We start from the raw sequence: 135,194 nt of genomic DNA, 5'->3' as shown, positions 1-135,194 counted from the left end.
CCACTCCTGGGCAGACAGGCAGTACCACCAAGACTTTTGGCACCCCTGAGGGGGCAAGGAGCCACCCCCCGCCAGGCTCGCCCACCCAGATATTCACCCACCTACTCAGGTGTGCACCCACCATGGGATGTAGGTTTTGAGGGAGCAGAGGGTCCCCCCCCCCGTCATGCTTTCCCTCCTCTCTACTTTCTTCCAAAATCTCCATGCTCCTTCCAGGTTTACCTCAAACCTCGCCTCTTCCCTAAGGCCCCCACAGTGCCCTGAAGCCCTCCCTAGAAAGTGTCCTTCAGCCTTGGAGACCTCTTGAGGGGTTCCTTCATATGAGTCCTGTTCCTCCAGGCAGCCTCTAGTTCTGGGCACCCAGGCTTGGGAACTCACTGACAGGTGACCCCAAGGAAATCCTGGAATTTGGACACCACTGGATCCTCACTCAACTGCAGTCATATCTGCTTTAATAAAATGTGAAAATGTAACTTCTTTTCTATTTAAAAATGAAATGAAGCCCTGGGTTTAATCTCCAGCATCACACACACAAATTATTGGGGTGACACTGGATGGGGACCTGCCAGGCCTGCAATCTGGCATCAGAGAGAGAAGCTGCCCAGGCCTCTGCCATGGCCAAAAGTATTTATGGAGAACCTGCTGTAAGCATTTCAGGGGCCCTGGGGGGCAAGGGAAGAAGAAGGCTCAGGGCCGGGTCCCTGTGTCCCTCTTGGGCTTATGGAAGAGTCTAGGGGAGCAGAGCTTAAGGTGGGCGGTACACTCCCCATCTCCCGTGGTGTCCACTCCCTTCCTCAGGTAAGGTCTGGTCCCCTCTGCTGAGTGCCTAGTTCATCCCTGTGGACCCAGGACTGGTGGTCACTGGGCCTCGGTTTGCCCCAGCCTGTCTACTACCCTCAGATGGCCTGTTCTCGCATCTGTCGCCCAGTCACCCATACCTCCTCAGGGTGGCCCCAGGGTACTGCACTCAGCCCAGGGCCCCATATCATTGGATAACCCAAGCAGACCTTATAAGGCTGCTGGATTGTATCCTGGGTCCGCTAATACCCATGGTCTCTCCCTATGACCCACTTTCTGCCCTGGTCAGTGAATTCAGGAGCTGGTTGGGCCCCTCTGTGCCGGGAGTGGCTCTGCTCCAGCCTGAGAGCTGGAGAGATGCTGAGCGGCTTCGCCCGCACCCACGGGAGCCAGACAGCTGCAGCTGGGCCCCCCTTCTTGACATTCAGAGATGCTATTTTTCATATTCAGGGCTTGTCTGACATTTGCATTGGAATGGATTCATGTTAACTTCCTGCTGCTGGTGCAGACCAAGCTTCCCCTTCACTGCCCACCCAGGAAGCCTGTGGGCCTGGGATCCCCAGGCCTAGCCTGGTGCGGTGGGGCACATGGAGCCTTCTCCCCACCCTGACCTCGGCCCTCACCTGGACAGAGGATACAGCTCCCATTTCTGCCCTAGCCTTGCTTGGTGCCACTCTTGCTATGACACCCTCTGACTCCCTTCCCTGGTAAACTCCGACCACACCCCACTTGGTTAGTCCATGGGCATAACAACTGCTCCCATCAACTCCCTCCATGCCAGCACCAGCTCAGGCCGGATATACACTTGGTGTACAACCAACCTGTACAGCCCTCTCTCTGTGGCATCACAAAGCCCCGCATGTATGACCTGGGTCCAGGCCCCCCCCATTCCAAACTCTGGGGTCCTGGATCCTGCTATGTATAGCACAGGTGCAGAATGGGTACTCATCACCTTGGGGATGGGCAGACTACCAGTCTTGCTGCAGATAAATGCCAAATCTGGAGCCAGAGACTGAGCAGTGAGGGTGCAGCCCTGCCCCCAGCTCCTGACGGGAGTTGCGCTGAGAGCCTCCAGGTACCACCTGCCTCCCTGCCAAGAGCCCATCAAAACTGCAGCCTTTCCAGCTTGGGCAGACCTGTGGTCTGACGCTGGCCTGTCCCACCATTCCCTCCCAGGTCCAAGCCTACTGCCTGATGCTCATCTTCCATCTGTCCCCTGGCACCTGAGGGAGGGGCTCCTTCCTACAACACAGGTTGTCTAGCCCTGTCTAGCTGGGAGATGCCAGAGTGGGGGAAGCAATCCGCCTGGTCCCTGCCAGTGAGCACAAGTTTCACGGGCCTGTCAAAGAGCCACCCTGAATGTTAGGGCATTTTCTGGAAGCGGTGGACTTGTGGAATCCTGAGATCCAGCACAGGCTAGCATGGGGGCTTCCCACCATCCATGCCTGCCTTGGGTGTGCACTTTAGCCAGCAGGGCTGTCTGCAGGGCACGGAATCTGGTAACAGCAGTGATAAGACAAGGAGCCTAGTGTGGTCTGGGGAGGGTCCTCAGGCCCCAGTCCCATGCTTAACCCCCCAGAAATAGCCAGGAGACCAGAGTCAAGCAGACACCACACTCCTCCTTGGAGAATGCAAGGCCCATCCTCTGTCATGCAGCTGCAGAAAGCTGAAGTTCTCTCTAACAGGCCAGGTTCTCCAGACCGGGGCCTAGGGAGAGGGTCTCTGTTCTGGGGACTTGCCTGCCCACCAGGGGTTGGCCTGGGCCTCCCTTCACACTTCCCCTTGCCAGGGCTCACAGTGTAACTTCCAAGGCAAGCAAAGAACAGCGGCATGTCTCCTGTCAGCTCCCTCTCTGTACGCCCACCCTAGAGTCCAGGTGCCATGTATGAGGAAGCCATGCATGTGGGGAGCCACATGGGGGCACTCTGGTTCCAGCCCAAGTCTCTGCCAGCAGCCAGTACCAGCCACTGCCTGTAGATGCCCCAGAGTCTCAAGCTGAGCCCTGGACATTGGGGCAGAGACCAGCTGTCCCTGCCTTTCTGTCTAGATCTGAGAAAGAACTCAGGGCACAGGTACTTTCAGCACTAGATTTGGGGGTGATTCGCTATGCAGCAGGAGATGTACACACAGTCACAGGTCTCATAGGAGGCACAGATCCCCGTCTGTCATGAGGTGCAGCCCTCAGCGTGGGGTGGAGGCTATAGGGCACATGTCACTTTCTTCCTCAGACTTCAGGTTTATGCAGTACTGCTTGGAGTTGCTGGGAAGTCAGTCAATTTCCACTTTGCTGGAAGTTTTAATTATGAGTGGATATCAAAGGTGTAGACTGTTTTTTTCTGTATCATTGAGACGTGATTTTTTCTCTTTAGTCTGTTAATATGTTGAAGTATTTGAATAGCTTCTGAATGCTAAACCAGTTCTCATTCCTGTAATCACCCTGAATTTGTTCTGATATGTTATCCTTTCTGTATGTTGCTGGCTTCAATTGTTAATGGTTTTTTGAGGAGTTTTGATTTTTGTTCTCAAAGGATATTGATTTGTAGTTTTCTTACAGTGTTTTGGGTGCAGTATTGGGTGATATTAAGTATTGGGGTACTGCTGAGTGCTGAGGAATGTTGGGTCCTAAGCAAGCCATCTGGTATCAGACACCGAAAGCAGTTGTGTGACATTGGCACTGTTTCTTCCTTGTATTTAGAATTGACAGGCTGGTCAATAAGCCCCTTCCCCACCACAGAGTCTATTGATGTGGTTGAACTGACACCGCCATCTTGAATAATGGCTGCTCTACATTTGTCCCATTTGGCTTGGTTTCTTTTCCCTGCTTCTCTTTTGTCTTCTGTTGGATTAACTGAGAAAAACTCCAGTTTCATCTTCACATGCTGTGTAGCTTACACTGCTATGTACTGTAAATGCAAAACATGGTGTTTCAGATTTTGCTTTGCACAATGAGATATCTTTCAGAGGAAGTAAAAATTTTAAAAATAAATTTTATTTTAGATTCATTTGTTTGATTTCCAGTACTCTTCATTTCTTGTATGGCTATTGTGACCCTCCTGCTTGGAGAACACTCTTTGGCATTTCTTTGGGAGGAGATCTGAGGGCCATGAAAGTCTTGCTTTTGTTTGAGAAGAACTTAACCCCTCACATATGCTGGGTGGTTTTGCTGTGGCTGAGTTTTGGGAAGACAGTTTTGTTTTCAGTAAAGGTCCTGTCACTCCACTGGCTTCTTGGGAAAATGGTTGCTGACAAGAAATCTATGAGTTCTCACGCCCCTGATTCTGTGTAGTGGTGAGTATGTAATTGTGGGTGTACAGGTGATTGTGTGTGTTTAGGGGTGGGTAGGTATGTGTGTAGGCATTTGTCCAGGTGTGTGTTAGGTGTGTGTGTGTTTTCTTCAAGATCCTTGCTTTTTCTGGTTTTCAAAAGTTTGAGCTGGACATTCCCACATGCAGATGTTTTTGGTGTTTATCCCACTCCGTGCTTCTCTGATTTTCTTAGATTTGCTGTTTCGTGTCTGTCATAAAGTCTGAAAGCAATGTGGCTACTGTTTCTCAAGACAGCTCCCCATTCTCTCCTCTGCCCCTGACACTGTCCCCGTGTGCACCTGGGTTCTCGTGGTCTTCCTCTTGCTGACTCTTTCCTCAGCTGTGTTGCGTCTACTCCAACACACTTTTCATTTCTGGTGCTGAGCTTTTCTTTGAAGCATTTCCATCTGGTTCTTAAAGTTTGTGTCTCTGCTGAAATTACTCTTAGCATCTTGTACACTGTCTTCTATCTCCACGGAGCATCAACATATCACTCGTGGCTATTTTGGGCTCCTTGCCTGGTAATTCTGACATCTGTGCAATCCAATTCTGGTTTTGATCATTGCTATTCCTCCCTGGAGCCTGTTGTAGCTCCTGGTTGAGCAGGCCTTTCATGAGCATGGTAGAGGCGGGATGATGGTCTATGCTTTGTTGAAAGCTGCTGTCCTCCCCCTCCTGGTGTGGATCAGGTTGAGATAGCTGCTGCTGTGCATCCTGGAGTCCTTGTGTTGGGATGGGTTTCTCTTGGTTTTGTGTCTTTCCTTTGTGCTATCCCCAGAGAGAAACTGTGTCCAGTTTTATTATTGTTTGGCCCCTCTTAGCCTAATGCAGAAGGGTCATGAGTGCTCTCTGGTATCTTAGGAAGACTCTGTCATAGGAAGCACTGTGTCCCAGGGTCTCAGGAGTGTGGCTTTCCCAGTCCCTTGTCCCTCCTCCAGCTGTCCAGTGCTGGGCTGGGCTGAGAATTTCGCTTCTCTCTTCTCAGGGAGAGCTTCTCTCTTCTTTGTTCCTGCAGCATCCAGTTTCCTGCTCTTCCTGTGTGTGGGAGTCTCTTCTCCACAGGGAGATGAGGAAGGGGGTCTGGGCCAAGTTTGAATTGCTGTTCCATCACTGGACAGCACCAGAGGGTTGATTCCTTGCAATTTCCCCTGAACTTTCCTATAAAGAACCTGTGCGATGTGCAAAGGGCAAAGCCAACATAACCTTCTTTTCCTAGAAGAGTCACAAATTAGCCCACACCAGCCTTTGAACTTGTGAGTTTTTAGCTGGATCTTTCTGCTGGCTTCTGGTGCCCAGAGCTCATGCCCTGCTCCTTGTGCTGGGAGCTGGACCCTGCATTGCCGAGGGTTTTGGGTGAGTGACTGCTCTGAGACCTGCCTTCTGACCAGTTCAAGAAGAGTTAATCTGTGTTTTTCCCCTCGCTGTGGAGGCTGGAGCTATGATCTCTTCAACTTTACATTGCCTTTGTTTCTGAAGGATGCTTTTGCTGAGTGTAGAATTCTAGGTAGACCTTTCTCCTTTTGTACTTCAATTTTTTCCCCAATATTTTTGTTACACTGTTTCTGATAAGGAATCTGTCCTATCCTTTATCCCTATGTGTCTAAATGTCTTCTCCCCTCTGTCTGCTTTATTGATAGATTTTTCTCTTATTGCTGATTTTCAGCAACTTAATTATGAGTCATGCCAATGTCTTGTGCTTGGAACACACTGAACTTGGGTTTGTGAAATTGTTTTCAGAAAATTTGGAAAATGTTTGTCCACAATTTATTCAGGTATGTTTTTTCTGTCTCTCCTCCTTTGGGGACATATGTACAGGTATATTAGACCACTTTACATTGCCTCTTCATTTCTTAAAAATTTCCTGTGCTTCATTTTTTCATTTTCAATCATTTCTATCACTGTGTCTTCATGTTCAAGTTTATTCACCTTTTCTTCTGCCAATCCTTCCACTGTATTTTCATCCCAGGCATTTTAGTTTTCATTGCTAGAAGTTATATTTAGATCTTTTCTTTATCTTCCCTGTTTCTTCTTTACTTTTTGAGTAAGTTACATGCAGACACACAGACATAACTTCAAAATGTCCTTTTTACTAACCTTCACATCTAGGTTAGTTTTGGTCAGTTTAATGGGCTGCTTTTTAGTTTGCTTTTTCTGTTTCTTTATATGCCTGAAAGTCTTTGATTTAATGGCATAATTCCTGGATTTTGATTCACTGTAAGTCATTGGTTGAGGTATTTTTCCAAAAACTTGGTGTTTTTGATGTTTGATGCTGTGATGCTCTGTTATGTGGACACTTTGAATTTGGAGTGTTATTTTAAGACTTGCTCCTCAGTGACAGATGTACGTTTCCTCTAGTCCTGGTTAATTCCTACTATTGAGAACTCTGACCAGTGTCTGAGAATCAAGGTTTCCCAGGCAGGTGGGAAGGGGCCCTGCTGGCCCAGTGTGAGTGATCTGGCTGCTGGATAGACCTCTCCCTGCATGTTACAGAGCGGCTCTCCGTGGACTGCTCCAGCTACCATCTACAGTCTCTGAGGCTTGGCCCCTGAAGCCCTCTCCTCTCCATCTGGCCAGCCACCTCAGCTATTGCAGACTTTCAGCTCTCCCTCTGCAACTTGGGAGCCACCAGGAAGCAAGCTGGGGTGGTACAAGTTCATCTTCTGTGTCTGCTGTCACCTGGGGCCAGTGTCCTTCACTGTCTGGTGTCTGGTGTCTCAAAGCTTTTGCTTCCTGTGCTTTGTCAGCTGTTTAGGTGGAGGGTGACCCTGGCCCTGCTGCTGCACACTGACTCTGTGTCCTTGTCCCATAGCTTGCTGGCTATACCTCCCTGCCCTGGGCCTTTCTCACACAAGTCCAGCCCCCGCTGTCTGTGGAATGTGCTGGAAGTCAGGTTCCTTTGTACTCCCCATCTTCAACATCAGATGCTGTGTTGCACTGGTGAGAGATACTTATATTCCAATGACCATGAGCTCCCCACCCCTTGGAGCCTGTGCCAATCCCTCTGGTGCCCCAGCATCAGGTGTTTGCTAGCCCGTGCCCCCAGGAGACCACCCAGAGCATGGGCTGTTCTCAGGGACACACACTCACCCTTCATAGCACCTCCTGGACTGTTCCAGGCTCAAGGTGGAGGCCTTGAGCCTCAGCACACCTAGCAGGTGCTGACATTTGCTTTGTGTCTGTTGAGCACAGAGGGTCCTTAACCTGACCTGTACCTCTGAGAATGTCCTGGTATGGCCTATATACCCTTCTCAGGCAAGAAAGACCCTGGATTCAGGGCCCATCCTAATCCAAGGTGAACCACCTCCAGTTTGTTTACAGTTGAGGAAATATTTGGAAATATTTACCCTATTTCCAAATGAGGCCACATTCATAGGCATCAGGTCAGGAAGGGATAGGCTGCCAAGTGGAAGGAGCCTCCAAAGTTCCCTGGAGAGGAGGTGGTGGCCATGGGAGCACCCAAGGGCAATGGCAGGTCCTCAGGGAAGACTTGCTTCTTCTGTCCATTTCCTCCATGCCCAGGGCAGCATTAGCCCTGCCTGGCACCCAAAGATTATTACATAGACAAGCTGGGTTCTGGCTTCCAGTAAACGTGACATGGATGAGACCCAGCTCTTGAGACTGTCCAGGGGTTCAAGTGCCCCTTGCCTAGGGACCCTTGGGGATGGGGTTCTGGCAACAGGTTCCTCTCTATGATAGTGCTAGAGTGACTTTGGGATATGTAGTTTTTCCTAGGCTGGGGCAGACCCAGCAACTTCCAGACAGTATACCATAGGGGATTGGTGATGATAGCTAGGAGAGGGAGGCCGGAGTTGAAGTCTATAGGAGCAGGTGTGGGGACCAGACATGGGTCTCCTTGGCTGGGCATCAGAGATCACAGGCCTGAGACCTTGGTCCTGCCAAGTGGCCTGGGAGTTCTTGAGCACATAAAGGGATTTGTCTGGGTCTGCTCCTCACTCTTGGATAAAAGTCTGGAGCTCAGGTCATGGTAGCATCCAGGTATGAGCCTGACTTTTACCTGGCTGGGTGCTGGCTTGCCCTCTCTAGGCCTCTGAGCTGTGGTTCCTGCCTGTTGAGACCCACAGGGCTGAGCAAATGCTCCTCTGTGTCAGTTCTGAGCAAACTTCTGTGAAGACAGACCTCAAGGATCACATTGTGCATGTGGACAAGGTCTAGAGCACAGAGGGTGTCAGGTGTCTGGGAATTGATGTAGCTGTGGGGTGCACATGTGCACCCATGAGCTCTCTCTCCCACCTCTGTCTTCCCCTTCTGCCCTACTCAGATGACCTTAGGGCCCTCATCTCGGGAGCAGATGTGGTCAACACTTCGGATGACCCTTCCATAACCTGAGAACACTAGGGTTTCAGCAAAGCTTCCTCCCAGTGCCTCCCAGTTTGCAGTCAGGCCTCTTGACCCCAGTGCTCACCAAGGTTGACAGAGCCCTGAATGCCCCGGTGTTCTCTACTGCTTTGTCAAGTATCAGCTGGAAGGCAATGGGGCAGTAAAGTCACTTGATACATGAAGAATGACAGTGAAGAGGCTGGGTAGGCCTGGGACATGGAGGGACAGATGGCCTCCATTTCTTATCCCCTAGTGGTAAGCTCAGCAGTTTCTATCAGCTGAGAAATTTGCATCAGGAATAATGATTTTGCCACCAGGAATTGAAACATGGAGCCTGGACTATGTGAAATAATATGAGTTATTCACACTTCTCTGGAGAAAGGACAGCTAGATGCCAACAAAAGAGCCTTTTTCTCTTGCTGCTTTTATGATGTGCAGAGCATGACCAAAGCTGCAGGGCTGAACCACAGCTGTGCCTGTCACACCCCAGGTCTTGGGGCGACCCTTTGTAGATATTTGCTCACAGTGGGCCTCAGGATGTCCTAGATATTGACAAAGTCAATTCTGGAAAGCCAGAATGTCTTGCTATTGAGAGAGACACACCTGCCAGACAGTAAACCGGCTGTTCCAGAAATGTCACCAGCACCCAAGGAGAGGAGAGTGGCGCTGCTACAAGCAGAGGTAGAGCTCCCCTATCCTCAGCCTCTCCAGGCTTAGTGCAACAAAGGTGCAGACAGTGGACCCTCATGGCATCTCACCCCCGGGCAGACTCTGGAGAGTATCTACAATCCCAGTATTCAGGAGACTGAGGCAGGAAGATTAGGAGTTCAAGGCCAGCTTGGGCTACACAGCAAGACCCTATCTCAAAAACACTAAAAAAATGCCAGCTCAGACCCATCATTCTAGCTACTTGGGAGGCTGAGGTTGGGAAGACTGAAATTTGAGGCCTGCTCAGGGATATAATTTGCAAGACCCCATCTCCAAAACAACTAGAGCAAAATGAACTGGAGGCGTGGCTCAAAGTGGAAGAGTGCCTGCTTTGCAAGTATGAATTCAAGCCCACCAAAAAAAAAAAAAAAAGTGGTATCTGAGCCACTTTTGCAATGGTGTTCCTCCAGCAAAGTGCGGCCAGCTGCTTTCTGAGTCACACCAGACCTGCCTGCTTCTCAGGAGGGACTCAGTAACTGACCAGCATGACTCCCCTCTCCTGCATCCCACCCCCTGTAGCTGAATGGGAGGGTACTCTCTTTCTGGGCCTCAGTTTCCCTCTCTGTCACATGATGGCAATCTTGATTCAGAATGTACCCAGGGGAAGAAGGTCATGGATGGGGGGCATAGGACAAGAGGGTGACATGGTGGATGCACTGTCTATCTGCCCCTGGGAGGTTGGTTCAGGGTCATGGTTCACCCTCCTCTGCACTATCCTGAAGAATTCACATCAGAGTAGAACTTCAGAGAGCTCACAGTCTGATGAAATGTGGCCCACAGAGTCACGTGCAGGTTGCTACGGAAACATGCACAGGCTGTTTGGAGGGGGATGGGTCCCAGAGGGTCTCGAGATGAGGTGTTGAAAGATGAATGAGTTTTCTGAACAGAGAAGAGTGACGTGGAAGTGCTGGCCGGATGTGAAGCTTCTGGGATGCTCGGAAAACCTCACACAGAGATCATCCACCTGTGTCCAGGTAAACTGGCGAAGCTGTCAGTTCACTTAGAAACATCAGCAAAACCACGTGTGGGATGTGGGCCTTTCCATCTCCCCCGGCTTGTTCAGGTGCACAGAGACAAAGCCAGGATGGCTGCTGACTGATGGCATGCGGTTGTGAGCACGGTCTTCCTGCTCCCTGAGACCCAGGGGCGAGAACTAAGCTCTTCAGTTTCCTGAGATGAGCTGAAGGGAGAGAGAGGCTTCTCTGTCCCACCTGAAAGAGGGACTGTGTCCTCACTTCTCTGGTCCCTAGGTCCCAGTTCTATCGCCACCATGGGGTGCTGGACCCACTCATTTCCCCAGGCAAAGCTCCTGGGCAGTTCATTCCAGGTAGCGGGCACTCAGTGGGGTCCTTCCCTGGGTAAAGCTCCATTGTGTGCTCCTTGGCCAGATGCAGAGACCTGGTGTCTCAGGAACAGTTTGGGGTCTCCTCACAGGCTCCCCAGAGTCCCCTCAGCAAGGTGGAGCATTTTTCACCCCTCCCTGGCCCCATCCGCCATCCCGTCTGAATGACAGGTGTCAGCATTCCGTGCTTCTCTCCATAGGGACCTGTGCGGTGGCGTTGGACTTCAGAAAGCCAGTGGGTCTGAGGGGAGAAACAAGTGGGATGGCACCTGTGAAGACCCCCAGGTTTGACTGAAGGGTACACACAGTGGGGGCACAGCCTCCTGCCCTTCCCTTTCTTTGGAATACCCTCTTCCCTTCCTCCCACTGGCCTCAAGCCATTGGGTCCCAACCCTGCTGCTCAGGCTCTCCTGAATCTGAGCTCAGAGGTGGGGCCCCATCCCAGTACTGCTGTGCTCTGCTCCCTGGAGCCATTTACCCCAAGGGTGGTGTTGGGAGCCTGGCGTGCAATGGTGAAAGGTTTTGTTATTCTGTGTTCTCACCCCAGACTCTCCCCTGACCTTTCCACATGTTCTTGCCTCCTCTGCCCCCAAACACCATCTTTTAAATCACAACAGTGTGGTCCACCGATGCAGACTTTTGAAGGAGGCCTTAGTAGGCAAGGACATCTCTCCTGAGGGCTCAAGGGTGGCTATGATGAGAGCCTTACTATCCCTGACCTCTGTCCTTGTACCTCTGTTGTTGCTGGCAGTAAGTAGGCTGTGGTTCTCACAGGTGTGGACTCCTGAAGGTCCACTCCATCCTGAGCTTTGGGGATGCTAGAGGTGACTATTGGCCAACGCTCATCAAGGCATGGACAATACTGTCTGCTTTTTGCTCTTGGCTGGTGCACATGGGAAGCTGTTTGGGGGTAATGCAAAGTCCTCCTCTACAAAATTTCATGTTCGAGAGTGGCTTTTAAGGAACAGAAAGCAGTACTCAAAGAGAGTGCAGTTCAGGGGCCCCGAAGGTGCATTCAATTTCACATTCCTGCCAGGTGGTGAGGGCAACACCTGAAGTCCACTATAAACAGGACACCCAGCCTCTCTGGGGTGTTCAGCCTCCAGGTAGTTCTGCATCCAACTCAACAATGACAATACTCACCTGACCCCTGTGTAGAGCTTCCAGGGAAGTCAGTGCTCTGCAGAACAGCTGGTTAATTTTGTATAACCCAGATGCAACATATTTATCCATAATGGCCCCATGGATCGCTCAAGTGTCACAGTGTAACAATGTTGCTGAATGTTACATACCAGTGTGCTGTTAAAATATTGCTAAGTGCTACACACCAGCAGCAGTGTTACAGCGTCACACAGTTTTATAGCAGCCTTAAGGTGTTACAGTCACCCAGTGTCATAGGGCTACAGAGAGACTATGAGTAGTTATAGCCATTCTGTGCTTTGATGCAAGAGTGAGGACAAAGCTAAGACTGGCTGCTGCTGCTGAGTCTGGCTTGAGTCCACCCTCTGAGAACTTAACTATTCTTGAATCCAGGCCTCTGGGACTCAGTGGTCTGTCTGTCACAGCAGCATTTCTCTCAGCACAGCCCAAACAGCCTCCCTTAGAGTCACTGGGTGTTTTCTTTAAGTGTGATTTTTAGGGCTCAGACTCCCACCTACTAAATGAAGTCTATGGTAGAAGCCTGGTATGACCATTTTCTTCCTGATGTTTGGGGAATTGGGTCTTGGATGAAGACTGCTTCCTGGGCACTGAGTCACCTAAGTGCCAGCACATTTTGCCTGCTCCCTTTCCAGACAGCCAGGGTAGGGCTGAGCCCACAAGCAGAGGACAGTGGTTAGAAATCAGCAGCCACAGGAGGAAGCCTGGCAGATATCCCAGTGCTAGATCTGGGTAGAGATGTGGCCAGAGGTGTCACTGAGGTCCTATCAGGAGGACTGGATCATGGTCTGAGTCCGTCACTGAGGTCCTATCAGGAGGACTGGATCATGGTCTGAGTCCTGCCAGGAGGGAAGGCAAAGTGCAGTGAGGCACCTGGGTGCTGGGGTCCACAGGTCCCTATCAGGGCTCCTAGATCATATCTCCTTGACAGTACAGCCTGTCAAGCCTGACCCACCCCTCCTGTCATCTCCCCAGAAAGGTACCATCTCTTACTCAGTGGTCTCAGCTCAACCTTGGTGTATACATAGCTTGTTTTGACACATGGGGTCCCCTTGGTTAAATGGATGTCTCTGCTGGTAACAATATCCCTTACAGGCCCCCAGTAAGGCTTCCTCAGCTGTGACTCTTGGACAAAGGCCACACTGCACAGAGACTTTTCCTGGGTGCTCTCCAGCACATGCCTGCAGGATACAGCTCCACTGACCAGCTCAGAACCCGTCTCCAGTGTGACACACTGTCTCAGAGAAGTCTGGTCTGGGTAGCCAGCTACTGAGTTGTAGGGAGGGTCCACAAAGGAAGGTCAGCATGTGGGACCCCTCCCATTCTGCATTCAACATTTTCCTCCTCCCAGGCCTCAGCTGAAAAGAGCATGATCAAATCTCCAGCACCAAGCTCTGGTTGAAGTTCTCATTGTCAGGATAGAAGCCCCCAAAAGCCATTCAAGGGGCAGGATGGGGTTTTAAGCATACAGAGACCCCTCAGAAGTCAACATGGTTGGATATAACGGGGGCTGCAGTTGGAGTCTGGAGGCTGGGACTGAGGCATGCCCCTCCCCTAATCTGGCTTTCCAGCTCTGTCCTCTTCACAGACCCCCTCTGTCACCTTCTACCACATTTCCCTTATCACTCAGCTCACATGTGACAGCTTCAGCTCTCACATCCCTAAGTGACCTTAACCCAGTCCACAGCCACCAGCTGGCACAATCAATTGGCTTGGATTTTTGGCAAAGGGACTCTGCCTGCCCAGCATCCCCAGCTGCTTTCCACATTTGCTGGTTGCATATTCCTCCCTGTGTGGTCAGCCAAGGCATGGAATTTCTTTTCCTGGGGCACCCTGAGGGTCTGGCTCCATACCCACAGCTCAGTGATACTGAATCCCGGCTTGTGCTCAGAATTGACCCCAGCTATCCAAGACGTCTTAGTTTTGGCATCTGTTCCTCAAAGGTTTAACCCTGGGAGAGCAAACAAGGATGAAGCAAAACTGGGGTGACCTCAAATCCAGATGTGACATGTTCTTAGGGAACTCAGTGTCTTAGTCCATTTGGGACACTGTAGCGAAATACCTTGGACTGGATAAACAGAAAATTACTGCTTACCATTCCAAGTCTGGGAAAACCAAGATCAAGACAACAACTGATTCGAGGTCTGATGGTGGTCTGTTCCCCACTGGTGGAAACTTCTACTTGTCCTGGGGTGGTGGGAGGGGAGAACAAGCTAAGGGCACCTGAGGCCCCACCTGCAAGACTTCAGTCCCTCCCAGTGTCTCAGTATTTCAGCCGTCACTCACTGCCCTGGGGATTAAGTTTCAATATAAGGATTTTGAATATATTCAGGTCAGAGCAAAGTATAAGTGCAGAATTAAAGTTTTAGAGACAGCACCAGGGGACAGAGACACAAGAACCTGGTTGAAGCTCAATGGGGTGGGCAAACCCCATCCTGTCCACTGACAACAATAAGAATCCCAGACAGGCACAGAAGCAGTGCCTGAGGACTCTATAACACGAGCCAGGGTAGGTGGGCTGGGAGGGAGACAAAACTGGAAACAACACAAATGTACTGCAACTTCCCTCCCCTGACTCAGCTCAGCCCCCAGACATCCCCGGCCTGGAAATTGCACAGCCTCAGACAGACAAGGTCCAAGAGGGGCTGCCTGTCTTGTCTCATGCAGGAGTCCAAGGTTTTTCACTGAATGGTCATGTTAGAGCTTGGCTCCTGCATAATGCCATAGAGAGATGGTGGATCTTAAGAGGTGAGGCCCATATACTAAAAGCCAAAATGGCTGCCCCGAAGTAGCCAGGGGACGGTGGGGAACCAGCTTCTGTAGGAAAGGGGAAGGGGGCCTGAGGACAGCTGTTGTAGGGACCATCACCTCCAAGCCACACAGGTTCCAATTAAAGCCATCCCTTGCCATAACTTTTGAGTTACATTTGGAAAAACACTGGCCAGAAAAAAATAATAAAATTTTTCCTGATGGTGAAAGGGCAGACCCGACTTTCTAAGTACTATGAACATTTTCCCCTCTCTGGGAACAGAGGTCATAAAGAGCCGTGTCTCCTGATCCAATGAACACTGCTCTTTCCTTGACTACAAGGATTTTAAGCTGATCTGTTGCCGTATGTGATTCTCTTCATTGTGGTTGGAGTTAATGACACAGAGAATGAGATGGCTATTTACGAATTCATCCACAATTTTGTGGAAGTTCTAGAGGAATACTTCAGCTGAGTGAGTGAACTCAATATAATGTTTAATTTGGATAAAGTACACATCATTCTGGATGAGCTGACGTTAAACAGCTCCACTGTGGAAACTAACCAGGCAAGAATTCTTGCCCCTCTTCTGACCCTTGATAAGATGTCAGAAAGCTGAGGAAGACCCTGCCAGATAGCACAAATTATAAATTTGCATGGACACTGGAGTGCATCTCAGTGGCTGGGCCCAAAAGAATCTGGAAGACTACACATGGCAAGACAGGGTGTCCTCCCAAACTCTGTAAACAGGTGTTTTCCACAGTTCCTACATGGAAAATAAAACTATTTTGAAATATGTACAAGAAATATGTACAGGAAGCTTGTCTCTTAACTAAGAGACAAGTTTTATTTTCTTACTGTAAGCATATTTTCCCCACGTTTTTAAGTTTTGTTGCGAACCTAGGGAACCCTTTTTGGTCTCTGCTTCCTTTTGCAAATTAAGTTCAAGAAATAGCAGGATGGACGTTCTACAAGATGTACCACCCAGAACACTCACTTCCCCCCCGATTTTCCGATCTTGGAAGCCATAAACAGGGTTGGTTTGAGTACTTGGATGGGAAGACTGCAGGACGATGATGGGAAAGTATGTAGCAGATATCTATCAGCCAATAAAAATTTTAAATTGACTTAAAAAAAAAAAAAGAAAGAGGTGCATCAGCGGACGGTGAGCAGATCACGAGGCACTCACCCAGAAAGGCTTCATGTAGCTCTCAGGAGACTGGGTTATAGTTCTCACAAGAATGGGCCATTCCATTCTTGCCGCTCCTGTATGCAGCTTTTCCCCTTTCTGCTTCTCCACCATGGTGTGACAGAGCGAGGAGCCTCACCACAGGCTCAAGCTCTGCTGTTGGACCTTGCAGGTGGTCATGAGCAAATAACCCTCCTTTCTTTATCTGCTACCCAGTGACAGGAAGAAACCCATTTTTTTTTCTTTTCTCAGATTTGACCCCAGGCAAGACCAAGTCCCAAAGGGGCATTTCCTCCCCTGACCAGAGGAACTGGAAACAGGGGCCAGCATGGCCAGTGTGGGATCCTTGTTGCTCTTTTCTCTCATATGGTTTATACCAAAGTGGACCTGATGGTTGAATGGGAGCAACCTCGGAATGAGACGAAGCCCTGGGTGTCCAGCCAGATCAGGAAAGGGGTCCCTGGAGCCAGAGTGCATGGAGAAAGCCCCAGAGGGGAACATGGGGACAAGGCCTCACCAGCTGGTCTGAGCTCCAGGCTTCTCCTACCCCCAAGCTGCCTGTGGGGGCCTGACCTAGAGCAGCTTGACAGGGGAGCATGGTCCAAGTTTTGGCCTGCAGATGCATGTGGGGCAGATCTGACACCACTGGAAGGGGTTTGAAAACAAGCTGACGTTGGAACCATGGTACACAGAAAGCAGGTTGGGATGCAAGGCCTGAGCCCAGCCATGCAAGTTGTCTACTCGAAATAGATTCTTGATAAGACTTTAAAAAGACCCAGAAGCCTCATAATTTAAAAATGTCCAGGATACAATCTAAGGTAGACAACACACAAAGAATCAGGAACATTTATACCAGCTATTATAGCCACACGCCCAACCCTGGGTGTGATGGCTCATGCCTGTAATCCCAGCTACGCAGAGACAGATGAAGGAGGATCCTAGTCCAAGACTAGCCATAGGCAAAAAATGGAGACCCTATCTGAACAATTACTGGTGGTGGGGCTCAAGTGGTAGAGAGCCTGCCTAGCAAGCACGAGGCCCTGAATTCAAACTCTGGTATTGCCAAAAAGAGAAAAAAGATAAAAATTGTCAGCAGAAGCTAGGTATGGTGGTGCACACCTGTAATCCTAGCACTCAAGAGGCTGAGGAAGGAGGACTGTGAGTTCAAAGCCAGCCTGAGCTACACATAACAAGATCTTCTCTCAAAAACAAACAATAACAAGGAAAAAAATATTTGTCAACCCAGAAGTCTATGTCACATGAAAATATCCTTCAGGAATTGAAGTGAATTTTGAGACATCCTTAGATGAAGGAAAACTAAGAAAATTGATCACCAGCAGGCCTGCTCTAGGATAAAGTTCAAATGAACTTCCTCAGTAGCAGGAAGTGAGGTCAGAGTGAAACTTGAAACTCCAGAGATGAAGGAGGAACAATGGAAATGTAAGTGTCTGGGGAAGTATAAAGGGACACTTTCTGTCACTGGAGTTATTTAAGCTATTATTACAGCCAAGTGCAAAAATCAGCATTGTCTGGTGGAATGCACAAAACAAACACAAGATATAGGGACATGTGTGATAGTAAGAGTCTACATTTCACTCCAAGTGGCAAGATATTCATTCTAAGCTGACTGAAAAGTGAAGTATATGCATTGTGACCCCAAGAGCAGCCATGTCAAAACTATACAGACAGACACAGACAGAAAGGTGATAAATAAATTAATTAAAATGGAATACCAGAAAAGTTTCCAAGTAGTCAAAAAGAAGTCAGGGTAGGGGAAGTGGGAAACACAACACAGAGGAAAAAAGCAGAAAATAATAAAATGGCAGGCTTACTTTAAACATATAAACAATTACATTAAATGTAAATGGCCTAAGCACACCAATTAAAGATAGAGATTGTCCAATGAATAAAACAATAAGAGCTGCTGTAAAAGTAATAATATAAACAGGTTGAAAGTAAGAGTATGGGAAAAGACCAAAACACCAATCAAAAGGAAGCTGGAATGGCTGTGATAGCATCAAGAGGAGCAGGCTTAGAGCCGTGAAAAAGACACCATGGACTCACTCGAGTGGTCACTGTGCAGGAGACAAGGAGACATGACAGAACTAAACATGGATGCACTGCACCCCATGTCAACTCCAAACCACAGGGAGCAAAACCAATACAAGAAAGGAGACCAGTGGCAGGCTCCCTCTTCTCTCTCTTGGCCACTGATGAAGCAGGGGTATGAAGGACCTGGTCTGACCTGACAGACAGGTCTGCAATGCTCCACTCAAGACAGCAACACACATGCTCTGAATTCAGTTAGAAATCAATGGCAGAAAGATACCTGGAAAATTTCCAATACTTACAGATTAAACAACACAGTTCTAAGTAACCCATGGGTTGAAGGAGATAGCTCAAAGGAAGCTAGAATATGTTTTTAACTGAATAGAAATAAAAATCCAACATATCAAAACTCATGGCGTGAAGCTAAGGCAGTGATCAGAGGGAAATTTACATTCGTGAGTTTATATTCAAAAGAGAAAGCACTCAAAAATTACACAAGCTTCACTTGTAGTAGAGGAGTACAGTAACCCTGGAGCAAACAGAAAGATGCAAACAGTGAATTTAAGAACAAAAACCCAATGAAATTGGAAAGAAACAAATGTAGAATAGCAATGAAGCCAAAAGTTGATTCTCTGAAAAAAGATCAAGAAAATTAATAACCTCTAGCTGGACTGACCATGAGAAAAAGGAAAGAATTACACACACTAGAAGGAATGTCCTGCAGACAAGAGACATAAGGGAATACATCAATTTTGTTCACATAAACCTGAAAACTAAGATGCATTGACTTAATTCCTTGAAATATGCAAACTGCCAGAACTGAGACAAAAAGAAACTGACATCCTAAATAGTCTTCTACCAATTAAATAAATTGCATTTGTGGTTAAAAACCTTCCAGGAAAAAAATTCCAAGCCAGCTGTGTTCACTAGTGAATTTTCACACACATCAAGGAGGAGATAATAGCAATTCTATAAATCTCTTCCAGAAGCAAGAGCACTGCTCATTTGAGAACAGTACTTTGCTGATTACAAAATCCAGAAAAAGACAGTTAAAGAAAATTACATGGCTAGGCGTGTGGCTGCACATCAAGTTTGAGGCCCTGAGTTCAAACCCCACTACCCTTCAACTCCAAAAAAAAATTGTGACCTCATAAACATAGATGCAAGGGTGCTAACCAAAATGTTAGTAAGTGGAATCTAACAGTATATAAAAAGGAAAATATGTTACGACCAGTGGGAAAGCATGAGATGTAGGCTGGCTCAATGTTTGAAAATCAGTCAATGTAGTTCAATAGATTAACAAATAAAAAACAAGACACGTGATCAATGTCACAGTGGAAATTCTTGCCAGCGTAACAAGGTAAGAAAAAGAAACAAAGGCAAACAGATGAGAAAGAAGCAAAATTATCCCTATTCTCATGTAGAAAATCCTAAACTAACCATAAAAGATTCTTAGGACTAGTGAGGAGTTTGGTGAGGTTGCAGATTATAAGGCCAACATAGGAAAATCCATTGCATTTCTATGATGCCACAACCAATGAGCAATTGGAAACCACAAACAGATTTCAAAAGTGTCATTTACAATAGTCCTCAGACCCTGGCTGGTCCCAGTTACCAGCCCTAGGTCCTGGCTGATTCCTCAGCAGGCATTGGACCAAGGTCCTGTGGTCAGCTTCTCAGGCCTTGCTTATCTCAGGTGCAAACCACCCCAGGCTCAGAAGACTGCCCTTAGCACAAGAGCCTTGAAACTAACAAGCAACTGATAAAGGGTTGTTAATGTCATTAATAAATCAGTTCAGTGAAGCATGGAGTGCACGAAACACGTGACCAACAAGTGGCTCCTATTAGTGATGGTGGTGGTGATGGTGGTGATGGTGGTGATGGTGATGGTGGTGATGGTGGTGGTGATGATGGTGATGGTGATGGTGGTGGTGGTGGTGATGGTGATGGTGGTGATGGTGGTGGTGATGTGGTGATGGTGATGGTGGTGATGATGGTGATGGTGGTGATGGTGGTGATGGTGATGGTGGTGATTGTGATGGTGGTTATGATGGTGATGGTGGTGATAGTGATGGTGGTGATGATGGTGATGGTGGTGATGATGGTGATGGTGGTGATGGTGGCGGTGATGGCGGTGATGGTGGTGGTGATGGTGGTGATGGTGGTGTTGATGGTGATGGTGGTGATGGTGGTGATGGTGGTGATGGTGGTGGTGGTGATGGTGATGGTGGTGATGGTGGTGATGGTGATGGTGGTGGTGATGGTGGTGATGGTGGTGGTGATGGTGGTGGTGGTGGTGGTGATGGTGATGGTGATGGTGATGATGGTGATGGTGGTGATGGTGGTGATGATGGTGATGGTGGTGATGGTGATGGTTTATGATGATGGTGGTTGTGGTGGTGGTGGTAGTCATAATCTTATTAAAGCATAGTTAAGGTAGGATCCTAAAGTCCATGAGCTGATCTCTTCTAGGACAATCTCGTGTGTCTACTGCTGGGGCCCATAAGATGCTGGCTTATATGATGACATGAGCACTGGAGGTGCTTCCCAGTTATCAGGTGTATCCGGCACTCTGATGTACATATGCAAGGAGACAAGGATTGAGAAACTGAGGCAGCTGAAGATGAGGTCAGAGAGGAACAGGGATTAGAATCCAGCCATTCTGACCACCATCACCACTACCACCATTACCTTCATCATCATAAACCACCATCATCATCACCACCACCATCATCACCATTATCATCACCATCATCACTGTCATCAGCAGCACCTACATTCTCACCTGTATTATCAAATGAAGGACTTTGGTGTCCAGGCCTTACTCACCACTTCCTCTTTATGCAATGGGAGAGCTGGAACCAGGGCCAGGAACTGGTTGTCTTCACCACACACCTGTAACTGCCGTGGCAGAATTTCCATGCTCTGGAAATCCACCAGGGCTGGGCGCTCCCACCATAGCCATCTATGTTTCCATGTAGCCCACAAGCCCTGGAGAAGTCCCCAGTCCTCTGTGCTCTTGTACGCTCCTCCCACTTGGCCTGGGGCTAGACCTCTAACACATACGCCCATCCTGGTACCTGAGAGCTGTGAGGACAGAGAAGCATCTAGGGTTTTTGTGGTGTGTGTGCCATCCATTCTCAGGTCACCTCTGGAGCAGGGACACTGGCAGCTGATATGCAGGTCCCTTTATCTAGATTTTTTAAGATCTTTTCCAAGGAAACAGTATGCATATCTAACCAATGAAATTAAAATAAACTAAAAAATGAGTACCAAAGGAAAATTAAGTGCCTGGGAGTGCCTAGCCCACCTGTTTCTGAGAAAATTAGCAAAATTCTGAGTGACAGAGCAGCAGAGCTGACAGGGTCTAATCTGCTTCCTAGAGCTTTGGATCCTGGGAAAACACTTGGAGCCCATGTAGGGGCTGGGTGCAGGGCTGGGGGTTGCAAGGCTGGGTGTACAGTGGGTAGGCGTGTAGGGCTGGTGGAGTGCAGGACTGGGGATACAGGTCTGGGGTGCAGGACTGGGGGTGTTGTGCTTGTGGGGTGCAGGTCCAGTTGGCCTGGCTCAACCCTCCAGTGTCCATCAAGGCAATTCTGCCTTTCCTGTTTTATAAATCTTTTGAAGATTAGTCCTGTGAACAGAACAAAGTCACCACCTCTACCTGGAGCCACAGCCTGCAGTGCCATCATTGCCTGTGCCAGTGCTGGCTGGTGGAGGGGAGACCCCAGGTAGGGCCAGGTGGGTAGGCAGATAGGGTAGCTGGATAGCGTCCAGAGTGGATGCTAGGTATGTCCTAACCCCTAGCAGGAGGGGGTGCTCTGCCTAGTCTCTGGGCACACCCTGGGGTCATGACATCTGTGACCTTTTGTCTGTTCGTGTGTTGCTAAATGGTCACCTCAGTGAGACCCTGGACACCTTAGGAGGTAGGAGAGGATGCATGCCAGTTCTGGGGACTCCTCCCACCTGCCCTCCTCCTCCCCAGGGGCTGCATCCAGCAAGCAGTGCCTAGGGCATAGAAACCCCATTAAAATCACATCTGAGTGAGGTATTCACGCTGCTGAGCCTCAGCAGCCCATCGGGCATGCCGACATCCCCTTCCTGGCACAGGAGTTGTAGAAGATGAAGGACTCACTGCTTGCAGCTGCCTGGGCTCAGCCTCCAGGCACCTCCATAGGAGACAGAGAGAGCCCGCTGGGGTGAGGGGGTGTTGTAGCTAATTAAGCTGGGAGATGAGGGGCAGGAAACTTAATTAGCAGCGTCTCCTATCTCCGCCTTGCCAGAGTTTCCTGGAGTAGGTTTGAGAACAGGCTTTGGAGGCAGGAGATGAACGAGAGGCCGCAGCTGCAAGCCAGCCTTTAGACAGGCTGGCGAATGGGCTCAAGGCAGATGCCCTGGCCAGGGTTGAACAACGCTCTGCTTTGAAGAAGAAACAACTTGCCCAACACTTGGGATCTCAGGTTTTCTTGATAGCCTGATAGTGATTCACCTCTAGGGGCTGGATGGCAGGCTCTGTGTGCCCCCCAGTCCAGGGCCTTGCCATACCCTCAACTTTCAGACATGCCCTGCAATGCCCCTCATCCTAGCCAGCCAGCCAGCTGCCATGTGAGCAGTTTCACTAGCTGTCCTTGCCCCTGGAAGTTGCTGCTCTGGGGCAGACACCAAGAACATTTGCAGGGAGCATGCAGTGCTAAGACAGCACTTTCAGTTCCACAACCAGGTGCAAGGCATTGACTGTTCCACTTTACAGATGAGGAAACCAATGTGCACAGAGGTGGAGGGACCTGCTCGAGTACCCAAACCTGTTGAATGTTGGGGCTGGACCCCTGCTGCTGTCCATTCTTTTCCCACCTGCAAGTGGGACTCAGTTTCTCCTAGGCTGAGTCAGGAATCACAAAGAGGAAAACAAGAGGTCTTTGTGGGAGTCTGGGCTGCATGTTTGGCAGGAAGAGGGGATGGATGGTCATATGCTCCCAACTGGCTCTTCCAATGTGCTTAACCAAATCCAAGGTGCCCCTCCCAGGTCCAAGAACAACACAATATCCAGGGCCTTTGTCCTTGACTCTGTAAGCACATGGGTGAAAACCAAATGGGCAGCAGGGTAGGGAGTAGAAAGCAGGATTGCTACCCCTTCAGCGGCACCCCAAGGCATGGGTGGCACTGAGCTGTCTCTGAACTCCTGCCACTTGGCACAATTCAGACTAGGCTGAAACTCAATGGGAAGCTGATACTCAGCCTGAAAAGCCTCTCAGAACCACTTAATTGAGGGGAAAGATGAGGACCAGGCACTTGGAGACAGATGGCTCATGCCCACCTTTCTGGCTTCCTACTGGGGTGCCAGGCTTGGCTTCTTAGGGCAGGATTTTCAGTATAAAAAGTCAATTTTGTGTTCCTCTTTTGAAGCTTTCTCAGCTAGGCTGCTCCATCAGGCCTGTGGGGCCCACTGGCTCAGGGCTGTCCCCCATCTGCAATAGCTCCCAAGCTGAAGTCGTTGCTAACCACCCCTCCCCTGTCCCCCCATCCTTCTTTCACTCAAGGTGTATAAGGCACTGTCCTGGGCGATGGGTCAGGGTGACCAAGGTGGATGCAGGGGCAGCTCTTTGGGGGACAGTTAACAATGTCTCCCAAGGAGGAGGAGAACAGCAGGGCCCCCACCCCTGAGGAGCACTGGGAACCCTCCCTGGGCAGGTAGCCTTTCACCAAGACCTGTACATAGAGAAGCAGCAGCTGTACCAAGGGCCAGCACATGGAGCAGGTATACAGGGAGAGGCTTGACATCTTCTAGAAACAGCTGTGCACCTGTGGCGATGAAGGATGGGGAGAGGAAGAGACTTCCTCTTGAAGGAGGACAGAGTCAGATCCTTTCATCAGCTGTGCTTCCCTCTGTCCTAGAAGTTGTTCTGGATCTGAACCCTCGCACACGGGGGGCTGGATCTGCTTTGGTTCTGCATCCTTTAAGGTGACAACATGCCCTGACTCTTGCTGGATTGAATGACATTGGGATGGGTAGCAGCCCTACACTGGACAGTCTGGGGCTTGGGCTTCACCTTGGTTCTTGGAAGCCAGAATGGCAGTCCACTCTGAGGGCTCCTGTAGACAAGCTGGGGCCAGATCTCTGCCTGGGTTTCCTCTCCTGAGAACAAGAGTGCTGAGCTGTGGTCCCTGTACCTCTGGCAGCTCTGGCATACTGTAAGTCTTTTAGAGATCTCATCCACTCCTCTCCAGAACTGTTGCTCAGCCCACCTTCCCCAGAGGCTTCTCTGGCTGGGAGTAGTCTTTCTGTCTGCCAGTGTCCCACCTCTTCAGTGGTGCTGGCTCCCCAAGCCTCTGCTTGTCTCCTTTTCACTGAGATGGAGGCTGGGTGCAGTGTCAAAGGGTCTGCAGGCAGCCAGACCCCAGATCCAGGCACAGGCACAGGCCCACAGGAATGTCCAGGTGCCTCCTCCTCACTGGGCAGGTTCCAGTGCACCAGTGTGTGATGCCCATGGTTGGACTGGTGCTGACTGCCCAGTGAGAAGGAAATCTGGTCCTCGGTATTGGAAATGTTTGTCCCTTCTGGGACCCAGCCAGAGGGAGGAGACATGTGCCAGTCCATCAACACACCACACCAAATTTGTGTTTCTGATGGTGAGATTCATACTTCAACTCTGCAAATTGATGTCAGGGTAATTATCCCCAGCAGGACTGGGACAATGTCCAGCGGCCGTCCCATGAGCTTCAGAGAGACAGTGAGCTGGAACAGAGGTGCTGGCACCAGAACAACCCAGACACAGAAAAGGAAGTTGAGGCCACCATTACCCCTTCCCCATCTGCTGGAAGAAAAAGATCTGGGGAGGGGGAAGCTGAAAGTTGCCGACTGGAGCTGCTTGGGAGTCTTGATTTGCTTAATTGGAGGTAGCTGGGGATGCTCAAGGATGTGAGCCTCAGAACTGCAACTCATGAGTCACAGTGTTCCCTAGGCAGTGGCTGGCCCTGCCCCGGTACCGAGTTGGGTCCTGGGCTCATGCTTGAAACGGCAATAAGCACTTCTAGGGAGGCTTGATAAGCTATTTGTAGATGCATCTTTGTCAATAAAGAACCAGAGAAGGTTGCAGCACTCCCCTGAGCAGACGTGTTCTTTGGGCACAGCTCTTGGAGGATATGGCTCTTCTAGAGACAGGAAGGACAACATGAGACTCAAGAATGGCTCTTCTAGAGACAGGAAGGACAACATGAGACTCAAGAAACTGCCCAGACATTGGTGTGGGACCCACAAGTTAGACTAATTGCTGTAATATTGGAGGTGAGGAGAACCTTGGTCTCAGAAGGCCTGCCTGGGTCCCTCTCCCTGTCAAGATGACCTTGGCTTTGACATCAAAGAGGAGTAACAATAATAATGTAACCCCAGATGCTCATGACAATCCCTCTGATAAGAGAAATATTAGAACATGCCAGAAATTGAAAAACTGCTCCATGCTGCAAACGACCTCCTTTCCTGCAGCTATGCTGAGATGCACTCAGAAACCCTGGGCGGGTGGGGTCTGACTACCCATTCTGCTGGCAGGACTGCATTTTAATAGCCAGTGAGGGCAGCTGAAACGAAACTTGTGGGCTGGCAGGACCTCATCCAGTCCAGCTGGGCCTAATCAATCAGCCCCACCTGCTCCCCCAGGCCCGGCTCTGACTCCCTGTGTGGAGTCTGAACGTCCAGCACCCCTGCCTGTGGGGCCCATGGATCTGGGACCTGACTAGGGGGCAACTGGGTCACTCAGAGCCCCCTCTCACTCCCCATCTCTTGGCTTCCTCCCTACCCTGGGCACTGGGGCTGCTGCTGGGACTGGCCGTACTCCCTGTCCAGCAGGGAGTGGAGCCCAGGACCCTAGGGGTTAGCTTCCTTTCTGTGGGAGAGGCCCCGTACACTTTCCCCGGATACATGGATTTGCCCCTCCTGTCCCTGGCATCAAAGCCTTTGAGAATGGGTTCCTCTAGGAGGTGCTACTGAGGTCAGGATCAGCCATCCGCACAGGATTTGAAGTCCTTGCAGCACTGGGGCCCTGCAGCTCTACAGAAATACCCTAAGGCATCACCAGGTCCCCTATCACAGATTCCTCAGGACTCTATGCAGCCCTAAAGTGGATCTACACATGCCAAAGGGGCACAGAGCACTCACTGTACTACAGCCTAGCCAGAGCTTGGGGACACTGGCAGTGGGGGTGGGGGGTGAGAAAGGGGAGGAGTTGAGGGAGTATGGTCATGTGATGGGTGTGGGGGAGGGGCGCTGAGTGGAAGAAGAAGGGAGCCAGAGGGTCAGGGGACTCTCACGTGGCCAAGCACTTCTGGCAGCACCTGATTTGCTGACAGGGCAAAAAGCACCTGAGCCTTGGCTGTGGGTCCACTGAGCAGCCTCATGAGTCACAGGTGCTCAGTGCTGCAGAGACGGCTGCTCGCCCATACACCAGAAGGTGGGGGCCCTGAGATGCCCCTGTCAGGGTGTGAAGGGAATGGCTGGGGAGGGGCCTCAGCTTGGCCCCAGGGGCTATAGGAATAGGGCTTGCCCTGCCCAGTTGGCAGAGCAAAATCTCTTACTGCCCCGAGGAGGTGGCCTTTTCTGAGGGTCTAATTCTGATTCTGCCCCCAAGAGGGGCCCCCTCCCTGGCCTTGGGACTTTGTGGGCAGGAATCAAGCCACAGTTAGGGCAAGGCAAGCTTGTGCGGGATGTCCCTACAGCTGCGGGTAACCTCTGCCTAGGCCTGTGCTGGGAGTTCAGGGTCTGCTAGGGGACCAGACAGACACAAACCAGTGACTGGCCCTCGGTGGACCCACAGTCCCAGAACACATACTGCCTCTCACAAGCACTCAAAAAGGGAGGTCCCATGGGTGACTGGTGGGGACACAGACTGTGCGGGTCACAGTGTCATGTGGTGAGACCCAAATGGAAGCTTGGTTTGCCCTGAGAACTTTGAATTGGCCCTTGCTGGGCACTGACTCTTGGGGACAAGGGGTAAAATTGGGCCAAGCCCAGACATGGCACCTCCTTGGCCTAGCAGGTCTAGGACTTAGGGTCTGGGGGCACCAGATCCATGTGAACCTGCAGGGGTCTTTTCTCCATCTGGTGGCAGGTTTGGGGGCAGGGAGAGAGGCCAAGGAGACTGGGAGGTGAAGGAGGAGAAGGAGAATTTACTGGAAGGTCTTCATATTCTCCCTAGAGGGTCACTAAATCCCTGCCTAGTCCAGCCACTGCCAAGCGCAGTAATTCAGAAGGCCTCCCCTCCCCCATGCCCTCCTCTGCAGAGAAGCCTTGGCTGCCCCCATCTCTCTCATCAGAATGTCCCTCCACCCCTCAGGTCTGGAGCTGCATGGATCCTCCCTGACTCCCTGATACAGGGGTGGCACCTGAGGGGCCTCATCTGGAAATCATTCACAGGCGGCCAGCTGGCCAGGACAAAGGGCTTGTCTGTGCCTGTGGCCTATCAGGATGCAATGCTTCACAAAGGACCTGAGACTCCCCTCTCCCATTGCCTGCCTCTGTGTCAGCTGCAGGGCCCACGGCTGGGGATGCACAGACCAAGTGCCTGTGTCCACCTCTCCAGGTTGTGGACTAGGAAGTCCCTGAGCTGTGACCCTTAGATGTCAGCAAGAGACTCCCTTCTCCCCCCCTCCCCCTCAGAACACAGAATTGCTAGGAGGTTTTGGCAATGATCCAGGTGCCAAGCATGCCAGGTTCCAAGGACCTGACCCTCACGACTGGCCTGCAGCCTCACAACCACGATAACATGGGACCGTCACTACCACTCAACAGCTGAGGAAACCAGGACTCAGGGAGCTAGCCTGGCCAGGGTTTAAATCACAGCTCTGGTTGCCAGACTCCCAGCCAGCTGTCCCCGAGCCAATGGCAAGACTTGCAGACAGACGCGTGCAGGATCATTCATCACCGCAGAGTGCTTGCTGGAGGACGGAGCCCTTCTTCAAGTGTTGACAGATAATTAACTGCTCAGTGCGGAGGTGCCAGGCATGGGGGAGGGGCAGCAACACGGTGAACCTGTGCAGATCAATGGCCTGTTTGCCAAGAGCTGTTCACAGGATGCCCAGGTGAGGCAGGAGCAGCATGAGGCCGTGGAGAGTGGGGCCTGCATAGAGTCTAGCTGTACCCAGAGTCTGCCCTGGTCAGAGTCCTGGCAGAATGGACATCTGGCAGTAAATGCTAGCACTGGGTGCTAGGTCAGACCAAAGGATGCCAAGGACACCTGGGCTCAGAGAAACTCCTGCAAGATGGCAGGGTCTTCCCATACCTGCCCAATTTTGCTTCAGAACCATAAGCAGAACTTGGGTGGATGCTGGTGACTCCAGGAGAGCTGGGCTCTGTTTCCTTTGTCTCCTGTCCTCAGCCCTCAGAGGGAAAACATCTGAGTTCCAAAATTGTGATGCTTGCGAGGGCTTGAAGCCTTCTTGCTGGACACTTGCCTGTCCCCACCATCACTTTAGCTTCTCTGAAGGCCCCCAAAGAGTAGGGACATGTCCTCTCTGTGGGTGGGGTCTGGTGAGTGGCCATCAGGGGGATGACAGAGTATGGATCCCGAACTGGCCCAGCAAGGCAGCTGTGCTGCTTCCCCTTCACCTGCCCTCAAACTCCAGATGACTTGGAACAAGTCCTCACTGGCTGCTTAGTACAACGGCCAAGGCTCCCACCTCTACGTAGACAAATCCATTTACGCCAGCACATGGTTACCATGGAAATGTGCTCGGGACAGGGTGGAGGGTAGAGAGGGCAGAGAGAGGGAGGGGAGGTCTCCTCAGAGACACCCAGGCCTGCAGAAGCTCTTGTCCAGTTGGGCAGTGGTAGCCCTGAAGGGCAGTCATCCAGCTGGCGGAGGGGCCTGTGCCACCACCACCTTGGGAGGATGTGCCCCAGTCTCAGGGCCACTACAGTCCCTCCCCCAGAGTGGTCTCATTGGCTTGTGACTGGGGCTTTTCCCCCCTGGAGCTTGTAGGGAGAGCCCCATTCAGAGGCTGTGGTTTCTAGGCTCCCAAGACAGAGCTTCCTAGAGGCAGGTGGAGTGGAAAGGGCCCAGCAAATTAATGAGTTAGGCCCAATTAATCTTGCTGCATTAGCAAATCCACAGGGAGAGTCAACCAGGCTGGACAGATGTGTGTGAGCCATCACACGGCCACAGAGCCATGCCACTGAGCCCTGAGGGTGGAGCTGACCTCAGCCTAGCCTCACCCCAGGAGAGACAGTGCTGAGGTCTGGGTGAACTCACCTTGAGACACAGTGAGAGCCCCCGTCCAGGTTTGCTCAACCTGGGTGGAGTCGGGTGCAAAGCCTGCCTCACTATAAACAGTGAAGGGGAACAGAAAGCACGGCCGAGCTGCCTCCCAGAAGCCCTCTATTCCCCTACCCACCTGGGGTCAAGTTCCAGCACCCATCCTGGGTAGGACCCCAAGCTCAGACAAAGGCCTGGCCTGTGACTTTGCATCCGAGTTACGAGTTACGTAGAGAGGTTTTGAGAAATCAACTTTGTGACTGCGCCTACACTCCAGGATCTCTGATGGTGGGAGCCCGAGCCTGAATTTCACACAGACTCTGAGGTGATTCCATGAGTCTGGCTATGAGTGTGAGCCTTGTCTCCAAGGCTGTATTCTTGTGTGCCTCCTCCTCCAGGAAGCCCATCACTCCCCCCTCTACCCTCTAACTTCAGCATGATGTTCAAAGGAGGCCCTGACATCAATGCCTCCAGAGCCTAGATGCAAACAGGAGGAGCAGCCTCACCCCAAAGGAGTCTTTGATTTGCCTTGTGGTGAGGGGACAGGGCGCCCTCAGCACTGAACCCGAGGGGCAGACATCACCCCAGCAGCAGCGAGGAGCCCTGTTTCTGCCTTATCCTCTCTGGTAGCCAGGGTGAAGCAGTGATGCCCCTCTTCACAGGGACACCCGGACGGGTGGAAGAGACTCCAGAGGGACCTTATTAATATAAGAACATGCGGTCCACTCACCAAACTGCCACACAAAGCCCTGCTGCCTAGTCTATGACAGTTGGAACAGAGAGGGGAGCCTCACCAAAACAGTTTTGGTGCAGGAGCCACCAACCTGGCCACCCTCCCCAAATCCCCCAAGGGTCAGCTGGACCTGGCCCTGTATAGGCTTGCTCCTTGCTTTGCTCCTCAGCCAGCCATGGGCAGAATCTGACCAATCCAAGCCTTCCGAGGCTTAGAAACTGTCCTGGCTCATGGAAGGGTTCGTGGGTGCCCAAAGAGCCAGGTCTGGCTAGGGGTGGGAGAAGGGTTCCAGAAGGACAAATCATGCAGCACCCTTATGACGCACTCCACCTGAGTCCAGGTGATCAGGGTGCAGATTCTGAAGTCAGATAGCCTGGATTAGAATCCCTCTACTGGCTGTGTGACCTTGAAGAAGTTGCTTAACCTCTCTATGCCTGTTTCCTCTTGAATAAAGCAGAGATAAGGACATAACCTGCCTTCAGGGGTGCTGTGGAAGTCCAGTGAGTCCACATGTCCACATTGCTTTTAGCACCTGGGAGGGCTCAGGAGAGCAATGGTCACTGTTGAGCTGGCCCTGCCCAGGAGCCAAGCAGTTTGGAAGATCTGACTGCAGGTCCTGCCCACAAAGAGCCAAGAGACCCAAAGCAGGTGTGTGTGGCATGAAGCTTGCAGTAGAACCCAGAAGGCAGGAAGCCTGAGAACACTGCAGCAGGAAAGGACCATCGAGGGAGGTGGGCAGTGGCACAGGGGTGGGGCAGACGAGCAGTTAGTAGGAAGATGAGGGGTAGGGCAGCAGAACTAGGAGGGGCAGGAGCTGTGCTGAGCTGTGCTGAGCTGTGCTGTGTTGGGTAGGAGGTCTAAGGTCCCAAGGACAGAGCAGCTGTGGCCTGGGAATAGCCACAGGGGCAGGGGCCGTTCCTGCCCTGCCTAACTTCAGTGCTGGATGCAGGGGATCCCTGGATGCAAGGCCTCTTTTGACAGGTGGAGGGACAACCGGCCCTGCCCAGGCCTTTCTGCCATATAAAGCCCCTCCACGGAGCACCTGCTACTCTGTGGGCGCCTCCTGGCTACCCACATGAGGATGGATTTCCTTGCACCAGGACCATCTCCCTAGCCAGGCCCTCCTGGGACTCCTGGGACTATTTTCCAAGCACCTGACCTGAGACCCTCCTTTGTGAGCTGCCTGGACTGAGATGCGGGGCAAAGCCCTTAAGGCTGGGACGGGGCAGATTGGACCCTGAGATCCAATCTCAAGTCCTCTCTCCTCAGAAGGGCAGGCGGCCAGGCCCGGGTTCCCCAGGATGCTTCCTGGGATTGAGGAGGGCGGGAAGGGGAAGGGGGGCGGCAGGCTGATGGGTCGTGCTCTTTCCCATGCGAAAGGAGATGGGCTGGGAGACCCTTGTGATTTCTGAACTGCGAACAGTCGCGCTAACGGGGGTGCAGTGATGGAGTTAGCCAGATCTGTGCGGGACGCAGATGGATGCCCCCAGCTTCAGGCTGTTGGTGGTGGGGGTCAAGTGGTTGACGAGGGTTGGGGTCCAGCGTTGGGACCCCCAGCTGCACGCAGTGATCCCCCGGGGTCCCCACCTCGACCACAGAGGACCAGGAAAGTTTGCCAGGCGCGGCCTCCACGTCCCCTCCGCGCGCCGTCCGCCCCCTCCCTTCCCTTCCCTGTCCCCTCCTCCCCCTCCCCTCCCCCTTCCTGCCGGCTGGAGGCGGCAGGTCCGGGTGGGGCCGCGCTGTGGAGCCCGCAGCCTCGCGCTCCCGCCCCGCCGCTGCCGCCACCGCGCCCCGCGGGACCAGCCGCCCAGCCGGGCCGGGGGACGAGCGGCCGCGGCGCGGGCCGTGAAGTTGGGCGCGCGCGGGCCTCGGAGCGGGGGCGCGGCGGAGCCGGGAGCCGCCCGCAGCCGGAGCCCGCTCAGTGCGCCATGGAGCTCCGGGGCCCCGGGGCGCCGCCGCCGCCGTCGCTGCCGCTGCTCCTGCTGCTCCTGGGGACCGGCCTTCTGCCCGGTAAGTTGCGAGGCGCTGAGCCGGACCCTTTCGCCTGGATCCGGGGCTCGGGACCCCAGAGTCAGAGAAGGGGAGGCTCCGGGCTGCGGTGCCAAGCCGCGGGTACGCGCAACGGGGCGACCACGGAGACTCCCTGCTTTGGACCCTCCTGCGGCGGGCTGAGCGGCTGAGCAAGGAGTCAACCTCCCGGGACCGGGAGAGAGGTTTGGGTGGGGGGATCTGAGGGGTTCGGGTTGAATTTCCAGAGCTGGACCCAGAACCTCCAACTTGGTTAGGGGCGGGGCCCATCTAGGGGGGCCCATCCACCGGCTAAATTTCCCAACAGACCCTTCCTGTCTGCTCCTGGTTTCGGGGATTGGCGGTGGCTCTGCCCTTGGAGGCCCCAACCCCACTTTTCTTGCTCCTCCAGTCCCCCTCTACCTCCCACCCTCTGGGCGTGCACCTTGTGCCCCACTAGGTTCAGGGGCTTCCTGCAGGGAATTTAACCCTGGGCCTCCTCCGTGAGGAGCAGGCTGTACCTTACTGGCCAAAGGGACCAGAAAAAACAGGGCTTTAGCTGGAGCCAAGGGTATTGGGTCTAGGACTGACCTAAGGTACTATCTGTGGCTCTCAGGTGAGCAGGACCCAGCCAAGAGCAAGGATCTCCCCTCCCCCATCCTCCCCCATGTCAGCCCCTTCCTTGATGCAGCCGCCAGGAGAAGCAAGGAAGCCCTTGACCTATGGGGGATGATGAGGGAGACGCAGAGGGGCTGGTGGTGCTGGGCTGAATGTACAACCCCCCCCCAGGCGGTAGAGTGGGACTCCTGCAGGACACCCAGCCTCAGGGCGCCTGTGGCTCTGAGGGTGCCAGATCTGTTGTCAGAGTGGGCACTGGAAGCCCCAGGCAATGGACGCGCTCCTCTGAGCACTAACTCAGGACTCCCGCAGTTCACAGGAAGCAGGCTCTGCCAGGTGGATCCTCCCCCTCCTTCCACATCTCCCCCGCTCTGCCTCTGCTGTAGTCACCCTTGTCCTTTGTCTTTGCTGGTCTTGGGAAATACATACAGCTCTTCCCTCTGAAGTCACTGACTGTGGGAAGACTTACCCACATCGGTGTTTATGGTGTTACTTGTCTGGTTTTGAGGTGAGGTGCAGGAAGGCCTGACCCAGCCCATAGGGTTTGGAAAGGTTTCCCCGAGGAAGTTATATTTACACCAGGGTGTGGGGGGGGTGCAAGGTGGGGAGCAAGATAGAGCACACCCCACTGCAGCAGTGGCACGTGCAAGCATCCCGAGGAGGGAGGTGATGTGTGTGAGAAACTGGAGGAAAGGGGACCTGGCGCAAAGCTGGAGGGGACAACCTGCACGGCCACCCACAGCCACCAGTTCTATCTGCCTCTGTGCTCCCACCTGCCTCCCCTGCAGCTTGCAGCATTGTGGAGACCCGGGCCCATGCAGAGGAGCGGCTCCTGAAGCGACTGTTTTCTGGTTACAACAAATGGTCCCGGCCAGTGGCCAACATCTCTGACGTGGTCCTCGTCCGCTTTGGCCTATCCATTGCCCAGCTCATTGATGTGGTAAGTGTGGAGGCGGCTTGGCTGTCACATGTGAGAGCTGGGTCACCCTGCCCACAAGGGCTCTGCAGGGGGGCTACTGGACAGGCAGAGGACACCACCCTGAGATGCAGGTGATCGTGTTCTCCTGTGGTTGCTGGCTAACGTTAGCCATCTGCTGTGGCCCACTGGACCCCAAAAGGTGTGTGTTCATTCCTGGCTGTGAGGAGGAGGGGTTGGTTCTGTCAGGCCGCCCTCTCCCCTGCCCACAGGAAAGCTGATGGCCACATTTTCTGCCGTCCACTGGACATTATTAGAAGCAAAGAAGAGAAAATGTCGAGGAGGGCCCTGCCCTGATCTTGAGCATTTGGTCTGCAGGGCTTTTGTTGTACCTCAGTGGGCAGGGGCGGTCACCGCAGTGCCACAGAGGCACCCCGCCTCCAGCTGGTCCTGGGAGCCCTGAGCGTCTGCTGGTCTGGAATGTAGGGTCTGGACAAATCTTTTTCACTTGGGGTGTATTTACTTTCCTGGTAGGGGTCTGAAGAGGCTGCAGTGAGGATACACAAGGTCCAGCCAGAGGCCCCTGTGGCCTGAGGAGCCTGGCGTGCAGAGGGCAATTGGAGACAAGGTCACAGCCCAGAAAAGCACACTCCCAGGCCTTGTGCATAGCAGAGATATTCAGTTACACACCCATCATTTCCTGGTCAGGCTCAGCTACTCCCTGTGGAGTCCTTTGGGAGTCCTGCTGGGTAAAGGTGCACAGCCTGGGGAGCCTACCCTGAGTTTCAGCAGCACCCAAGGCTCTGCCCATCATACTGGGCCTTGGAGCATGGGATTCAGCCTGGCTTGGAGGACATTGGCCAGGAGGTGTAGCCAAGAGGAGAGGTCACAGGCCATCTGGTTGGAAAGACTCAAGCTTCCATTCTGGGACCCAGCACACTAGTTCCAGCTCTTTCCAGGGATGGAGCCTGAATCTGGGGAGGAGGAACCATTGCTCCAGGGGCCAAAGGCCCACCCACTCCTACCAGGATTATCCTGGGGTCTGCAGTGAGGGGAGGAGTTGGTTCCAGGCTGGCACTGTGCATATTGGAGGACCTTTGGCCACCCTAGTGTGCTTACCTGACGTGGGCTGAGAGCAGCCTCACCATCTCAGGCTGTAGGCAGCATCCCAGAAATCGTGGTGATCTTTGGCTTGTTCAGAGATGGTCACTGACACCTCTGCCTTCAGGTATCCTGGAACTGGCTCTTGAATGGCTCCTACAGTGTCCCTGGCTGAGGCCCAGCCACAGGACGGTGCCAGACACACAGGCTCCATCAACCTGCTGAGATTTGCAAAGTGGTGGTGGGCAGAAGCAGTCATTGGTGACTGCTAAGGCTCTGGGTCTGCTGCCACTGCCTGGCCTCTCCCCAGAGCTCATCCTGCTTACTCAGGTGCTCCTTGGCTGCAGCACCCCAGTTTCCCCAGGAGACCCTGAGGCCCAGAGAACACCCAGCACCGAGGCTCCCATGAGGGACTCAGTTCCTGGCCCTGCCCTCTGCCTTGAAGCTGGCAAAGGATACAAGTGAATATGCACCCACATGTACACAGCCTCAACACCGGCCTAAGGCTGCTGGCCATGCTGGTGGGATGGAAGGGGCTGCCTTGTGTCTGGCCCATTCTACATGTCCCACCAGGGTCTGAGATCCAGGCATTCCCACCCTGTTGTCCGGTTCGCCTGTGCCCCCTCGACTCCTGGAGGGGAGGGTGCTGCCATGTGTGAGGATGCACACCTGGCGCTGGCTACAGAGGCTATGGAATCCCCAGAGATGCTGAGTCCTTGTGAAATGTGTTGGAGAGCACAGTGACCCATGTGCCGGCTCCAAGGCACCTGGGGAGCGACGCAAGGGGGCTGGGCAGGATGCTAAGGCAAGACGGCCCAGCCCAGCCACCGTAAGGCTTGTTTGGAGGGCCTTGGAGTTCCCACGGGTGGGGCAGGCATTCCATGCCCAGTAACCTTGGATATGCAATGAGGTCGTGCAAGGACAAGGTTGTAAGGTGATGGGGTTGTGAAGACGGCACAGGGTAGCAGGTGCACTGAGGCCAGGCAGAGGGCTATGTGTTCTGCTCCACATTGGACCCACTCGGCATCCTGCCAGTGAAGGAACTTGCTCAGGCAGCTGGGTGACCAGCTCTGCTGGAGGGAACCCAGGACTGAGCCTGGGTGCCCAGGGGGTGTGGCCCGCCCCCGGACCAGCCAGTGATGCTTCCTTAGGACCCAAACACCCTCCCCATTTTAGGCAAGGTATCTTCCCTCCAGGGGTCAGGAGCTAAAGTGGCTCTCACTGGACCCCTGTTTGCCCTGTTCTGGGGCTGAAGAGGGGAAGCTGGCCATCAGAGGTGGGAGGGGCCTCCTCACTCAGGACACTGCCCAGTGCCGAGTGCCCCAGGCCAGACCCCTCTGCTCTCCAAGCGAGTCCAGTGCTGCTCCTCCAGATCATGGCTGGGTAGTCCACAGGCCCCTGCTGGATGCCAAGCGGGCATGGTGTGGTTAGGCCGCCTGGGTGGTCATTCAGCACCCACAGGACTGTAAGGATCCCGGGCCCTTCCTGTTCCCACAGATCCCTGCACCCTCACTTTCTCCAGAAGGTCCCAACTCCTCCTAGGATCTGACTGTCCCCAGAGCACAGGTCTCAAGTCTGTTCCTCCTCATCAGGAATGTGACAAAGGGGAAATCAAGGCAAAAGAGAGGGAGGGTGAGTCAGGATAGTAGCTACAGGACCTCAGAGGGCATGTGGTCCACTCCTTGGCTGGACTGGTGGCCACACAGTGACCTTGGGTCAAACCAGCCAGGGCCTCTTGATTCCACCCTCCCTGGGCCGGTAATAGTTTAGTCATGGCTGCCCAGGCCAGCAGATGGGACCCACTCACACCAGGGTGACTGTGGTGGTTGCTTGGAGTGCATGCTCTTGGGGCTCATCTGCTGGGAGCAGAAAGGAAGCAGTACAGGTGGGGGGGGCCATCAGGTGTCTGGGAAGGAGGCTGAACCTACAGGCAGCCAAGAGCCCGAGCTGGAGTGGAGCAGGTGTGTGTAACATCAGCCAAATCTTGTCACCAGTTTCCTTCTAGGAAGGTTCCAGGGCCCTTGTCTCTGTTCCTAAGATACCACAGGCTGCCACCCTGGGCCAGGAAGTCTCCAGGAATGAGGTGCTCACTCCCTTCTGAGGAGTTTGGCTGTAGATAAGGAGACTCAGGGTCAGAGAGGGAGACGGGGTGGGGGTGGATCCTATCACCAAGGACAAATCTTGAGTCCTCTTCTTGCTTATGTCCTAGGATGAAAAGAACCAGATGATGACAACGAATGTATGGGTGAAGCAGGTGAGTGGGAAGGGGCCTCCCCACCCAGTCCCGCAGCTCGCATCCCCTCACGACCACTTCTTGTCCCTATCCAGGAGTGGCATGACTATAAGCTGCGCTGGGACCCCAGAGACTACGAGAATGTCACCTCCATCCGCATCCCCTCCGAGCTCATCTGGAGGCCAGACATTGTCCTCTATAACAAGTGAGCCCCTGGGACCCTGGGGGCTGGGGCTGGGCCTGAGCCCAGCGAGGAGGATGCAGGCCTGCATCGAGTCTGAGAGCACTCCAGACACTGAGGTCCGAGCATCAAGAGTGGCCGCTAGCCACTCTGGGGCACTGGTCCTGCCCGTCCTGACCCTGGGGACCTCCCCCTGGTTCCTTCTGTTTGCCTCCAAGGACAGGGAATGGGTCAAACCTCTGCCTTGGTGATGACCGCACGCCCTGGAGCCACTTTGTCCAGGCTGCAGTCATTTCCACAACCAGTGCTCTACCCGGCCATATGCACTTCACCTTCAGGAGCACCCTGCAGGCCACAGGGAGGAGGAGGAGGCAGGGGACAGCTGCCCATGGGCACTGCCTCTGCCCTTCTCAATCCCGCCCCTGTGGCTGTGCCCCTGGGGCATTGTGCCAGTTAGCAAGCCTTGCCCCTCTGCCCTGAGTACACAGCCTGTCATAAGGCTCCTGGGGGCTGAGCTGGAGTCTGGTCATGGAGACAGCTTGCCATGCTAGGGAACTGGCTGGCATTTCCAGGAGTGGACTGCATCAGGGGTTGGCCTCCAGAGGACTGGGGTTCTCACACTTGTCCTTCAAATAGACTCTTGCTGGGGTGCTGAACCAGGAGCAGCCCACTCTCTGAGCTGAATCCCAGCACCGATTCTGCAGTTGCACTTAGGACCTGAGCAGGCAGTGGTTCCTGCATTGCTTTCAACTAAAGCAAATGGAAGCCCCTCCACCCCCTGGGCCCAGCCATCTGCCCACAGCCCCTTTCAGACCCTGGGGTGTCTGCCTGACCTACAAACATCCCTATTTGAGTAAGAATGATTGTGTTCCCCTTCCTACTTAATTGAAGGCAGTAATGCAGTGATGGTTGCAGGCTCGCTGTGGAAGGGGTTGCAGTTGGTTTTTCCAGGACGCATTAAGGTTGGTGGGGTGAGAAGGCATGTGGTCAGTGTCTCCCATCCTGGAAATCCTCTGCTTTCCACAATCATCCAGTCTGAGCCTGGAGCCCTGGAAATTTTCTCAGTCACCTGGCCCTTTGGGGGCCCAAACTCAATTTGTCCATCATTCACCCCTGGGATCCTATACTTATTTAACCCGTGAGGACATTTGCAATCCAGGAAGGACACAAACTCCCTGGAGATGGGGGTAGGGGGAGGGAATTGGGCCAGGCAGGTCTGGGAACTTATAAACAGCGCCAGGAACCAAATCCCCAGGGATGGAGCTCACGGAGTCACCTTGCCTTGTCACTTTTGTCTCTCCTCCCTGCTGGGACCTGTGGGAGTAGTGGATCCTGCTTCTCTGCAGGCTGAGGCTAGTGCTTGAGACTCTGTCTAGACAGGGCCTTGGACTGTGAGGGAGAAAGGACCCTGACACTGATGTTGAGGTCTGACCACAGACACTAAAGAGGCCTGTTTCCAGGGGTGACCAACAGCTGCTAGCCAGGTGATCAGTCACGCTGCTATATAGGGGGAGGCCCCAGGTCTTCTGTTGTCTTGGGGACTCCCTTGGCTGGGGCCCCCACTGTGCCCTTGGAGCTTCCTCAAGATTGGAGCCCAGGAGTCCCCAGGCAGGCAGAAAGAGGGTCTCCCTCACCTGTGGAATGCAGGGTCAAGTGGGGCTTGGGGCAAGACACAGGGCCTCCCCCAAACACACATTGCATGAGCTCAGAATGGGGTCCTGTTGGATGGTTCAGCCCAAGCATCCATTCAACTCCAGCTTCCTTGGGGTGGTGTGTGGGTCCAGAAGCTGTAGGGGGCACTCCCTCTGCTCCCCTCACAGCCAGCCTGTGCAGTGCTAATGCTCAGTCCTGGTCTATGCTTGACTCCTTGTTCCAAGTCCCGAGAATAGTGTTAGCAGTCTTCCAGGGACATTTCTCTAGATCCTGTAGGAAGAAGAAAGTAGCCAGAACCACTGTGCTATGTGTGCATTTAGCCCTGTGGGCTCCACCATCACTGCTTCTGCAACTGGAGCCTCCCAGGCGTGTCTTGTGGAAACGCATGTCCAAAGTCAGGTGGAAGGAGATGGGCCTGCACTGCTGCCCTTCGTTGGGGAGGTGGAGGGAGGAGTTCCTCAGGGAGAGCACTCGAGGACATCGCAGACCCAGGCAGAAGGAGGGTGAGAATCCCAGATCCAGCAGCTGGGGCTGTGGAAGGGCGTCACTACTGTGAGTGAGCCCTGGAAGAGCCCCTGCATATCTGAGGACACACTGCTAGTTAGTTTAGCCACTCATGTCCTCCCTACAGAAGGTTCTCTGAGTGAGGGATTCGCTCACTTGCATGTGAGAATTTTAATTTGTGCCTCAAAGGGGCTAGGCTTTGATTTTTGGAAAGATGGGTCTGGGAGAGGGAAGCAAAAACCAGAGCCGAGTTCCACACTACTGAAATGTACTGCAAGATCCGCCCCCGCACACCCGGAGGGAACCTCGGCTTCTGCGGAAGCCAGAGCCAGGCTGTGCCAGGCCAGGACCTCATTGGGATGCTTGTAAGGTGCAGCTTCTGCGGTTTCTCCTTCCATATGCAGTGCAGCCCCTGGAGAGACAGCCAGTTGCGCTAGCCCAAGACAAGTTAACCAGCAGAGGACCGGGCTTGGTACCAACTGAGATCATGGGGGCTGAGGTCTCTGCAGCCTGTGGGTGGTGCTCCAGGAATAGGGCTGGCAAGTGAGGGGAGGTTCCTGAGGGCCCCGGCTAGCAGCCATGGCACCGCGACTGGACAGGATCTAACGGGTTGTGGCCAGGAGTGCTGGGTCCACTGGCAGATGAAACCTAGAGGAGCAGGGCCCCTTCTGCCCAAGGACCTTGAGAGGCCCTGGTGGGAGATGGAGGCTGGTAAAGGAATGGATCAAGGGTCCTGGGGACTGAGCAAACAGAAGGCGCCAGAGCCCATGACTCAGGGCTGTGCTGTCCTCTGGTGCTGAGACCATTGTGTTGCACGATGGCGCCGTTAGCAGGGGATGTAATTGGGTTCAGAGAGCTCATTAGCTTTGGAACAAGGCTTCCCATCATCGTTTCTGAGCCAAGTTGGCAGAGCCTTCCCAGAGGGGCTGGGGTTTTGGCTGCTGCTTCTGGTGTCTGGGGACACTACCCCACAGTCAGGGGGTTCATCCTGGGCCTTGTGGGGAAACTGAGGTGAGAGAGTAGCATACTGCAGCCCAGGTTCCACAGGACACACGGGGTGGGGCTGGGCACTTCTAGCTCTAGGGGGAGAGCCGGGAATCCAGTGGGGCTGATAACCAGGGGCCGAGAAAAGCCTACGGGTGTCATTGAATTCCCACCATGGACAGATTGAGGCATAATGTCGCTGTTTGGGAGGCCCAAGGCTGAGACCCTGCAGCTCTGCCACTAGGAAGAGGGCCCAAGGGATAGTAGTCCCTTGCTCTGTTGCCCAGGACACCAACATCTCCTGAAGCAGAGGGAGAAGCAGGAGGTCAATGGTCAGATACTGGCCCTGGAATCAGACAACTCAAGGTCGTGTCCTGCCCATGTGTCCTGCCCAGTGGTGCAGCCACCATCCTTGCTGCTGGGCCTGCAGCAAGCATCCTCATCCTTGCCTGCAGGGAGGTGGCCTTCATGTCCCTGCCTACTGGGCCACCAGTGACAGAAGGTAGCAGCTGAGGCCCCACTCTGAGTTTGTGCCCAGCCCAGCAGGGGGTGAGGCAGTGGCACTGGGAGGTCCCTTGTACAGCCCTGCATTCTGCCATTTTCAGTCTGTGGACCCCAGTGTGGACAAGGTGAGCAGAGAAGCCCACTGACCTCCAGCAAGACTGTACTTCCTAGGAGGGGCCAGAGGAGCAGCTGTTTAGACCAGGACCTCCTTGACCTCCACCAGGGAACAAAAGTGCATGGGCCAGCCCCCTCTGCTCCTGGAGGATGGGCACTCCTGCTCCCAGGAACAGAGGGAGATGGGTCCAGCAGTGCCCATCCTTCAGGAACAGTGGGACATAGGCCCACTTGCTCTGTCCTCATGGACACACACTCCACACAGGGGCCATCTATCCTTCAGGGACCTCCAGGCTGCCTGCTAGTGCACTGTAGGGCCAGTTCCAACTCCAGGACTGAGGAAGATAAGGGTTCGTATGTCCCTTCCGTGCTCACAATGCTTAGGCAGTGGCCATGGGAAGCCAGGATGAGAAGTTCCTCTGTTGCCTCACGCACAAAGGCACCATGGTGTCCCAGTGCCTGCTTTGCCCTGAGGTGCAGGTGTTTGGAGGCAGTGGAGCTGGAGACTGGCCCCGCACACAATAACCACCAGCAGTAATGAATGCTGCTCCTCACACTGAGCTGGGCGCGGCTCGTCCCTCCCGTGTTCTCTAAACCACGTGCCATCTGCACTTGGGTGATAAGCCAAGACACAAAGGTGGATGAGGGCCCAGGGCCATGTGTCACACCCCACAGAACCCTGTGCTCTGTGGTGGCTGGCGGAGTCCCCAGGTGAGGCTGTGAGACCTGCTGTGCGGGAACATGCCATATGCAGGCATGGGGGTGTCGAAGCACAGGTCTGTGTGGGCCTCACCCCGCTCCTTCTCCCTCTTCCTGCCTAGTGCGGATGGAGACTTCGCAGTCACCCACTTGACCAAGGCCCACCTCTTCCATGACGGGCGGGTGCAGTGGACCCCCCCAGCCATCTATAAGAGCTCCTGCAGCATCGATGTCACCTTCTTCCCCTTCGACCAGCAGAACTGCACCATGAAGTTTGGATCCTGGACGTACGACAAGGCCAAGATTGACCTGGTGAGTATGCACAGGCGTGTGGACCAGCTGGATTTCTGGGAGAGCGGGGAGTGGGTCATCGTGGACGCCGTGGGCACCTACAACACCAGGAAGTATGAATGCTGTGCTGAGGTGTATCCCGACATCACCTATGCCTTCATTATCCGTCGGCTACCGCTCTTCTACACCATCAACCTCATCATCCCGTGCCTGCTCATCTCCTGCCTCACCGTGCTGGTCTTCTACCTGCCCTCCGAGTGTGGCGAGAAGATCACGCTGTGCATCTCGGTGCTGCTCTCGCTCACCGTCTTCCTGCTGCTCATCACCGAGATCATCCCGTCCACGTCACTGGTCATCCCGCTCATCGGCGAGTACCTGCTCTTCACCATGATCTTCGTCACGCTCTCCATCATCATCACCGTCTTCGTGCTCAACGTGCACCACCGCTCGCCGCGCACGCACACCATGCCCGCCTGGGTGCACAGGGTCTTCCTGGACATCGTGCCACGCCTGCTGTTCATGAAGCGGCCATCTGTGGTCAAGGACAACTGCCGGCGGCTCATCGAGTCCATGCACAAGATGGTCAACGCCCCACACTTCTGGCCTGAGCCAGAGGGGGAGCCCAACGTCCTGAGTGATGCCCACAGCCGAGGCCTGTCACCCACCCCATCCTTCTGTGTCCCCCTGGACACACCGGTTGAGTCCCAGCCTCCCTGCAAGTCACCCTCTGATCAGGTCCCTGCTGTGCAGACCCCAGAGGCCAAGAAGGCCAGCCCGTGCCACTCGCCTGGTCCCTGCGACCCACCCAACAGCACTGAAGCCCTGGGGCTCGCCAAAGCTAGGTCTCTGAGTGTCCAGCACATGTCCAGCCCCTGTAAAGCAGCTGAGGGTGGTGTCCGGTGCCGGTCTCGGAGTATCCAGTACTCTGTTCCCCGAGATAGCCCTGCCTCCCTGGCTGACAGCCACCCAGCTGGCTCCCCCGCTTCCCTGAAAGCCAGTTTGGCCAAGGTCCCACCCCCAGACCAGCCCTCTCCATGCAAATGCACGTGCAAGGAGCCATCCCCCGTGTCCCCAGTCACCACTGTGCTCAAGGCCCGAGGTACCAAAGCACCGCCCCGGCACCTGCCCCTGTCACCGGCCTTGACGCGGGCAGTCGAGGGTGTCCAGTACATTGCAGACCACCTGAAGGCAGAAGACACCGATTTCTCGGTAAGTCCCTGTCCGTAGCTGTGTCGAGGAGGTGCCCCTGGCCCTAGTGAAACCAGCAGATGCCTTCTGTTTCCAGCACCTGATCCAGAAACCCCGGCCCCGGACTGTGGCTGCTCACCTTTGGGACACGTAGCGTGGCTTTTGCTCAGCAGCCTGGGCTGAGCTGTGGTAAAGCAGGGCAGGTGACCCAGAGTAGATGGTAGACGGTAGCTTGAGGTGCTGCCCCTTCAGGCATCGGGACTTCTGAGCCCTGACGGGCACACATGGTGCGGGCAGGCAGTTAGCACTGTCCCTCCAGCACCCATGATGTCTTCCTTGTGGCATCTCTGGACTGTTGCTGGCCACTGGGAGGTACTGCTCAGCCATGCCTGGGTGATGGGCAGGGGCTTACACTCGCCTTCCCCAAAACACAGCAAAGTTGCTGCTGACTCTGACCTGTAGCCCTGAGCACAGCCCTCCACACACCCCTCCTACCTGAAGAGGGGCAGGTGTCTGGGCCCCAGGATGGGTGAGAGGGGCCAAGAGAAGATTGTCAGGACTCTCAGGAAGAAAGAGAGTTGGGGTCTGAGACACAGCCATACAGAGAGTCATGGGGAGGGGGCAGAACACTACCCAGATGCAAGGTCCTCAGGGGCCTGGGGACCTTAGAGAGTGGGTCCTGGGTTGGTCTACCCCCACCCACCCTTCATGCTCCAAGTGTCAATTGGACAGCGGTCCGAGGAATGGCTGTGTGCCTCTGCAAATGTCAGCTCCTGAACCAAAGCAGCTCCTGCACTTTTACACACAGCTAGGGTTCTGGCAGGTGCTGGGCCCAGTTCTGGTCATTGTTCCTCTTTCCTTCTGTGTTTGTCTTCTTGGCACAGGTAGGGGGACTCCAGGCCCAGGTTCTTAGCTCAGACAAAGCTGAGACCCAGGATCCCTGGGGCCTGTGAGGTGATCCAAATGAGCCCCAGTCAGCATAGATGGGGAGGAATGGGCAGGGGAGGTCCAGTCTAGCCCAGCCTGGACCCTCGGCTGTGTCAGCCTGTTATAGCTGACATTGCTGTCCACTTGGCATTTGTCCTTCACATTGGTCTTGTCCTCACTGGGCACCTACCTCCATCCTTGGAAGTGTTGTTCCTCTTGGGGACCCTCATTTGCTCTTCCTCGCCTTCCTTCCCCATGTGTCTAGCTTCAGCCCTCCTGACATAAGCCTCCTGGGGGTAAGTCAGCCCTAGAGAAACAGGGGGCTGGTGTCCCATAATCCAAGCAGTGTATCACTGCCCCTCAGAGTCACCCCCACTGAGTCCCATGGCTACAAAGCCATTCTGTGGGTCTCCAGAAACTTTTGGGTCACAGAGACCTCCTGGGGAGAAGCTGATTCTGGGACCATGTCTTGCTGCAGCTCTGGAAACAAAAATGGCTCCCAACTTGTGATGTAAGGGAGCAGGTCACTGAGGAACGAGAGATGCCATTGGAAGTATAATTCAAACCAGCGAGGTGTAGTGGGTCACACTTGCAATCCTGGCTACTTAGGAGGCAGAGATGGAAAGGATCAAGGTTGAAGGTCCGCTTGAGCAAAAAGTTAGCAAGATTCCATCTCAACCAACAAACCAGGTATAGTGGTTCCCATCTGTGATCCCAGTTATGAGAGAGGCTATACATAGGAGGATTGAGGTCTGAGGCCAGCCCTGGGCAAAAAACCAAGACCCTACCTGAAAAATAACTAAAGCAAAATATGAACTGAGGTTATGGCTCAAGTGGTAGAGTGTCTGCCTAGCAAGCAGGAGGTGCTGAGTTCAAACCCCTGTATTCCAAAAAAAAAGGTTAGGCAAAGTCCTCACAAAAGCAGGACATTCTCAGCACAGAGTCCTCTGCTGCCACTGATCTGCTATGGCTGCTGGGAAGCAAGATGACTTCACAGGGACAGAACTGGAGCCTGCAGGGGGTTTTGCTTTTCATCTCTGAGATGGGCTGGAGCCCCAGGCACAGAAGGGAGAAGGGGCTGCCTGCTGCTTGCCGTTCCTGGGAGGGGCTCTTTATTTAGAAGTGACCCCATTAGTTCTGAGGTTTTCTGTAAGTAAACACCCATTTAGGCTTGTTTTAAAACCTGTGATTATCTTGAAAAATCAGGACAGATCGGGGCAGCTAAACCCTACCCCTGGCCCAGGTCTCCTAGGCCTGCTTGTCCCTCAACTGACTTGAGCCCTGCCAGCCACTTCCTCTTCCAGCCACTCACATGTCTTCAGCCCAGCTGGGCCAGGGCACCTGCTCATGGTCCATTCAAAAGGCAGCTCTGATGAAGCCAAGTGGTTATCCAGGCCCTTTAGGACAAGAGACCATGCACACTGCAGGACAGTGGAGTGGGTCAGGGCAGCAGTGTGAATGGTGGCCAGCCTGCCCAAGGAGCAAGGCGAGGGCTGTGGGCAGGGGCAGGCTCCAGAATGCTCTAGCTCTGGGCCTAGCAGCCCTCCTAAGCCTTTCTCCTGGGAGGCACCCTGGGAAGTAGCCATCCTGCACTAGTCCTAGGAGGGGCAGGAGCCTGGGCTGGGGTCCATTCTGTGGGGTCCACAGAGGAACTGGGTAGATGGATCCCTTGGCCACTGGCGCCTCAGTGTCCCCTTATGTCGTGGGACAGTCCAAGCAAGGGCTGACTGACCACAGATGGTAGACTATGCTTCATAATTCTGACCGCCACCATCCACTCTCTGTCCCTGGCTCCTGGCAACGCTGTTCCTGCCCAGAGCCTGTGCTGGCCTGTGAGCGCCTGCTGGGGGCAGGAGAGCAAGTATGGACAGTCAGGCCTCTGCCCTTGCTTGTGAGACCTTGTCCACTGGGGAGCTGGGGTTGGGGGGGTTTCTCCTTAGCGATGGGCCCCAGTACCCAGCATGCTCCTAGGCCAGGGATTCTGGTCAGCAGCTTTTGACATCTGCACATGAGGAGGTGGACTAGGCCTCTTTGGTGCTCCCACTTTAGCAAATTGAGTTTCATCACAAAGCCATCCAACCCCGTTCTTGCAAGTGCTGTGTCTGCCTCCTTCGAGTGCGTGCAGCCTTCTGGGCAGTGAGGGCAGCTGGGGACACCATGTGATCCCCTGGCCTCCTGTGGTGGTGCAGGTGGCAGGGAGCTCTGCTGTCCGACGTCAGGATTCCACTCACGGGCATCTTAGATTTGGGCTTCAGAGAGGCCCAGGCTGTTCCACATGGAACTTAATGCCCAGTCCCTGCAGTAGCTTCTGGGTCACTGCCATGTGCTCCTCCCCTATTTGTCACCTCCCACAGGCATGTGTGCAGGCGTGTGTGCCTGATGGGAACACAACGCCAAGTTCCAGAAGGTTCTCTTCCTGCCTGCAAGGCCAAGGGTGAGGCTGGAGTGACCTCGTGTCTGTGTTTGCAGGTGAAGGAGGACTGGAAGTACATGGCCATGGTCATCGACCGTATTTTCCTCTGGGTCTTCGTCATTGTCTGCCTGCTGGGCACCGTGGGCCTCTTCCTGCCACCCTGGCTGGCCGGCATGATCTAGGGACAGAGCCAGCATGGCCCAGGCACCTGCAGGATGCAGCGGGGGCTGGGCTTGCACACCCCTGGTCCCCAGGGCTCTGTGGGGCCACACCACCTGCCAGTTGTCCCCCATTTTCTGAACCTGTCATGAAACACCTTGGAAAGAGACACTGCCTCCTGGAGCTGCAAGTCGGTGGTCAGGCTGCCCCAGGGACAGCCAACTGAGGGGCCGGAACATACATGGGCATGGTCCATCCTCAGGGTAGAGTCACACGGATTAAAGTTCCCCACTGAAGTTCATCCGGAGAAGGTGACATGTCAGCCTCCTGACCTAGAAGAGCAACACTCATCCTTATCTCAGCAGACAGCCAGGCGGTGGTCCCACAGGCCACAGGGCTTTGTCCTGTTTCAGTCCTCCATGTCCCTTGTCCCTGTGAGATCCAGCAGTCCAGGGCAGCCCCCACCCGCACCTGGCTGGCTTCACTGCTCTCCCCTAGAACATGCGCGGACACCAGGCTGACTGCTCTCTGAGCCATCAGGGGACAACTAACTTTATTCTCACTGGCCCAGCCCTGGTCCAGGCAGGTTCTACTTTGTGTAGCTTGGGGTGAGTTAGTGAGAACCCAAGTTCTGTGCTGCAGGGCTATACAGAGACAGGTCCCACTTGCAGGAGGATCGGGGTAGGCCCCCACTTGAGACCTTGGTCCCAGGAAGACAAGGCAAGTCACCAGGAGTCCAGGGTCACTGGAGCTCTGTGGCAAGTGATTCCCAGAGGACCAGTGAACCCCAGACTCCTGAGGGCACTTGTATTTTGGTATTTCCTAGGACCATGTGGGACCTGAGTAATGCCCAGGCATGGTTCTCCAGCCCTTGGGCTCTTCCCAGACACCACTGTGGGTTTCTGTCTCTGTGTACAGCCCAATAGACTTGAAGAAGGACTTCCTGTCCTGGTCACCATGTGAGGCCACAGTGCTCCTGAGTACAACTCACCCCAAAGACCTGCACCGTCCGGGCCAACAGGGACGGTGGGAAGCCTAAGACATGTTGTGGGGTGGGACACTCTAGAGCGTCCAGGCAGGCCAGTGCCATCTGACTCATCCTCTAGCGATCACAAACCAAGGAGTGTCACCCAGCTGTCTGCCTTGCCCGGAGAGGAAGACCTGAGGTGTTGCTCCCCCCAGATAGCATCAGGTACTCCCTGGAAGCCCTGTTGGTGGGACAGGGGCCAGTATAACACCTGCTGCTCCCAACTCTGAGATTCCAGGTGCCCAGAGGAGGCAGGGACGGGACAGCACAGCCCCAGCCCCTGGGAGGGGTAAGGAGTGATATCTGGGTTGGAGAAGATGCCCAGAGATAGTTCCTGTGTTTGGTCCTAGTCCTGCCTCTTCACAATCCCCTCCAGCCAGGGGTGGTCTTGGCAGGGGTGAGCCCCACACCCTCAGCCATCTTGTCCCTGGGTCCTGCAGCTGAGCTCCCCCTGGTCAGATCCTGGAGCAGGTGATGCTTGGAGTAGAAGAACAATTAGTGAAGTCTGGAGCCAACACACACCAAGTCCCAGTAGGTGCAGCTGCTGCCGTGGTACAACTTGCTGTTTTCCAACTGGATGGTGGTATCAGAACAAAGAGGGCCAGCATCGCCCACACCCACCCACCTGTGACAAACCTGCCTCTAAAACTGGGGCTATGGGTGCCAGTGAAAGGAGGGCCCTGAGTTGGAAGCCTGGAGTTCTCATTCCCGTGAGTGGATGTGGAGGGGGAGGTGCCAAACCCTGGATGTCCCCAGCCTCCTTTAGGCACAGAGGACCCCGCCTGCCCCGCCTTGCTTTGCACTGGCTCCCACAGGCCATCTGGGTCACTACTACCCCATCCCCCATCCTCACCCAGAGTCCCAGGATGTTGGGAGACACCCAGGTGGGGGATTTGATGCCAGCAACCAGGGGCGGGGTGGGGGTGGGGGACGCTGGCTTCAGATGTGAGCACTGTGAGATCTGCATTGCATAAGCAGATCCAGTGGCCAGATGTGCGGACAGCCGTGGAGCTGTGATGTTCTTTTCTGGGTCAGGAGAGGCAAATGGCTGGGACACTCCTGCCAGGTCAGCCTCCCGTCATCTAGAGAATACAGCGAAGGAAAGCAAAGGGGCTGCTTGCATGCTTGCCTCCAGTGCTGAGTTGTGGGTCTAGGTGAAATGTAATTGTGACAAATGCACGATCTGAGGACTCTGGGCCACTGAGTTTTCAGAAACAGGGTCAGACCCTCTGATGCTCAGTCATCATCCCCTGAAAGCTCCCGCCGTCTTGTCCCAGCCCCTCCCATGGGCACCGGCAGCTCAGACCGTGACCTGGAGGCTGACTGTGCTGACGGGTGGGTGCTGTAGGCCGAGGACTGGGCACTGGAGCCTTTGATGTCTGGCTCTTTGACTCCGTGTGGCCGTGCAGAGGCTCACTGCTGTCTGTGCTTGTCGGTTCTGAGCAGTGTTCTGTCTGAATAAACCAAGTCTCAGTGCTTGTCCATCAGCTGTAAATGCGCTTTGTTGTCAGTTTTCAGTTGTGAATCAAGTGTAGGTGTGTGCCTCCGTGTAAGCATGTGCTTTCATTTCTGTATTAATCGCCTTCCTTTGTTTTCTGTATGGTGTGCTGTCTTGTGGGGGCTTTTCAGAGCTTAGCTGCCCCTCCCAGCTTGCTCGTACATGTCTCCATGGCCAGTAGGCAATTTGCAGCCACATCTACCTCCTCGCCAAACTCACACCAGGCCAATATTTCCCTTCCCTGAATCAACCCAGGCCACCTACGAGGCAATTCGGGGCATCTCTGCAGACTGGTCACTCACACACTGCTTTCCTTGCGACCTGGCCTTCCCCACAGAAACCCCCGATGCTATGCAGGCTGCAGCCTCAGTCTTCCCTCACCCTTCCCACCTCCTGAGGGGCCTGCTACTTCGCTCTTCCCCACCCCCATGGTGGCCTGTCATGAGATCAGCCTCTCAAGCAGCCCTTAGCACCCTGTAAACTAAGACCGTGGTGCCAAGCCCTGCAGTCCATCCAGTGTGGGTGGTTTCTCCCCAGGGTACGAGGTAGCTTCACTGTTCCCCGCAGCTCCTGGACACTTGTGCTTTTCCACCAGAAATGTCCTGAAGCCCAGTGCTGAATGTCCTAGACCACCTCTGGTATCACACGTCCAGTGCCACCCACATGAATTGAGTTCTGTTGACACACAGCTACTCACATGTCCACCAGCTTTGCACGGCTGGTTTCCCTCCACAGCAGAACAGAGCAGTGGCCCACAAAGCAGGCCTCTTCCTGCCTGGCCTCCTCTGGAAGCACTTCGTTGGCCCCTGGTATATGCCCACAATGGCACACAAACTTGGACCATAGCAACGTGAGAATATCTCTGGGCTCTGGCTTGCTTTATTCTAGTCTCTTCTATTTCAAAGTGTAGAAGAATGCTGGTTGCAACCTTCCAAACTGATTTCTGCACCCACAGTTGGAAGCGCATTGCTCAGGGCATAATACCCAGTGGTGGAATTGTTTAGCTGCAGAGTTTGTATTGGGATTTAGAAGATAATGCAAAAAAGCTTTCCACACGCGTGTACCATTTACACTTCCACCGTCCACAGACAGGAACTCCCACTACCCTAATCCTGGCTGACATTTCTTGCTATTTGCCTGCCTGGCGGGGTGACACACACACACAGAAGGTGCATGACTCATCAAGACACCACTGTAGTAGATAGGACCTGCCATGTTACCAGCACCCAGGGATTCCCTTCCCAGAGGTCACCTCTCTCCATGGGCTGGCAGGTTGAATCCATCCTGTGGGGCACACTTCTGTGCCTGGCTTCCTTCCCTCAGCCTGTTGGGGCTTCATCCATCACTACATGCAGTCATGATTTGCGTGTGCTCACACAAAGCCTTTACCCATCCGTGCTCCTGGGGACCAGTGTCTGGCCTGCCCCAGCTGCTGTGAACAGGTCTTGGAGTCTGTACCCATGGCTTCCTATTGGACACAGATCCAGGGGCAGATGGCTCAGAGGTAGAAGGTGTCCTATGGTCAACTCCATCAGCTGTTGACGAACCATTTTCCAAAGGGGCCTTGACCTCCTTCTACCAGTCACTCCATCCCTATCAAAAGGTCTTAAATTTTGCCGGTCTGGTGGGACACGGTTCTCTCACTGCAGCTTGAGTCGCTGTTACTGCTGCGAAGGTGTGCATCTTACGTATTTACCTTACACAGCTGTCCTTCTGAAACATGCCTATGTCTTTGGTCAGAGTTTCCTGCCTTTACTATTGGTTTCTGATTCAGTTCTTTGGTAGTCAGAGAAATATCCTGTTTGATCAGCCCTTTCGAATTTCTCATACTTGTTTTCAGGCCCCGCACACGGTCTGTCTTGGGCCAGTGTCAAAAAAGAATGAGCATGTTTTCTGCTGTTTGGGGGAATCTTCTAGAAATGTCCAGGTCCAGCCAGGGGTCAGTAGTGCTCTCTGCCCTTGTTGATTTTCTGTCTGCTTTTTTTTTTCCCCTATGGATTCCTGAGGGACATTGATGTCCCTGGAGAACTGTCCTGGACCTGTTCCTCCCCCTTCCCGTTCTGTTCTTTTCTGCTTCACATGCACTTAGGACTGTCACATCCTCCTGAGGGGCTGCCCCTTCTGTCATGTGACAGCCCCTTGCTTTGAATCGAATGCTTCCTGGCAGGAACATGGGCCTTCCCAGCTGTCTTCTGACGGGGTATTCAGCTTCCAGCCTGTTACTTTAACTCACTTCTGCATGAGATGAATGCAACTTCCGGCAGACAGTGCACACCTCCCGCCCTGCCAGGACAAGACCCTTCCTTGGCCCCAGAGCAATTCATGTCCTTTGTAGCCAGCCCCCAAGAGGCCACCAGTCTGATTTCTCTCACTAGATCCTATCAGTGAAGTCTCTGTGTATCTGTGTCATTGTGTGTCATCTATCAGCCCTGTCCTTGTATCAATTGTCATGCACCCATGTAATGTATTTTTTCACCGATGGGCACTGGATTACTCCCAGTTTGCAGCTGTTGTGAAGAAATCTGCTGTGGTCACTCAAGGAAAGCCATTTTCCTGTGGACCTCTGTTTTCATTTCTTTTGGACAGATGCTTAGTGGATGGCTGGGTGGTATAGGATGCTTGTTTTTGTGTCTTCGTAAGTCGGCCAAATCATTTCCCCTCGTGGCTGTGCCGTTTCGCACCCAGCATCCTCAGTGGTCTTGATCTTTGTCACCACCAAGCAAGTGTGTGACTTTGGCTTCCCTGATGACCTGTGAGCACCTTTTCAGGTACTTGCTGGTCACCTGTGTGTCTTCTTGTGAGGTGTCTGCCGAAACGCCTTGCCCACTCTCTTGTCTTCTGCTAATGAGTGGGAAGCTGTCCGTGTGTCCTGGGTAGAAAGTCGGCAGATGTGGGTAAATCGTTCCAATCAGTGGCTGGCTTTCTTTTCTTAATGGTGCCTTTTGAAGAAAACCTTTTAATTTTGATGAAGTGTCATTTATTTTTGCCCTTCTGTGGCTATTACTTTATATATCCTGTCTTCGAAGTCTTTACCTACCCCAAGGCTGTGTGTCCCATGTGTCCTATAGAAAGTGTACTTTCACCTTTAGTATTTAGGTTCACGTGTTGGGCCCAAGTTCAAGGGCTTTGTGGATCAGTTTTTGTGTCTAGCGTAAGGAGGAGGTGTATTGTTTTGAATTCAAACACCTATTGTTTCAGTGTCTGTTGAAAGCATGTCTTCTCCCACGAAATTCCTACAGTAGCCACCCTGTGTGTTTTGTGAAACCTTGTGCTAGTTTGGGATCCAGGATTATTTACTTGAAAGCCATAGCTTGTCTTTTAATGCAATTTGGAGACATTTCCATTTTTCAATGAGTGAAACTCATATTTGTTGTGATTTCCGTTACACTGGAAATTTGGGCTGTCTCTCTTATTTATTGTTTAAATATGGTCTTTGGGGGGTGGGGTGCAGTACTAGAGTTTGAACTTAGGAACCTGCACTTGCTAGGCAGGTGCTCTATCACTTAAGCCACACATCCTTTTTGATTTTAGTTATTTTTCAGATAGAGTCTTGCATTTTTGCCTGGGGCTGGCCTCCAACCATGGCCTCCCGTGTAGCTGGGATTACAGGCACACACCACCACGCTGCGCTTGTTGGCTGATAGGGGTCTTGATAACTTATTTTTTTGCCCAGGTTGGCCTGGAAGCACAATCCTTTCAATCATTGCCTCCCGAGTAGCTGGTGTTTAAATATTGTCCCCTCTGTGAGGGGAACTCGATTGAGTCAGGTGCACTTGACGGTTATGCCTTCTGTTCTTATTCTCCCAGTGGCTGCTCTTAAAACAAATACTTAGGTTTTTCAAGAGTTTACTGAATTGATCCACACTGTCGCCTCCCAGCAGCTCAGCACCCACACTAGCCCAGTGTCTCAGCCCCGGGCTGCTGAGTTGGGCCTTGTCTGGGTGGAGCCCGCTGACTCTGCCCAGGGTGAGCTTGGTCCGGGGTGGTTCATATCCGATGGTTTTCCTCCTACAGGGTTTCAGGGGATGGTGTGTTGCACCGGAACTTTGTGGGCCTCTGACTGTTTTTCTGATAATTCTACTGGAGGTACAATTTATTTTTCCCCAACACGAAGTCCTTGCCCTGCCACCACCCTCTGCTGCTAGCCGGCTCTTCTTCCTCAGCAGTCCAGGCTGCAGGAGGCCTCCTGGCTTCACCAGGTATCCCGCAAATGAATCCACCCCATCCGGCGCTGGAAGCCCTCGGATCAATCTGAGGTCCTAACTTTTCTCCAGGGCTCAAGTCTTCAGAAACTGGTTATTCTGAATCCGTGGGCCTCCGTTTATTCCTTTCTTTCCAATGGAACCCTGCATGCAGGTGTCACACGCGAGCTTTCTTCCTGACCCCTTCTTGAGGCCCTGGAGGCTTTCAGCCCTGACCTTGCAGCTCACTAATGATTTTAGCTGTGTCCATTTCTCGTTCTGCCTCCTTACCAACTTCACTTCCCTGTCATTTTTCCTGTGCACCACTCTTCTGGTTGGTTTCCTTTATTTATGCCTGTTATTTCTGGCTTTGTTATTAATATCTGTCCTTGTCACTTGGGCATGTTACGGTTTAAAAAAAAAAATCAATGGTTCAAAGAGAACAAGATTTTGTCTGCTTTGGACCATTCAGTTTGTCTCTCCTGGTGTTTTTCTCCACAGATATCTCAATTTTCCCTTGGCAATACATCCCCTAACACTGCATAATGGTGACCAGGTGTGTGTGTGCGTTGTGTTTGCAAATGTGTGTGCATGCACATGTGCATAGATTTCCAGAGAAAGCTGTGAATTGTCCTGTAATGTTGTCTTAAGGATTCCCGACACAGACCTGAGCAGACACATGCACACACGTGTGCACACACAGACATGCACACACATGTACAGACACAAACGTGCATGCATGCACCGGCATATGGAGCTTGAGACATGTGCACAGGCATACATGACACACACACACACACTCACACGTGCACACGCACATACACATGTGCACACACAATAAACTGTCTGTGTCCCCAGAGTTCTCACCTGCTATGGCAGGTTCTTAGATGGCCAGTCCCCCACCCTGGCATCTCCAAGGTGGGTTTGTTAGAGGTAGGAACCCCCCGACATGGCCTTCTTATCTGGAGGCTTCAAGGGGAATTCCTAGGACTTGTGTGCTTGGCATCTACTTAAGCTAGATCTTCAGATTTGCAGCAGAAAATGGTTCAAGTGGGAGAGCACCTGCTTAGGAAGCATAGGCCCTGAGTTCAAATCCCAGTGCCACCAAAAAGTAGAAAGGAACAGAAGAATAGAATAGAATGAAATGCTCAGAGCTCTTCCTACTCCTGACACTTTTTTGGTCTCTTTCTCTTATGTGGCCACTTCTAGACATTGTAGGGCATGGCCAGCTGTCTTCCTTGCTGTGGCTGGGACTGCTGGTGGACCCCAATACCCACTCTCCCCTCCTGCCTCAGGGCTCTTAATTTTGTCTGGGCTCCTGGTCTCCCTGAAAAGACCTGACTTGCCAGTTCCCCAGAGCTATGGTTAGCCATGTGGTCGGTGTCCAGCCAAAGTTACAAGGAAACTTTTGAGGGCATATCCTTCAAGGACCCAGGCCAGCCCCTCTCCTGCCCTCTTCTCCTTTCTGTTGTCTGAATGTGGCTGGGCAGGGTCCCAATCGAGGTGGACACCTCTGTGGAGCACGGGCCACTGGCTGGAAGAAGGAGTAGCAGTGTTGCCCATCTCTCTGCAGCTCAGGGACAGAATCAGCTCCCACCTGCCAAACCCACAATTGTTCTAGCATTGTGGTTACTTAAAATCAAATCTAACCTATACCTAACATTTTGTTGAAGGTGACAAAAAGATGTTCTGCTAAAACCTCTATTTTCTGAGCAAGGAGAATTGCAGAAGTGTCCCAACCGGAACTCATATTAACACTGTTGTTTTTCTGAATACAGAAGAAGCAACTTGGCTGCATGATCCCTTTCCCTTTCTCAAGGGGGATATGACATATGGAGCAGCAGCAGCTATCTTGTGATAAAGAAGAACAACTGTATGCTGAGGATGACCAAACACCATGGGTTTCTACAAGTTTTATTCCTGCTCTCAAGACTTTACACACAAGTGAAAAAAGCTATTTGACTAAGCACCACAGTCAGGTTTTCCTTAAACGCAGCTAAGTACAGTTCTATTCCATGCGTCTTTCCTAAACCTTTGTTTTCTGTGTGGCATCCTTCCTAGGACTGCACGATAATGCTATAAATTGTCCTAGGTACCACTTCAGCTGGTTACCCAGTAACTGACCTGCACTGCATCCTGAGTTCCATCTGCCGTTCCTGTTTAGTTACTGTGGAGTGTTCCTTTCAGCTTCTGACCGTATTGTCTCACTTCTCTTGTCTATTTTTTGTAACTTCATCACAGTCAGTAGGCAGGTTCTAAACAACCTGTTCTTTGTGGCCCAGTTTGTTTTTTGATTGTTGTTCTTGTACCAGGAGAATGGCCCTGTCTGGTTAGGGTCCTGTGCTCACCATCAGATCATGAAGTGGTCTAAGCTCTGAGTTCACTGCCAGGCAGGAGGCTGGTGTGGCCTCACCAACCACTCTGTCCATGTATATGCTTTTGTTTGTGCCCCAGCTTCAGTATGCCCACTGCTCTGGCCCTGGGCAGGCATGCTGTGGTCCTCAGGTATGGGGGACACTGGTCAAGCTTGTCTAATTCAGGGATGGATTTCCTAGAACTTTCTGAGCCTGTCTAGCCAGAGTTGTCCTTGGGGGTGGACCTGCTTCCCCACTGGTCCTGCTGGCACCGCCTCTCCTTCCTCTCTTCTGCCAGGTTACATGATCCTCAAAGCTACAGATCTGACTTCTTGGGTGGCTCCAGGTTGGCTGTGATCACAGGGCACTTGTCCGGTGCTCCAGGCAACCTTCACATATTCAAAGCCAGGCAGCTGCTCTGGACTCACTTGCCCGAGCACTGACTCCTCTGCTTCCTTCTTAGTTGCACAGTCCTGCTGAAGAGGGTGGAGCCTTAGGGACAGTCCCCAAGTTGCTCGGCCACCCAGGGCTGCCTTGGTCATGCTGTTTTAGCATTATTGTCAGTAGCATGAGTACTGAGTCAGGGTCTTGCTATATAGGCAAGCCTGACCCTCGACTCTTGATCCTCTGCCTCCACCTCCTGAGTGCTGGGATCTACCATGCATGGCCCTACCGCATTGTTTAAAGCAGTTTCCTCAGGAAGCTCTGACTCACATTTGAGACCGAGGCACACCATGCGGGTCACAGAAGCAGCTGAGTGGGAGAAAAACCCACATTCCCCCGGCCCCAGGCTGCCAGCTTGGTCCCCCTGAGCTGACCTGGACTCAGAAGCACCCTAGGGGCACTCCAGGGACCCTGGACACCCTGTGACTCTGGGTCTGGTTTCTGGCCCCATAACAAAGGCCTGCTCAAGAAGCCTCTGAGTCCACCAGGAACGCTCAGTCTCTGACATTGGTGAAATGGAGTGGCTGTCACACACCAGAAGCTCTGGATTTGCCAGCTCTCAGACAGCAGCCAAAGGCCCTGGTCATCCTTCCCGAGGGACAGGGTGTGCCTCTGAGGCTGGCACCAGAGCTGTGACTCTCCCCGGGATGCTGCCTTAGCTGCACCTCTGCTCCAGCTGAGCAAAGCCCATCTCAGAGCTGCTCCTTTGACCTAGAGCTCGTTTGTGCGTCACGGACATCTGAATCTGAGAATTCTGTCTGTCTCCACTTTGCTTGCTGTGGTGGGAGTGGGCAGTTGAGGCTGTCAGGGACAGGCCTCCTGTGGGGGAAGTGCCTTCTGTCTCACTGGTCCTTCCTTTTGTTCCCTTTGTTCCTGTTGCTCCCTTTGACTCCATTAGCTTCAGGAACAAGGTGAGCAAATCCTCCATGGTTAGGAACTGAGCCTTTGCCCCTGGGGCTGCTTTGCTGTTGGCCTGTTCAGGCTGCGTTGCTAGCATGGGCAAATCTGTGCCTGCTATCTTGGTACATGCTTCCCTTCATCATCATCAAGGGTCTGCCTTTGCTCCTTTTTAAGATTTTTAATTCTTCCCCCCAACTCTTCATGTCTGGCACCTTCCTTGCTTAGCTACACAAATGGAAACTGTGGGTCAATGATTGAATATTTGTTTGGAAAGGGAAGTGGAATTTCCCATGTCTCCTCCCTGCACCGTGAGGAAGCAAGTGTCCAACTCTGTCCAGGCCCGGCAGAGATGACATAGTGAGGCCTGGACTTGCACGGCAGCTGTGAGGTGGAGAGAGGCCGGAGCAGAGGTGTTGTGGAGCACAGCAGGGTTGGGAGCCCATGCCAAGGGAGGACCTTGTTCTGAGGAGGATCGTCCTCCTCAGGATCCTGGCGGATGGTGCCAGGTCTCAAAGCCATCCCAGGAAGCCAGCCCTGAGGCTGGGAGAGTTAGGGATGGTGACTCACATAGGATCTGAATGCCTGAAGGAGGGGCACCACAGGTGAGCAAACACCTGGGGAGGAGACTGGCAGAAGACACGGCACACGCAAAGGAACTGAGTGGGCACGGCAGGCAGTCTGCTGCCTTGGAGCTGGCAGGGAGTGGAGTCTGGATTACACTCGCGCACACACACACACACACACACACACACACACACACACACACACGGTAGAAACCCTGGAAGGTGGAGGGCGTGGTCAGACTGATGCTCTGGACACTATGTGGTACTCTGGCCAAGACACATCCACCATCTTGATTGAAGTACCAAGACCAGAATAGGACCCAGGCTGGGCTTTGAGAAGCCCAAAGAAAGGAGCTGGGAATTCTGATGGTTTTGTGTGAGCCACAAAGCAAAGGGGGCAGTGGGAGAAACCTTCCCCAGCAGAGAGCAGCGCCTCAATGTTGGTTGATGAACAATAGTGGTTTATCTGAACTTGGAAGTGCCGCAAAGAAAGGATTTCAGGTGTGTGTGTGCCCCTTGCTTCCCTCTTCTGCCACTTCAGGCTCTTTTTTTTCATTCTTAGCCTTTCCAGGATACATTTGTTCCTAGTATCCAGACAAACCCAGGAGGAAGTGCAGGAGGAGGTGCAGGGTTATTTGGGGGCAACACAGGGAATATCCTGGCAAGAGAGAGACAGACGTGTTTAGGGGGTGGTCCGTGGCCAGCTGTACATCTATTCAGGGTGCGGCAGCTCAGAGCCTGGCCCTGTGGGCTCAGTCCTCCCCGAGAGTCCCAGAGCCTGGGGTCTCCTCACACCAAGTCTTGCTGGCCATGGGGCAGAGCAGAGCTGAATCATTCCCTGGATGGTTTGCTGAGCAAACACAAGGCTGTCAACCTTGGCCTGGGCCTGGTCCGTGGGCTGCTCGCATGCTCTTCAGTGCCCCCCTCCTGCCTGCCATGTCTACTGCCCAGATCACTGTGGCTGTAACACCCACCTGAGGACATACTTGTGCCACCTGTGCTCACCTGTGATCACCTGCACTTACCTGCTCACCCATGCTTACCTATGCTCACCTGTACCCACCTGTGCTCACCTGTGCTCACCTGTGCCCACCTGTACCCTGTTCCTGTATTTGTCCCTGGAAATAGCCCTTCAGGTGAGTTTGCACAGGGGCTGCTCGCTCAGGATACACTGAAAAAGGGCAGTCAGTGGCCAATCTGGCGCCACAATCCTGCCCTACACCACCCCATCTCAACTGTCACCTACGTAGTGGGTCCTCCCAGGCACTCCCTCCCAAACTCCTAGAACCCCTCCAAAGGCCACAGTTCCACATCTGGACCAGGGGTCCACTGGGGTGCACACCTGAGCTGTATCCTCCCATCACTGGGCTCCTCCAAGGCCCATGAGTCCCTCACCCGCTCATGGCTCCTCACCTGCTTCCCTATCCAGAGGGCTATGAGTGAGAGGTCCCAGGACTGCCACTTCACCAGTCCTGGCTCTATCCCCACCCTCACTGCTGACCCTGCTGTCAGCTTTCCCACCCTGGACAGCACCATCCCCATGGTGCTCTACTGTCTAAATAGTCACCCCACCCTCCATATGTCCCCCACCCTCACTCCTCCTTCCTAGATGTGTCCCCTGGCAGACACTGTGACTGAAACTCACCTCCTCACCCCAGAGGAGCTGGGGATTAGCTCCCACGCAGTCCAGGGCTGCCTGTCCGACTGACGGCTGCAGGTTCACCTGAGAGGAAAGGAAATGTACCAGGGCCAGGTGTACGGTGGCCACAGCTTCCCTTGCTCAGCCTTGTCTGGCCAAAGGGGCAGGAGGGCGCCCTCCTGGGGTGGGCAATAGGTCCAGCCCTCAGATAGGGGGGCAGCACATTGTGGACTTGATCCCCAACAGGTGCCTTATCATTGGCCCTGTGGCCGGGGCAGCTCCTGCATGAGGTGAGGCCTCCTTTGGATACCCTAGGCTATCCCCAGTTCCCTGAGACAGCTTTGGGGCAAAGGGTGGGGGAGTTCAACCAATTCCTGACAAAGAGGAAAGATACACACACACCCAGGACAGGGCACCAGCCCAGAGCAGGTAACCAACCATGTCTCTACCCCTAGAATTCCTCCCAAGAGCTTGGTACCTTGGTCTTCGAGGTGGGGACCCCCATGTGCTCCCTCTCCAGGAAGCAGGGCCTCACTGTGCCTGCAGGGAAACCCCAGGGGCCCAGGCTCTCCTGGCTCTGCCGTCTCCACCAAGATGGGCATCGGGGGCTTGGTATTCTCATGGAGGAAGGAGTTCAGCTTCATCACATGTGCTGGGGAAGGAGGGTATCAGTAGCGGTTCAACCTGGCCATGAGGACAGGGCATTTGGGCCTTACTCACTCTGTATGGCTGACTCGCAGGCTTGGCTCACCAGCTGGAAGATGGTGGTGAGGGACTGTGGCTCACCCTGGAAGAGGAATATGGCTTTGGGACCTGTGGCTCATGCTACCCAAGGAGGCCCCAACCATCAGAGATGAGCTAATAACCCCAGACTTTCAGCATTACCCACCTTCTCTCCTCGTTCCCCTTTGGGTCCCGGCAGCCCCTACAGCAGAAGGCAAAGAGAAAAGCTGATCAGTAAAGAAACCAGTAACAGGTGCTGTGGCTGACACGACACAGCCCCACTCTAGGAAGCCTGGAGCCCTGCACACAGGCAGGGTGGTGAAGCCAGAGCCCCAACCTGAATTCCCAAGTCCTAAGAGCACTGTCCCTCACTCCACCAGAGTGGACAAGTGAGGCTTGACATCCCACAGTAGGGACAGTCCCCAAGTGGGGCTGGAACTTGTGCCACAAAGGATCTGCTCCTGGTTATGGATTTTGTGCTGGGGGATGGGGGGTCCCTAATAGTTAGGATGCTCCCTGGAAGAAACTAGACCTTCTCCTGGCCCAGAGCTAGGCCTGATCCAGGTGTTCTGCCCACCACTCCCTGACCTCCAGCTCCAGCCCCCTGACCCTGGAGCCTACTTATGGGGTCCGTCCCCTGAGCTGCTGAAGTCCCCACCTTGCCTGCAGGTCAAGGCAGTCTCCCAGGGTGCTGGATTTCCAGGAGACAGCTGCTGCCCCTCTCCCAGCCCTACCCTCACTCCCATGGAGGCCAGCAGGAGCAGGGAACAGGCTGGTCCTTAAAAAAGAAGCCCCTGAGCTTGGCACCTGTACTTGCATCACCACTGCCCCCTTGGATGAGTGGAGAGGGACTTACCGTAGGCCCCACGGCCCCTGGGCGACCTCGCTCCCCATTGGTGCCCCTGGCCCCTGCTAAGCCCTGGAACCCCTGCAGAGATGCAGAAGTTGGAGTTTGGCTTGAACTTCCCCCACTGAGTCTGCTCCCCCTCAGTCCCAGTTCCTGAACATGCAGTGCCCCACTGTCTGAGAAAGTCCAAGGCCCTCAGCAAGACCCTGTCTGCCCTCAGGTCTCAGCCTCCTCCCCAACATGGTCCAGGCCCTGTCCCCCAACCCAATACCCAGGGCAGACCCCCACCCCTCACCAGCATGCAGGACAGACTCCTACCCCTCACCAGCACCCAGGGAAGAACCCCACCCCTTATTAGTGTGCAGGGCAGACTCCCACCCCTTGCCCAGCTGCACTGAAATGCTGGGATGCACTTGACTGCCTTGGTGTAACCATGGCATTTCCATTCCTTATGCAGAAGCCCTTGAGGGGCTGGGACCCCTGAGCAGACCCCACTCAGGGGTCTCCCAGGCACTGAGCCCACAGCAAAGACCCCTAGGAGGCTCTGGCTGAATAGGAAGGGTTCTTTTAAGATGAGAGAGCCTTAGTCCTTCCAGGCCGAAGGCTGCCTTTGCTGTTCAGGGGATGTCCAAGAGAAAGGCCAGCAGGACTGGGTCCTTGCCTCATGGCCAACCTGGCCTGTCTGGCCCTCCCAGGTCCAGCCAGGAACCCTGCCCTGTACAGTTGGGGTGCAGGCATGATTGGGGCTACGTAAGAGCTTATTTCCATAGGAGTCTGCCCTGGGGGTGAGAAGGGCCCCAGATGGGTGGTCATTGGCTACTGCAGGGCTCCTGGACATGGGCGCTCCTGTACTCCTTTGCCCAGCAGAGCCTTGCAGAAGGCTCTAGCAAAAGCCAGGCCCTCCTCAGGCCACTTCTTGTTTTTTTATTACTGGGGCTTGAACTCAGGGCCTTCACCTGAGTCACTCCACCAGCCTTTTTTGTAATAGGATTTTTTTTTAAGATAGGGTCTTGTGGAACTATTTGCCCAGTCCGGCTTCAAACTGCGATCCTCCTGATCTCTGCCTCCTGAGTAGCTAGGATTACAGGCGTGAGCCACCAGCACCTGGCAGCTCAAGCCATTTCTGGGGGTGATCGGGACAGTGGACAGTGTTCAGTCCCTTCTTCCCAGAGTGTCCAACCAGGTCCAAGAAGCCTCAGGGATCCTAGTGAGGGCAAGAGGGTTCTGGGCCGCGGTGCCTACCCTGGGGCCAGGTGGTCCAGGCAGGCCAGCAGGCCCCTCCAGTCCTCTCATTCCCTGAGGGCAAAGGAAGGACAAGCTGGGGCCGGGGCTCCCACCCATCCACAGTCCACCTGCCAGGTGACCACCCTGAGAAGGTGGGGGCAGATGCACACTGGCTCTGAGCAGAGGAGCCTGTGAGCTGCTGCCCCTAACCCCTGGTGTGCACCGGGTTTCCCTTCCTCCTAGACAGCCCACAGGATATGGGCCTCCCCCGTCTCCACCCCCACAGCCTGTCCCGAGACCCTCACAGGCCACCCATGTGACACCTTAGGGCCCAGAGCCAGTACCTTTGGTCCCTGGAGGCCAACTCTCCCAGGGGTGCCTTGCTGGCCAGGGTGGCCCTAGAGGGAACAGAGATGCCCAGGCAAGGGCCAAGGTCATACCCAGAGGAGGGGACTGCCCACAGCCCTGCCCTGCCACAGCCTTGCCATGCTACCTGCAAGCCTGGGAGTCCATGGTCCCCTTTCTCTCCTTTGATCCCTGGTGGACCCTGAGGAGAAAATGGACCGGGCAGCAGAGAGGAGGGAGAGAAGGAAGAGGGAAGGAGTAATATAACACCTACCATGGGCCCCTGGACTGTGCGGCCCTGGGCCCCTGGTGACCCCTGCTGACCTCCAGGGCCTTCTGGTCCTGTCTGTCCAGGTGGTCCTGGCTCTCCCTGGAAATACAGAGTGGGCACTGAGACATGTCCCCTGTGTCCCCAGCCCTCTGGCCACCACTCCATGGTTCTCAGACTGCCATAGACACCTTTGCTAGAAGCCAGAGGCAGTCCTACATACCCTCACACCCACCCTGGGAGGGTCTTGATGTGGCCATTTGCAGGGCACACCTGGCCCCAGGTCAGTTCTCCAGGGCCACCAGTGAGTGAGCACAGAGCCAGCAGGTGCAACAGTTCTCCCAGGCCTCCCCCAACTCTGGTCCCAAAGGGGGCCGGGTGGGGGTCTGCAGGAAACCCTGGGGAGAGGGAGAGCACACACGCAGGGGACAAGCTTCCTTAAGCTCTAAACCCAAACACCACTCAGAGCTCACTGAAGGGACAGGCGACACCAGGGCTGTTTAGTGCTCAAGATAAGGGAGAATACACTTCCAAGAGATTTTTTTTTTAATTACGCCAATCAGTGTTCCAAACTCCACATAATAAACAGCTCAGGCTCATTACCAGTGCCAAGGCAACTGTAAGTGAAATGCCAGCAAACAGCCCTGCAGCGTGTTAAGTGGTAACAAGGACTAGGTGGCCAGGCTGGCTGCTTAACAAATGTGAGAACGGTTAGTGCCTGAGGACACATCAAAATTAACAGCGAACGGCTCCGAGAAGAAAACTGTTTGATCACGCCTGTAGCCACTGAAGAGGTGCTAAATCTTACCTAACATTCATTCTTGATTTTTACAAAGTCCCACAATAAATCAAGAGTAAGTGGATTTTGCTATCACACGACAGAACATCTGCCTTCACTTCCGAGGCTGCTCTCAGGGCACTTCTGTTAACCCAAGAGATGAGAAAATCTGTATCACTGCTGGCCTTTGAGAGAACTCTGCAGCCCTCACCCAACACCACCAGGCAGGAAAAGGAAATTAAAGATATAAAACCTGGACAGGGAAATAAATGATATGCGTTGTAAACCTGGAAACTCTCTAGAAAAGCCAAAGACAAGTAAGCTGATACAAAAACAACATTCGGCGAGAACAGCCCGTCTATAAATAATGAGAGACAATGAGTGACAAGAGATGTGACGTGTAGGGATGAACAAGAGCCCAGAGGGTCCCGTAAGATGCAACGTCCCAAAAGTTTTACTAAAGGTCACAAAAGACACCTTGAACAAACAGAAGGACAAGACGATTCAAATCCTAAAAATACCACTTGTCTCTAAGTTCAGCTATAGATGGAATATGGTGCCAATAAAGTATCAACTGAATTTTTAAGGTCAACGGAAAGCTATCGTACGTTAACTGAACAATGAAATAAGCAAGGGGAGCCAATGAAACAACCAGAAGGAAAAGATGACAGAGGACCAGCCCTTGCAGATACCAACATCGTGAGCAAATCTGGAGTTGAGTCGTCCCTCGGTGGCCTCAGATACCCAGATCCATGGATGCTCAGGTCCCTTAGGGAAAGGGGTGTATACTTACAGGTACTTTAAATCACCTCTAGTGACTTACAATACTTAATTCAATGTAAAAGCTATACAGTAGTGATAGTGTACAGTTTAGGAAAGGATGAAGGGAAAAAATCCGTTCATGTTCAGGACGGACATAATTTTCCCCCAAACACTTTCTATCTGTGCTTGGTTGAATCTGTGTGTTTGGAAGCTTGCAGACACCAAGGGCCAGCTGTCATTTAAGATGCATGGACTTGGTACATGAAGACAGACAATCAGCGGAAAGAACAAAGTACACAGGGAAGGAGGACAGGGTGAAGATGGTGCTGACTCGCACTCTGAGGGGCTGACTGCGCAGAGACCCAGCAGTCATGGGGCAGGGTCTGCGAAGGGTTGCAATTGGCTCCTGTCCACCTCAAACCAAGCAAGCCAGGAGGAATCCCTAAACCTCTGAAAGACCCTGGGAGAGGAAACACACACTTTCTACTCTCAGACTAAGGAAGACCTTTTGAAGTAGGTCACAAAATTAAAAAACTGAAGATCAACTGGGCACCACTGATGCACGCCTATAATCGCAGCTACTTGGGAGGCAGAGATCAGGAGGATTGCAGTTCAAAGCCAGCCCGGGAAAGTAGTTTGTGAGACCCTATCTCAAAAAAGAAACATCACAACAAAGGGCTGGTGGGATGGCTCAACTGGTAGAGCACCCGCTTAGCGAGCGTGAGGCCCTTAGTCCAAACTCCAGTACCACCAAAAACAACAACAAACAAACAAAAAAACCCAATGATGTGGACTAGGTAAAAGTTACTTTAAAAATCTGTATGGAAGTGCATCGAAAGGTCAAAAGACACGTGGCAAAACGGCAAAGAAGTCACAAGTCAGCAAAGCTGACGCCACACGGTGTAAAGCCCCACAAAGACTCAAGCAACATGGGTCAAGGGTGCAGAGTGGCACAGCGGAGGTGTCAGAAGACACATTTCCAACAAGAGCATCCTGGCAACTTCCAGCAGGCATGCAAGACTTTAAAAACCCCACGGGGATGCGCGCCTCACCCAGCAGGCAGCTCCCTGTCGGACAGTTATATGTGGAGGGGGGTGGCAAGTCACTGTTCACCCGTGACTGAGTGAGGGGCACCTCGCTCAGCCTGCGAGGGGGAAGTGGTTTTTGGCCAGAACTCATTCCAGGAACTTATCCCTGAGATATTCTCTTAAACTCCAGGAAATGCACACATGCAGGGAGGAGCACTGTGGCAGCCTTTGCAGTAAGAGGCTCCACACCGTGCTTCAGTGCTCAGCGTGAGGACTGCGGCCAGCTCTCCCTGGACATGTGCCTCCCAGCAAGGCTTCATGTCCAGTACAGGCCAGGGTGGTGCCCTCAGGTGCACACAGGATCCCCCCCGGAGGGCTATGGGCAGGCATGGGTGTGGGACAGAGGAGAGGGTGTCACAGCAGCTGGCACTTCTTATGCATCTTGTTGCCTGTGCACGAGGCATGGTGGCTTAGTACATTTCTAGAATCAATGAGGAGGGCTTCCTCCGGGCCAGTGTGGGGTGGTCTGCCATCACAGGACACCGCTTCTGCTTCCCTCTCCACAGAACCAGTATCCACCCCACCCCTGGTGCACCGCTAGACCCTGCCCTAGTGCTCCGAGGCTAAGTGTGTTTGAAACTATTTTGGAACTTAATCTCAGTGCTGGCAGACAGAGGCCTCAGCAAGAAATAGAGGGGAGACAGAAGGTGGCCTTTAGAGCCAGACGGCCTGGGTTCACCCTCTGGGCAGGCGCCTCACCTTCCCAAGACTCAGTTTCCCCACCTGTGCCATAAGATGCCTCTGCCTATGAGGGTGGGGGATGAAGAAGGAATGTCCACTAAGTATCCAGGGCCAGGTGCCCAGTAGGTGATGGGGAAACCCAAGAATGCCCTGGTCTCCCTGGGCATCAGGTCCCTGCCTGTCCACAGCGTGGGGAGCCTTCTCTTCCCTGAAGGGGCAGGAAACATACAGCTGGCTTCATGCATTCTGAATGTGCTGGAGGGACCTCCCTGGCACGTCAGACCCAGGCACCCCCACACCCTACAAGACTTACCCTGGGCCCTGGGAGGCCCCGTTCTCCTGGGGTGCCATTCTTCCCAGGGAGACCCTGTAAAAGCACACACAGGGCTGAGTCTCAGTCTCACCCAGCCCTGGATCCTTGTCTATGTTGTTGAGGGAAGGATAAGGGGCTTCCAAGGGCAAGGATGTCCTGACCATCCTTTCCTCTCTTTGTTGGGCACAAACAGATCTGAGCTCAGACCCTGGCTCCTGTATGGTGATGTCAGTGGACCACTGAGCTCAGCAGAAGTGCTGGTGACAGGCATCTTGTCATAGTTGGCTCTGAAAGCCCCCACTGAGCCTGTAGGATAGGTTCTAGGGACCCTGGGGCCTCAGGGCTGGCAGAGATAGCTCCAACAGAGGTCTGAGAATACCCTGTAGACACTCAAGCCAGCCCAGAGCAAGAAGAGCTGCCTCCTCTGGGCCAAGGCAGAAGGGCTTCTGATGCAAATGAACTGAACCTACCCACCCCCAGCATCCAGGACAGAGCCATCTGTATTTTGTGCCTCATAGCTCACCACATCATAGCCAGCAATGTCACAGCCCACTGGCTACCACCACATAGTCCTGGAGGCCAGCTGGGCCTGGGCCTCAATTCAACAAGAATACTCAAGACATGCTGGATTCCATGCCAGGGAGGGGTCATGCCTGCCCACAGAGGGAAAGTCATGGACCAGAGAGGGTCATGGCTACAGGGCAGGAGGAGCTTGGCCAGGTTGGGCTCATGGGCCAGGTAGACACAGCAGAAGGAGGCTCATAAAGTGTGTCCCTTCTGTGTGGCAGGCTAGGGAGGACCGCTCAGAAGTCTGGGCTCCTACCAGTTAAGAGGGAATATGGAATATGTGGGGCCACCCCACCTCCACCAATGACAGAGATGTGTGGGCCAGAAGTCCCTGGTCACCCACAGGGGAGAGGCTGCTGGACTCACAGGGGGACCTTGGGGTCCTGGGGGCCCGTGGGTCTTGGAAGAGCAGGCGGAGATAGAAGGGAAGGCCGGGCACATTTCTTTGTCCCTCTGGAAGAAAGGAGGCAGCTTGTCCTTCTGGAAGAAAGGAGGAGCCTTCTCCCTGGCTCTGACTGACTTCAGGGCTCAGTGTGGCTAAGGACACCTGGCTCCAAGAAAATCTCCAGGCTTATCCCAAGGTGGGTCAGGGTGGGGACAGAACTGCACAGTGGACAGGCTAAGGTAAAAACCTGTAAGCCCCACATATGCAGCAAGTCCTGGGTGTCTCCTCCTGGCTGCCCACATGAGCCCTAGGCAAGGTGGCCCCTTCTTCTCTTTTCTCTCTCAGGCCCCCAGCATGGCCAAGTCCAAATGAGCGCTCAGGACCAGCTGGCTGTCCCAGCGGTCCAGGGACAACCCCATAGCCTTGCTGAAAGAACCTGTTCCTGGCCCATCCATACCTGGCTGGGCCCACAGAAAAGAAGAGCAACCCTCACAGTACATGGCAACTGCCACAGCTGCAACTGGGGGCTTCCTGGCTTGCCGCCACAGCCTCTGGGCCTCTCCTATTCAGCCACCCTGGCCCCCAAGCCCACCTCCTCCAGAAAGCCTGCCCTGATCTCTCAACAGACAGTGATGGTCCAGACAGGCCCATCTACTCCAGACTGTGTGACCTTTGGTGGACACTTGCACAGGACCCAGGGATGGTGGCCATGGCATTGCTGCCACCTACTGATGCAGGAAGCTCACAACACTTGTCCTCATCAGCCCAGGTGTCACTGCACACGATTTGCAGCATCTGAAGCTGGAACTAGGCAGGTAAGGAAGAAGGTCAGCCAGACACAGGCCCCTAGACAGCCCCACCCAGCCTGGCAGGACAAGGCCGACTCACTGTGGCTGAGCTGCTCCGGGGCCCCCTGGCCTTGGCCAGCTTCCCCAGCATGACGAAGCCGGCAGCAGGTGGGCTGCCGGACTCCCCGATGGGCCTCTCCGCCACCTTCCGGCAGTCCACATAGAGCTTGACCTTGGAGTGGCCCACAGCCACATGCACCTGCAGAGACATGACAGAAAGTCCCTCACCACCAGGCCAGGGTTGATGCCCATCTGAGCTGTCCAGCCAGGGCCAAAATAGATGGAGGAAGAGCCCACACCTTAGGTCCTAAGGGTTGTGATCCTGACTCCTCCCGTGTCCTGTGGCACCCTGGGAAGTCACCTCCTTGGGCCTCAGCTTCCCCAGGGATACCTGCTACAGGTGCTCCTAAAGACAAGGGCTGTGGTGTTCTTTGACCCAAATTAAGATGGACAGTAAGGACTAAGGGCATCAGGGGCAGAGGCCCTGGATGCATCAACACTTGACTCTCAGGGAACGTTCTGGTGCTCTGGGGGAAGCAGTCACATGCTGGGGAGGCCAGCGGTAGAGCAGGGCCTATGGGGCTCAGGCAGCAGTCCCCAGGACCTTGTGGAAGCTCCCAAAGAAAATCTTCTTGGCCTCCTGCAGGTCAAAGGTGGCCTCCTGCAGGGCAGCCCTGGGATCGTGGTTGAAGTAGGTCAGAGACTTTCTGCCAGCTGCCAGGGAGGGGCAAGGAACAGGTGAGAATGGCCCAAGCCCAAGAGACGGCAAGCACTGAGGGCAGGAGTGGCAGGGGCAGCCCTTGGTGTGGACAGCAGCCCCCTGCTGGACACCTGCCTCTCCCTGGGGGGTGCCCACTGACAGCCACTGCCTGGGAAGCCCTGCAGCCCACAGCCTGGAGGCTGACATCCTCAGCCCACATGTCCTAGGGTTAAGAGAAGACCACTTGGAACCCCTGCCCTCCCCCAACAACTGTCAAGGGTAACATGGGCCCACAGTCACCATCCAGCAGAACCCCAAGGATGGGCTGGAAGTCCTCAGATGTCATTTGCCACAGGGCAAAGGCTTCTCGGGGCGTTTCAGGGAGCAGGCGCACCAGGAAGACAATGGTGTGTTGTGGTGGGAGGGCAGCCGGGTGGATGTCACTGGAGGCAAAGGCAGGGGTCATGAGCAGAATGGAGGGTGGCTGGGCCTGTGGGACAAGCCCTGCACCTAGGTCCCAACCTTGCCTTCAGCTGCTTCAAAAGCCAGCCATCGTGGACCCTGCCATGCTTAGCCTTCCCAGCTAATGTTGGAGTGTGACAGCTGTCAGCCCCAGGGCCCTAGTCTCCTACCTTGGCTCCCCAGAAATAACAGAGGTGCATAAAGGACAGAGCCTGACATGGGGATCAGACTGGCTCAATGGCGAGGCCAAGCATGAGGTCCAGTGGCACCAGCCATACCTGCCTAAAGGGACACTTCTTAAAAGAAGACAAAGGGCAGCAACCTCAGCATCAACAGTCATCAGGGAAATGCAGATTAGAACCACCATGAGACACCATCACCCCAGTTAGAACGGCTGTTGTCATAAACATCAAGTGCTGGTGGACAAAAGGGTGCCTTCTGCACACCACTGGGGGAGTGGGAGAGAGTCCTCGAAAACTTAACTATGTGATCCAGCTCTACTGCTCCTGGGATGTAACCAAAGGAGACGAAGGGGACAGCATGGAAGGACACGCTGTGAAGTGAAATGCAGGGGACAAAGGGACAAGAACCACGTGATCTAAAAGAGGTCATGTCTAGAAGCACAGAGTGGAATGGTGCTTACCAGGGGCTGGAGACAGCAGTGGGGAGAGGGTGGTAAGGGTGTGGATGAGTACTAAGGCATGCTTAGGCAGGAGCCGGTAGGGCTGGTGGGCACAGGACAATTGCAGATGACAAAACATGCCATACTTGCATTCAGAAAGCAAGAATAAAGGAAGCCATTTTTATTGCACCATGATGGCTGTTTGAGGAGACAGATTCGCTTACCCTGATTTAAACCTCACACAATGAAGGGAGCTATTGAACTATCACACAGTAGCCCATTAGGATGTCCAGTTTTCATGTGTTTCTATATCTATGGAGGTAAATTTAAATTATATGCTATCTTAAAAAAGAATAGATCATGCTGAAAGGGCCTTCCAAACTCAGCAACAGTAGAGCTCCTTGCTGCCTTTAAAGATGGCTGAACTGAAGTGAGTCCCTCCTGCCAGTGGACCTCCTTGGGCTTGGGCATCTCCCAAAGCCACTCTCCTCTGGCTGATGAGGACAGCCTCTCTGCAAAGCTGCCCCTGGTTTCCAACTGCTCTCACTTTGGAGGGGCAACTACGAGGACAGAACCCCAGGCTTGCGCCTGCACCTGTGGCTGGTGCCCTCACTCTCAAGCATACGTGTGCAGCATGAAGGGCAATCTTCCCCTTCAGTGCTCATTCTCTCAGTACTTAGTTTTGTTACACGTCTGTGTCTCTGTCCTTTCCAGATGTGGGAAATGAGCTGCTCTTGATGCTATGTGAAAAGATCATAACTCAAGGTCTGGGGTAAGCAGGGAAAAGTGACCACCAGACACCAGGGGCCAAACAAGCCTCTTCACGACTGCTTGTGAAGAGGTCCTCATAACCCCTGGACCCTGGTGGTTTTGCCCTGTCAGGATCCAAAGCAAAACACCATCATGGCTTGTGTACACAATGCCGAGAGTGTGACAGACTTCTCGGCCCATGTGTGGCTGTGAAACATGCCGGGGGATGGCTGCACTCCATACACCAGGGATTTTATTAATTTATGAATTGAGGATTCCTGGGTGTATGGGCTGAGGCCTGTCTGCAGTTTGCTGGTGTGGTGTCAGGGGCTGATCGGCCCTGGGACCGGGTTGTGACAGGGCCATGGGGCATGTGGTCAGTTTCCTTCCCATGCTCTGAACACCTCATTTCTCACAACCCCTACTTGCAGTCCCAGCTCTATCGATCCCTCACACCTGGCTCGACGCATCAGCTGAGCATCCTTGAAGAGTGTGAAGGTCGGGGTTGCACCCAAGGCTGAGGCCTCCATGGCCACGCCTCGGATGGAGGCGTATTCCTTTGCCACCAGGCCAAAGGCCACCATCAGGTCAAACCCTGGTGGAACAAGGAATGATGACCACGGACAATCCGGGAGGAGGGAGGGGAGGGACAGAAAGATTCAGAACCTGAAGAGGAAAACAGCAGATGGGAGGGACGGGAGATGAGAAAGGCAGCCTGCTTTGGGGCCTCCAGGGCAGTGGGAGGCTGGCACTCAGGGTCAGGCCCTGGGCCCAGCTCCTTGCTGGCCATGACCACCCCTACTCTGGACTATGCTGTCACCTTCCCTCTGTTCCACTGGGGAATTTGTTCAGTCAAATGTCCCAGCTTGGGAGGCCCAGAGATGGCACAGGATGGGATGCATGGCACTCAGACCCAACCATGAACCCCAACTCCTGCCTCGCAATCCTTACCAAGCAGAGCCCCTGGCACCCATGCTGTGCCCTCACCCAGCCTCCAAATGCGTTCTCTTTAAGGAAGACCTTGCTGAGTTCTCCTTAGCTGGCACTGCACCCTCACGTGACCCCATCGGTTCTACACAGCCTCAACCCTCCATGGCTCTGATTCTGATTCCCACCATGGCCTGAACCGGCCGAGCTGAAAGTGCCAGAGTGGACCTCAAAGTGCCAGCTCCCTCCAGCATTGATTGGAAGAGTGGAAGTGGAATCTCATTTACGCAGGACGCTTATCAGCGCTGCCAGCAGACCTGGGGCAGGAGGAAGCAAATGCCCAGCATTTCAGGTCTTTTGTGTGTGTGGTACTGGGGATTAAACCCAGGGCCTCATGCATGCTAGGCAAGCATTCTACCTCTTGACCTGCACCCCCAGCCATTTTGCTTTTGAGACAAGGTTTCACTACCTTTGCCTGGGCTGACCTCAAACTTACAATCCTCCTGCCTCTCCTCCTGAGTAGCTGGAATTACAGACCAGGCCTGGCTCTTGAGTCCTGTTTTAAGAAATCAGCTGTGCCTGCTTGTATGTCCACTGGCCCTGCTGTCCAATGTCCCCTTTCTCCACTGGCCCTGCTGGCCCAGCAGCAGGTTCAGGGCACCTGTGGCTCCACAGAGCTCCTCACTGAAGAGCCTAGGTGAGATGTGCAGCCCTCACACTGAGCCATCAGCCCTCCTTACACCTTCAGGCACCATCACCTGCTGGGACAGGGTCCCCTGACAACATTCCACTCTCAGCCCTTTCTGTGGAGGGAGGTCCTGAACTCCTGAAAAGCATGAACAAGGATCTGCAGGCTTGGCACATTGCTCCCCCAGCTCCCAGGTTTCCGTGAGAAAGGACACTTGCTTCTGCCCCATGCCATCTATGGGCCAACCTGGCCCCCCTCAACTGGCCACCCTCCTGGGGCCACCTGAAAAAGCACTGGCCTCCCAGAATCCCCCAGTATTCTGTGGTGGGTTCCCAGTTGTCACTTCCTTGGCCTCCACAGTTCAGCAGGAGCCCAACAGAAGCAGGCAGACAAAGGACAGGCACAGCTGTCACAGATGCACAGCGCCTACCTGGGAGGGTGCTGTCCGGGCGCAGGGCTGGGCAGGCTGCTGAGAGGACACAGTGGGTCTGGTGAGTCAACCACGAAGGAAGTAGGGGCAATGTTGTCTTCCCTGTGGGCCCAGGTGGCCCGTGCTGCATCTCCATCTGCCCACCCTTTCTCCACAGTCAAACCCTGTGGTCCCCACTGCTTGGTGAAGGGGACAGGGATGGTGCTGCTACCCTGGGTCTTACTGAGTGAGCAGGAGCCCCTGCCCACCTGAAAGAATTCAAAGCCAAAGCCCCAAGGGGATCTGGCCCCACATGCTCCCCAAATCCCAGACAACAGGGCCTGGGACAGGTGCAGGCCTGGGGGTTGGGGATATAGGCCACCTCCACCACCAGGTTCATGCAGGTGTGGATGAAAGCAGAAACTACTGCCCACCAGGTGAGAGGTGTGAGCAGGACTTTAGTCTCAGCAGCTGTCTACTGAGCAGTGAGGTCCTGGTCACCATAGGCATTGGTGACCATAACTGGAGAACCCCATGGGCATACAGAAGGGACTGAGGATTATGGAATGGCCTCTGAGGGCCACCTGCCATGAGTGTTTGTGGCTGTCCAAGAAACCAGACAGTGACAAGTGACAAGTGACAGCTCTTCAGCAGGCCTGGCCTAGCAGGTGGAGGACTAAGACCGCTGGAGGGCCCATGTTGTCCCTGCAGCATCAAAGACTCCCCCAGACATCTTCCAACCACTGTGACTCCCACCTCCCCCATGTTTGCCATCTACATCTGGCTGGCTCAGCCCCTGCAGACTCCAGGCAGCTATGGAAGTGCCACCGGTTCCTATAAGTGAAAGTAAGAGCGGGAGCCCAGACCCGGGGCTGCAGGAGTGCTCTGTGTGGGCTGTGCAGTCCCAGCCAGCCTGCATTAGGGCTGTGTTCTGGATGGGGAGGCTCCAAGGAAGCCTCTACTTCCCTGTGTCACCCTCTGTAGTACTGGACATGGGCAGGGACAAGAATGACCACTCTACATGGGCAGGCCCTAAGCTCCCTGACTCACTTACTTCCCCCATGATCCTGCTGAGTGTCTTCACAGATCTGGCCTACTTGGGAGGTCTGACTTCATCTAGGAGCTGGTCTGGGACCTGGCCAGATCTGGAGTCTGGCCTGCTCTGGTGTCTAGTGGATCATGGCTTTGGCCAGGTCTATAGTTCAGCCTGCTCTGAGGTCTAGTTTAGTCTAAGGTCTGGCTGGGTCTGGGGTCTGGCATGAGGTCTTACTGGGTCTGGGGTCTGGCTGGGGCTGGGAGCTGAGTTGGTCTGGGGGTCAGAGGTCTGGCCAGGTCTAGGGTCTGTCTGGGTCTAGGGTCTGTCCTACTCAAGGGTCTGACTGGGACTGGGGTCTGGGTTGGCCTGGGATCTGGCCAGGTCTAGGGTCTGTCTGGCTGGGTCTAGGGTCTGGCTGTGTCTGGAGTCTGGCATGAGGTCTGGCTGGGTCTGGGGTCTGGCTGGGTCTGGGATCTGGCCAGGTCTAGGTTCTGGCTGGGTCTGGGGTCTAGCATGAGGTCTGACTGGGTCTGGGGTCTGGCTGGGTCTAAAGTCTGGCTAAGGCTGGGCTCTGGCCAGGACTAGGGTCTGGCTGGGTCTGGGGTCTGACCCAGCCTGGGTCTTGGTTCACTCACCTGTCCGGCCTGTGACAGATACTGCCATGCTCTCTCCTGCTCCGTAGACAGCTGAGACCAGGACCCTGTACTTGGTGGCAGCCAGCAGGTCAGGAAGTGTGGTGTGGTTCCTGGGGCCTGGCACTGAGATCTGGGGGCAGGAGGTCCCCTTAGCCATCGCTTTCCGGGGTGTCTGCTTTATTATTATGCTTCCTTTTGTCTGTCTGTTCCACCATAAAAGAGCTGCCACCTTCAACAGATTGGCTGGGCTATGTCCCCTACTGGCCCCTTGAACACCAGGCTGGCCATTTCTCTCACTGGTCCCACACTCCAGGTTGGGCAGTATCCCCTACTGGTCCCAGGCCCCAGTTTGGCTGTTTCTTACTGGACCCAGGGCCTAGCCTGGCTGTCTTCTACTGGCCTCAGGTCCCACTGGCTTAGAAGCTCTCTGTGGCACATGATAAAAGCGAGAGCACACAAGGGAGGGGTGAGGATAGGTAAGACACCTAAAAAACTAGCTAGCATTTGTTGCCTTTAATGCAGAGAAACTAAAGCAGATACCTTAAAGCAACTGAGGCCAATAGGAGAAGGGGACCAGGAACTAGAGAAAAGGTGAGATCAAAAAGAATTAACCTAGAAGGTAACACCCACGCACAGGAAATCAATGTGAGTCAATGCCCTGTGTAGCTATCCTTATCTCAACCAGCAAAAACCCTTGCTCCTTCCTATTATTGCTTATACTCTCTCTACAACAAGATTAGAAATAATGGGGGCGGGGGGAGAAATGACCCAAGCCTGTATGCACATATGAATAATAAAAGAAGGAAAAAAAAAAAAGAAGCTCTCTGTGGGGCAGCAGCTTCTAGCTCTTCACAGACTCACCCATTTCTCAGGTCCTGAGCCTGAGGCTGGTGCGTAGGTGAGCCGGTAATGGAGGACGTGACCACTTGGAGGTGTCCAGCTGACTCTCAGGCTATTGGGGGTCTCCGAGGACAGAGCCAGATTGGACGGGGGGCTCCGGCTTGCTGTAGCTGGTCGACAGCACAGACAGCATGCAACTCGGGGCCCTCCAGAAAGGGGGCACCCTCTGGCCAGAGGATTGGTCGACCAGTCCCTGCAGTATGCCTGACAAGTTCCACGACAGCTCCCACCACCCTGACTGCTTTTGCACAGAGGCATCTGTATCCTTGGCCACCCCAGGAACACCTGCACCTGTGGCACAATGGTCAGAGACTCAGGGAGTCTGCCTGCCAGTGGTTCTGAGAGTTTGGGGTCCTGAGCCTTGGAGTTTAGAGAGTCTGGGGTCTCCTCTGGGATGCTCCTGCCCCAGGCCCAGCTAAGTGGAGGAAGGGCCACCTACTGGGGGTGTAGCGGAGGGACACGGGGTCACTGCGGGCTCCGTCCCTGTAGTAGGCCAGGATGGTGAGCTCGTATTCTGTATCCCTTCCCAGGCCAGGCAGGACAGCTGTGCTGAGGGTCCCTGGGACAGAGATCTGGAAAGAGGAGGATCCAGGTGTCCACCTGTCTCATAGAAGGCCTCATGTTGGGGGGCCATGGGCAGTCCCCAAGATATAGGATGGAGGTGGGCACACACGGAGCCCAAACCCCAGCTCAGCCTCAGGATCTGGGGCGGGAGAATCTTCTCTGAAGGGCCAGCCATTCCCTGCCCCTGTCCCCTGCACCTCATGGGCCTTCCCCTCTTCCAAGGGCGTCCACTTGATCTGGTAGACAAGTACACCGGATGAGCCTGTGGCCACCCATGTCAGCCTGATCGCATCTCCTGGCAGCTCTGTCACGGAAAGCTGGCTTGGGCTGGGGGCTTTCCCTGAAGATGGAGATGGAGACAGAACTTGGAGTGCCAGCCCTGAACTGCAGCTGTTCGAACAAGAGTTGGTCCTTATCAAGGAGGTCCCTGGGCCCTGCATCTCGTGTAGCCTTCCTGTCATACCTGTCAGACTCTCGTCCCCACCTCGCTCAGTGGAGTCAGACCACACACCCATCACATTCTTATGGACTTGAACTATGCAGTTGGACAGAAGAGTGCAGCCCACCTCTGGACCCAGCCCCGACACCCCCACACTCACTTGTGGTCATATGGCCGGTCAGTGTGGAGGAGCCACCCCCAAGGTAGAGGCAGGTGACCCGGACAGTGTATGTGGTGGAGGAGGAGAGGGGACCCAGGACAACTGAGGTGGCGTTCCCAGGAACCTGCATCTGTAGGGGATACAGGCAGACCCAGAGGGTACCTGGAGCCTTTGCCAGGATGAAGAACCAGGCCCAGGCCCCCCAAAATGGAGAAAATGGGGTTGACCATGAAGCCCCAATATGGCCCATGAGGTGGGGCCTCCCCTCCCTGACCCCAAATAGCCCCATGTCAAGTGTGTCCCCAATATCACCCTGCCATTACTTTGTACCTATGTGTTTGAGTCTTTGCTTCAAGTCTCCCCTCAACTTCCACCAGACCAGGCCCCCTAAGAGCTGGGATGCCGTCAACACTATGTCCCCTGCACCAGCTCAGAGCTGAATGTGCAGTAGCTGAACAAAGGTGGGCAGAGAAGGCAGGAGCAAGTGGGAAGAGGGGCACCTGGGAACTCTCCCATGGTCTGTGTGTGTATGCTGGGTCCTCCAGGGGCCCCTCAGGACATTTGGGCCCCAGGAAGGCTTGCTCTTACCTGCCCTGAGTGGCCACCATCACTGGAGACATAGCTGACCCTGACCAGGCGCACAGGCCTCTGGGTGCCCTCCCAGGACACGCGAGCTGAGTCATGGCTCACATCCAAGAAGTGCAGGTATTTTGGGGGTGCCAAGGCTGCTGCAAAGCATAGCAAGACTTCAGGGGCATCCCATTCCGCACCCCTGTGCCTGGGAAAAGAGTGGGTGGTACTGGGCTTATGGGACCTCCATAGGCATCCGGGACTCCCTCCAACCCACAACCCCCAGGCAAGGCTCAGGAACTAGAATGGGGCATCTACTATGTGGGCAGGTGGCCTGGGGCAAGGATACTCACAGGTCCTGGCTTGGACACTCTGGGCCTCGCTGGCCTCTGGCCCTCGGAGGCTCTGCACTGAAACCTCATAGTTCCTGCCTGGCTCCAGGCCATCCAGCAACACCTCAGGCCGCCCCACCCGCACCTGGGGAGATAAAGCATCAAGGGCTGGTTGCTCTGCTGCATGCCCCCCACTTGCACCCCCCCCCCGCCGCCTCCCCTCCTGGCTTCACACCTCTCTGCCCTGCTTCTCATCTGTTGGGGAGGCCGGTGAGCACCGCACCAGGTATTGAGTGGCCTCTGCAGAGGGCTGCCAGGTGAGGTGGAGGGTTCTGGGTGTCACTGAAGCCAGGGTCAGTGCCTGGGGTGGAGCCAGGGGTGCTAGGGAGGAGGTGACCATCAGGGTACACTTTGTGAACATGGTACATGAAGAAATCAGACCCACAAACAAGGGGGTACTCGTTCAAATGACAAGAGGCTTTGGGTAAGCAGTGCTGTACACCTGCCTTGCTGGAAACAGAAAGGGCAGGGTCTAAGTGGGCAACTGCCTGTCAACAGCTTCAACAGCACAGGATACAAAGCCCTGGTTTGGACCCAGGGCTGCCCACGGCACTGTACTGCTGGAGCCAGGTCTTGGTGGGGAGGGAACCACATGCACCCCACCTACCTGTAATTGCCAGGCCCTGTAGGCCCTCGCCAACCCCGCCTTCATAGACAGGAAGCACAGAGATCAAGTACTCTGTGCTGGAGGTCAGGTTTTGAAGCTCCATGGATGAGGCAGGCCCCTCCACTAGCACCTGGACAGAGGACCAAAGCAGGGCAGGATGGGGTGTTGGGGACCAGAGTACAGGACAGGAAAACTCCATTGACAGGGTGTGAGCTCAGGGACATGGTGCCTCCCTCCTGCAAAGCTGGGACCCAGCATGGAGCAGAGCAACCACAGGCACGTGTGCAGGTACAATTAATCTATCCATCAGTCAACAGGGAAGACTTGCATGTCAAAACCACACCCCAAGCCAGGCACAGTGGCTCACTCCTATAATCCTAGGTACTCAGGAGACAGAGATTGGGAAGATTATGGTTTGAGGCCAGTCCAGGGAAAAAGAAAGACCTGGTATCAACCAATTTAAAAAAAAAAAAAAAAAGCTGGGAAGCATAAATAGAAGGATTTCAGTCCAGGCCAGCCAGACATAAACTCGAGACCCTATTCAAAAAATAACTAAAGCAAGAAAAGGGCGAGGGTCGTGCCTTAAGTGGTAGAGTGCCTGCCTAGCAAGTACAAGGCAATGAGTTCAAACCCCAGTACCAGCCCCAGTGTCCTTGGCCACCTCCCAATGCTCCCCACCTCTGACTTGTGGCATGTGCAGCTCCCCTGCCCTCCACTGCAATCCTCTCTCCATGTGGATTTGATGATCTGTGGGCTCAGTCATAGCTCATCAGACCCCACCTGCCTGTGCCTTGGGGAGTCCCTGTCAGCTGCCAGGCTCTGCAGGGGTGGTCTTAGCAGGGTCCATCCAGGACAGGGAAAGCAGAGGTCCTCTCACCTCCCTGGGAGCACCGCCTCTGGAAGACCGCCACACAATCAGATACTTGAGGGGTGGCTGTGGGGCTGGAGTCCAGGACAGGTGGACACTGGAGGAGGTGACCTGCGTCAACACCAGGTTGAGAGGCGTGGAGTGGGGGTGGACGGCAGAAGCAGCTGCTGCTGATACAGCTGTGGAACAGCAGGGCAGTGGTCAGAGCCCAAGAGGGCGGTTCTGAATGCTCCTCCTGGTGGCCACTTATAGAAATGCTCCTCCTGGTGGCCACAGGAAAATTGCTTTTCAGCACCTCCACAGACAGATGTCCCTGGTGGGGGCTGCAGACCCCTCAGGGCAGTTGACAATTGGCCTGGTAAACCATGCAGGAGCCACAGCCTCCCTGTCCCTCTGCCCCTGGATAGCTGCCCCTCACCTGGGCCCTTGCTCAGGTTCCTGCCCTGGACCTTCTGGCAGATGAGGCGGCTGAGTAAGCCAGCCAGCGTGGCCAGCTGGGGGAAGTCCAGCACGTTGTGGACAGTAATGTCCAGTGGCCGGGATGCGAGGAGTTTCAGTTCAGCCTCATCGGCATTCTTCACGCCTGCTCCGGGCGAGGAGGGGAGGGTGTGGTGACCAGCCTGTTCTGCAATTCTTGTCTTGCTTACAAACAGGATCATAGTGGGGGCACTGCTAGAGGCTCCCAGCACGTGGGAGGAGGCAGGTTAGAGCCACATATCCAAGACCCCACCTGGCCCCAGGAGAAATGGGAACTGGGGGCAGGGGAGGCCAGCATGCCCATGTGGAGTGGTCCCAGGAACTCTGAGCAGCAGGCCAGGTCATACAGGTGCAGAGCCAGAGAGCTCGTGAGTGAAGCGTATGGGGCTTCCAGGACAACTCCCCTACATCTGGAGTTTCCATCCCACAGGGCAGAGTGCAGTGAGTACAACCAAGGCCCAGAGGGCACCAAGCATGATCCTCACAAGGCAGCAGATGGGAGTGTTACCAGGCACAGAGACAGTGCCTGGGCAGGGAATGAGCTCGAAGGCTGCTCAGTGGACATCACACAAGAAAGGGAGGTCACAGCAAGGGAGGCCAGGCAGGAGATGCCACAGGTGACACTGGAAACTGTAAGGAGCAGCATCCTGGCAGTGCTCACATGAGCGCCAGGTGGATGCCTGGCTTCACTTGTAGCTCCCTGGAGCAGAGACTCACCTTGGTGCCCACAGACATGGAAGCTGAGCCTCAGAGATCAAGCATGAGCCCAGGTGAAGTCAGGGTACAAACTTCATCATGGACCTGGAACCCACCTGGGTCACGAGAACTCCCACCCGGAGCCCAGGGGCCGTGTAGGCTTACCCACAGTGAAGACATCAACACCTATGTCCTTAAGCATGCCAGCAGCCATGCGCACATCATCCTGGGACTTGCCATCCGTCACCAGGACCACCACTTTGGCTGCCTCTGGACGGAGACCCGCCACTGGCTTCAGGTTCTGTCCCAGCACATGGGTCAGGGCAAGGCCTTGGGGACAAAGTGACAGGCCGTCACCAGCACTTCCTCTGGGTATTTTCTCAGCCACAGGTACTCCTGGCGCTTGGGCCAGGGCTCCCTGTGCACCCACCAGGCTGAGTTCACCAGGAGCAGGGACAACTCCTCCTCCTTCAGAGGGCACCTGTGGCCCAGCAAAGCCACAGTCAAGCCTCTTGGGGGCCTGCAAGGCTGGGCAGGTGTAGGACCCAAGCAGGAACTGTGTGAGAACCACTTGCTTTCAGCAAGATGCCTGACAGGCCCAGGTTTTAGCCAAAGATAAAAGAGAATTTTGTCCTCTTGGTTCAACATCCACATATCACAGTGCTCGGGGGCTGGGAAGCGCATAAAGGTGAGGTGGACCAGCAGCTTGGAGCGAGGCTTCAGAATGGCCACACAGCCCTACCTGTGAACGTGTTCCCTCCCTTGTAGCGGAGGCTGTGCACAGCTGCCAGCACCTGCTCCCTGGTGTGGAAGGAATTCAGGTCCCACTCCGTCTGGGGGTCTCCACTGTACTGAGTCAGGCCTAAGAAGGTCAGGGTTGCTAGGTTGATGTTTGAGCGCTGTGCATCTCACAAGAGCACACAGGTCCAGGGCCATGGCCTAAGAGTTACCCACTCTGCACATAGCTGCTGGGGTCTTCCACGCAGAAAACAACCCCATCCCCAGGGAGAGACATTTCCAGGGCCCAGGGCTTCCACAGGAGGGTCACCAGAGCAGAAACACTGGGTGCCAGTTGTTCCTGTAGACCAGGAAGGCAGCCCTGGCTGGTGCTGCGTGAGCCAACTCAGACCACACTGACTTCAGTCAGCGGGATCTGTCCTTCTCTCCTGGCTGGCTGATGAACGGTGGGGATCACAGCATTCCTCTCCCTCCTCCCAGGGGGGCCACTGTCTCTCTGCAGGTGAGGAATTATAAGGACCAACCCCAAGGATGAGCCAGAGAGAGCAGTACTCACCTACTTGGACTTTATCTGGCCCAATTTCAAAGGGCTCAATGACACTGGCCAGGAAATCTTTGACCTGCTGGAAGTGGCTGTGACCAACACTCCAAGACCCATCCACCAGGAAGACCATGTCAGTAGGTGTGGGGGGTGTGCAGCGGAAGTGGGGGTCGGCTAGGAGCAGCAGGGAGAGGGAGAAGTGCTGGGTGAGGCCTGTGGCCTCTGTAGGACACCTGAGCTGCTGTGGGTCTGGCTGTAATCCCCCAGACCCTGTTTCCTGAGGTCTGGGGAGCAGGGGCTCCAATATACCTTGTGTCTCACCAGACTTTGAAATCCCACATAGATATTGGTTAATGGTCTCAGACCCTCCCCTCTGAGACCCTCTCAAAAGGGGTTGGTTGGTATGGCAACTTCTGCCCTCCAAGAGTACTAGCAATACTGGGTCTGCACATGACTTTCTCTGCAGTCCCCAGGTTGAGAGGTCTCCAAGGCCCACACTCCCAGGCCCAGCTGCTCTGTGTGGCAGGGTCACACCACAGACAGCTCCAGGCAGATCCACCTGAGACATGCAGGCTTCTGGACTGCCTTTTGGCTCCCACATTGTCCTGGTGTCCCTGGAGCTCTTTGGACACAAAGCTTCTCTGTCTAGACCCTGACAATTTTGTACAGACAACACCCTGCAGGCCAATCTCCAGAGCCAGGTCAAACCTGGGAGACTCCTGAGAGTGGCTGGCACAGAGATACTACCATGCATTAACCCCAGTCTAATGGGGGAGGCCCAGCCCTGTCCATAAGGCCCTGCATTGGTGGAGGTGACATTGCCCTGATGGACCGCAAGTCACTGGGAGACATAGAAAAGGCACAGGGTCTGGACACGAAGACCCTACCTGAGAGCACCCAAGTGTTGTGGAACCTGATCTGATAGGGAGACAAAGTCACAGGTAAGCCCCACCCTGGCTAGGCCCATGGCACACAGCAGCCCTGCTTACCTGACTTCTCTCTCCTTCCAGCAGAGGCTGTGGTGTGGCTCTGCCTCTCCCAGTCTGTGGCTGGCTGAGCAGGGTCCTGCACCCCAGGGCCCTGGGACTGGCTTTGCTGGAACTGGCCCTGATCCACTCCAGGCATTCCTAGAAGGTCACAGCTACCACTTTGTACCTCCCAGACCCCCGGGGGTTCCCTGGGGTCAGAGGCCACCTACCCACAGTGCCTGAGTGAATCCAGGCACATGAAGGGCAAGCTTAAGTTAAAGCTAGAGATTATGCAGTAAGACATGAGGAAGAACTTCCTGGTCACGGGATGGGAGACGTGAGAAGCTTAAGGTGACCCTCCTCCCCTAGACTTACTCTCACTCCACTTCGACCCTCCAAGAGTAGGTGGGTCTTGGCTTGAGGCAAAGGCAATACTGGGTTCAGGAGTCAGCTGAGGGTCTGACCCCCCCAGAGGGGATGCAGTGGCCTCCAGGATTGTCCCTGCTGGCCTTCGGCTGCTCCTGCCTAAGGAGTTACTCTTCAGATCCTCAACTGCAGAGGGAGGAGGGGCTGTCAGGACCCCCACTTTGCAGGTGGGGAGAAGAGGGGCTGGGAATTGGGGGCTGCACACACATCCCTTCCTGGGAAGGAACATCCATGGGCTCCCATCCCATCCTTCTGGGACATCAGAGCAGGAAACGAGACTCCAAGGCATCTCATGGGCAAACTGGGATGTAAACCTAAGCCCTGGCCTCCCAGTCCAGAGGTGTTTCACCCATGCCCACCCTGGGCTGGAACCAGGGGAAGACAGTGGACTTACTCACAAACTCCCTCCGCACCAGCAGGACCGGCCCAGAACCAGTGAGCTCGAAGATCTGCAAGATGTAGCCCTTGGAAGGGCTTAGGCCCCCGACGGTGGCCTTGGGGGTCTTGGTGGTCAGCATTACCTCCTGCTCCAAGTCCCCTGGTGTGGAGTGGGAGAGCTGTCGATGCTGCCAAGGCGGGCGTGCATTTTGTGTTCATGTGTGTGCATGTGTGTGTGTGCGCATGTGTGTGAGTATATGCATACATACGTGTGCTTGTGTGTGTGTGCATGCATGAACATGTGTAGGTGGTATGGGTGAGTACAGGGTAAGAAGTCCTCCAGGTTATCCCTCCAGCTGCTCCTCTTAAGGCCAGGCAAGAGAAAAAGGGTGATAAACTGGGTTTCGACAGAGGAACTAGCCACATTGTAAGCGTCCACATGTTCTGCTCCGTGACCATGGCGGTCATCCACATATAGGACTGGATTCAAGTGTTAAAAACAAATCATTCCAAAGGGGACCCTGTCCTGTCTCAGAAGATGGAGGCAGGAGAAGTGGCCTAAAATGGAGCTGGAGAGACACAGACAACCCTACAGACATACCACAGGAAGGGGAGGAAGGAACCCACACTTTGCACCTATGAGGAAAGCAAACCACTGCCTCACATAGTGGACAGTCCCCAACCCATGGTGGCGAGTGACACAGGCAGGAGGGACCCTGTGCAACCCATTGAGCAAGTGAGGGTGCGACGAAGAGAAACGGGAACAGGTGGGAACAATTTGCTTTGGATAGCTAACTTTTTTGTTGGGGTTTGGTTTTTGAGACAGGGTCTTGCTATGTAGTCCAGGCTGACCTTAAACTCGCCATCTTCCTGACTCTATCTCCCAAGGGTTGGGATTGCAAGCATGCACCAGCATACTCGACATGACAGTTAACTTTTATTGAGTGCATGCTGTGGGCTTGGCACCATCCCAAGTGTTTCATGTTGCATCAAGCCTCGTGATCTTCACAACCTCAATACCCAAATAATAAATAGATATATAAAATTATACATAGGGAAATTAAGGACCAACCATACAGCAACCCAGGGGTAGAACCAAGATTTAAATCCAGGTCCATCACATTCCTGTGGTCTGAATGTCCCCTACAGGCGCAGGTTGAAATGTAATTGCCACATAACAATGTATAGGAAAAATACTCCTCTGAATCCTGGCCATTTTGCAACAGGCCGCCATCTAGCTGTTCTGTGCGCTGAGGCTCTGTGCCAGACTGCGGCAGAACAAAGCTTCCCACATCTGACGGTGCTCATGGAGACTTTCAAATCTTCTGGTAAGGATAAGGATAGGGTGAACCTAATTGCAGTTTCTCTCTAGGTCTAATTTGCTTCTGTCCTCTGCTGGGCGCCACATTCACTTAGAGCTCTATAAAACAGGAACTTGGGGGGGAGAGCGCAGCTGCCCGTAAGCCGTACAATGCTCTGTAAGTAGCCCCTCGTGAACTCACTTACGTGTCAAGCTAGAGTTGTTCAAGTCATTCCTTGGCCTGTCAGCACCTTCCCAGTTCAGAGGCAGACGTTTCACACAACACAGTGTTAACGGGTGACTAGGTCACGAGGTCACTGACCTCAAGAATAGATCAACGCTGTTATCGTGGGAGCGGGTTCCTGCTAAACAGGAGGACTTAACCCAATGTTTCCTTCTCCCACCCACGTACTTCCACTGTGCTGTAGGACAGGGGCCCTTGTCAGGTGTGCACGCCATTCTGTCGGACTTCCCAGATCTAGAACCGTGAGCCAAATTAGCCTCCATTACTTATCATTGGCCCTGCTGTAGCAGCAGAAAACAGACAAGGACATGAGCCTAGCCGCACAAACGCATGACTGACGTCCGACGACAAAAATGAACACGGAATCAAGACGATGAAAGGAAGCTGCACGGAGGTGTGGTATTCTAAGCTTCTAGAGCCACCCAAGGGTGTGTGGTCTCTAGTGTGGTCACCAGAAGAAGGAATAATGAATGTAACTACTAAGCTGATGGGGACATAAACACCTCATCCCACATCTACTGTTCTGACCAGCATTTTTTTTTTAACTTATTTATTTTTTTGGCAGTACTAGGGTTTGAACCGCCTTGCACTTGCTAGGCAGGCTCTCTACCATTTGAGCCTGCCTCCCAGCCCCCTCCCCGCCCCAGCTTTTTTTGGTTTGGTTATTTTTCAGATAGGGTCTTGCATTTTTGCCCAGGACTGGCCTCAGACTGAGATCCTCCTACCTATGCCTCCCTTGGAGCTGGGATCACAGATGTGCCCCACCATGCCTGGCTCTGACCAGACATTGCATATCTCCTTCTGCACTACAGGAGGTGTGCCCGGCACTACTGATAAAGATCTTGCCAGCAAATCTGACCAAACGTCCAGCATCTAACTGCCAGTCTACAGGAGATGCAGGGGAGAGGGGGGCAAGATAAATACCCCTGCACTGCAAGTGCCACTGCAAAACAAGAACATGGCAATCTCCTTTCTTCTGCAAACCAATGCCAAAGGGAAGGCACGGAGAGGACTCCTATAGACGGAAAGTTACTTGAGACACGGGAGGCAAATCAGACGTGTGGACTCAGCCAGGTCCCGTGGCCATATCTGCAAACCCAGGACTTGGGACAGTGAGACCCTGTCTCCAAAACAAAACAAAGTAAAACAACAACAAAAGGTGTGTGGAGTAATTTAGGATCCTAATTCAGACAAGTGCACTCTAAGAGATACTTATCACACAAGCTAGGAAATTTAAGCACAATATTTAATGACAGTTCTGAAGTAGTTTCAATTTGGGAGATAAGATTCCTGGGGTTGTTTGGGTCCTTGCTTTTAGAGCAATGTACTGGAATATTTACACATGGATTTATATGCTGTCTAGGATTTGCTTTAAGATGATACAGCTCTTGGAGGGAGTTGAGGAGAAATGTGAAGCAATATTGGCCAGATTCAGGAATCTGGGGCTTTAGTACACTGTACTGTCTTCTGTGTGTTTTTACATTTTTTTCATAAATGTATCAGCTCAAAAGGAATCAAGAAAGCAGAGAACAAAGATTTACAAGTATAACAAAAGAAGGCAAGTAGGAATATTGTAGATTTAAACTCAGATTAATAACTGCATTAAACAAAACTGGATAAAATGTTTCAATTAAGAGACAAAGATTGTCTCACTAGCTAAAAATAATACCCGATTTCATGCTGCTTAGAATCAAGAAAGGTTGAAGGTGTGTATGGTGGTACACTCCTGTAATCCCAGCACCCAGGAGGCTGAGGCAGGAGAACTGTGAGTTTAAGGCCAGCCTGGGTTACATAGCAAGACCCTGTCTCAAAAAAAAAAAATGTAGCTGAAGCTTCTTCTTTTCATTGTTGTGCTGGGTGTGTGTGATACATCGTAGCTGAAGCTTCTGCTTAGAGGAAGGTTAATAACCTTCGCTCCATATCTTATAAAAGAAAAACTGTGAATTAAGAATCTGTCTTGGGAAGTTAGATAGAACAGAAAGGTAATTCCAAATAGAGTGAAGGAAGTAACAGAAAAGAGAGTAAATTAATGAAATAAAAAGAAAACAAAATAAAGAATGGTTCAACAAAACTAAAACGGTGTTTCAGTAAAACACTAGAAAATCCCAGCTACTCAGGAGGCAGAGATAAGAGGTTCGCAGCTCAAGGCCATTCCAGCCAGAAAAAAAAAAGGTGAGACCCTATCTGAAGAAACAAAAAACTAAAGGCAAAAAGAACTGGGGGCCTGACTCAAATGGAAGAGTGTTTGCCTAGCAAGCACAATTTCCTGAGTTCAATCTCCAGGACTGCAAAAAAACAAAAAAAAAAGAGAGAGAGAAAGAAAGAAAAAGAAACAAAAGCACTAATAAAACAGATAAACCTCTAGATGGACTGTTGGAAAAAAACCAGAAGATTGAAATAACGAGTAACAGAAGTGGAAGAGAGCGGTAACTACAGACTCCACAAGGCATCTTAAGGATCAGGATAACATGAGTAATTCTATGCCAAGTCATCCAAAAATTTAGATTAAATACAAATTCTTAGAAAAGAACAACTTAATAAATCTGACAAGAAAAAAATAGTCCCATATCCTATTAAAGACACTGAATCTATTGTTTAAAGCCTTTACACACACGCCAGGCTCAGAAGTCATCCCAGTGAATTCTCACAAACATCCAAGAAAGAAACTCCAACACTGCACAAACTCTTTCAGCAAACAGTAAGAACTCTTTCCACCTCCTTCTGAGGCCTGAGTAAAACTGGTACTAAAACGTAGCAAGGACTTCAGGAGAAAAGGATTCCTGACCAACACCCCCTGGGAACCAAAGCATGAAAATCTTAGACAAAACATCGGCAAATCAACTCTGTTACAAACAGGGTGATAAAAGACACAGTGTTAGCAGCATTGTCCCCTGTGGAGTGCTGTGGCCTGAGCCTGGGTTGAGCCTTTCTGGCATCATTGTGGTCCTGCTCCTATAACTTGAGGGTGGACATGGGTCGGGCACTCTTCCCTGAAAGTACCACTCGTGAGCTCACTGGTGTGCAGAGTCCAGGCCATTGTAAAAGTTCCTTAAGGACTCATCCTGAAGAGGGGATCACTGTTTCTTCAAAACACTCCCCAGCACGTTCTGCGTGTTCTATGTGCTGGGGTACAGGTAGGATGCAGAGGCCCTTCCTGTTGCAGGTCCTCTGTGTGAGTGAGGCAGACAGAGAGGAAAGGAACACAGAAATAACAAAGATTGTGTTGGTGATGACATTCCTGCCACACAGCATGGAGCTAGGGACAACGGAGGGAAGCTGCTGGCTGGAGTGGAGCACAGTGACCATGTGTTGACCATCAGTATGACCAGTCCTAGCAGACAGGAAAGCAGAGGAGTGAGGCGCAGGCCCCTTACCTGCCATGGGCTTTACCTGCACCAGATAGCCAAGACCACTGCCCTCAGATTCTCTCCACTTCATCTGCAGCCGGTCCTCAGGCAGCACAGCCAACCTCAGGTGGCCACTCACTGCAGAAACAGGTGGGTGGTCAGGACTGAACCCCAGTGACCAGCTGACTCCCTCCTCTAATTAGCTATGGGAGTCCTGGGGGAGGTGCCCCCCGAGAGGACTGAAGGGAACACAGTCTCATCCTGAGGGACTCTGAAGGGACACAGCCCCACCGAGTGCCTAAGGAGGCCCTGGCCCTATTAGGAGGCTCTTGGGAAAAGGACACCTTCCTTGGTGCTGAGAATCTGGCTTTCGCAGCAACAGAGCTACATTGGAAGCTTCAGCAAGAGGGAGTCTAGTCCCACCTAAGGGTGCTCCCATCCCAAGGGAGACTCATGCCAATGCCCGGTAGGGTAGCAACCAACCACCCTGCGGCGACCAGAGACCCAGAGTCAATGCAGCAGCTGCTCAAGTTTCCCAGTTGTGAGTTGGGCCATAGAAGAGCAGCTGTGCCACTGCAGACCCTTCCAGCTGCCAAGGCCACTGCTGGGTTGATGCAGCCCTCAAGGGCAGTCCGGTGAACAATCCCCAAGTACAAGCACCTGCCTGTCAGACTGCACGCTGATGTGTATCTGTGTGTTTGTGCATGTGCACACGTGTGCACCTCAGCCCTCATGCTAGGGGTGACTCCCACTGTGGAGAGAGGGAGTCCTCTCTCCACATCCTCAGCGGGAGGAGGAGGGGGCAGTGGGGGCCTGGGCTGACCTCCTGGGAAGCTTCCGGGCTCTGTGATGGGGATGGCTATTTTTAGAAACTGGGGACAGAGATGGGCCTCTTCTGGCCTCCCCGCTGTGAACTGGGGCATGCGGAGAAGACAAGCAGGAATTGAGGGTGCCCAAGGCAGACACAATAACCCATTCAGAGTGGGAAGCAGCTGAGCTGGTTTCCGGATGGGGCCGGCTGCTCTGGGAACATCCTACCAAAAGGCAGGAATGTGTTGGACAAGGCGGGGGTTCTAAAAAGCCAGCTGTGTGCAGGGGCCCCGCTTCGGCTCATGAAGAGCCCTCTGTTTCCCGCTCTGACTGCCACATGTTGGGGACTTTCCCAAGCTTCCCTAGGGACAGACAGCACAGGCACATGCCCTCTTCTCCTAACCACAGCTGCACCTTTCCAGGGCCACCAGGACTTCCTCCACCTCCCAGGGAGGTCTCTATGGCCCCAGGACCTGCAGGGATCTCATGAGGGATGGCCTGTCACACTGAGTCCTCAAACGGTGGAGTCACATTTACCTTCACCTGGATTCAAGTTGTTTTCGTATAATCACTTTGTGACTTGGCTCAAAGTGACAACTAAGATTTCCTTCTAACTGAAATCTCACTGGCCCTACCTCAGGATTCTCCTGTCTGAGCAGAAGATGGTCAGACCAAGTGCCTCCCGAGTGAGAGGACAGGCTGGGGAATGAGAAGGCTGCTGGGCTCTGTGGGTGACTGTAAAAGGAAGAAGTGCTCTTAATTCAGATGTCACTAGACCTACATGGTAACTACAGAGGCAGATTCTGTCAGGAACAAGGTGCCACCAAAAACTGAATACTGCTCCGTGGAAGCTGGGATGTGCCAGGAGAGGTTGCACCCGCCCAACCCAGGAAGCAAGTCTGCAGCATGAACAGAACCTCAAAGGTTCCAGGGGACACAGGAATTCGCCTTCTAGGAATTCACCTGAGCTAGCACCTTGCTAGGCAGGAGCTTCCAGCACAGACCTTCCCCTGGGTGCCTGTGCACATCCCTGGGGGTTCACAGCAGTAAACCCTTTCCAGAAGGAACTGTTCCTGTTTGGCTGGAGTGACTAAACAGGAGATGACCGGAGGCAGAGAACACACCCTTGTCCTGTCTATTGCCATAATGGCTCTTTTTTTTTTTTTTGGCAGTGCTGGGGCTTGAACTCAGGGCCTACACCTTGAACCACTCCACCAAGCCCTTTTCTGTGAAGGGTTTTTTTGAGATAGGGTCTCTCAGAACTATTTGCCTGGGCTGACTTCAAACAGCGATCCTCCTGATCTCTGCCTCCTAAGTAGCTAGGATTACAGGCATGAGCCATCAGTGCTTGGCCACAATGGCTCTTAATTCAGCAGGTATTCCATCTATGGGAAAAATGGCTGTTAGAAAAGGTCAAAGGCCGGCAGCACGGGCTTAGCCTGTGGGGGGCAAGGCACTGTCCCCAGGACTCCCCTCCTTACCTTGACCCTGCCCACACACCAGGGTGGTGCTCAGCCACATCCAGAGGCAGAGGTGGGAGACTTGGGGACTCATGATGTGCAGCCTGCAAGAGGAGAGGCCACAGCACTTCACCACCCACCTGTCCGTCCGTGTGTTCCCTCCCTGTCCACAAAGTCAGATTCCCTGTCCATGACCCTATGGGCCAGGAAGCCTGTCCCCACAGATGTGTCACCATTGAGATATTGCCCCTCGTTGCCACCTGAGTACTCCCTGTGCCCCTCCTGGTTTTGACATTCTATGTGTGGATGCACACAGCTGGGAAGCAGAGTGGTAACAGGACCTTGAGCCTCCAGTGGCCCCACATCCAGGCCTGGATGGACTCCTGCTTGTGAGGGTCCTCCGGCTAGAGATGTCTGATCACTGGACAAAGTGGAGTCCCTGCCAGCCTCTCTAGGTGGAAAGGACATCTGAGACCAGGTCCAGGTGACAGTGGGAGGGTTTGGGAACACTGAGTGGGGTGGGGGGGTTGGGGTCCTGCTTAAAAAGACTGAGAGTCAAGGTCAGATTTAGGCTGCTTGGAGGGACCAATGGGGTACAAAGGAGGACAGGGTGACCCAGTGCTGTCTAGAGGTGCTACTTGGGAGGCAAGGAGGATGGAGTGTGGGAGCTAGAGATGACCTAAGTCATCCACCTGACACCTGCACCCAGGGCTGATAGAGAAAAACCATGTAAGCTGGGCTGGCCTCCAAGTGACCCTACACCTAATCCCTTGCTTATACTGCCTCCTGCCAAGCCCACCTGCAGACCAGAACACTCCCAGTTACCACCCCCTAAGCCCCCGCCCACTGAGCTGAGGGTGACAGTGCAGCCAACTGCCCCTGGTTGGGGCCCTAGGATCCTCCTCCAGTGTCCCGAAGGATCCAGACCCCTGCCCCACCCTGCTCAACAGAGGACTCCCTAATTGCAGACCCTCCCAGTGTGTGCTTAGGGGCAATACCACCAGGGCCACTCCCTAAGGGAATTCCCAGTCCAGTGAGAAGGCTGTTGGCTAATTCAACCCCGCTGCATATCTGTCTCCTTCCAGGAGATTTAAACCAGGCTCCAATGCTGGCCCAGCAACGAGCAAGCAACCGCCATATGGACACCGGAACAGGCAGCCTGGGGGAGATAGCTGCGGACCAGCATCCCCATCTGACCACAAAACATGAGGCAGATAGCTGAGGACTCTCCCAAGCCTGGACTGTCTCCATTCACAGTCCCTTCCCCACCACAGGGCCACAGAGGTCACATCTAGTGAACACAAGCCCAACTCTGCAGGACACCTGCCATCCTTGTACTGCCATGACCCAGGTGTTTGAGACCTCCACAGGGTTAGTGAGTACCTGTGGCAGCCCAGATCTCCCAGGTGCACCTGGTCCCACCTGACTTCACCCTGGCCCTGTGCAATCCTGTTTTGCTGCCTATGAGGGGCTGAGCTCCTATCCCAACCTTTCTGAAAGGTCAAGGTCTTCCAATCACAGACCTGAGGGATCCCCTGGGTCCCATGGCTACAGGCAGGCCACCCACCTCCTCTTGCTCCGAGGATAGTGTCTCTTGCTCCCCAGGGCCATCTGGTCCATTCTGGTCCTGCTGTAGCCACAGGAAGGCTGAGGCTTATAAAAGGTCCAACTCTTGACGTCACTGCCTGGCCCACCCCTCAGCCCCCCTTCCCTTCCCATCTGCTACTGCCTGGGGCATGTCCCAGCACAGTGTGTCCCAACACAAAGGACCCCATCACACAGGGGCAGGGTCCCACCAGGGGCCAGGCACCTTTGTTTCTCACTTGTAGAAGACCTGTCCTACAAAGAGTAGCTCACAGAGAAGGCCACTTGGGGACGGTCACTATATGTGGCCCTGGGCACCAAGCTGTGCACGCTGAGGACTAAAGATCTCTGGTGGGTTATTTGGGGGGGAGCAGGCTAGAGTAGCACCAGGACCCCATTCAGCCTCACCACCCCTTTTCCTGGTTGCCCCCAATAACTCAGCCCATGTTCACACTGCCCTTACCTGGAATATCCCCCCAAAAAATGTCCTCTTGCTTAAGACCCTCCCACCTGCATAAGTCAGGCAAGCATAACCCCCAGCAATGGTCTGGCCTACACTGGTACCCCCAGCAGGCTAGCCCGGGTGACCAGACCCCTTGCCCTACTTGAAGGGGGCTGACCCACCCAGACCCCTACAAACCCTACCTTGACCCCCAACCTCATCCAGGAGCCCAGCAGGGAGACAGCTCTACAAGTGCCAGCCTGGCTGGCCATTTGCCCCTGTCCCCAATGTACTGCCCTGGGAATAGACAGAAATCCAGTCTTCCTGTCCTGGGCCATGGGTAAACCACATTCCTTCTGAGACAAGTTCGTACACACACGCACACAACCCAGGACTAGGCGCGCACACACGCACACACACACACGCACACACAACCCAGGACTAGGCGCGCACACACGCACACACACACACACACACACACACACGCACACACACACACACACACGTCTAGGTCATGGCTGCCAACTGCTCACAACTGCCCCTTGCAAGGCCACACTTTTCAGGAGATGCCTGGAAGGTTACACATACCCCAGTTCCCTGGCCAATTGACAGTCCATGCAGGAGAGGCACAACCCACTTCCCTGAAGCCCTCCTGAGGGCTCCTGGACCCCTGTCCCACCCTCTGCTTCCGGGGAGCCAGACAGGCCCCATGCCTCAGCTGGATGCTGGAATCTGCAGAACGGAGCCCAGCAGTCCCTGTAGCTCTTGCTGTGGCCACCGGAGCACCCGGTCTGGCATTCCCGGGTACTCTTCTGCAGCCCAGCTCACGTAATCCCAGAAATAGTTGTGTGTAGTAACTCACACCTAGGGAGCTGCTGCGGATGCTCTCAGCAGTCCCAGCTCACAGCACAGTGACCCACACTGGCCACCCTGTGCCTTTTCACCCCAGTCTGCTTGGAGGTACCTGCAAAGCCTGCTTCCTCCAGCCCCAGCCACTGGGGGTGACCCCCAGGCCTGCAGAAAAAAGCCTCTCATGGAGCCCAACCCTGTCTGCAGCCTCAGTACTCTAGGGCAAAGCCACATTCCTGGGTCAACTAGGTCAGAACAGAGCAGGGTCAGTCCTCCCTCTAGCTAACTCTTGCTCAGGGATCACCCTGGGGCTTGACTATCTTCCTGCTGGCTGCAGCTTGTGGGCAGGGGCTACCCAACTGGGAGTAACAACACAGGTTGAAGGGCTATGATGGGGTGAGGGAGCAACCAGGTAGATGCTCAAAATGCTAGTTTTAAGTTCCAGAAAGGGGAGGGCTGGCCTTGAAATGTTCACCGGTTAAGTCAGTGCCTTGGGCAGCGATCAGGGGCAAACAAATAGCAGACATTGACTTGAGCAGGTGGTCAGCTGGAGCTAGTTTGAGGAGGTGGGGCATCTCCACCCTCCCACCCCACTGGCCAGAGGCTGAGACCAAATTTCAATCAAAAATGGACTTGGGGACCACCCCCCCCAGGACCACCACGTCTATATTAGCCTATCTGGCTGTCTGATCCTAAAGCACTGCTCCAGGGCAGGACCTTCAGACCACCCAGTCAGTTGATCTAGTGTACCTGCATGGGGCCTCTCCCAGCTCCTGATGACAAGGACATAGACTGGGAGGGAAGATACCCATGGTACTGTTGTCCAGGTGGGGCCTAGCAGGTCTCAAGAGAGAAGCCCCCCTACCTGGGCCCTGATGTGGTCCAACAACTGCTGCCCACTCGGGCTGAGGGCCACTGGACACTACCTCTTTCCTCCCACTTCCCACTCTACTTCCCAGACTGTCTGGCCCCCTAGAGCAGTAGTCAGGGCTGCCCAGTCCCTTGCTGGGTTGCTTGCTCTCAGGGTAGATCTGGCTTAGAGTGCAGCTGGGCCTGGAGGGAAAGGCAGTGGGCCTCTCCTAGGGTCCCTGTGACACCCAACTACTACAGTGGAAGAAGCAAGGCTGCTGCCCTCACCTCCTCCCCTTGGGGACAAGGAACACCTGCTGGCTATACCAGATTCTCATCAACTGCACCTGAAGGTCAGGGCCCACCAGATGTCCTGTGTTCGTGTGTGCATTACTGGGATTGCCATTTGGTCAGTGCCCCACATACAAGACAAGGGATCGGGATTCAGTGATGCTCAGACTGCACATAACACAGTCAAGAGAGGCCCGGTAGCCATCCTGGGTTCCCTCTGTCCATCCAGTGCCGTGAGGACTCTTGGAAGTGGCTGGAGAGTACCAAGACCTTCCTGTTGAAGCAAACCTCAAAATATGCAGTCCCTCTACTGCATGTAGCATCAGAGGGGACTCTGGGATAGCTGGGGCCATTCCCCCATCCCAATATGCCCTGGGGCACGTGGCCTCTTGGACTGGAATGAAGCCATTTCCACACTGAGTGAGGGTGCCGGTGTGTGAACAGAAAAACGCTGGGCACCGCACATCCCTATCCAGGGCAGATTACACCCACTTTAGGCTACCCCTCCTCATGGGGTCCAAGCAACCAGTTAACCCATGACCACTGAATTGGGTTACCTCAGCTTAGGAGAAGATCTATGCACCTATAGGGTGAAGGCCTTTCCCTCATGCTTGGCTCCCTAGCTGTTTACTCTGACCTCCTATGGGCTCCTCTCTGCCCTGTGGGCTTCTCATCCTGCACCTCTGACCTCTGGCTTCACCCACCTGCAGCAGGTGTGCCTTCAGTGATGGGATTGTGGGAATCCCCCTTCCCTTCCTGGCTCAGCAACATACTGGACCTGGCCACTGACAGGCTACATGCCACCTGAAGACACAGCACCCAGAAGTCCCCCTGCCCTCAAGCCCAAGGCCCACCACTCTGCAGCAGACTGTGAATCCCCAAGGTGGGCTGAGCACGGGACCCTCGGGGCCCACACAGTTCCCAACTAGTGTGGTGACAAGCACGGCTGCAGCAGGTAGGAGACCACATCACAAACAAACAACACAGGAGCTTCAGGTCATGCACTGCTGGTCAAACTGAGGATCAGACAGAAGTGGGTGCAAGAAGACAGAGAGAGGCCCAGCTGTGCTCTCCAGCCATGCCCGCAGCAGCACTGTCACCAGATCCAACCGCTGGCATCACATGGTGACCCTTGTCTGCAGGGCATCAAAGTCCACAGAGCCTGAGCCAAATTCTTCACGTGGTCCAACAGGCTCAAAGCCTGGATGGGCTCCAGGATGATCAGTGAGACCCAACTGCCACAGGGAGAGACTGGGCCAGAACTGAAGAGACACAAGCCACAGGTACAGCTGCATGCCAAGCAGGCATGAGCAGGTGCACTCAGCTGCATCTGTCCCTGCAGTGCCCAGGCTAGTAGAAGGCCTGGTCTTTGCAGACACAACACCCAGCACAATGCCCACAGGCCCTCTCTTGCCTGGGCAGACCCTGGCAGTGGCCATGGGCTCTACCTGCCCTCATACCCCCTTCTACCAGGTCCCCCCTGGACAAGGGCAGGCAGACATGACAAACCACTCTCCAGCCCTACTTGGCTCTCGTTTCCGCATTTCTGAGCTGACCAGGGAACTCCAGGCTGGCTGAGTTCGTGTGGTATCCAGGCAGAGCCAGAGTCACGATGCTGTGTGTAGCCATCTGTGAAGGGTTTGTCCCGTGACACCAGGGCTGATGCAGGAAAGCCAAGGCGGGTCAGAGCAGTGAGTTTCACAGCACAGGCCACAGGGAGATGTGGACTTGGGAAGTGGGGGCTTCAGATGGCAGTGCAAGCTCCAGTATTGCTTTTGGCATTTCCATCTTTAAGACTTCAGGCATTTTCTTCAAAAAGAAAAAACAACTACAGCAAACCATTTAAAGTTAAAAACAAACATTTCAACAGAAGCAGTTGTCTGCCATGGCCGACAGTGCTGCATGTGGGTGCAGTCCCAGCCTGTGTGAGGCCCACATCCCAGCAGGAGCAGCGTGCCCCGACAGCGCAGTCCTGAAAAACCTATGAATCCAGGAGGGCTGCTCAGAGAACCCAAGAGGTGCATGGATGGCATACCCCATGTGGTCTTGGAGGGTGCTGCCTCACGCCAGGCAGGTGGCACCAACCTGGTCCTGCCTGAGACACTGTCTTCACGTTTAGGTTGCTTTTTCTTGGGTCAAATGAAAAAAAGGAACAACGAGGGCAAAGTGCAAACACAGCAGTTGTCCCAACAGGCTGGGGTCAGGGGCGTGGTGGGGGCCTACCAGTTCTGGTTGTCCCAGCCCTCATCAACAGCCGTGGATGGCGCTGCCTTCTTGGCAGCCTTGGCCCTGCTCTCCCCACTGGCGATCTCCCAGCTCTCCCAGCCATCACTGTTGCTGTTCTTGTTGTTGGATGCAGAGCCTGAGCCCCACACATCCCAGCTGTCCGAGCTCCTCCTCCCTGTGGAGGCATCTGCGCAGGTCCAGCTGTCATTGCTTGGGGACTTTGCCTTGGGGGGCTCGGCGCTCCCGAAGGTCTCCCAGAAGCTCTGGTCTATGGTGCTGTTCTGGATGTTGTCTCCACCACTGTTCTGGTAGCTGTGGCCCTCCAGAGGCCTTTTATAGAGAGAGGGAGGAATTCTCAATAGTTGTCACGGAACCAGATATTCGAGGTGGCATCCCCCAGTCTGCCTCACCTTCTTAGAGCTCAGGAGCCTGGAGAACAAAGACCAGCACTCCACGAGCCCAAACTGTACTTGGATTTGGAACCCCATACACCAGAGTGTGGCTAGTAGCTCCAAGCACTCTATGCCACGCTAGGGGCTACCAGACACTGCCAAGTGCTTCCTAGCCACCCTTGTGGGGACAGAGCACCCCAGGTGGGAACTGCTTCACCTCAGAGATGAGCAAACCTGGCCTCAGTGAGGCTCCACCCTGAGGCCAAGGGGCCCAGAACCTGCCTAGAGGGACTGGCGGCCTCCTGCCATAAGAGCCCATGCTCCATCAATCACCTGAACTTGGAGCATCAGGAAAGAGAATGTGAGCTTCATCACGAATAGGGGCCCTGAAGTCACAGGTGAAGCAGCAGCTACCCTGTGCCTCTGGTAGAGAATCCTGTGAGCACAGTGCTGGGCACAGAAGCAGGACACTGAGCCTAGATACTGACTGCCTTTTCAGGAGCTCATGGGATGTGTCCAGGAAAGGTAGGGGCCAGGGGCCGGGACAGGACAGTGGAACACAGGACCTACAGTGGGAACACAGCATACCTATCCGAGGGATCATCTGCCTTCCCAGAAAAGAAAGTGGTGACATCCCGCCATCCTTTACTGCCAACTCCCTGGACCTGGAAGTAGATGAGAAGAGAGGCTAGCTAAGGCACCATTCTGCACAGCACATGAGCTCCCAGAGGACCTCTGACTGACACAAACACAGGCCTACGATGTCAGGATGAAACTTTGAAGTAAGAATGTCCTGTGCTTGCACACGCATACACATCACTGTTTGGTTTCCCAAAAATGGCCCTCCCCTGCCTTCCTCGCACTTCATCTTAAGCAGTTATCTGCTGTGGCAGCTAGGACACCATCAAGTGCAAAACAAAAGGCCGAGGACTCAGTAGAGACAGGCATTGGCACTTACCACAGGAAGGGCCGACAGCAGCAAGACAAGGGGAAGTGACAGGTTAGTGGCTGACAATTTCCCCCCGCCCCGGTCAAGCTGTTTCCATATTCCTCAAGCCCTCAGACAACCAGAGGGCAGTGGCCACTGCCATGGCTGGCAAAGCCCACATACGGCACAAGTGCCTGGGCCTCCTCCTGGGCAACTGGTGCAAAGGCCTGGAATATGGAGACTGGCTTAGGCCACTCCACAAGTCAGTAGTGTTACCCTACCTTGGACGCCAACTGAGAAACCCCATTGGACACATCATCAAAAAGCCTTCCCTCCTTCACCTGTGTAGGTGTAAAGGGCATCGTTAGGGGATTAAAGCTTCAGAGGAAGACCTGAAACCGGCAGGGAGATCTACAAAAAGCCTCCCAAGGCATCGCCCCTACAAGGAGGACCCTGTGCCTCCTCAGACAAGTACCTCTTGCCTAGTCCAGGCTCTTCTTGTGGAGTGGGATTGGCAACCCCCACCAGCCTCTGCCTCACTCACACTCTGAGGGGGTGGGGTGGAGGAGGAGGCTCCCATTCCCCTGAGTGCAGATGACCTGTGCCCAGATGCTGGGGCACAAAGCAGAGGGAAGGGTGAGCTCAGGAGAGGTGCACCTGGGGAATGACTGAGCCAAAAGAGGAGGATGGGGGTCTCTAGGCCACGTGGGCCTTGCTGGTCTAGAATGCGGGTGGTCCCAAGTGCCCAGCACATGTCTGCTTCCCTAGAAACAAAGGGCTTGGGTGGGATGGACACTTGAGCGCCCTGACCATCAGTGCTGTCCATACCTTTTCCTGAGCAGGCTTGAGTACGTTCTCATTCAGGCTGTGGCCCAGCTCTGAAGCCTGTTGGAAAAGATGTCACATGAGCCTCATATGCAGCCACTCACCACAGAGGAGTCAGCACAGGGCAGCATGAGCTTTGCCAACACAAGTAAGGCAGCAGAATGTGGACACACACAGAGGAAGAGGGCCACAGAAGGAAGGCAGCAAATGACAAGGGGATGGGGGCCAGAAAAGGAAGGCAGCACCCATAGGTCCTCCCGTACGCTCCGCCAGGCCTTGGCACAGGTCAGCTGGCAGGAATAAGCTTCGTTGAACCTCCATGTTCCCATTCACAAGGACAGGAGGAAGGAGGTGGACCCTGTTGACTGCAGGCACCTTCCCCTCTCTAGAACAGGCACTGAGCCCCACCTAGAGGGAGGGGAACAGAGGCTAGGGTCGGAGGAAGAAGCCCTGGGGAAGGATACAGCTTCTCCTGCTCCAGGCACCACCATGGTGATTATGGCCACAGGGCCTTGAGCTCCCAGGAATGTGACAGGGTCATCTCCTTCCACAAGGCCAGGAAAAGCAGAAAAGGGTAAGTCCATGACATAGGAAGGACCCTCCCCACAAGGGCAAGACCCCTTGGGCTCCCTAGGCCCACCTAGCACCAGGCTCGAGCAACACCTGGGCTCTGGATCTGGGGTCAATTGTGGTCCTCCAGCCCTGGCAGACCAGGGAGGAGGTGCAAGTGTAGCACACACAGGTGACTAAGCACATGGGATAGAAGCAGCCAGGAACAAAGCACATTCTCAGGAATGGGTGGCATGCACCAGCAGACATGGACTTTACCGGCTCTGGCTGCTGTTTGTAACCCCAAAACTTGACCCAGACGGCATGGAGACAGGTTAGCAGAGAAGAGAGCAAGGTGGTAGGAGAAGGATTTAGCAACACCCAGGAAGCACCAAGAACATGCCCCACGCCTGATTTTCTTCCTTTTTTTTTTTGAGAGAGGGTCTCATTATACAGCCCAGCCCACGCTTTTCTTAAATACTGGGATTATAGTGTGCATCACCAGGCCTGGCTTGAACTGTTCCTAACGACAGCACCAGGTCCTGCACCAGCCTGCTCTAGGCCCCTGCACTGACACTTTTCTGCTCCAAACTTAGCAGTCCAGAATCTGTAAGTGTCTCAGAAGCCTGCTTTGGAGACTCTGAGACAGAGACAGAGAAGCACTCCCAAGATGAACGATTGGGGTGCACAGGGCTAGAAGAGCCCCGGGAGGTGGAACTACTTGTAGTCAAGTGCTGCAGGCTGTGGGGTGAAGGGGACTAATCAGAACTGGCCTCCCTGACTCAGGGCATGAAAGTGGGTCCTAGAAACCTACCCACAGCACCATGGGGGACAGCCCACCAGAGCCCTGAGCACCTTGTGGCAACTGTTGATTACACCAAGTTTTAAGGAAAAAATAAATGACAAAGCCTGAGATTGCTACTACCCACAAAAGAAAACAACCCCAGGGAGAGCCAGTTTCCTGAGCTGAGGCCATGTGAGTGTCTGCAGCAGTGATCTCTCTGGCTGAGCAGTCCAAGGCCAAATGGCTGTGACCCAGATGGTCCAAGGAGGTTGGCTGCCCAGTGGCCTCACAACATGCACTTGCTGCCAGTGGACAGGGAGGCCCTGAGCAGAGGTAGCCTCCTGCTCTCCAGAAACTGCATAGGCCTGAGGGGACCACGCTGACATGTGAGGATGGGAAGAGTGGCGTTTCTGTGCTGGGACCCTCAGGCCATAGGCACCGGGTCCAAGAAGCTTCTGGATGCTGAACATGACATAGCACACTTGCGAGAGTTTAAAACACATCAGAGGATAAAAGCTTCTTCTTTTTACCTTCTGACTTGCTTGGGATCCGAATTTTGTAGCCTAAAAGGGAAAAAAAAGATGAGGCTTTTTAATCAGAAGTCTTAATCCTGACCACAGCTTTCATCCCTGCAGGATATGGCCAGGCTCAATTCCAGGTGTCCCTCCTGATGGTCATCAGGCTGCCAGCATTAACCTGGCAACAGCTTCAGGTGCCCAGGGTTGCTGTAGGGAGGCCTGGCCTAGCACAGCCACCAGTCCCATGGACTGCCTGGCCAAACACAGGTTAGGGGAGCCACAGGGCCAACTCCATCCTCGACTGTGGGAGTCAGGTATGGCAGCTGCCCCAACACTGCCTTCAGTTGGCCTTCCCACTGCCCAGCCCCATCTACCCTGATGGAGGGCAGCTCAGGGCCTGGAATACCTGGGCACATGGCTGCCCAGCACTCCAATTACTGACACTCAAGGAAAGAAGGGAAAGGCCTGGCCCTCCCCTGGACTCAGCTTCTCTCTACAGGTAAGACAGAGGCCCTGGCAGCAACCAGCAGCAGTCACATGGCAGTGATGGTAACAGTCAACCAAGTGGCTTCCAGCTGCTTCTATGGACAGCTGTAGGCACTGATGGCTTCTTTGCTCTGGGTCAGCTGGTCAAGCTACCTCTGCCCCCATTCCTTCAGTGCCATGACCACATGGTCCAGCCCCAGGCCCATGGTTTCTCCTCAAAGCTGCATCCCATCTGGTTCAGCCTGCTCTTTTCTGCCAGCGTTTGCTGGGTCACTGCCAGAGCCAGACATGCTTCCTTATGCATGATGAGTCTATCTCAATGAAACCCCAATTTTCCCTTCATTCTAGGCAAAAGCAAGAGAATAGAACTCAGCCCATTCTAACACTACTCTGAAGACCCAGAGACAGAAACTCAGGCCACATAGGCGCTGCCACCTACTCATTGAGGGCAAGTTGACCTCTGTAGGCAACTTGTCCCCAGCACAGAGAAACGCCTATTACTACAGCAAGGACTCCTGGGCCTTCCTATAGTCACCAAAGCCTCAGGCTTGCCTCCTAGGGAGTGAGTGAGGCCCTACATGTGGAGAGACCCCAGTGGTCAGAATCCCAGGGCCCCTGTCTCTCAGGACTCCAGGCCAGCAGTGGCCAGTGTACATCCCAAGGTTACTTACACCCTCCTTAGCTGCAGAGGCAAACTTGCTGGCCCCAGTGGTAAAACTGCTCCAGCCCTGAGGAGGCAAGACAGAACAAGCCACATCAGGTTCCACGCATGGCTATGCCAGACCCACGCATGCCAGGCTCCTGGCAGCTCAGTAGAGTGTTTCAGCAGCAGGAGAGAACTCCCTAAAGGTATCTCAAACACCTCTGCAGTCCCTGCATACAGGAGGAAGGAAGCTGCTGGACACTGCAGCATGGGAACCTCACCTCTCCAGTTGCAGTATGCAGTGCATGTCAGCACTGTCCATTCCAAGAGGAAGGACTTGAAGAACCAACTGTAGCACTGAGGAGATGCCAGGCCCCATACTGCAGAGGCACCAGAGCATCTCTAGGGCACCTGAGCAGCTCCACAGCCCTGACTCTGCACAGCACCCCACCTTCCTAGGCCTTGGAAGCACAGGCACCTGGAGCCGGCTTAGCTTCTGGCTGAGCTCTAGGTGCTCCCTGGAGAGGAATCTTCAGTTTTTTGAAGAAATGGACCTTGCTAAATTTGAAATATATATTTTGTAGCCAAAATAAATAAGTGACTTTGGGATCTGAATAATGTAAGCCACATTTTTAAAAGAAACTTTCACTGAAGTCAGGGACAAGCACCTTCAGTCAGACCAGACTAAGCACATGCACTGCATTCCCAGACAGTTGCACTGCCCATTTTGGGGGCCGCACTGCCCCGTCTGTGCTGCCATGATCGTGGTGTCCTCACCGAGTACAGGGATGACATGGCGCTATTGAGGAAGTCATCTTCTCTCTTCTGCGGTGGCACAGTGTTCCCAAAGCCCACATAGCGATTCTCTTGGGCCCTGACAGAGAGCACAAACAGCACCAGCCACAGGCATGAATCTCACTTTTCCTGAATAGTGAGATCCAGGGCCTCAGGAGGAAGCCCTGACTAGACCTCAAAGTCTTGGCCTCCTAATACACACTACCCAAACCCAGCAATCAGTGTTACTGGAAGAAGCATTAAAAGAACTTAATCTGATGATTGCAGGAATGAAAACCCATTTATAGGGTGGTTTCTTTATTTTCTTCTTCTAAGTATCAGGTTTTCTCTACCTTTAAGACCCCAATTGAACCCTGGGCTGGTTGGGGCTTCCTATAATTGAAATCTGTACATACACACACTGTGCTGCACACAGAAAGAGCGGGCCCAGCCCACTCAACGGACTAAACCCTCGAGTAGTGGTCTGCCCAAGGCGCCTGGCCATCTACACTGTCCTGGCTTGAGAAACCTCACCCTTGATAGGAGTCAAGGTCATCGTTTAACCAGTCTTCAAAAGCCTTGTCCCCAGAGGTAGTCACAGTCTGTGGCTGGCCAGAGGATCTGAAATTGAGTCAAAGGGCAGTGAGATCAGTACAGGGAGGAGAGGGAGAAAGAGGCCTATTACACCATAGGTGGCCCAGCAGCACCAACTAGAACACATAGTCCACATGAGAGGAGCCCTCACACCACATCTGGAAAGTACTGAGATCAGGCCAGCTTCCAGCTCTGGCCTATAGGATGCTTGGGCTTGGCTGTTGAAGCCCCAGCAACACTAGCCTCATAGATATCACAAGTAGCCGGCAGCAGGCTCTGTGCCAGCTAGTAAAGGTAAGGAGGGTCAGGGTGAGGAAGCAGGCTAAGGCCAGCAGTAGTACTAGGACCTTCTGACTAGGTCCCACAGGAAGGTGGGGCTATGGGGGAGGGGCACTGTTACCTAGTGCCTCCTGTGCCCCATTCAACCCCATACCATCCTTGGGACAGGATGTTCCCTTCAGTAGAAGCTGTGATGCATCCACCATGGGGCCTGAACCCCATGGGGCCTGGGCTACAGGACACCAAACAACTCTCAGAAAAGAGTGACGATGTATTACAAACATTGTCCATATTCCCACCGTATCATTTTTTTATAGGGCTGCCTAACATACCTGGAAGATGTACTGAGCCCACCTGGGGACAGGGAGATGCTACTTTTTGTTCTGGATGTGCCCTTATCAGGTACATTTTTACTAAAAGTTTGTACTGTTCCAGCAATTTAAAAAAGCTGTTTTTCACAATGACATCTGGGAACAGCTCACAACTGGAACTGTTTCCATGAGTGGAGGAAGTAGAGAATGAAGTTTCTATGAAAACTCTGAACTACAGTCAAGATTAGGGCCGAGCTGAGGACAGCGCTGAGACCTGACCAGCAGGCCAGAGGAGTAGCTACCGGTAGGAAGTGGATGGTAGCATCTTGGGCTGAGGTGGGGTCCAGTTCTGAGCAGGTGATGACTCCAGAGACCACGCTCTGCCTTCAGCCAGAGTGGCCACCTGACAAGGGAACACAAAACAGAACATGTATACCATGCACTCAGGCACACCTAGCCACACATACCAGCACCACCCCAGGCCCTGCCCTGGTGCTCAACACCCATGTCTCATGTTTATTCGCTAAGCATGAGTGCTGAGGCCGGTCTCCCATGGACCGTGAAAAATGATAGTTTTTCTCATCAGTGTAGTTCCCAAATTGAAAAGCACAGGGGTTCACTTATTTGGCCCCCAGACAACGGGCTTCCAGACTTCTCAGAGGCACCGCAGCCAAGATGTTCCAGAGGCATTATGATCACTTCCTTTCCTCCCGGTAATTACTGGCCATTTGCTTCTCCTCTGGGCGGGAGGAATCCGCTCTGGAGGAGGCCAGAAGTCCTTGTCTATACCTGGACTGTGCATGGCGTTAATACATATGTCTACAGCTGACTGAAGAAACCTGCCTCCCAGAGCCACTAAAGCCACATTCCATCCACCATGACCCATGCAGAGAGACGAAGCCAGGCCTGTCTTTACCTTATCCCTAAAGAGTGCTGCAGCTCTGCTGTTATACTTGTCCTGCAGGGACCAGCCAGGATCATAATCCTCCTGTGTCTGCAGGAACTCTCGGAACTTAGCATTCCCGCCAGCCTTCATCTTCTCGAGCTCAATGTCCTTCCATTTGTCCATTGTAACAGAACGCACAAAGCTAGAAACCAGAGAGGACTGATCTAGTCACCAAGTAGGAAGAGATGCAGAAGCCTTTCTGACTGAGAACAAGTCATGAACAAGACACAGGTGCTTCTTGTGGCAAGACAGAGGCCAAAAGAAGCTCCACGGAGGTTGGCCAGCAGCTGACAAGGCTGGCTGCAGTGTTAATGGAGTGGGACCACCTATCAGTGGCAGTCCCCAAGCTTCCTGCCACACAGCACTATGGGAAGCAAGCCCCCACCACACATGGACATTAGGATAGATGTAGAACCTGCAGAGACTGAGCAGCATGACACTGACCTGAGGTGCACCCCAAGACCACGGTGTCTCCCTGAGCACTCCAAGCAGATCCAGATGCCATAGGTCACGCTAACCCACTGAGGATTGAATGCGCCACACTCAAAACAAACCTACAAATGGGGCCACATGTGACTCACTAGGCACCTCAGGAGCAAGGAACCCCAAAGACCCAACAGCTGCTCCCAAGCGGGTACAAAGAAAGAGCAAGCAACACATGCATGGCCTAGAAGAGAGCTGATGCCAACAAGTTCTCAGGGCTGCTCAGGATGGTCACAGGACATGAGGTCAGAACAAAGCTGGAGGAGGCAGAAGAACCTTCCCAGAAACTGGTGTGATGGGAAAGAGCCTCCTGTAGGATAAAAATGTTGAGATGAAAGACCAACCATCCTTAGAAGCCTGAGCAATGTGGCAGAAGCCCCACCTCCTACAGCCTCCTGAGCACCAAGAACAGCTGGCCGCTCCCCCATGATGCTGGTCAGTTACGCCATGACAAGCCACTACAAGGAGGGCACGGTCCCAGGAAGCTCACCAGCCCACCCAAGCACCACCCAAAAGCAACACTCACATTGTTCTCATCTTGCACTCTGACATCTTTAAGAACTTTCCTGGTTCTTGGACTGGCCATGATGCTGCAAATGGAAGAAAACAAATCCTTAACTTATAAATGCCTTATAAGAAAGAAAAGACATTGGCAGGTAAAAAACACTACATAGTGAGAACTTCACAAGAACATCTGCTGAGTTACTTTGAAGCTAGAGAGATGCTGCTTTCTGCAGGCAGCGTGAGCGCTTACACTCTGCAAGGCTCCCAGGCCAGGTCAGCACGGTGCTGAGGAATATCATGAAGCAGCTGATGGTGTCTCTGCTTAAGCACTGTGTGCCACCAGGACACAGTTAATAAAACCTTCCATCTTTTTGAGGTGAAACTCACAGGAAGGGGTAGCCTTTACAAAACGTGCACAGATTGGCTGCTACACCTGATTTTCCACAATGACAGGGAGCCTGTATACTCTGTACTACCCACATCTCCAACTCAGTGCAAGGAGGTCCCCAGCCTGTAATAAGGGACAAATAAGGCAGCCTAGTATTTTTTTAATTTATTTTTTGGTGGATACTGGGATTTGAACTCAAGTCCTCAGGTTTGGTAGTCAGGTGCTCTACCACTTAAGCCACTCCACCAACCAAAAGGCAGCCTGTTGAAGGGTCTGTATTCTCTGTGGAACTGTCCTGAGGGGTGGCAGAGTGTCACAGTACAAGCAGTGGCCCTGGACTATCGGACCTGTCACAACAATTCACAGGATACTGGTGGGGAAGACAAGAAGTCTCAGGCTAAAGAGAGAAAGCTATTTATTAATTTATTTCTCATAGATCTACTAGTTTTAGCAAAGTTTAGCTTCAACTGGAGGCCTACTTAATCCAGGACCAGAAAAATCAGAGCTAGAGGAAGAGGCTGGAGCCAATTGCAATGTCAGACATAAATTAACTCCACACTAGCACTCATGGGATGGGAGGCAGGACCTGGGCCTCAGGCCATCTCCTTGTTGCCAGCCCACCACTGAGAGCGTGGTCTCTTTGAAGTTCATTGGCCTTTCCAACGAATGGCCAGTATGCTGCTCTCTCTAACTCATATGTGAGGACAGCACATGAGTAATCTGTAAGTGAGAAAAGCTTCACACGGGGGCACTACTGAAATGTTCAGTCATAACCTTGCAACCTCACTGTGGGTCTGAAGTAACCACTTACACAGGCTTTCTATTAATGATGCAGGCAAAGCTTAATGTGAGGTGCAACTTAAAAAAAAATCAGAAACCCCTGTATTTCATAATCTTTTTTTTTTTCAGTACTGGGGTTTGAACTCAGGGTCTATACCTTGAGCCACCCTATCAGCCCTTTTATGGGATGGGTTTTTTTCGAGACGCAGGGTCTTGTGAACTATTTGCCTGGGCTGGCTCTGAACCACAATCTTCCTGATCTCTGCCTCCTGAGTCATTTTTAATCTTAAGTCTACTATAGAAATCAGGACTTCACCAAGGGGAACCCTGACTCTTGACCCACCAAACCCTCAGCATCTATAAGTCCCTGCCTCTTTTTTTTTTTTCCAGTGGTGGTACTGGGGTTTGAACTCAGGGCCTTCTGCTTGCTAGGCAAGTACTCTGCTACTTGAGCCATACCTTTAGCTAGAATTCCCTCAGTTTTCACATCCTTGTGGACCCACTTTTAAGGTATGTGATGTCAGGAAATATCTGTCTGTAACTGATTGAAACAAAATCATAAGTTCACCTTAGCTCCCCTCCACTCTGTAATTCTCTGTGCCAGCCAAGTGCCCTGGGACCACAGATTGTGAGGTGAATGCCTGCGTGCTGACTCCTGCCTGCAGGACTCGGGCCTGGCATGACTCACTTAGGCAGAACACTGCCATCACCCAAAGCATCTAGTTATGTACAGCACTGAAGGCAGCTAAACATATTTGGAAAAACTCCCTGGTGGTTTTGAGTTTACAAGGCCCTTTGGACTCCTCATAGTGGCCACATGAGGGCCCTGCATGGGACTGGCGTACAGGAACAGCAGTTATAGCAGTCGCAAAGACTCTGCATTTAGCCTTGCCTCCTTCCATACCACTGTGCCTGCAGCTCACGACTTGGTCAACACAACAGAGGCAAAAAAAGTCAGGACCTGGTGAGACCACTCTGAATTCCTAGCTGTGTAAAATCAAGGCAGGACATTCACAGAAACACTGGAAGGGGAAAATGTGCCAAAATTAAATGACTTGGCTTGGATTTGTAACAAACTCCCCTGTGTGATCAATTTTGATCACATAAATTAACTCCACGCCAGCACTCACGGAACGGAACGGGAGGCAGGACCTGGGCCTCAGGCCATCTCCTTGTTGCCAGCCAGCCACTGAGAGCGCGGTCTCTTTGGAGTTCATTGGCCTTTCCAACGAATGGCCAGTTATCTGAAATGCTAAGTTTAATAACATGAAAGCGAATAGCTCAACTTTTTTTACCTTGAGAAACAGTCCAAGACCTCCAAACACCTGAAACCAAGATCCTAGAACTGTTCCTCCTTCTCTAAGTGGACACAACTCCAGTAATGTTGAAACAAATTAGGACACTTTCTGACTTCACTAAGCCACCCGTCAGACTTCAGAACATCTGGTCTTTAAAATGGGGAGACTTAAGGACATTGCTTGGTCCTAACGCTGCCTTGGGCAAGGAGGCAGGGAGAAATGCTATCTTTCTCAGAAGTGTCCAGAGAACCCAAAGAATCCATGTCTAAGAACAGCAGCCCTTCCTCGTTCTACAAAGCAGGTTATCTCGGAACGGACGTCCGAGCAAACCTCCTTTACTGCCATGATTAACGGAGCACGGCAGGAGGACGATCCCTGCGTTAAAGGGGCGGAATCATTTCTCTGGATCGGTGGCGACACCGTTTAACAGGGCAGACCAAAATCCATCTCTTCCCGACTGCAGAGGTTTAAGGTCCTGTCTGTCCCTCCCTCAGACAACCACTCACGTCAAAGGCCGCGGAGGAAGCTGAGCTGGTGACTCGACTTCCGAGGGCGAATGCGGTGCGACCTCCCGGGGCGGCTGGGCCGTGCGGACCGGGTCTCGTCGCAGGAGCTCGGGCAGAGGGTGCTGAGGGGACGCGAAACCGGTAGGCGACTCCGGATCCCGGGCCGGACCGGGCAAATTCAGACACCGGGGGGCCCGCGCGGAAGGGGTTGGCCGCCAGGGGTGCTGGGGAGGGCGGCGGCGGGGAGGGAGCGGGACCTCCGGGCGCGCAGTCGCACGCTTACCTGGCGGGGAGTGGGTACGGCCGCCGGGGTCGGTGGCGTCGGGCAGGGCAGGGCCGCCAAAGCTGCACCCGGAGCACAGGTCGCCCACCGGCCGCCAGCAGCTTCCGGCTACGTAGCGCTTCGCAAGGCCTCATGGGAAGCCGGCGGGGCGGGACTTCCTCCTCCGTGCGGGAGACCGGAAGTGAGACCCCGCAGTTGCCACGGAGACACTTCCCTTCCGGTCGGGGGACGTGGCTGGAGACCCGGCGGAAGGGGGACGGGGACTGGAGCGGGGTCGGACGGGAGCCCGGACAGAAGGCCACCACCTCCAGGCGGAAGCACTCGGGCCGCCGGAAGGAGGGGCTGGCGGCGGCCACTAGCAGAGAGAGCAGTGGACCCCGTGTGAACGTTGACTCCAAAGAGCTGTTACCGGGGCTGTCGCCGAGGTTAACTGCAGGTGACCTGACCCTCTGTGCCACCCATTCCTCTTTGGCTGGCAACTTTTTTCTTGTTTGGCGGTATTGAGACTCGAACTCAGGGCTCGCACTGGGCTCTACCACTGGAGCCACGCCCCCATACCTCCTTTTTTAGTGTGTTTTTCAGATAGGGTCTCCCTAACCTTCGCTTGGGGGGCAAAAAAATGTAGAACCACAAAAAAATCTAGTTTTGCGATGACTTCTTTCCCACCCTGATGTTTCTGAGATTCTTTGGGGTCGTGTATCAGTCCCCTCATTGCTCCGTGGTCTTCCATTGACTGCAGACGCCGCAGTCTGTCATCCATTCGTAGCCATCCCATGTGGGACACTGGGGTCGTTCCGAAGTTTTTTCTAGTTAAGAAGGCTATTATGAATGAAGCTGCCTTGAACTGTTGTGGGCATATTGTTTATTTCTCTTTATGGGAAAGTGATGGACTGCGTTCTTCCGCCGGCAACATGCCAGCTCGGGTTTGTCAGACTTGGCTGCAGCAAGTCTGGCGGTACAGAGGGGTGCTCCCCGCGTTGCAGTTTGTTTGCATTTACCTGGTCACTGATTGAAAACTGCTCTAGGTGTTCTTAACACCGCTCTCTTCCTTCCTGCTGCCCTGCACTTAGCACCCTCCTGCAGCCAGAGGACGCCCCTGGGGGGGGGTCTTCAGTGCTTAAAGTGAAGCCTTTGCGTGCTCAGAAATGATGTAGGCCAAGGCAGTGAGGACAGGCTCAGTGAGACGTTGGTACAGCGTCTACTATCAGATTCTCGATCAGGGCTATAGGCTCCACGCTTTCAAATAGTGGGAGCTGGGAGCCGGAATAATCACAGTGGGCTTCCTGGGAGAGGCGGACTGAAGGAGAGAAGTTGAAAATGAAGGGGTAAGGGGTGCTGGAGGTGTGGCTTGAGCAGCAGAGCACCTGCCTCCTAGGCACCAAGTCCTGATTTCAAACCCCAGTAACCACTAAAAAAGGTAGGGGAGGTGGCAGGGTGGAGGGGGGGAAGGTATTTCTGAGAAGGGCACAGTTGACACCAACATCTGGCAGTGGGTAATCAAACAACCAGTGGAGGCTGTTTCCAGTTCTCTGATCATACAGCAAAAAGGTCACTGTTGTCTCATCACTCCCCCCGCCCAACTCCATGTTGTTTGTGTGTGTCAACCCTGGGGCCCACACTCCTAAGCTGCCAGGATGGATGCCCTGGGCTTGGTGAGGAAGTTCATCTGACCCATAGCAACTGCACATTGTTTCTGATAGGAACCCACTGTTAGATGAGGAAACTGAGGCACAAGACAATCCAGTAATTTCTTCAAGATCAAAAGGTAGTAAGGGACTGGGGATGTGGCTGGAGTGGTAGAGCACTTGCCTACCAAGTGGGAGGCCCTAAATTTGATCCCCAGTACCTCAAAGAAAAATAAAAAAGACAGTGAGTATTGGAGCCACCCCAGAGGGCCCTGGCTTATTCTTACCAGAAGGCTGCTGTGAGCACCAGCAGACCCCACATGCAGGTGGTTCAGAAGCACCTCGGCCCATACCCCAGCATAGCTGCCAGTTGGAGGCCCTAGGCTGCTGTCCCTCCTGGTCGGGGCATCTTCCCTCTCTGGGAACTCAGGCCGCTCTAGGAAAACACCACTGCCTATATCAAGTGCCACAGATAACAGGGCCCTCACCTTCCCTTTGTGCTCTGAAAACATCCCCTGAGTTGGACTCAGCCCGGGGCCCATACCCTTCCACTCCCTGTCCAGGGAATGTCCCACCATGTTCAGCAAGCCTGTGGCCTCCGCTGACCTCCAGGGACAGTTAAACCCCCAAGGTTCCATCAGAAGCAGCTAGGGATGTGAAAATGATATGGTTAGGACCTCTGTCACTTCATTGACCACCAGGGTTGATTCAGCTGATCTGTAAGTGGTATGTATCCCTTCCTCCCTCACTGCTCTGTGTGCATCCCCCTGAAGTAGCACACTCAGTAGAGAAGGATGACCTTCTCTGACAGAGGAGAGCCCTTGTCCATCAGGAGTATTCGAGTACCTGCACCCCCTGCTAGATCCTCCAAACAGGTTCCCAAGAAGCAGCTGATCCTGTGTCTCCTGAGAGGGCATGGAAAAAAGGGTTGCCAGGATGAGAATGGTATAGACTATCCAGGTAAACCAGTGTACAGTGGAATCAGGAATCCCACAGCATGCCTGTTGTGGGGTGCAAAGAGGACCCAGACTGCAAAGGCTCTCCTGTGATGGAGTAAATTTTGACAAAGGAAGTGCCTAGTAATGTGGGGTTGACGGTAAGGAGCTGGAGTGGCCTGAGCCCAAGGGAGGAGCCAAGTCCACAGAAGTAAAAGGAGGAGTGACCCTACATCCTTGTCACTGGTCTCCCATTATTTGTCCCCAATTATGTGTCCTCCACTTAGCAAACACCCTGATGCAGAGAACATACAGGACACGTGCAGCCCACGGGATGAGGCCGTCTGCTGTGCAGGGTTTCAAACACAGTGGAGCCTGGAGTGCCTGTCCAGAACCTATCCCCAGTGGTGGGCCTCCTGGGTGCCCACAGCTCATTGCATCTCTTCTCCAGGGTGGCTTCCTGGCCTGGGGACCATACATTATCCAGGTTTTAGCAAACAATTGACAGGCCCCTTCATCATTGGTTGGGTTCACTGACATGCCTGGGGTCAGGTGGAAGCTAGTCTCCAGCTGAGAGACCCTCCTGCTTAGCCCCTGCTAAATTCATATGTTGAATCCTTACCCCCAAGGAGAGAATGCTTGCAGGTAGAGCAGGTAGAGTCCCCTTCCTCCCACATGAGGGCAGCTCGATGAGATGGTGCCATCTGTAGGGCAGAAGGACCTCTCCAAACCTGCAATCTGCTGGTGGCTCCATCACCTCCATCTTGAGCTTCCAACTCCAGAACTGCAAACAATAAATGTGCATAAGTCACCCACTCGGGTGTCCTGGTACAGTCACCAGAACAGACCAAGATGAGCACTTCCCAGTGAGCAGCATGCACCAGAGCCCCCATCAGGCTGCATTTCCAGAATCTCTGACCCAACCCAGGCCAGCTTCTGGAGCTGGAGCTGGCATGATGAGGCCAGCACCTCTTGTGAAGGACAGGGACTGCAAAGGGCAAAGTCCTTCATGGTATCACCAACATCAACCAGCAAGCTCAGATCTGGTCATCATGAGTAAGCCCCAAGCCATCATGGGCCATTCCTGGGTGAAATGGGTACAGCCTGTGTTCAATGTGTCATCACTGCGTTAGGCATAATGCTGCATCCACAGGCAAAGCCCAGGAGTAGGAACGACTTAGGGAGAGGAGACAGGTTCAGAAAGGTACAGTGTCCTGCCCCAGGTCTCACAGCTAGGGTGAAGTGATGCGAGAACTAGACTGGGTTTATTTGAGACAGAACAGCAGTGCCCTCCAGCCCTTTGCCCCCGTCCCCCCCGCCCCCCGCCGCCATCTGCATCTACTGAACCTGTCCTATCCAGATATTTCTCCTTTTTTCCTAGACCCCACTCAGCATCATCAGCCCACAGAATAAAGGCATTTGAGGCCTCCCAGGAACTTGAGCTCTACTCCAATCTTTGCCCCACCCCTCTGATCCTGGCAGAAGGCCCTCCAGCCCCTACATACTCACCCACGCCCTGCCCTCCCAGTCTCAAGCCTGGGCAGATCCTGGCCATTCCTCTGGGCCCTCTGCCCTGCATACTGCCCCAACCCTCAAACCCTTGCCCTCTTTGTGTCTTGCCAAGGCCCAGCATGGAGACAACTCCCAGTAAATTCCCATGGGTCAACAGCTGGATCCTGTGTTGCCACCAGGATCAGGGCATGGTCAAACCTTGGTGGGCAGGAAAGAGTAGACTGGCTTCATATGGGACTGGCTCCAGCAGGAGCCTGGAGTAACTGAAAGGAGACATCTTACAGCTTCAGGATTCTCTAAGGGGTTCTCAGGGGCTGGAGATCTGCAGTCCCAGGGCAGGCCCCTTGGAGGTGGCATGGCCTGCAGTTTGGAAGGACCAGACTATGTTTTCTGCATAGGCGTTCATCTAGTCCTGTGTCACTTGACAAGCGGATACATTCTGAGAAATGTGTCACTTGATGACACAGAGTTTACTCACACACCTGGATGGCGCAGGTCAGATGGTAGACATGGCCTCTTCGTGCAACCAAGAGACGCAGCGAACACTAGGTGGAGGAGGCTGTTGCCTTTTAATGTTATGTGTTGGAGTATGCTCTAAAATAACAATAAAAAGCATAATAAATGTGAAAACCAGTAACACGATTGTGTATTACCTTATCAAGTGTTGTATACGGTACAATGATTGCATGCCCTGTTTTTATAGGACGGGCGGTGCAGTGGTCTGATTGTGCCACACACATGAGGAGTGTCGTGCTATGACTTTACCATAGCTATGACAACACTAGGCCCCGGGAGTTTTTTCATCTCCATTGGAATAATATGGGACCACAGTAGTATATGTGGTCTGTCATTGTGGAAGCGTCCGTAAGAGGCACACGGCTTTCCCTGCCACCCAGTGCTTGACTCTGACGCAGGTTCCTCTCGTCAGTCTCTATAGCACGGCCTCATTCTTGACTGCTGCCCCTGCTTTAATTTACTTACAGCCTGGGAGTTTATCATTGTCATCATCACCACCACCATTTTCCTTCACCAAGACTGTGCTGGATGTCTCTGTGTTACGATCTGCATCTGTGTATGTCTCTTGTTTTTCTTTTTTCTTTCCATGAAGCCCACGCTGGTCTCAAACTCTCCACCTCCTGAGTGCTGGGGTTATAGGCGTGTACCATGGCATCTATGAGTATTTCTAAGGCTCAGATCTCTGGGCATTGAAGTGCTGGTAAATTCTGGTAGATTCCACCAATTGTCCCCAGTGCCCTGGTGGGATTGTGCCTGTTTCCTACATCTTCTCCCTGTTGGATGCCATCAAGCTATTCGTCTTGCTGAGTGAAGAGCAGGAATATGTTACCATCACTGTTTAATTGCGTTTCCTTAGCGAGATGTGAGGCTGAGCAAGCAAGCACTGCCTGTTGCATGCCCCCGTGGAAACCTGTGCCTCTCTGCCTCTCTCTCTCTCTCTCTCTCTCTCTCTGTGTGTGTGTGTGTGTGTGTGTGTGTGTGTGTGTCCTGTTGATTGTCCTTCCTGAACTGATTTCACCCTCTCCCAGAGAGAATAGTGGAAATAAGAGTGTGAGCTGGCTGGGGCCCACTCAAACACGGTTGCGGTGGCCCGGCTTCAGCCTCTGAGTGGTGGACATGGCCTGAGTGGAGAAGGACCTGGCTGACCCCCACTTGCCTGACTCCCTCCTGCAGCCTCTTCATAGTGTTCAGGAGGGACTGGACCCAGAAAGAAGGACATAGCAGGAATGTCAGAGCAACCCCATCGGCTCAAGGGCTTCAGAAGTGCAGCCATCCCTGGACAATCCTTCACTGTCCTCCCATGCCAACCCTCCAAGGAACTTGCAGCTGTGCTGAATCTCACTGGGTCCCAGAGGCTGAGAATGTGCTGAAGCTGGGCCAGCTCCTCTGACTGCAGGCCTGATGGCCCATGATCAGGGCTGTGAAAACCAGGACCCTCACACACACACTCCTGCCTTACCCCTCCCATTCCATCTTAGATAGGAGTCTTTTTATTCTAGTTGTTAAAGTCAGAAGTTCAAATCCAAATCAACAAAGGGAATTAGATGATTTCAGTGAAAGTTGGGTTTCAAGTGAGGCTTGATCCAGCAGCTCAACAATATTGCTGAGAACCAAGTTTCTTTCCATGTCTCTGATTTGCAGTTCCATCTGTATCCTAAGGTCCCAGCAGTTGCAAGACTGTAAGCTTCCTCACTCACATGCAACAGATGTGGATGTATACCAGCATCAGCCAAAGCCCAAGATGCACTCTGATGGATCCAACTCATGTGTTCACTTCTAAACAATCACAGGCCAGGAGAACAAAAGTAGAATAGTGATGTCTAGACCCCAAACTCCAGGCCTGAGGCCCATGGGGTGCAGTTCCCCAGACTCGAAGGACCCACCAAAAAAAAACAGAAGTCTGAGGTATTGGGAAACCGTAGTCCAAGATACTGGAGAGCAAGCAGTCCATAGACCTGCACTGTATGGCCACACCTCTGTGCTGCCTGGGGACCAGGCAAACAGTTCCTGTGTGGTGACGGTGTTCTTGGCTCTCTATATCTTCAGGGCCAGCAGGACCTGTATGGGGCAAATGCTGATGACAGATGGGTGGGACTCTGTCTTCTGTTAGGGAACAGGCTTCTCAAACTGGGCTGCTCCTCCTGCCACAGCCAGTGTGCTGGGTGAGGAGGAGCATGGGCTATAGGATCCAGCTGATGGTGGTGACAGGGTGTACACACAGTCACCTTGTTGTCCTGTGTGCATATAGGTGTCTCGTGAGAGCCCAAGGAAGCCACTGAGGGCCTTCAAATCTACCCCTCCCCATTGTCCCAGGAACAAGGTTAGGGAGGAAGGAAGAACAGCTGTGGGCAGCAGGTGAGGCAGGAGCTAGGAGGGAAGGAGGGTGTCAGATTCCTGCTGGCAGGGCTCCCTAGAGACAAGGAGGACAGAGGGAGGAAAGCTAGCAGGGACATGGAAGCCGTGAGTTCATGTCCAGAGGGAGGCACCCAGGGACATGTGTGGGTGTGACTGGCAGAGGAGGGACAGGCTGAAGAGAGACGTGTGAGGGGCAGAGACCCCCAAGGGTGACTCTGGAACAACATCGAGTCAGTGGGTGCAGGGAGCTGTGGCACAGGGAGGCTGAGGGGAGTCCAGAGGGGTCAGAGGAGACTTGGGACAGCTGACAGTGGACTCACACCAACTCCAAGGCTGATTCAACCAGCGAGTGGCAATCAGGCCGTCAGAGGACCACACAAGGCTGCCTGATCAGAGCTTGGCACTCCCAGTGATGGTTGTCAGCTAGGAGGCCTACAAGCTGGTAGCCATAGGCTGGCATGCTATATTTCTGGCTGCTGCACTGCATGGATTATGCGCTTCCCTATGGAGATGTGTGCTACAGTGGCCAGGACACTTACTGGACACTGCCTGCCCTGGAACCTTCCTTCCAGATCCTTCTATGTCTGCAGTCAGGTGTCCTGGTTGATTCCTTGCAGTGCCAAAGCCCAGCCTAGGTCCAGCTCTGGAGATGCACAGACCTGGAGTCAAATCTTGCCTCTTCCATTTACAGGCTGTGGGAGAGTCACTTACTTCTGAGCTTCTGTTTCCCCCTTTGTAAGGTGGGAGAATGGACAATCCCTCCCCCAGGGGCTCTGGTACAATTTCAGGAGGCAGCAGGATATTGGAGGGCTGTGAGAAGCCCCTGCTGAGCGCCTGCTGGAGCTAGGGGCTCCTCAGCCCTTTACCAGAGGTAAGGGAAGGGCACACCCCTCCCCTCCCTTCTTTGTGCAGCAGGGAGAGTATGCCAATTGCTGGACATTTCCCATGCTTCCACAGCTGAGGCCACTGGACGAATGGGTCACTTCTGAGTCCATCCAGATACTCCTGCTCTAGTGTAAAGATAGTGTCCCCTCCAGAATTCATGCTGAACCTGAATGCCCAATGCAATGACCTCCCCAGTGGCCATAGAGAATCCCCAGAGTCTCTTGATATGGGATCAGTACTTAAAGGGGCTCCAGGTTGAAGGGAGCTCTCTTGCCCTCTGCCTTCCACCAGGAGAGCACTCAATGGGCACTGCCCTGAAAACAGAGAGCGGCCTTCACCAGACACTGAATCTGCTGGTGCCTCAATCTTGGACTTCCAGCGTCCAGAGCGGTAAGAAATAAACTTCCGTTTTCTATAAATGATTCAGTTTCAGGTATTTTGTTATAGCAGCACAAATGGGCTACGATAGTCCCAAACACTGGCTTCATGTGACATTTGGGAAATGTTGGGATCTCCATAGGAAGAGACAGACAGAGAGACAGGAAGAGACAGAGATAGAAGGCAGAGGAAAAGGGAGGGAGCACACAGAGGGCAGGCTGAGGGAGTAGCAGCCACTGGTCCCAGGAAAGAGTGGACAGATGAGCAGCTGCAGCCTGGCTTTCAATCTCTGGTCTTTTTTTTTTTTTTTTCAGTTTGTTTAATGAATCAGATGCTTAAGAGAGAAACTTCAGCCTTGCCTCCTTTGCCTTGCTTTCCTCTTTGATCCCCAAGATGCTGAGATAAAAGATAAGGTCCCAAAGGAGAGCTGCAAGACATTCTTAGCAGTTCCCGGCCCTGGGCTCTCATGAGAAGGTCTCTGGAGCTGGGGGGTATGGCCTTAGGACATGAGCCCACTTCTGCTCAGGGAATCCTGGCCTCCTCAAGAGTCCACAACCAGAGCTCCAGGGCTTAATGCCTCATCGTTGCTGATCCTGCTGTCTCACACCCTAGTGAGGCACCTGAAGTGCCTGTCCCCATCCCACACTTCTGTGACACTGGTCAGTGTCAGCATCAGCCAGCCTTGGCTGGTACATCTCTACTCTGTTCACCATGCAGCTCCCAGCAGCCAACAGCTGCTGTACTTGTGCTGGGAGCATCTATGTCTGCTCTGGGAACCCCGTGGAGGAGGCCCAGGCCTGCTGTTCAGCACTTGCAATTTGTGGGGACAGCAAATGTATGCCTGAAGATGCAACCTACCACGGAGCTTAGTTCCTGTCACTTTCTCCTTGTCCTTGTCCTGATCTCCACCTCCTAGCAGTGTGACCTCCCTCAGTTTCCTCACCTGAGAATGATCACCTGCCCAGGGGTCAGCGAGCAAGCACACTGACAAGCTGGCCTCTGTTGGCTATCTCTGCATGTCCAGTCCATGTTATGTTACAGCAGCACTAATCCTTGCTCATTGCTACCACTTGTAAGACTGGCTGATCACAAAGCAATGAGGGCATGTGAAACAGGGACCATGGAGCCTAATGCAGAAAGTGGAAAGGGGCTCTTGATGGGATGGGGATGGGTTGGCAGGATTGGGGATGTCCCCAGGTTAAGCTGGGCTGTGGGGTCACACTACAAAGTAGAGGAGATTTGGAACCCTGGGGTCTAGGCTTTGAGTGCTCCTTCCAGGCACCCAATCGGTGTACTCACATCAGGAAGTCAGTGTGGCCCTGGAGCCCCCATGGCAACCCCTGCTTTGGATACAGAGGAACAAGTTCCCATAGGTGGATCAAATGGCCAAAGAGGAGGCCCAGGGCCCTCTCTGTTCACAGGGGCTCTCCTGTCAGCCAGAGTCCCCTTGTCCTAGAGGTTGAGCCCTAAAGAGTCATGGAGAGGCTGTAACCAGGACTTGGGGAAGTTGCAAGGCATCAGAAACTTAGAACTCTCAAGAGAACTAGTGAGGAACAGGCTGGGCTCCCCTGGATGGAGGCCTGGAGGACATAGGCTTGGGTGCAGGCACAGGTGTGACTGTGCCATGCTCACTGCTGCACCCTGATGTCTGCCACCTGAGACACAAGCTCAGCGCTATGGTGACTGAGGCAGAGGCAGGGTATAGAGAGCACATGTGCCTGTCTGCAAATCATGCAGTGGAGACTATAGCCCACACAGGCTGACCAGTGAGAGGACGCATCTGAGGGGCGCACACTAAGATGGTGGCTACTGCTGCCATCCTGCTCCTGATCTGTGCCATCCAGCACTGTGCATGGTATTTGATGACACTGAATCTACATTATACAACAGTAAGGAGTGCCCCAGGGGATACATGTCCATGTCAGGAAACATTTGTGATTGCCACGACTTGAATGGAGGTCAGGAATGCCTCTAACATCCCACCCTGCCTTGGGGGGAGGGGTGCTCACCACAGGCACATACCTGGTTCCACATTGCTGAGATACCCTGTTTGCTACCTGCTCTTATCACTGAATAACTTCCCATGAACACCTTTCCAGGAAGTCATGCAAACACCCTGTGTGGTCCTGTCTCTAACCCAAGCCTAGGGTCACTCAGGTCAGGGAACATCTGCTGAGCCATCCATCAGGCACTGGGCCTTCCTCTGGGGGCTTCAGAGCCCCTTCTGGTTCCCCTCCTCAGCCCCACCAAGGCTGACCTGAATGGTTGCCAGTGACTGGTACTGTACGCCCAACCTGCTTGCTGTCTCCCTCCCATCAGCAAACAACCTGAGACCTGTTCTCATGAGCCTGGACTAGGGATCTGGGGTGACTTTCTTCCCAAAGCTGAAGACCTTGACTTGCTTTTCTGTTAAAGGGGCCAATAATACCTAACCCCGCCTGCTCCGTGGGCTGTGATTGTCAGCTACAATCAGGCAGGGGAAGGAAACTCTTGGAATTCATAAAGCAGCATGAGTGAGGTCAGGAATTAAGCTGGCCACAGGAAATACCCTTCTTTGAGGGGCCAGTGGCAATGGAACGCTCTGAACAATGGCAGGTTCACAGAGGAGGGATGTTCACTGATGGTCTGAGCGTCACAGAGAGGCTAGGACTTGGTCCTCGGTCCCTGGACTGCTCAAGTTAAGCCCAAGGCCAAGGCTGCCCCTGCTGAGCTTTTTCAGAAGCCTGCCAGTGGAGGGGTCTCCTGGTGTGGCCCCTTCTCCCCACCCCCCACCCTCACCCCCTCTGTCCACAGTGGACATTCTTTTCCTGACTGACTGTGACCAGGTCCTGCTTCCAGTACAAGATTCCTCCCCCAGGAACCCGACTTTATAACAATTCTCCCTGACCTTGGAGTAAAGTCCAGTCTAGCCCCCATGGCCTCCATCCCCTTGCCTGCTCTCTGCCCATACATAGCTTAGCCTCAATTCAAGCACTATTGTGCTCAGGGCTCCCACCCTCCACCCGGAGAGCCCTGGTTCAGTTCCAGAGCAGAGATGGACCTGATCTTCCCAGCAGATGAGGGCCTGGTGGGAAGCCACGCCAGGAACCAGGATCTCTTCAAGCCTAGGAGTCTTGAGAACTTTCACAGTGAAAATGCTTTGTGAGGGGGTGCGCCTGGCCACCCACTAGGAGGGAGTTTGCAGGCAGCGGTGGGAGGGGGGTGGTGAGCGTCCCACCCGAGGGCCAAGCGCGGAAAGCCGAGAGCAGGCGCAGGGGTCAGGCAGGAGGCTATCCTGGGGGAAGAACGGTCGCTGGTTATGCTGGACACGTCCAGAGCGGACTCTTAGCGAGTCAGGTCTGACCTGAGGCCACCGCGCGGCCCCGCGCTGCTCGGCTCTGCCTGAGAGTTGCGCCATTGCCCCTTTAAGAAGGGGTCCCGCGCCCCCTCCCCCGCCCGCGCGAAGCCCCCAAGGGCCTGCAGTGAGGGGAGGTGGAGAGGGACGCGGAGCAGCTGTTACCCGGAGGGGGCGGGCCGGGGCGGGGTCTGCATGGTTGGGGCGGGCCGGGGGCTGAAGGCTGGGCGGACTGGAGGCGGGGCGGGGGCTGCAAGGCTGGGTGAGGTCGGCAGGGCGGGGGGCCCGAGGCCGGCGCAGGCACCATGGGCTCTTGCTCCGGCCGCTGCACGCTGCTCGTGCTCTGCGCTCTGCAGCTGGTGAGTCCCGGCGCCCGGCCCCGCCATGCCCGTCGGACCCGCGCCAACCTCAGGAGGCTCCCGGGGGCGACGGCTTGGACCCGGGCTGTTGCGGCCGACGTCCGCCGCTGCGAGGGGGTCGTGGGAGCCGGCGCCGGGTGTCGGATCCCCGCCTTCCGGCTGCGGGGGCGCGGGCGCGCGGTGTTGGGGCGACTAGGACAGGTGTCCGGGAGCTGGACTGCGAGGAACAAAAGCCTTCGGGCGGGGCCCCCCACCCCCACCCCGCGGGCCGCGCTCAACAAGTCGGGCGGCGCGGTCAGGGGGACGCTGCTGCGCGCGGTGCCCTCGCACGTCCGAGGGCGCGTGTGGCCGAGTGTGCGCCAGGAGCCTGTGCGTGCGTGCGCGCGTGCGGCACCGAAGCAGCGCCGGGCGGCTAGCGTACTGCGAAGTTACCTGTGTGAGACGCGACCGAGGGTGGGCTGGGCTCGTGAGTGGGAGCGCCTGCCCTGCGGACCCCCATTCATCCTGGCTTGGAGAGATGGGGTTGCTGGCAGCCCCGGATGTTCAGGGCTTTGCCAACGTCTTTTGTGCCTAGGTGCAGAACCCAGTCGGAGAACTTGGGCTTGAGCCTAGAGCTTCCTGGGATGTCTGGAATGTGGGTTTTCTGCTGCCCTTGGAGGAGGGGACTAAACAAAGGTGGCTGGGGAGACTCCTTTGCTTAGATGCTAATAGCCCTGGGTCTCTGTTCTTAAAAAGGAAATGATGCTTTGTTCTCTCCAGGCTGGGTGTGGGCGGTGGGCTCAGCTGGACAGGGTGCCTCCTCTGCCTTCTGAAGCTGGAGGCCCAGAGGGGAAGAAAGTCATCTTTCTAAAAAGTTTGAAGGAGAAAGCTCCTTGATCATTCCCTGCTGTGCGGCTTCGAGTCCTGACCTCTGGGTAAGGGCAGACCAGCTGTGTGTTGCACCTGCAGGAAGAGTGCTGCCAGGAAGGTTGCGGGGACAGGAGGGGCACGGGAGGTCTGCAGGTCCTTCCTAGTGCAGGTCAAGCTGGGGAGAGAGAGCCTGGAGTCCTCAAACCTTGGAGCAGTCCTGTCACTGTCTTTTGGTAAGGGGCTCCCTCATGAGGCTCTGAAGATGGCAGGGACAGTTGAAAGCCCTGCAGGATGACCTAGTGAAGGACAGGGATGAGCCCAGCTGTCACTGAGGTTTTCCAATCAGGCCATTCTGGGGGGAATGGGAAGTGCAGCTGCTTTGAGGAGCAATGACTTTGGTTTTAATGTGTGAAATTTGGTGTGAAGATGTACCTGGGGTCAGGCAGGAGAAACAGCTGTTCTGGTCACATATGCTGGGTGAGGACATGGCCCTGGGTACAGAAGGATCAGGTCAGGTCCAGTGGCCTTCTTGCCTCTGCTGTGGACTGTGGACATGGGCATCTGTGGCAGGCCCTGAGGAATTTGGTTGCAGCTGAGAAGGAAAGGGGCATCTCAGCTGAAGGGCAGCAGGGCTTCCCTGGACAGGGGATTCTCACAGATGCAGTCTTAGCCAGGCAAGTCTCAGGGACCAGGCTGAGCTGTGTTCCCTGGCTGCTTCCAGCAGGGTCACAGCTGAAATGCAGCATGGAGCTGTCAAAGGCCTTTTGTCCTGGCCTGGCCAGCAGCTGGGGGCCCATCAACCCTCTTCTGCCTCTGGCAATAACAGGCCTGATGCCACTGTGGTCTTTGAATGCAGATGGGGGTCCAGGGAAAACTGGGGGTTGGAGTCTTGCTGCTTTCTCTCTCTCTCTTTCTCTCTCTCTCTCTCTCTCTCTCTCTCTCTCTCTCTCTCTCTCCCTTTGACAAGCGTGAGAGTTTTCTTGTTACCAAGTTACAGGGACAAAGGGCCCAAGCAATGCTCCCTGAAGAACAGAAGAATGATCTTCATAGGCTCTGAGCCAGCCCAACGCCGAGACCCGTTCCCAGACCTCGATTTGTTGTGATGACAGGACGGGGAGCCTGAGGCCCACACAGGGTTTAGGGCTGGGTCCTGCAGGGCCTAAATCTCCCTTCTTCACAGAGACAGCCTTATGACCATGGCCACAGCGCCACGAAGCACTTAGCCTCTGGGTGCCTTGGCTTAGAAATGAGAAGGACCCAGCACAGCCCCCGGTGCCCCCTGTACTCCCTGCTGCAGCGTCTTCATTTCCAAGGCAGCCCTGGGGCTGATCCTCAGATTCAGAGCCTTCAACAGAGATGTGTAGCTGCTGCAGCCCCCGGCCTGGGCCTCACAGGATAGTGCCCAGGGAGGTCCTAGGGGACATGAGGACCACCCTCATTCAGCTCCCTGCACTGTTCCTCCCCAGGTGGGGTTTGTGCAGGGCAGATGTCCCTATCCATTGGCTAGTGTCCTCTGGGAAGGAAGAGGAAGGCTGGGGTGTGAGTTTAATTTCATTCCAGGTCTAGAACAGATGCGGGGGCCAGCTCTGTGTGTGCACATGTGCCTCTCCTTGCCTCCTAATTCCAGAACCCTGGGGCACCCAGCACAGTACAGACCCCAGCCCTCTGCCTCCTCCAGATCTTTGCTCTGACCCCTCCTTAGACCTGGCATCCCACCTCTATCACACCTGTGTCCCCGGAGCTTGTCGTAGCTGCACCCATCTAGAACCACATGTAGGATCACAGGATCCAACCCATCAGTGGCCAAGGGTCCACACAAGCCTTCTGTATAGCCCGTCAGCATGGGTCAGGCCGAGAGCTCTGGGGTGAGTTCTTCCTGCCTGTGCTGGTGCCCAGTGTTAGGGCTCTCAGGCAGGGAGAGACCTCTGACCTCAGGTGCTGGCTTCTTTGCCCAAAATTTGCAGTTGAGAAACTTGTATGTGTTCTAGATATTGGGGGCCTCTGGGATAGGGACAGTTGGGTCCTGCCCTCAGTGAGACTAGCCCTAATGCCTGAGGCTGTTTCCAGGCCAAGCAGTGCCTGGTGTAGTGTCAGTGGACATACTGTCTACCCTGGGTCAGTGCTCCATACAGTTGAAGTGAAACAAGCCAGTACACAGATCACCTTGTGACTCTGCAGGGCAGGTGTGAGGGTCAAGTATGCTGGTGCCACCTGTGTGGGCCCAGGGTGGGCACTGCTGGCTGCCTTTGAATGTGGAGGAGGTAGAACCTGGTTGCGAAAGGGGCTCGGCTATTACAGGAGGAGAGAGGATGCATCAGGGCCTGTGCAGGTGGGGGGAGGCAGGAGAGGTAGAGGTGGGTGAGCAGGGCCTCCATCACCCTAGTGGAGGGCTTGGACGTTGTCTGAGGGATATGGGGAGACATGTGTCATTAAAGGCTGCAGTATGGGGCAGCAGGCTTTCCCTGGCCACAGCCAAGAGCAGGCTGAGGATAGGGCTCCATCCTGGACACTGAGCCAGACCTCTCCCGCTGTCTCTGTCCATACTGGCTGGGAGGAGCAGCACCCTGAACTCCAGTGTCTCTCTGAGTGGGGTATTCACTGTGGCAGTAATTCTATAGAAATGTCATTCCTCCTGGTGGCAGGCCTGCTCCAGCAGGACAAAGTACCCAGCCTGGGCCTTTCATGACAGTTGTGGTAATGCTGAGGGTGTAACAGTCTTTTCTGACAGGTCACTGTCAGAACTAAGACTACCTGCACTAAGAATTCGCAGGTGAACTAGAATATAGCTCGGTGTCAGGGTGTCAGAGTGCTTGCCTAGCATGTGTGAGGCCCTGGGTTCATCCACAGCAGCACAAGGGAAAAAAAAAACCTCACATACACACATAAGAATTCACAAGCTTGGAAATGTTGGATGTGTTCCATTCCTTCTGCTTCCTGTTGGCATCCACACTTGGTTCTGTGGGGACCTCCTTGCTTCTGAGCTGCATCATGCAATGTGCACTGCCTCCTGTGGCCCTCTGCCAAGGAAGCTGGGGTGACAGGCAGGATGAGAACTCTGGAGTCCCAGGCCCTGCCTAGTTTGCAGGGCTGTCCTGGGGTGGCCTCTTTGTCCCTCTGACAAAGCTCAGAACCTAGGCAGGTACTGGGGCACAAGGCTAGGCCCCACCAGCTCTGGGGCCTGACAGAAGAAGAAAACCCAGGGGATGTGTTTCCAAAGTGGTCAGACCATCTAAGGCCTCTAGTAGGACTGTTGGAGCTGCTGCTTCTCTAGGATCCAGGGTACTGGCTAGCTTGCGGGAAGGGTGATATGGTGGCCTCTGCAGAAGGCTTTATGCTGGTGAGCTCCAGTCATTCCGTAAGTCTATCCTCAGTGCAGCGTGCTTGGTTCATCCTCCACATTGGGAGTGCTTGAGGGTAGCAAGGCTGGGAGTGCAGTGGGAGATGGAGCACCACTTGGTGGAGTTGACTGTGGCCTAGATGGGCAGGAATAAACAGGAGGATGTGGGTGAGTGCCCAGATCAGTGAGAAAAGAGACCCTGCCTTCCAGGCATAGACAAGGCCTGCAGAGATGTGCAGCTGGGGTGAAGGCTGTGCCTGGCAGGACACTGAGCCAGAGCAGCTGAATTTTCCTAAAGGTGTGGTGATCTCAGGGCAAGGGGAGGTAGAAGGGCCAGGGAAGCATGTGAGGTTCTCAGGAGGAACACTGCGCTTAGGTGAAGGAGGCAGAGGGTCTGATGAGGGATCCAGCTTGGCCAAGATGTAGGAGGGTAGCACTTGTTGGGGGAGGCTGGACATGGTGAGCAGAAGGGGTGTGGGTTTGGGGTGTAGGACTTCCCCTACCGGCTGTCTCAAGGTCTGAGTGAGCCTTGAGAACTAGTTGCGCAAGCACAGTGTGTCCCTATGGACCAAGGCCAGGAAGGGCTAAGACCATGCCCTGAGCTGCTTCTCCCAAAGGGCCTTAGCACCCAGTGCCCTCCTGGGGCCCCAAGGACAGCACAGCATGCTGAGCAGCTGAGCAGGAATTCCTGCTGCCCAGTCCACCCCCTCTGGCTCCAGGTTGACAGGTCCTAATGCTGCAGAGCACGCCCACCCCCACTCCCAGTGACCCTGCATTCCAGACCCGGGGGCTACAGCTGAGCTGGAGAAGGGGAAGTTTCCGGAGGAATTCAGCAGATCACAGAAAGAATCTTCCTCTTCTAAAAAGTTATAAAAATATCCCACGCGACAGCAAGTGTGGGAACACAAGGGCCAGAAGCTCCGTGGGCCCTTGGTGCTGAGGCAGCCTCCAGTCAGCCTCTTCCCACCTTTTTCTCTGCACATGTACACGCATGTGCACACATACTCCTGCCTACTCTCCTGTGTATTTTTATGTAGTTACAGGGTCCATGTGCAGCCCAAGACCTCTGCATACCAGTCAAGCTCTTTGTGGTCACTTCTGAAGAGAGAGGGTCACTGGACAAATGCCTGAATTGGGCCTTCAGGAGGCAGAGAGTGGTTGGAACAGCTCCTGAGGAGGCTGGGAGCAGAGAGACCCAGGCAGACTATCCTTGGAGACATGGGGCCTTACTCCCTCCCCTCATCTGTGGTTGTATAGCTTCAGGCTTAGACAGGAGCAGGAGGTGTGGAGCATAGGTGCTAGCCCAACATCTGCCCATCCTGCAGGGACACACTGCTGTGAGTGCCTGACCGTGGGGAGTCGGGTCTGGACTATTTGGGGCCCTGCCCAGAGTCCTGGCAGAAAGGTGGAAGGGGAGTGTTGGAGCCTTAACTCAGCAGCCATAGAGATTCTCCCACTCTAGACAGAGAGCAGAATGGGCCTGGAACTCCTTGAGAAGGTGGTACAGAGCAGCATGGTCCCTGTTTAGGGCCTTTATGGCTACCCAGCCTGCTGCAGTGCAGTGGTCAAGGCCTCGCCTCAGTTGGCCTCCCCAGCTCCTATGAGATACTCAGGGAGGGCTGGCATTTGTTTATGCCTGAGCCCCAGCACCTTCTTAGGAAGCCACCATGACTGTCTAGGACTGTCGTGGACTGAGAGCCAATATCTCCTTTTCACTCCAAGTCCCCAGCTCAGTCCGGATCCAAGGAAACCAATGCTTCTGGGCTCTTTTTTGGCTTGTGCCAAACAGGTATTGTGGCTCTCTGGGGTCAGCGGACAGAGAAGCTCTTGGAGCTGCCCTGCCTTCCCACTCTGTATGGACCCGGTTTCTTCTGTGTTGACTGTGGGATAGACAAGGGCTTCTAGGGAGCTGGCTGCAGGAGGGAAGGGTCCAGGTTGCTTGGGAGGACCACACTGGCCCCCCAGTGTGGTTTCTGCCCCCCTCCAAGGGAGGTCGTGGTTTTCAGTGACTTATGTTTGAAAGAGGAGTTTTCAGGGGAGCGCTCACTTCTCCTTAGACAGGTAAGAAGTTTTCTATGGCCACCCGCTCCCCTCACTTAGTGATGATTTGAGGAAGGATACAGATGGCTTGATTGGGAGGCCAGGTTCACCGCCTCACCCCCAGGAGGCCAAACCAGCAAGGCCCCTTTCTCTGTCCCACTCCACAGATGCTTGGGCAGGGGTCTAGTCCTATGGCCAGCTTGGCCTGAGCCCCCTGGCTACACTGGGCGCCGTTATGGGAAATAGGCTTCCAGATTGCCACACTGCCTAGCAGTGCCATTTGGCCCAACCCACCAGTCACGGTAGCAGGCTGCCAGCATTCATTGAACACTTGCAGTCTGCCAGGCCATGGCTTTCTCTCACTGACGCCTCATAGCAGCCTAGAGGATCCAGGCCTGGAGAAAGCTCTAGAGGAGGAAGAGATCTTAGAGCCAAGGGTTTGCTCAGGGCATGAGCTCAGCAGGAGCAGTGACCAGTGGCCCAGGGAAGAAGCCCTTTGGGTGTCCACAGAGGACAAGCTCTGCTTGATTGGTGCTGGGCACCCAGCAGGTTTTTCAGTCTTTTAAGATGTTTTGCTGTGAAGTAATTCACATTTACAGAAAAGTCCTGACCCTGGACCATATGGGGGGGGGTGGGGAGTGTGGCTCTTTGGGCCTACTGCCTCTCATGGTCCACCTGCTTCTAGGTCACTGCCCTGGAGAGGCAGGTGTTCGACTTCCTGGGCTACCAATGGGCGCCCATCCTGGTCAACTTCATCCACATTGTTGTGGTCATCCTGGGGCTCTTCGGCACCATCCAGTACAGGCCACGTTACATCGTAGTGGTGAGTCCACTGTGCTTGCTGCCTCTACAGAGGGTGGGCCGGGGTGATCTGGAGGGGGTCTCCCACAGCAACATCTGATCCTATTGTCCTGGAAGCCACCAGGACACCCTGGAAATGCCAATCCAGACCCCAGATTTGGACCTTTCCCTGCTGAATGGCCAGAGTTCCAACTTGGATAATAAGGCTTTTCTAAGGGCTGCTTCTAGGATCAGCTGTGCATATATACAGTAATCAGGCACTTAACACCTTCACTAGTTCATCAACCAATATCCGGAGACAAGGAAACTGAGGCACAGAGCACCCGCCCAGTGGCCCATGGTGATATGGAGCCCAGAATGCCCAGCCTATTTCTCTTGCACACAGCCATCCTGCATCAGACCAGAAGGCTTTGCTGGGGTTGATCAGCATGCTTGTCTGGTATAGATAAGTGGTCAGTCTGGACCAGAGGTCTGCAGCCGGCTTTCCCACAGAGGGTCAGATGGTAAATGTTTCAGCTTTGTGGTCCACAGTCTCTGTTGAGGCCACTCAGCTCTGCCATAGCAGCCCTGGACAATGGTGTGGCTCTGTGTGGAAAAAAGTGAAGTTATGGAGGCAGGTGGTTGGGCAGGCAGCTCTCCAGGACCCCCTTTTGGAGTGTGGTTCTGGTGGTGCTCTGTAATTGAGGCAGTCATATCTTTGATCATTTTTTTGGCTACCTGGGGTGGCCATGGTACCCTCTGAGCAAGGGTACCATGCCAGGAAACTGTCCTTCATAACCATTTCCTTTGAGTTAGCCCTTCTCCTTCTCCACCCCCCCACCCCGCCTCTTTTTGGAGACAGGGTCTCTCTGTGTAACCCAGGCTGGCCTGGAACTCAGGATCCTCCTGCCCCAGCCTCCTGTGTACTGAGATTACAGCAAGTGCTAACTAATGTGCCATACCCTGGGTGCCTGTTTGGATCGGGAGCTCTGCTGCCCTCAAGCAGCAGTGTGGGGAGGCTGCCATAGGTTCCAAGGTAGGCTCAGGGAAGTCTCCTCCTCCAAGTTAAGCATCTTGGGACCGTCAGACTCAGGGAACCTCTGATCCTGCCATGTGCTCATGGGATCTTCTTCAAGGGGCTGTGCAAAAGCAGGTACCCTCCCAAACTGCTGAGCTCACTTTCTGCTCTTGCTCTCTTTCTGTCTTCCTAGTATGCTGTGTGGGCAGCTATCTGGGTTACCTGGAACACCTTCGTTATCTGCTTCTACCTGGAAGTGGGAGGTCTCTCAAAAGTGAGTAAAGACGGGAAGAGGATCTTCCTGTGGGGGATCCTGGCTAGGTTGCCATGTGACATGTGATGTAATTGCTTGTTTATCATGGATCTTCTCATGAAGGTGGGGGCTCAGTCAGTGCATGATTCTGTCCCTGACATTGGGACCATTGTCTTTTTTTTTTTTTTTTTGGTGGGACTGGGGTTTGAACTTAGGATTTCATTCTTGCAAAGCAGACACTCTCTAATTTGAGACAAACCTCCAGTCTATATTGTTCTGGTTATTTTGGAGATGGGGGGGGGTGTCTCAAACTATTTTCTCAGGCTACCCTTGAACCTCGAGCCTCTCAAATAACGAGGATTATGGGCTTGAGCCACCAGCTCCTAACTTCCAGGACCATATTGGCTGTGATCAGTGTCTCAGTGAAGGTTTGGGGAGATGGTGGTATGTGTGGATGAGGGTATGGATGAGGCACTGGGTATCTGCAGGGCAGGGCCTCCAGCTGAGGTGCATATTGGGGGGGCCTCTTGGAAGAAGGGACCTCAGCGCTGGGACAGTGTCTGAAAAGAGTTGGGGCTGAGGGCCAGCCTGGCAGAGGTGGGATTGTAGGGCTGGGTGGAGCTGGGGTGCAGGCAGAGCAGCCCCATTCTCCTGATGGAGCCTTGTTCCCTTGTAGGTGGAAGGAACACAGCCATCTTGTTGGCAAGCCAGTTCTGACTGGGGCTGTCCAGGCCCTTTGCATGTAACTGTGGAGTGGGGGGAGATGGAGCTTTACTCTTGACTGATCTCTGCTTTGGCCTATGCCAGCACAGTGCCCAGCAGGTCTGGCCTGTCTTCCCCCACTGGCAGAGCCCCTGGAGCCAGGGGACCTAGGAGCCTCCATCTAGATCACCCTAACCCTCCCATGTGCTGGTGGCTCTCAACCACCTCTTGCTCCACAGTGTCGGAGGCTGTGGTTGAAATAGGTTCTGAGCCCATCTTGTAGGAGACAGACTTGGGTCCACAGTCAGGCAGGCTGACATGAGTCAAACACATGTGAAAGAGGGGCTGGAGGGCCTGGGGTCCCATGAGAGCAAGTTCTAGGGTCTGCACTGGGCAGGAGACCTTTCTGGAGGAGCGGTGAGGGGGCTGAGGGCTCCAGAGCAAGCCTTCCGGCAGAGGAGCAGTTGTGGGTGTGCTTGGTGCTCCTGCCCCCCGTGGCTGGAGCCTAGGAGGATAAGGTGTGGCAATGACTGGCCCCCTTCCATGCTAGTCTGTGCTAGGTGGGACTGGCTGCCTCCTGGTGCTAACCTGTTCTGCCCCCTCGTCCCCAGGATAGCGAGCTCCTGACCTTCAACCTCTCCCAGCACCGCTCCTGGTGGCGAGAGCATGGACTAGGCTGTCTGCATGAGGAGGTGTCCACAGCCAGTCTTGGAGCCCTGCACGGCCAGGCCCTGGTATCGGGTGCTAGCTGTGCCCTGGAGCACAGCTATGTGGAGGTTCTGCACAGCAGCCTGCAGATCCTGGTGGCGGTGAGTGTGTGAGATGGGACCAGCTGGAGGAGGTGAGGGTAATGGGGAGGGTTTACAGGGCTGGGGGACTTGTTCCCTAGGCTGGAGCCAGAGCTTTTCCTGCACTCAGAGGGACCAACTGTTTTCTGGGCAGTATGGCCTCCTGTCTTCCTGAGAGGTGAGAGGTGAGGCTCCACTTTTGGTCCCTCAATGTCCCCTGCAGGATGGGCTCAGCTGGTGCTGAGCCCACAGCTTCTGGTGCTGGGAACACCACAGCTTTTGAGGCAACTGTGTACACCAGCAGGCAAGGGACAGATTGGAGTGATCAAGCTGGAGACTCCTGGGTCCCCCTCAGCCCTTGGGCACTGCAGGCAGGGGAGACAGACTTCAGTGGAGCTGGGCAAGGGAAGTAGAGACCCAAGCCCAGCCAGTCAGTGGGTCCTTTGTTTATTTCTAAGGAGAAACCTGATGGATTCAGGAAGAGCCTCTTCCTCTCAGAGACTTGGGGTCTTTGGACATTTCACCACAAGTTCTCATCTCACCAGGAGAAAGCAGGATGGAGGGTGGGCTTCCTGGTGCACAGTAGGCTAATACAGGTTGGCACAGGGGATTGGTCTCTCTCACTCTGAACCCCCATTCTGTGCAATGTTCACATCCCCTGGACTCAAGTCATTGTCCGTGTTGAGCTGGGAGAAGTACGAGTTTTAGTCAGGTCAGAAGAGGAGGTATGGCTATTTTCTACTTGTGTTCAGGGACTCTGATCCAAGGGGAAAGGCCAGAACATGGTTGAAGACCACCCCATCACTACAGTGGGGGTAGAGTGGAGACAGAGTGCAGGGGCCATGGGAACCATGGTGGACCTGGGAGGGGCTTGAAGGCTCTGAACTCCCTGCTCATAGTCCCTGGGCTTTGCCCCACTGATCTGACCAGTGTGCTGTGGGTGAGGCCTATGGCATCAGAAGGCTCGTGCTGAGGCCGGGATCCCTCTTGCTCTGTTTTTTTCATTGCCATGGCAAAACAAATGGGCACAAACTGGCCCTCCCTGTGGGGCTCAAGGTCTGTGGCTTTGCCATGGGCTGCTGGGAGGAGGGAGGTCTGGAGGCCACAGGTTTGCCCTGAGACTTCACAGCTGGTGCAGGGATGGGCCCCATGCTGGACCCCCTAGAGGCTTGTGGAAAGGACGTCTCCTCCCAGAGACAAGAAGGTGAGATCTTCAGCTGGCAGTCTGTTCTTCTCCTTCAAGGGTTGAGTGACTGTGGACACCACTGTCCTCACTATCTGGACACTCACTGCCCAGCAAGTGGAGCCCAGCTTGAGCTTGACATGGGCCACGAGTGTGTGGCTTTGCATTGCAGAAGGAGGCTCTGACTCCTGGTGCTGGGAGTGTTTGAGATGCTCCCCCCACACACACACTGTGTCGGTCAACTCAAGGGAGAGAGGTTTGTTTTGGCTCACGGCTTCAGCGGTTTTAGCCCATGGTTGGCTGGCTCCATTGCTGTGGGCCTGAGGTAAGGCAGAATCATGGTGGGGAACATATGATGGAGAGAACCTGCTCACCTGTTGGCAGCTGGGAAGCAGAGAAGCAAGAAGGGGCTGGGGACAAGGTGTATCTTTCCAGGGTACACTTCCAGTGATGCACCTCCTCCAACTGGGCCACATCTCTTACCTACCACCACTTCCAACAATATCTTCGTATTATGAACCCATCAAGGGAGTAATCCATGGACGAACACAGAGCCCTCATGGTCCGATCACCTCACCTCTCAATAGTGCCCCCAGCTGGTTACCAAGCCTTCAGCACATCAGCCTATGGGGACACCTCATAGCTAAACCACAGCACCCCCCAAAGCTGGCATTGCAGGAACACTTCTTCCAATCACAGTCTCCAGACCCTTCCTTGCCCTCACAACTGCTGATGTGTCCTCAGAAGCTGCTCCAAGGCTCAGTTGAAGTGTGTCCTTTCCCAGAACCCCCACCCTCAGGGGCCACCTCCACCCAGTGTCAGACCTGGGCTCCCTGCCTGTCCATTGATGATCCTCACTGTATCTGAGCAAAGCCTGGTACAGCAGAGACATCCTGACCTGGTGCGGCTCCCAACTCGGGGTCTTGTGGGGACCTGGGTGTTTTATCTGTGTGTGGACGTCTGGATTTGGATTGTGAGCAAACACTGGGGTCTTGGAAAAACCAAGCAGAAACTGATGCATGAACTCTGCCTGGGGGCCGTGGAGACAGATAGTGTCATCAGGAGCATTTCAAATGGCTAATCTGGGTCTCGTCCAGCAATGCTAAGGGGTATGGAAGCTGCTCTTGGTGCCTTGAAGCCCATTGGGTCAGGGTCCACTGTGTGTTGGGATGGAAGGCCATCCTACCAAATAGAGCCAGAGGTGCCTCAAGGAGGCTTTGGGGCTCCCATCTTTGGGTCAGCACAAAGGCCAAATTCTGGATTTACATCTGTGTGAGGTCCCTGTGGCTGCCATAACAAATGACCAGATTGGAAGAATCTAGGCATGGTGGTGCATGCCTGTAATCCCAGCACTTGGGAGGTGGAGGCAGAAGGATTGAGTTTGAGGCTGGCCTAGGCTGTATACATAGTGAAACCCTGTCTCAAATAAGCAACACCAAAACCAAACCAAAACAAACAAAAGACTACCAGACACAGAGGCTCAGAACAAAAATGTATTATGTCACAGTTTCAAGAATCAAGGACTCAGTGGGGCAGGTTCCCTTTGGGGCTTGGAGGGACATCAGTTCCAGGCACTCTCTCAGTCTTGGTGGCCTGGGCTGTTGTCACATAGCCCTGTCCCCGTGCACCTGTCACAAACCTCCCTCCTTTCTCTTATAAGTATGCCAGACTGTGGGTTTAGGGCCATCTTAACCCAGTTGGAGCTCATGAAATGGCCTGTAGAGATCCTCTTTCCAAGCAAGAAGCTCTTCTCAGGCGCTGGGGTTAGGAATTGAACATACGTGTTCGGGAACACAATTCTACCCACAGCAACTAAACACAAGTCCTCCCGACTACACACCTGGACTCATCCCACTGACGTGGCATGCTGCTGCCTGAGAAAGGTCCCAGGCCCCTTTTCAAAGCTGTGTCCTGCTCCCTGGTCAGTCTTTCCTAACTCTGCCCAGAGACTCCCTCCTCTAGCTTTGGGGGCCCCTACAGAGGAGGGGCATGCATCCTCCTGACAGAAATTGCCCCAAGGAACCTGTCCACTCCTGCTCTGCCTGTTCTCTCCACTGTCTCTGAGCCCATGCTGGTCACAGAAGATGACAGGTAGCGTTTCCAGAACCTCAGCCTGGCCCTATGGGAGGCTTCTACCACCCAACCCACATCACACTTGGCCAGGGATTCTCTGGCCCTGGACAGAGCTAAGAAGCAGCCATAGTTTGAGAAGATGGAATTGGGCCTGCTGGTCTCTCCAGTACTGCTTGAGTCAGTAGAGAACAGTGGGCAAGAGGCTCCTGGGTCCAGGTGATGGCACCTTCCTCCGGTGCTGCCTCAGTGAGTCACTTAACCTCTTTCTGTCTCTACTACTTCTGTAGAATACAAATTGTTGGGCAGATGGACTCAGTGGCAGGAGACAGAAGGATAGGTGAAGATATGGAAGGCACTCAGGCAGCGTTCAGCAGCAACATCGGCACTGCAGGATTATGGGTGCACCAACCTCAGGCACAGCTGGGACAATCCCGGGAGGAGCTTGGCCAGGTTCCAGAGCTCCCAGATCTTCCTGGAGCATATGGTGGTGTCAGCACTAACGTTCCTGGCTGAGTGTTAGGTTCATAGGATGGGGGTTCTGTGACCAGCAGCTGATGGCGGACGTCAAACATGGTGTGAGAAGATGGATGACACTGTGGATGGCCCTGTGGGTGCCCAAGATGCTTCCTCTGGCTCCCCTGCATCCTACGAAGGTCAGGAGGGAGCCACAGCTGTGCCTTGCATCGATGCCAAACCTTCTGTCTCCTGTGGAAGGAACACCAGTTGCCTAAAAACATGTGTGAACCCCGGTGTGTTTCTTAGAGGAGAAAGAACCAACTGGCCAGGGCTGGGCATCAAACCTTCTGACATCACAACTGTGAAAAGGCAACAGCAGAAATTAGAAGAGATAAACCAGGACCCTCACAGAGGGCACACCTGCCTCTGGTGGAGTCTGTGCTGGGAGGAGGTTTCTGGAGGTTGATGGGGAGATAGGACTTTCTATTTGCTCTTACCTTGGTTTCCAGGGGTGGGGTGGGAATTTCTCTAACAAAGTGCAGATGTATGCATTCTAGTCCGCAGGTACTTGTCTTGCCTCTTGAGGAGTCCAGCCCTCTGCTGCCTGTGTTGGAGGGTCTAGGGGAGGCTAGATCAGGGTTGGCTCTGTTCTGGTGGCGGGGAATACAGGCACGGGTGGGAGGGAGTCCACCAAAGGAGGAAGAGCTTTGGGCAAGAGCCAGGGCTGGAACCCAGGATAGATGGGACAGATAGTCTTCCCTGAGAGGACTGCTCACCAAGAACAAGCCTGGTTGCATTTCAGCACCATGGCCAGCTCTTGGAAGGGGATGATCCTCCAACTCCATGCCATCTTGTGGAACCAGAAAAGGCTACGTGAGAGACCTGTAGGTTCTCTTAATAGTGGAGAGATAGGCCTTCCTGCCCTGCTGTGGAGGACGCCTCCCAGCCCCCAGTTGCCCCTGGACGTGAGCTGGACTCCCAGGAGGGATCCGGGTGGGGTCTTAGGGAAGTGGAGCCCACACATTTTCAGCACTATGTGGTCTGTCTCCTTTCATGGGTGAGTGTGTTGTCCTCTCAGGAGACCCTGTAGGGCCAGATCAGTGGAGGAAGAAAGTGAGGCCCAAAGGGTAGGCAAATCCCTCAGGGCTGCTCAGGGAAGAGGCCTGCTGCACACCCAGGAAGTCCTGCTTGCTTCTGATCCCCTCATCCATCATGCAGTCATCACCGCTGGCCACCTTCCTGTTCCCTCCTTGGAAGCCTGCAGTGTTTTCGCTGGTCAGAACCCCCTGGACTCTGGACTCTGGTGTGTCCTGCTGTAGCCGCCAAAGGAATATCTCTTCTGTGCATCCTGACTCAGTTGGGGTCCCAGCAAGACAGTCCAGGCTGTTCCCCAGGGCAGGGGAAGGGATTCTACAAGGTCTGGGTGCCTCAGGGGACATCACATTCCCCTGAGGCTCATGGCAGCAGCCTGGGCCTGAAGGGATGAAGGACAAGTTGCCAACACCAAGAAAGAGAGGCAGCCACTCGGGGAAGTGACCAGAGACATATGGCCTGCTTATTTCTCCTTCTGGGCTTCTCATTGGCCAGCCCACTCCGAAACTGCTTACGCCCACACCGCTGACCTTGTGGGTCAAGAGCAGGGTGCAGAATGTGGAAG

The 135,194-nt window shown here is 54.0% G+C and overlaps 4 protein-coding genes across 19 annotated transcripts in view; 2 read left to right on the top strand and 2 right to left on the bottom strand.

The window, feature by feature from the left end:
• Positions 1-31,494: 31,494 nt before the first annotated feature.
• Positions 31,495-46,408, top strand: Chrna4 (cholinergic receptor nicotinic alpha 4 subunit). Of its 3 annotated transcripts, XM_074075112.1 has the most exons (7): positions 31,495-31,616; positions 33,020-33,171; positions 36,254-36,331; positions 36,458-36,502; positions 36,577-36,686; positions 41,243-42,620; positions 45,996-46,408. In XM_074075112.1, exons 1-7 carry the CDS (start codon positions 31,535-31,537, stop codon positions 46,119-46,121), a joined length of 1,971 nt encoding a protein of 656 aa, XP_073931213.1. In that variant the 5' UTR covers positions 31,495-31,534; the 3' UTR covers positions 46,122-46,408. The 3 variants fall into 3 exon arrangements, with proteins under 3 accessions (XP_073931213.1, XP_020029312.2, XP_073931214.1); XM_020173723.2 differs by lacking the exon at positions 36,254-36,331; XM_074075113.1 differs by lacking the exon at positions 31,495-31,616 and having other exon boundaries at positions 33,038-33,171; positions 36,243-36,331.
• An 8,302-nt stretch (positions 46,409-54,710) lies between these two features.
• Positions 54,711-94,509, bottom strand: Col20a1 (collagen type XX alpha 1 chain). 4 transcript variants are annotated; one of them, XM_020173742.2, is made up of 38 exons: positions 91,215-94,509; positions 89,669-89,751; positions 87,405-87,515; positions 82,503-82,646; positions 82,058-82,234; positions 81,704-81,841; positions 80,730-80,888; positions 80,178-80,297; positions 79,601-79,765; positions 78,681-78,845; positions 78,272-78,441; positions 77,395-77,524; positions 76,963-77,108; positions 76,749-76,872; positions 76,414-76,553; positions 75,826-75,955; positions 75,424-75,566; positions 75,102-75,234; positions 74,624-74,772; positions 73,763-73,892; positions 72,113-72,151; positions 70,524-70,662; positions 68,534-68,676; positions 68,138-68,247; positions 67,574-67,732; positions 67,415-67,492; positions 66,667-66,753; positions 65,734-65,787; positions 62,118-62,213; positions 61,992-62,045; positions 61,843-61,896; positions 61,517-61,570; positions 60,284-60,355; positions 59,594-59,629; positions 59,425-59,491; positions 59,183-59,356; positions 58,711-58,788; positions 54,711-57,723 (listed from the first exon to the last, which is right to left on the bottom strand). In XM_020173742.2, exons 1-37 carry the CDS (start codon positions 91,364-91,366, stop codon positions 58,736-58,738), a joined length of 4,278 nt encoding a protein of 1,425 aa, XP_020029331.2. In that variant the 5' UTR covers positions 91,367-94,509; the 3' UTR covers positions 54,711-57,723; positions 58,711-58,735. The 4 variants fall into 4 exon arrangements, with proteins under 4 accessions (XP_020029331.2, XP_073931210.1, XP_073931211.1 ...); XM_074075109.1 differs by having other exon boundaries at positions 72,113-72,148; XM_074075110.1 differs by lacking the exons at positions 89,669-89,751; positions 91,215-94,509 and having other exon boundaries at positions 87,421-89,295.
• Positions 94,510-94,653: 144 nt separating this feature from the next.
• Positions 94,654-108,295, bottom strand: Arfgap1 (ARF GTPase activating protein 1). Of its 10 annotated transcripts, XM_074075121.1 has the most exons (15): positions 108,160-108,289; positions 107,877-107,998; positions 104,927-104,990; positions 104,362-104,471; positions 103,888-104,059; positions 103,274-103,374; positions 102,322-102,408; positions 101,791-101,887; positions 101,042-101,098; positions 99,897-99,929; positions 98,862-98,891; positions 98,037-98,093; positions 97,490-97,549; positions 96,869-96,945; positions 94,654-96,218 (listed from the first exon to the last, which is right to left on the bottom strand). In XM_074075121.1, exons 3-15 carry the CDS (start codon positions 104,984-104,986, stop codon positions 95,882-95,884), a joined length of 1,278 nt encoding a protein of 425 aa, XP_073931222.1. In that variant the 5' UTR covers positions 104,987-104,990; positions 107,877-107,998; positions 108,160-108,289; the 3' UTR covers positions 94,654-95,881. The 10 variants fall into 10 exon arrangements, with proteins under 10 accessions (XP_073931222.1, XP_073931216.1, XP_073931215.1 ...); XM_074075115.1 differs by lacking the exon at positions 107,877-107,998 and having other exon boundaries at positions 96,869-96,939; positions 108,160-108,295; XM_074075114.1 differs by lacking the exon at positions 107,877-107,998 and having other exon boundaries at positions 108,160-108,294.
• An 11,650-nt stretch (positions 108,296-119,945) lies between these two features.
• The window catches only part of Nkain4 (sodium/potassium transporting ATPase interacting 4), an 18,819-nt gene continuing 3,570 nt past the window's right edge, over positions 119,946-135,194 (top strand). For both annotated transcript variants that reach the window (XM_074075124.1, XM_020173741.2), the window contains exons 1-4: positions 119,946-120,058; positions 126,970-127,107; positions 128,276-128,356; positions 129,649-129,846. In XM_074075124.1, coding sequence (XP_073931225.1) covers positions 120,005-120,058; positions 126,970-127,107; positions 128,276-128,356; positions 129,649-129,846 — 471 coding nt within the window. In that variant the 5' untranslated portion in view covers positions 119,946-120,004. The remainder of the gene's footprint in view (positions 120,059-126,969; positions 127,108-128,275; positions 128,357-129,648; positions 129,847-135,194) is intronic.

This window comes from Castor canadensis, chromosome 5, assembly GCF_047511655.1.
Source record: "Castor canadensis chromosome 5, mCasCan1.hap1v2, whole genome shotgun sequence".
NCBI classification, from domain to species: domain Eukaryota; kingdom Metazoa; phylum Chordata; class Mammalia; order Rodentia; family Castoridae; genus Castor; species Castor canadensis.
This window is presented reverse-complemented; position numbering and strand designations above follow the sequence as displayed.

Bases quoted from the DNA above. Each gene is read 5' to 3' on its own strand.
- Chrna4 (XM_074075112.1), top strand. From the start codon at position 31,535: ATGGAGCTCCGGGGCCCCGGGGCGCCGCCGCCGCCGTCGCTGCCGCTG. The intron at 36,332-36,457 runs GTGCTCACTCCC...CTTATGTCCTAG, and splicing joins AGGAAGTCTCCAGGAATGAG to GATGAAAAGAACCAGATGAT. The intron at 36,503-36,576 runs GTGAGTGGGAAG...GTCCCTATCCAG, and splicing joins CGAATGTATGGGTGAAGCAG to GAGTGGCATGACTATAAGCT.
- Col20a1 (XM_020173742.2), bottom strand. From the start codon at position 91,366: ATGGGAAGGGAAGGGGGGCTGAGGGGTGGGCCAGGCAGTGACGTCAAG. The intron at 87,516-89,668 runs GTAAGGAGGGGA...CTGTTTCTGCAG, and splicing joins GGTGTGTGGGCAGGGTCAAG to TGAGTGGCCACCTGAGGTTG. The intron at 76,554-76,748 runs GTGAGTATCCTT...TATGCTTTGCAG, and splicing joins GAGTGTCCAAGCCAGGACCT to CAGCCTTGGCACCCCCAAAA.
- Arfgap1 (XM_074075114.1), bottom strand. From the start codon at position 108,293: ATGAGGCCTTGCGAAGCGCTACGTAGCCGGAAGCTGCTGGCGGCCGGT. The intron at 102,409-103,273 runs GTAGCTACTCCT...ACTCAATTTCAG, and splicing joins CTACCATCCACTTCCTACCG to ATCCTCTGGCCAGCCACAGA. The intron at 98,892-99,896 runs GTAAAAAGAAGA...GTCTGGGTCAAG, and splicing joins GATCCCAAGCAAGTCAGAAG to TTTTGGGGTTACAAACAGCA.